Below are 102,711 nucleotides of genomic sequence, written 5' to 3' on the forward strand. Positions count from 1 at the left end.
TCATCAATATGACCTCTAGAATGTTAACAAGCTTTTCCTTAGATTTGATCTGGTGACCTAGTTTTTTACCTAAGATGACCCAATATCAAACTCGTCCAAGATTTTATTAAGGGTAACATTCTGACCAAGTTAAATAAAGACTAGACCAAAATTGTGACTTTTAGAGTGTTAACAAGCTTTTCCTTTGATTTGACCTGGTGACCTAGTTTTTGATCCCAGATGACTCAATATCGAACTCGTCAAAGATTTTATTAAGGGTAACATTCTGACCAAGTTTCCTTGAGATTGGGCCAAAATTGTGACCTCTAGAGTGCTAAAAGTCACATTGTTGACAACGGACGGACAAACGACGATGGACGACGGACACAAAAGCTCACCTTGAGCTCAGCTAAAAATGTAACAGAAAAAAATAATGTTGTTACCTTGACTTTTGAACCTAAATTTATTCTCAAATACAACTGCAAAAAATGTTACATAATTTCCATGCTAGGAAGAGGTCAAATTGCTGCTACTGATTGTGACTGGGGATTTACAGGTTCATATTTCACCCATTCTTAAAGAAAGACTTACTTTTGTGAAACCTAGTCCAAATAATTGTACTCAAGAGTTAGATTAATGTGAAACCCTGTTTGGGTTTATCATATTTTATGCTGACCAAGGTAATGTGGAATGACCATAAGGTCAAGGTCGGGTAAGGGACTTGGCCTCAATTACGCATCTTGTTAGCTCTAAATTTGGATTTTTTTTTCAAAAGTAGAGCTTTTGTAATCGTCCTTTAATTTGCATCAGCGTCCGCGTCAGAAAAGTTCAGGTTAAAGTTTTGCATGTAAGCAGGTTTTTCAGAAACTACTTGGCAAAATGCTTTCAAACTTCACACATGCCTTTGGTATCATGAGATAACCGTATGAGCAAGTTAAATAAATCTAGTTTTTATTTTGAAATAATTATGCCATTTTTAACTTAGAAATTTTGCTTAAAGTTTTGCATTTAAGCAGTTTCTCAAAAACTACCAGCCCAAAATGGTTTCTTACGTCACACATGTCTTTGGCATCATGAGATGACCTCATGTAACAAGTTACACAACTCCAGCTTACATTTTTACAAAGTTATGCCTATTTTTCAACTTAGAAATTTTGTGACAGTTGTGCATGTAATTCTCACGACTTACTTGAACAAATGTTTTCAGATTCTCCACACTTGATTTTTTTATACCGACAGTAAATAAAATTTGTATTGTATTGTATTGTATTGGCATTCATGTGGCAAGTTTCGTAACGGTACGGTACGGAACACAGGAAATGAAAGCAACAATCACGTTTTTCTGTTCTCACGACACCTACAATAATGGCGGATATCGGACACGGACTGGGGAGGTTGGCCGGAAAAGTAGCCCTTATCACTGGTAATGATACATTTTCTGTACATGATCACACATTTATATAAGCTTTAGTAAGCCGTAAGTGGTATCATATTTGCATGACACTTCGAAGATGTAATGAAAATCCACTTCAAATTTACGTAGGTGTAAAGACACTTTAAGGTAGCAGGTAGTCCAAATAATTGTACTCGAGAGTTGAATATCGTTATATTATTTTGACTTGTCGATATCCGCCTCCGAGTACAAACCAGAAAAGGTAAAGAATGTGGTAGCACTGTCCTCTTCTTTGCGTAAGTAACACCCAATGGAATCCGTTGGGCGGGAATTATGTTATAATAATGCAACGGATAAAAAAAAGAAATACATACATAGAAAGCCTGTAAGTTTTCCTTTTCAATGATGTATATATTACCAAGATTTCTTGAGAAAAATTCAAACTATGACAGTTAAAAAAATGCCGAGGTTTAACACGAGTGTACTACATATTGGAAAATGGCCGATCACCGGTAAACACATACTACACGAAGCGTTTTCATTGGTCACGCCTCCGACCGCCATTACATGAAGACGATTGAAACGTTAGAGGTTTAAATTTTTTACAACAGAAATGCTTGATAAATATGTGCTGTTCTTATGTTTTGTATTTACTATTTATGATTTAAAACAACAGGTAAGCAGTTAGGGCTAAAGAAAAATCGTGACTACTGATAAATCGTAATTTCAATTGACCACAGTTTCCACCACAGTTTTGATTGTTTCTGGTTGAGACCTCTAGGTAGACAACGTAAAATATCAAAATGTAAAATCGGTCTGCCCGAGGTCTCATTATTTAGACTAAGGTAGCAGGGTACACTTTCGAATTTTGGCCCCCGTCAATATTTGTTATAAAGAGAACATCATGATTTTGGATGTCTGTAAATTAAGGTGAGAGATAATGATTATTAATTCTTTAGAAAATTTATACAGCCGATACATGTAAAATTCTGATGTCAATCAGAAAACTAACTGCTGGTAGCTTTGTATGATCAATGAGACTCCATTTCGCGGAAAAATTCAATTCACGGAAGGGATCTGTGCTTGTTGATTGATACTCAGGAACATTTTCGTTTTTTTTCCGAAAAAACGAGCTGGATGGGCCCCCATTCCGTTTATGTCCTGACGTTCAGTAAGGACTACTAAATTAAGAAATGCAATAAAATTGGACAGTGTTCTTGCAGCGGGATCATTGTAGACTGTTCAAAAGGTGCAAAATTGATGATTTTGGCACGCTATTTTTCATGGATGATGTAAACCTTTCGCTTTGATAACTTTCTTTATTCTTGTATGAGAATCCTGATCTTGCCATTAATTAAAAGCACAAAACATGCACGCAATTTATAAAATAGCCACCCAAATTTTGCTCATAGGGGAAGTGCAATATTGCGACTCGCTACATGTAAGACCATCCGTGCCCAAAATTTTCGCATCTAAGTGTACCTTGCTACCTAAATAAATTTGCTATTTGTTCTGGAAAGAAGTCCTTAATAAATAGATCCTAATTTTTCGAGCATTTGCGCGTAAATCGGGGGCCAAATGGGCATTATTTCACTCGTGGAATGACTTTTACATAAAATAGGACACTTTTCGTGCTAATATTCACATGTTTTCGAGTTGTTTACTTGAAAACGAAAGTAGGGTGTTTATTCTGCGGACCGCTTTCTGAAATGCAGCAATATGAGGGTACCTGACTTCAGTTGACTTGCATTTCACTGCATACTATTCAACACCTCTTTTTCTTTTCGTTTTCTTGAAGCAAAAATATGGATATCTTGCGGAAAATAGGTCTGCGACGGAGTGAAAATCTAGAAACTGTAACAAAATTGTTCTGAAGTAGCTGAATTTTATATGAAATAAAGAACAATTTCTTTTATTGGTATATAGCCTTCTGTATCCGAATTTTTTTCTCCAGTGTAGAATTTGATTAAACTCTTGATTTTCATAATTTTGGAATATACTTATGCAAAAATAACACTCTCTTGATCATGTTGATTAGGCAAAAAGGATAGGAAAATCAAATTTTAAAAATACTTCCACTGAAAATCTTACGTGTATTAAGAACTCAGTGAACTCAAGTAAGTGTAAATGATCAATTGTTATAGTTTTGAACAAATCCAGTAGTTGACCAAAATCTGATTGACCACCTTTAAGGTCATTGTAACTAAATATAGAAAAATCATTTTCAATCAATAATTTAGAATGAGTAGCTTTCAAAAAGACTGTATCAGTTGCACTAAAGGACTTAATTTTGTAGGCAGAGAATGCTTCTTCAATGGTGAAAGCGTTATCCTGTTACGTGGGGGCTACCAGATCACTGAAAATCATGTTTTTTTTTCTATTTCCGGGCTCTAAAGTCACCATATATATTAGCTACAGCTTTCAGGCTTTACAGGATGACTAAGCACCACTTCAGGAGGATCACTGTTTGTTCTAGGATCAGTAGGTCAAAGGTCAAGGCCATGGCCTGGAGACTGAAAATGGTTCACAGGCTCCCAGGTCATAAAGTATAAATTAAGTATAAAGATAAGGCTTTCAAACTTCACACAATGATTGAGTAGCACAAGAGGAATATCCCTATTGATTTTGGAGTTAGTGGCTTAAAGGTCAAGGTCATTGGGACCTGATTAAATTTCTGGTAATATTTTTGTTTCTGATGTATATTAGATCTAGCATTCAAACTTTAATTCACGACTTAGCACCACTTGAAGAGGGTCACTTTTGTTTTTAGGTTCTAGAAGGGTGAAGGTCAGGATCACAGTGACCAGGAGACTGAAAATGGTTTCCAGACTGTTTATCATTATCATAAGTATATAGTAGCTCTTGCTTTCAAACTTGTCAATATGAATGAGTGCCTTTAGAGGAAGATTCCTATCGATTTTAGGGTCAGCGACCGAAAGGTCAAAGTGAGAGGGATCTGACTTAATTTCTGGTAATTTTTTGTTTCTGGGGCTCTGAAGTCAGAAAATATGTCTTATTATTCCTCATCCACATCCTTCACTCTCTCTGACACCCATTTCCCTTACACAACTTCAAATTAATTGTTATTATTAATGTCTATTTTATTCTGCCCTGTCCTGTATTGCTTGCAAATGGGATACAATTGGGCGTACGTTGTCCTGTTAGGCAGAGCTTTCATTCAGTATTGGTACCTCAGTAAAATTACTTTTACTAGGAAATAAAATGAACAAGACTAATGCAATTAAAATCTTCCAATAATTTTTATTTCAGGTGCCAGCTCAGGTATTGGTGCTGGAACAGCCAAGATGTTTTCAAAACTTGGTGCTAAGTTGGCTCTCTCTGGGAGGAATGAGGACAACTTAAAGAAAACTGGTGATGTATGTGAGAAACTTGGAGGAAATAAGGTATGGGCATTTGAGACCATTTTATTTTATATAAAAATCCATTTTCACTTAATTGGCAGTATCTCTTACTTAAATGGTTGTGATATGGCATGTGTGTTAGTCATTTACACAGGATTTAGTTCAGACTTGCAGTCTGCATTTTCTGAAAAATGTGTGCAGGCTATAAATGGCAAGGTTTTCAAGAAACAAGTTACCTAGAGAGGAATTGGGAACATGCTGTATACTACCAACTTCTTTTATTGAATATATGCTAAATTCTGTTTCCTGTTTTACTTCTGCACATGGTACTTTATATATTTGTCTTGTATGATTGTTTTATTTAACTTACTGTCAGGTTTTGTGTATCCAAGGTGACGTTACTATTGAAGAAGATGTAAAAAGAATTGTTGAAGAGACAGTCACACATTATGGACAACTTGATATCCTGGTATACTTTTATTTTGTTTCGTTAAGCTAATGAATATATGTTTTATTGTAAATTATACCTCTATCAAACTAATGTAGGGATGGGAGCTATAAATCACTTTGCCCCCCCCCCCCCCACACACACCCACACACCATCATCCTGTCATTCACAAGCTGTTTTCATTGACTATCTCTGGAACAAATATAGATATCATTTTGAAACTTGAACAGGTTTTAAGGATAGAGTTATTTTAAGTATAAATGAAATAAACATAGTTTGCCAAAGGAATGATATGCATGTTACAACTATTGTATTATATTTGTCAGATGTTTGCATTGACAACTATATTAAGTCAAAATTGCACAGAAAAACAAGTTTATTAAATCATTATTACCTCCCTTTGCCTGTCTTGCTAGATAGATTAGAAATAAGAGAATTCAGATCGTTTTAAAACTTTGTTTTAGTTCAGTTTGTTAAAATATATACAATTATCTATCAAAACCATATCTAAAACTAAAACTTATATTAAAATCAAAAGAAATAGTCAATGTTTTAACAACTTTTGTATTAAAAGAGAGGGGGGTGGTGAGGTAATTACAAAATTCCTTGAAAAATAGAAACCTGCGTAAGTAATAGGGATCTAACTGTATGTAATGGGTCTTTTTGTTCCTGAATTAGATCTCAGGAAATGTGAAAACAGAAAAATGTTGAAAAATGTTGATAAATAGGAGTGACCACCATTAAAACTGTGGATGCCAAAACTAGTCCTGATCTGGTAAAATTTTAAATGGCTTCAGTGTGATATTAAGATTAATTGGTGGTTTTCTTTTATCAGTAAAAGACATATTTTAGTCAAAACAGATACAGACAGAATGTCTTTTTACTAATATGTTAGATTTTGTTTCAATAGGTGAACAGTGCAGGAATTCTCACATTGGAAACCATAGAAACAACATCCTTAGAACAATATGATAAATTGATGAATACCAATGTCAGGTGATTTGAGAGGTGATCTTCTAGCATGTAACTGATTCTTATTTCTTATCCTCTTCCAAGAGTTTGATTTAAAAAAACATTCAAGACATACACACATTTTGGGTTAAAAACTTGTTATCAACCAGCTCTCAGTGAGCATGTACATGTGCATGTAAGTATGAGCCATTCTTGCTTCAGACTACCAGTCTGTACCTGGTTCAGTTTGTTCTTTTGTAGAGACAGATATTTTCACTATGCACATCTTTAGCTTGACTGAAATTTTTAAGATATTAAAACTTGTCCAAATGTTGCCCATTTTTAACTTTTAGTTGAAGTTCTTTATGTCAGCAGGTGTCTCAAAAACTACTGGGCCAACTGCTTTCAATGTTCACACATAACTTTAGCATCATGAGTTGACCACACAAGGCAAGTTACATATCTCCAGCCTTTATTATGTTTCCCACCACACAGTGGTGTGGGAGACATAATTGATTTACTCCAGTCTGTCTGTCTGTGTGTGTGTCTGTCACAAAGCTTGTCCGCACTCTAAGTCGAACATTTCTCATCCAATTTTCACCAAACTTGAACAAAATGTGTTTGACAATAAGACCTCAGGCAGGTTCGATAACTAGCCAAATCGGTCTAGGCGTCTTGGAGTTATGGCCCTTGAATTACCAAAAATCGGTCTTTTTACTCTTGTCCGCACTCTAATTCGAATATTTCTCATCCAATATTCACCGAACTTAAACAAAACGTGTTTGACCATGAGACCTCGGCCAAGTTCGATAACTAGCCAAATCGGTCCAGGCATTTTGGAGTTACGGCCCTTGAATTATCGAAAAATTGGCCTTTTTACTCATGTCCGCACTCTTAATCGAACATTTCTCATCCGATCTTCACCAAACTTGAACAAATGTGTTTGACCATGAGACCTCGGCCAAGTTCGATAACTAGCCAAATCGGTCCAGGCATTTTTGAGTTACGGCCCTTGAATTATTGAAAAATTGGCCTTTTTACTCTTTTCTGCACTCTTAGTCAAACATTTCTCATCCGATCTTCACCAAACTTGAACAAAATGTGTTTGACCATGAGACCTCGGCCAAGTTCGATAACTAGCCAAATCGGTCCAGGCATTTTTGAGTTACGGCCCTTGAATTATGAAAAATTGCCTTTTTACTCTTGTCCGCACTCTAATCGAATATTTCTCATCCGATCATTCACCAAACTTGAAACAAAAGTGTTTGACCATGAGACCTCGGCCAAGTTCGATAACTAGCCAAATCGGTCCAGGCATTTTGAGTTACGGCCCTTGAATTATCGAAAAATTGGCCTTTTTACTCATGTCGCACTCTTAATCGAAACATTTCTCATCCGATCTTCACCAAACTTGAACAAAATGTGTTTGACCATGAGACCTCGGCCAAGTTTGATAACTAGCCAAATCGGTCCAGGCATTTTAGAGTTATGGCCCTTGAATTACTGAAAAAATCCGTCTGTTTACTCTTGTCCGCTCTCTAAGTCGAACATTTCTTATCCGATCTTCACCAAACTTGAACAAAATGTGTTTGGCCATAAGACCTTACCCAAGTTCGATAACTAGCCAAATCCGCCCAGGCACTTTTCATTTATGGCCCTTGAATTACTGATTGGATCCAATCATCCAGACCATCTAATTGGATCCACTCCTCTAAAACATCTAGAGAAACTAACATTTTTCATCATCTAAGGGGCAGTTGTGGGAGACATTCGCTTTCCTCAAAAGCATCTCTAGTTTTATAAAAATTATGCCCCCTTTTAACATAAGTTTAAGCATGTTTCTCAGGAACTGTTTTACCAAATGTTTTAAAATTCTCTACCCATCTTTTGCATCATGATATTACCTCATGTGGCAAGTTTCCCAACTCTTGCTTACAATTTGACAAAATTATATCTCTTTTTTCAAACTTTATTCAAAACATTTGTATGCAAACTAGTATTTGATGGAAGGGCTTCAAATAGTTAAGCATACTGTCTTGGCACAGCTCTTATGCCCCCTCATCCTGTCAGGAAGGAGTATATTGAAGGAGTATATTCATTATTGATATACTCATGTTGATAAAGTGATTAGTAGACCATTGCTTTGTATCACTTGCTGAAGAAAATATAAACCTGCAACTGTCAAAACTTTGTGGGATAATAGAATGTGGACAATGGACCATTCCTTTCTTTCTGGTCATCATGTCAAAAGTTTAAAAAAAAGTAAGTCAGGAATAACTTTGAAATGGTTACTGATCAGTCAATAGAGAACATTTGCAGCTATAGCTGTAAAAAGTTTCATAAGGTGAATTTCTGTGTTCAGTAGCTGGATGGTGTTCAAAGGTTAAGGTCACAATGACTTTGAGACTGAAAATAGCTTCAACCACCGAACTTCAAAGGATGAATGACTCCCTGTAGTCAGTACAAGACCTAAAATATTTTCTTTAAGAGTTGGCAGCTTATTGTCACAGTGATCTTGAAAATGAAATATTTTTTTTTGTCAATTACTGGATAACATTTGATTTATAGCCAAAGATCAAGATCACATTTATCTTGAATCTGGTGCAAATTTTGTGCCACTGTTTATGTTATAGGAGAGTATGGTAATGCTGAAACATATTTTTGTACCTCTGCATAGTGAATTGTTTGCAACATATCATTTCCATTGCATTTCAGGGCTTTGTACCACATAACTATGTTAGCTGTTCCACATCTGATAAACACTAAGGGGAATATAGTAAATGTGTCCAGTGTCAATGGAATAAGATCAGTAAGTACATATATTATAGCATGAATATTTAAAGAATAAGGAGGGCTGTTTTACTTGGCCCAGTTTCTGCCTTATTTCGTGTTGCTTTAAGGTTAGTTGTATAGTACCATTCACAAATATGCTGTGTCTTCTTAACAACTACCTCTTTCATCATCAAACTTCACGTAAGTCTTGGTCCTGGTAAAGGGCAGACATTTGTTTGTTTCTGGTAGTAATCCTGAAGGTCAAGGTCACTCGATTAGGATATAAAAGCAGAGTTCACAAGGAATTTCAGAGAGCACAAACTTGCATGCATACATTCAGACAAATTTCAGGCATAAGTCATAAAAATTATAGTGAAATTATCCTGTTGTGGAAATCACCCAAGATGATCTGGACTGAACTAAATTTTTGGGGCAGGATAGTCAGGACTCTGCCTCCTCCAATTTTAAAACTTTATATTTTGCCACAATTTTTATGTGTTTTACATAAATTATTAATTCAGTTTCAACAGTAAAAAGTATGTTCTAAGTTGAAATGCATTTTCCAAAAATTTACTAGAAATAATTACAACATTTAAAACTATTTGAATATGTAACAAAGGAAATACAAACATCCCTGTTTGCATTTGATATTTAATCATTCATGAATATGAAATGCATGTGCTTTATTTTTTGTTTAAATAAAACTGAGTGAATCCCCAACTCATTACTTGACAAAAATGAGCGGTGTTGAGGTCAGTGAATGGCATTTAAGGTTACTGATGATATATCGAGTCGAGAAATGGTAAGATCTGGACTGTTCCATTTCTTGTATCCAATAAATGGCTGGATGCTTTAAAACAAAACATCATTCCAGTGTTGACTGATAAAGAATTGCTTGGGATAACTTTCCCATCCATCCCTAAAAACAGTTTTTGTCAGCTCTTTTTATCATTTCTCTTTTAAAGTTTATAAAGTAGTTTTGAATATTATGGAGAATGCTGTTCTTCAGACAACTCCTGTTCATTTATTTCTAAAGCATGTATTGGTCCTCTGAAGCCGAGTAGTTAAGGTAACTGTATAAATTGTCCCTCAGTGTTGTGAGTTTGAAACTTGTAAAATCTGTTCCTTTCATGTGAGGAAGTCATTAAGTCTAGATCACAGAATGTCAGCAACAGCTTTTGCATAATATATACAAAAATGCATAAAACTTTAGTAAAAATTTCCTGATGAAATTTATTGAGTTAGACTTTTTCCTGTAGTTCTCTTTGTTCCAGCAAATATGGTTATGAAAATAACTAAATGTAAATGTAATTTTGTTTGAAAAGTTTGAAGGATTCAGTATTTAAAATGAACAAGATTAAAATAGATATTGTTTTATCTCTTAAACATTTTCTTTGTTGTTTTTTTTCAACTTTGATTGAAAACAATGCTTTGTCAAATTAATTTCTGTTGATTTACTTCCTTTCTGAGAATATTGCAACAGCTATTTTCAAAAGACATTTTGTTTTTGTGTTACAGTTTCCAAACATGTTGACCTACTGTATGTCTAAAAGCGCAGTTGACCAGTTCACAAGATGTTGTGCTCTAGGTAACTTCCTTTCACCTCTGTTATAATGCAAGAAATACATAAAAATGATTTAATTTACCTTGTAAAATGTGATATTTATTCCCCCCTTCGAAGAAGGAGGGGTATATTGTTTTGCAGATGTCAGTCAATCAGTATGTAGACCAATCCGTTTCCGGATGATAACTCAAGAACGCTTGGGCTTAGGATCATGAAAGTTGATAGGGTGGTTGGTCATAACCAGCTGATGACCCCTATTGATTTTAAGGTCAGTACATCAAAGGTCAAGGTCACAGTGACCAGTAAGTCAAAGGTCAAGGTCAAAGTGACCCAGAACATTTAAACCTTTTCAGGACGATAACTTGAGAACACTTGGGCTTAGGATCACGAAACTTAATAGGGAGGTTGATCATGAGCAGCAGATGACAGGTCAGTAGGTCAAAGGTTAAGGTCACATTGACCCAGAATAGTAGAACTTGTGTACATTGACCAGATAATTTCTGTTTCTTGTGAAATTACTGAATGCATCAAGGGGCCGTTTCGTCTTCTACGAGCTCTTGTTTACTTTCATTTTCATGTCTCCCGTCTTAATATATGATATTGTTTACCTGGTACAAATATAGATTTCTTATATGGAAATGCTTCATGAATAACTGAAGCAACATCACTCCTCTGAAGTCCCAGTTTATCATGACCAGCAGATGACTCCTATTGATTTTGAGGTCAAAGGTCAAGGTCACTTTGACGAAGAACAGTAGAACTTTCGTGCACAGTGACCAAATAATTTCTGTTCCTTGTGCAATTACTGAATGCATCAAGGGGGGCATTTCGTGTTCTGCGAGCACTTGTTCTAAATGTAGGTCTGTCCATTACAAAGCTGACATGAACTACAGTGCTGTATTACATTTCATGATACTTCTTCTCTGTCTAATCTATCAAGATCACTTTCTTACAGAAAAATTATACATTTTTAGTTTCATCAGTTTACATTACCTTACAAGAAATGTTGGCATCAAAATCTTGCATGAGACTTAAGACATTGGTCATCTTTGTAATGGACATTATTTGACATTTTTTGTTTTGTGCAAATTTATTTTGTTGATTTCTATTTGTATAAATTCTTCAACTTTCTGTGTTGTAGGAGTTCCTTTTGAGAAGCTGAACCTGCATGAAAGTTGACATTGCTGGGGAACACACTGACATACTTTACCTGACATTTTGTCTTGGGGCACATCTTGATATATTGTACTTGACATTAAAAGTCTTGCGACACACTTTTATATACTGTACTTGTTTGGAAGTTGACATTGTTTGGGCACACCTTGACATACTTTACTTGACATTTTGTCTTTGGGCACACCTTGACATACTTTACTTGACATTTTGTCTTTGGGCACACCTTGAATACTTTACTTGACATTTTGTCTTTGGGCACACCTTGACATACTTTACTTGACATTTTGTCTTTGGGCACACCTTGAATACTTCACTTGACATTTTGTCTTTGGGCACACTTTAATGTACTTTACTTGACATTTTGTCTTTGAGCACACCTTGACACAACTTTACTTGACATAGAGTCTTGGGGCACATTTTGATATACTGTACTTGCATAAAAGTTGACATTGTTGGGGCACATCTTGCTATACTTTTACTTGACATTGTGTCTTGGGGCACACCTTGTTTGTACTTGCATGAAAGTTGACACTGTTGGGCCAAACCTTGACATACTTTACTCGATATTGTACTTGCATGAAAGTTTGACATCTTGCCTTTAGGCACACCTTGACATACTTTACATTGAATCTTGAGGCATATTTTGATATACTGTACTTGCATGAAAGTTGACATTGTTGGGGCACACCTTGACATACTTTACTTGACATTGAGTCTTAGGGCACATTTTGATAAACTGTACTTGTGTGAAAGTGGACATTGTTTAGGCACACATTGACATACTTTACTTGACATTGAGTCTTGGGGCACACCTTGATAAACTGTACTTGTGTGAAAGTGGACGTTGTTGGGGCACACATTGACATACTGAACTGACATTTAGTCTTCAATTACACCTTGATATATTGTACTTGCATGAAAGTTGACATTGTTGGGGCACACCTTGACATACTTTACTTGACATTGTGTCTTGGGGCACACCATGATATATTGTACTTGCATGAAAGTTGACATTGTTGGGGCACACCTTGACATTGTGTCTTGGGGCACTCCTTGATATATTGTACTTGCATGAAAGTTAGTCATCATATCTTTGGGCACACCTCTTGATTAGATGTGCTTACACAAGAGATGACATTGTGTCTTTGGGCGCACTACTTGCATGAAAGCTTTACATTGCATCTTGAGACACACCTTGATATACAGTATTTGCATGAAAGTTAGACATGTGTCTTTGGGTACACATTGATTTACTGTGTCTTCATGACTTACTGTGTCTTCAGGCACACATTGTTACTTGCATGAAAGTTTGACATTGTATCTTGGGACACACTTTCTTACGTTATATTAGCATGAATTTTTTTTACTGTTCTAGATCTAGCACCAAAACAAGTAAGAGTCAACAGTGTAAAGTAAGTATCAAGAAAAAATTTAATCTTTCTATATCAGGAATATCCGGTGTTGCTTTTACACAAAGTTTAGAACTGGCTGAAACTGGCTGTGTGTTTCTAAATTTGGAAACTTTTGCCTTCTAAACAGATTTTGAGTGATCTTCAACAGAATTTCTGCTGAGAAACACAGTGTGAGCAATTACCTCACAAGTTTGAAAATATACAAATTATTCATCTTAAATAAGTTGCAGTAAATTTATGGTAAACAAAATGTCTGAAATACAAATTTAATAATAAGGTGTAAATGGTCGTTTTGATACCATGGAAAGGAGGTTTGAACTCTTCAGAATACATGACATTGTTATTTGCTGTTTTCAGCCCTGGAGCAGTTGTCACAGAAATACACAGACGTGCAGGATTGGATGAGGAAACTTATCAAAAGGTATAAAGTTCAATGAACCTGATGTAAGACTTTTTTTGGGCACCATACGCCACTTTTCATGGAATTACACACTAGTGTATCATTAAAGGTTCCATGTGCACCATCTTATGAATACATCTGCCGATGTTTCTAAATTGATTTTGTAGCATATGTAAGAGTTCTGCTCAACCTGGGGCTAGCGGGCGTGGACGGTAGCATGCATTTCCACTACCGTCCATGAACAGGGTCAATCAAACCGAGCCTGCAACATTTTCGCTTTTGTCATATTGAGCAACCTGTGGAGTTTCCACTTTTTCTATTTTTGTAGAGTTAAGTCAACTGAAGACTTGTTGCATGCTTGAAGTAAAGTCTGCAACACAGTACTTCTTGGTGGATTAGTAGTGTTGAAAATACGTGCTGGGGAGATCAGAACTACCGTAAACATTCCTAATATATTACGCTTGCGTGAACATTATGCACCCCCAATCTTGTATCAAAATCTTGGGGGAAAAACGCCTACATTGGAATATAACATGCATCGAAAATCTGTCTAGGAATTTTTTTACGATTGGACATTTACATCTCGCTTAACAATGACTGCGTGAAAATGACGCTGCTTAACCAGTTATGGACATATCAAAAATGTCATCAGTATTATAAGAAACTCAAATTGCCAACACCATCACAGCAAGCTTTATACGTGCGAACAAATATTTTATAATTATGGGCACATCATTGGAGAAAATCAGTTAATTTGCATGTCAAAAATATGCATAAAAGTTTGTGTTGCATGTATCATGAAAAATATTTTAACTTGAAAGTCATTAAATATTAGGGGTATGTTATATAAGATGTGAATTTGCACACCAGGTGTTCTCTATGGGATTTCACACCACCAGTCCAGAGTTATGGTCCTTGACTGTGTGAAAATACACAAAGTGCTTAAAAGTTTGTGGTGCATACATGTATCTTAAAACGTATTTGGCCTAGAATCATGAAATCATCTACAGTGACCACATATCTTGTACAATGTACACTAGTCTTTATTTGAACTGCATTTTCGTTTTCAGTATTTGGAGCATACAAAAATTACCTACCCATTAGGACGTCCAGGCCAGGTAGAGGAAGTAGCTGCAATGATTGCATTCCTTGCTTCAGAAAATGCCTCATTTATAACTGGAGCACAGATTCCCATAGATGGAGGCAGACATGTAGCGTGTCCAAGATGAGACATAAGGGTTTAAGTATGGTGCTTGAAAAATCCGGGATAAACAGAGAAGATGAGCAGAACATGAAAAATACATAAATCAGAAGTAATGTGTAGCCTGCACAGCTCTCATGTTCATGTAACTGTATTCATAACATAGTGAACCATACCTGTTAATAATAAACAGTAAAATTTAGTGCCTTGTAATGGAATTTAACAGTATGAGAGAAAAGAATTGGATTTAATTTCCGACTAAAACTCTGCAGTGTATGAGATAACTCTGCAGTGTATGAGATATGAATATGATATCTTGGAAGAAATACTTCATATGTATAGGATAAGTTGTGGTGAAATAGTTACCATCTGGATAGAAAAAACATTGGTTTTTTGTCGAGCCTGCTTGCGGAAGCGAGGACATAGTTGTCCAAATGGCTGTTCGGTGTATGTCTGTGCGTCTGTCCAGATTTGTTTGTCCGGACCATAACTTTGACATGCATGGAGCAATCTTGTTTATATTTGGCATGAATGTTAATCTCAGTGAGACCGAGTGTCATGCGCAAACCCCAGGTTCCTATCTCAAAGGTCAAGGTCACACTTCAGGTCAAAGGTCAGATTCAAAAATGACTGTCCGGAGCATTTCTTCTTCATGCATGGAGGAATTTTGATGTAACTTGGCACAATTGTTCATCATCATGAGACGGAGTGTCATGTGCAAGAACCAGGTCCCTAGGTCTAAGGTCAAGGTCACACTTAGAGGTCAAAGGATACAAGAATGACAACTTTGTCCGGAGCATTTCTTCTTCATGCATGGAGGGATTTTGATGTAACTTGGCACAAATGTTCACCACCATGAGACGGAGTGTCTTGCGCAAGAACCAGGTCCCTAGGTCTAAGGTCAAGGTCACACTTAGAGGTCAAAAGTCAGATACAAGAATGACTTTGTCTGGAGCATTTCTTTTTGATGCATACAGGGATTTTGATGTAACTTGGCACAACTGTCATCATCATGAGACAGAGTGTCATGCGCAAGATCCTAGAATTACTTCCCTTTGTTGTAACTATAAATAGCTTATATTCGTAACTTTTTTATTACTGGTTGTAGGGAAAAATCAAGACCACTTTTCTGTAGTACAGCTTGCATGTTACATCCAATTTTGAGGTGTATTTTGACCTATCTCTACTGGTGAGGATTTTTGTGTGGACTTAATTTTTTTTTTTCTTTTTTAAGATTTACATCCCTTTGTTGTTACTTTAAATAACTTATATTGTAACTTTTTGCAATCTCTTTTTTATTTGGCATAAATGTTTGCCTCAATGAGACAAGTGTGATGTGCAACTCCCAGTCCTTTTGACAGCTGGCGGGCTCGACATGTTGCCTGTGGGTATCTAGTTTAAATATATAGTCAAATACTAATAAAATGCACAATTTTCATATGACAACATGATGTATGTAAACAGTCTTAACTGGTTGGTACTTCAAGTGAGGAAAATGCCAAATGTGTGAGGCATGGGCAGGCACCTGGTTAGAACCAATGTCCTTCTGTAAGTCAGCTGGATGGCTTCCTTACCTGAAAGAATGCTAAATCACAAGCACAGTTTTGCATCCACATTCTGTTAGGGGAAAGTGATTTGATGTCACTGACCGCAACGACTAAAGTGGGGGAGGGGGCTGTGTGAAATGCAATTTCCTGTCTGTAAAAATATAATATTAAGTTTTTTAATTTCAATTTTTTTTTAAAAAACTAACATGTAGGGAGAGCATTGGTCTACAGATCACGGGGTCTAGAGTTCGATCCCCGGGCGAGGCATATGTTCTTGATGATTTGATAAAAGACATTGTGTCTGAAATCATTCGTCGTCTACCTCTGATAATTCATGTGGGGAAGTTGGCAGTTACTTGCGACAAACTAAATGTGTTTGTATATTCATTCTTCTGAAAACAAATCATGAACCTGTCTTACATCTGATGATTTATGGTTTAATAATGCAGAAATAATGAATAGATTGCCGCAGAAACGCTTCAAAACAATGTTGCCTTAAAATGACGTCATTAACCATTAACGTCATGACGTTACGTGTCAGTTACCGCGCAAAATTAATAGCTTTTATCTTGAAAGTATGTTATTCTGTGCATTTTCTTTATTTTAACTATCTTCAAATAACCATTATTTGCTGAAATATTTTTTGAGTCTTTTGCTCTGAATAATAATCAATATTTTGCTTCTTTTATGTAGTTATATTGAAATGTTGTGCGGAATGTAAGAAAATGGATGATGGTAACCAATGTTATTTGGAATATAGTTGGGTGAAAGGTTACTTGTTACGGCCATTTTCAAATAAAAAATCTAGCAGTTTGATTTGTAATACCTATTTTTCAGGTTCCGTTGATAATTTGTTACTTATAATACTTATAATACTAAAACTAAGATCTAAAATTGTTCAAATTTAAGTAGAAAATTGTGGTTTCTTGAATTGAATTGATGTTACCATGGAAACGAAGCCCGTGACCTATGTTTCTAAATGTAAAATTCAAAAACGTTGACACTGGTCTATTTAAGAAACACAGCTTCGGCTTTTTATTTTCATTTCAACAATATCCATGAGAATAATAGCAGCATGCTGAACGATTTTTCCACGAAAAATGCCAGACGAGGGGTACTGCTGTAAGTATTCTAAGCTGTGAAATTTGTTTGAATAAATGCAAATAACACGAAAATATAACTTGCATTAGAAATGATATGTTTTAAAGCTACATTAACCAGAAAGATAATCTTATTCAATATTTTTTATAAGAAATTACGGCAAAAAAGCAAGATATAAGCTATTTTAAACATCTCTGTTGCCATGGTTACTTTAAACTTTAAGAAAAATAGGGTATCATGTAAAGTGCTTGGTATTTTGCTTATAATATTTCCCAAATATTCCATGTTGGTCATTAAGAGAATGGCACTGAAGCCGTCGAAACCCCCTATTTTTATACATAGTTGTTTAAAAATGAGAGAAAATGCGTTACCACGGAAACACGAGCCCTGCGACATATACATTTTAAGCTTATATTAGAAAGCTAACGTGCATACTAGTAAAATTATCAATTATGCAGACTTCTACGGATATCAATGAAACTAAAATACACTGAAAAGTGTTAAATATCCGTATTTTCCTTCTTCTTTCAATATGGAATACCATTGAAGGGTCATGTTCTTCAAACCTGGATAAAAACTGAACTTGAAGAGACAGAGACAAACGAAATTGAGATTGTAGCAGTTAAAACTTCATATTACACAAAATACAAGAATATGCTGCGGTTCAACTAATTTGAATTTACCCTTGTAACAAGGTAACCTACCTCCTTAATAACAAAAGTCGAAAAAAACAGCCTTTTTGTCATTCATCATTTGCATAAAGTAGACAAGTTCCCAAATGTGACAAATGAATTCTGAAACTGGTATCAGCATATTGCCTCAAAAAGACCCAACTACAAACATGGCTTTAAAGGCGTACGCTAGAATTCCCTGTATACGAGATGGGCGAAAATTTTCCCATTTTCAAGGACAGATAGCTCTTTTTCAATACCAGTGACCTATGATTTTTATTGCATATTTTTCTTTCTTAGATGATTGTCCTTCAATATCCAAAGTTTGAAGAAATTCTATTACTGGGAAAAATTTTGCCCCGAATTCTAGTGTATGCCTTTAAAGCTTCAGTTTTGGCAAAATAAGGCAAAATTGTTTCAAGCTCTAGGAAAGGCCTACAGCTGCGCATTCATGTCTCTGATGATTTTTAAGTTTTATGAACTGATTGGTCACAACACAGAATCATGAACTGTTATCTCATTTAACTTTATCCCAGCGCCATATGGTACCATCATCACATACAGCTAGCAGTGTGTCCCCGTCTGCGGAGAAGCATGTCTGCCTGACAGCAGAGTAACATTTGTTGTGTGTCAGCACTGAACATCTACAAAAACAGAGGAATAAATATATAGATTTATCACGGGTGGTAAATGCGCAATCCAATTCCCGCTGGGAATACGCTTAAAATGGGTTGCGCAACGTCCGGTGCTGGTGTTGCGCGTAATAAAAAGACGAAATTGGGGTATGTGAAGTTATGATTTTGCTTAGTATGAGACAAGAATAAAATTTCTCGAAGAAAGCAAAATGCGATTCGACACAAATATGATAATAAATCATATGTGTAAAATATCTGGTTTGTAATTTATAATTCGGCTCTAATATCACAAAAACTCGAAGCTTGTAAAAAGTATGAAATCAACAAAAATGGAAGTTTCTGACCTCATATGCCTAATCTGAGGACATCTGATGCTTTTTATGATAACTCAAATGTTATAACGTAACGAATATCAAAATTATTTGCTTCAAATCCTGCTTATGGGGACATAATTGACAAAAAATCATCGGGAATGGGGTTGCGCACCGGGAATGGAGTTGCTCGTATACATCATTAAGTATATAATGTATACGCGCAACTCCATTCCCGGGGCGCATCCCCATTCCCGATTACTTTTTTGCCAATCTTTTTCCCAAAAGCAACATTTCATTCAAGTGTATGTAATATTCATGACTGTTTTACACATGTTTGATCATTAGAAACGTCACATTTCCAGAAATATGGCACAAGAGTTAGAAAATTTGCATTTTTCATGATTCCATGCTTTTTTGACAGTTCTAGCCAGCAGAGTTTTCGTGATAACAGAGCTGATTCTTAAATTAATAAGTTGGTATTTCACATATATGATCTTTATTCACTTTTTTGTCGAATAGCATTTTGTTTTTTTTCGAAAACACGCGTAAATGTGTCATTATTTACAAAAACAAAAACCCACCTACCTCGATTTGTATATATTGATGCGCAACACCAGCACCGGAAGTCGCGCAACCCATTTTTAGCGTATTCCCAGTGGGAATTGGATTGCGCGTTTACCACCCGTGTTTATGACAAAATTGATTAGAATATAAATCAATGAAATAAGATGGTCAGCTTAATGCTTGTATGATCCGACCAACTAGTGCTATAGTGGTGTTTTCTACACTGACCATTAAAAACAATGTAACAATCTGTCCCTTGTCAACACTTATATTTATATTTTTTGTAGAAAATGTATTTACATATAAAAAATTATGAAAATATTCTCTAGTCTAAATGTCAGAATATAGCTTAACTGACCATCTCTGAAAAAATACTGTTGCTTATGTCTAAATGAAGAAGTCATCACAACTGTGTCTGTAATTTCGCTTAGGCATTGAAAGTTTTATCAGTGGTTGGTGGTGGGGGGGGGGAAGGAAGCTTCTATTCTGTCACTGAAACCTGACACAGTTTCAGTGACATTTTCTTCAATTTCTCATTTTTAAAGGTTGATATCTGTGCACCATCTACTCTTGATTCTCTGCTAGGAGTAGTGGATGTGTATTCTTATAGCAGTAACTATACAGGAAAAACTATCGCTTAGGAAGAAAATATGTTATGATTAACTTGGTGCATACAGCTTACTAAATGAAAACTTACTTGGCTAGTACAGGATCCTCAACATCTATGTCCCAGACAAATATTCTACCAACTTGGTTTCCCAGTGCCATTGTCTGTAAAACAAATAGACTTGAAAATCATTCATTCTTTATTGCTTGTGTAACTTTTTCCTACTGATTTTAAGATAGATAATGCAGCATCTACTGACCATGAGCAATCATCATATGAATGACAGCTGCTGTAGACTTCCAAAAGCTGATATCATTCTCAAGGTCACTGTGACCTTGACCTTTGATCCATTAAACAGTAAGATCAGTTTTGACGAGACAATCAAAGTCTGAAATTTATTAGAGCCTATTTATTTGTTTCAATATTGTATTTCAGTTATGTAACTGCCATCAGTTTTCCTAACCAGTGTTTCTGAAGTTTGTACCAGTACGGAATTCTCTGCAAGTAACTTGAAAACTTCCCTGGCATGTTGATTTTTGGTTGTACAGTACACCAACACAGTATATATTATGTGGTGTAAAATGAGGCTATGAATTTTAGTTTCACATTACATTTACATGTAAATAAAACATACGGGTATGGAATCAAAACATTTATACCAGCTGTAATCACAGAAATACAGCAAAACCAAGTGTTCAGATGTCATCAGTTGCCTCTTACAGTCATGAGATGGCAAGTCAGTTTATGCACAAGTTGTCCCAGAAGCATATAGGACTTCAAGAATCAAAGGTTGAGGGCAAACAACTCAAAATCTCAAGAGAACATTCTTCTCCTTACCAAACAAAGGAACAAGCTACCTCTTGGTATACAAAGTTTTGAGCTCTTCCTGGTGCACGGGCTGGGCATGCTGGTTACATCGTTAATTTTTAATAGGGTACCTTATAATCATAGAATCAATGGAAACATCAACAGACCATATGCTTATTTCTCTTAAAGACACTGTAACTTTGATTCAGTATTGTCGGATTAATTTCAAATTCAAAATCAATGTGACTGGTGAAATGATTTTCAGCTATGGCTTTCTAACCACGTCTCTTATTTTCCGATTATAAAACTGTTCTACCATTTATAATACTCGCGATTATATACAGTTAACACCAACCTGAGATTTACACGCCTATTGCACTGAAGTGCTGCATTAGCATACAAAATCATTTTAAAATTCTTTTATCGATTTTTCCTTCGGTTTATCACTGATGCCAGTGGAATGTTAAAATTGCAAAAGTTGTTAGCTCTTTACAGACATGCAAAAGTACATTATTTTGATACAGAATATTATAACTGAATTATATAGACTGACTCAATTTCGAAGCCGAAGTAGTTGACAGTGTTATGCACTCTTGCATGATGATAAATAAGTGTTCAAATTTTCAAAGCCACGTGTCAAACACTTTTGACAAAACATGGACTTCTACGAAAATTGTACCAATTTCCAAGTCCAAAAAGGGCCATATTATTCAACAAATATAGCTGACAGAGACTGTTAAAATAAACAAGTGATAAAAATTTCAAAGCCATAATATTATGTCAGTTTAAACAAAATATGAACTGGTACAAAAAACTTAACCAGGATTTGTAAGTTAAAAGGGGGCATAATTCAGCCAAAATCCTTGACTGAGTTATGTACTCTTACCTAAAATTGGTACACAAGTGTTGAAAGTTTCAAAGCTTTGCCTCAAAAGGTTTTGTCAAAATTTGGACTGGTACAAAAACCTTAACCAAGGTGTGATGCCGAAGCCATATTGAGTAGGATAGCTCTACTTATTGTTCGAATATTCGAACTAAACAAGAGGGTCATGATGACCCTGGACCGCTCACCTGAGTAATATGAGCTACATGTTTCAAAGATCAAACTGATGGTAAAATATTAAGAAAGTCAGTAGGTCACATTCATGGTCAATGATATTCAGTTTTATGATTGGTATGCAGGACTGTGTATGTCATCAAAATTTCAAGGCTGTATCTTAAAAAACAAGAAAGTAGGTCAGTAGGTCAAGTGACATCATATTACTTGGTTTCATCAGGTAATTGTTATTAAACAGTCTTGGAAATAGGACCAAATGATTTTTTAAAGTATTTTTTCCTATATAATTCACATAGTAACTAAGTTACCCCAAGGTGGAGCTTCTTTTAACCCCAGGGGCATAATTTGAACAATTTTGGTAGAGGACGACTAGACAATGCATCATACCAAATATCAAAAGCATAGGTTGTATGGTTTCAGACAAGAAGATTTTTAAAGTTTTTTTCCTATATGTCTATATAAAACTTTGGACCCCAAGGGCAGGACCTCTTTTCACCCCAGGGGTACAATTTTAACAATTTTTGTTGAGAACCATAAGACAATGCTACAAACCAAATATCAAAGGTCTAAGTGTTGTGGTTTCAGACAAGAAGATTTTTAAACTTTTTTTCATATATAAGTCTATGTAAAACTTGAGACCCCCAGGGTGGGGTCATTAGTGTTTTTCCCAGGACCAGAATGGGGCGTGGTGCTGCTAGGGCATAAGGGCACTTTTCCGCGGTTCACTATGCAAAAGGGGCATTTTATCAGTCATTTTAGATCATTGAACTTTGATGAACAAAAAGTAACAACAATGTCTTAAACACACAATTTAATTCACTCTTACAAAAAGAACATTATTTCATATAGTACACATAAGACCTATCAAATAAAGCATGTCTATTAATACTATTGGTTGACTTTCCTAACTTAGGCCTACTTTATATTCTTAAACACACAATTTCATTTTCCATTTTACAAACAGATCATTAATTATATCAAAGTTAATACAATTGATCATTAATTGTAAATACTTCATCATATCAAATGAAACATATGAGTTAATACAATTTGCTTACTTTCTGACCTTGGGCCAACTATAGTTTATTAAACAGCCATTTTTTAAACAATTATAATTAATTATATTGAAGTTAATACAATTTGCTGACTTTGTTTAGTTAACTTCCTAAACTTTCTTCAACACACAATTTAATGCAAATATTTCCAGTTTAAATATGTATCTAGCAGATTCTGGTCAAGAAACCTTATTAAAATAGATAAGTGTTTTAACTTAAAAACACAAGAGGGCCAAGATGGCCCTAGGTCGCTCACCTAAGAAACACACCATAACAGTGTAAAACATGTTTGACCTAGTGATTTCATGGAAACAAATATTCTGACCAATTTTCATTAAGATTGGACCAAAAAACTGGTCTCTTGCGATAAAAAACAAGCATTTTCTTAGATATGACCTAGTTTTTGACCTTAGATGACCCATGTTCAAACTCGACCTAGATTTATCAAGGCAATCATTCTGACCAAAATTCATAAAGATCAATTGAAAAATACAGCCTCTATCACATACACAAGTTTTTTCTTTGATTTGACCAAGTGACCTAGTTTTTGACCTCAGATGACCCATATTAAAGTTCGACCTAGATTTCATTAAGGCAATCATCCTGACCAAATTTCATAAAAATCAATTGAAAAAAACAGTCTCTATCGCATACACAAGATTTTTCTTTAATTTGACCTAGTGACCTAGTTTTTGACCTCAGATAACCCATATTCAAATTCGACCTAGATTTCATCAAGGAAATCACTCTGACCAAATTTCATGAAGATCAATTGAAAACTACATCCTCTATTGCATACACAATGTTTTTCTTCGATTTGACCTAGTGACCTAGTTTTTGACCCAAGATGACCCATTTTCGAACTCGGCCTAGATTTTATCAAGGTAATCATTCTGGCTAAATTTCATGAAGATCAGTTGAAAAATACAGCCTCTATCGCATACACAAGGTTTTTCCTTGATTTGACCTAGTGACCTAGTTTTTGACCCGAGATGACCCATTTTCGAACTCGGCCTAGATTTCATCAAGGTAATCATTCTGACCAAAATTCATGAAGATCAATTGAAAAATACCGCCTCTATCGCATACACAAGGTTTTTCTTTGATTTGACCTACTGACCTAGTTTTTGACCCGAGATGACCCATTTTCGAACTCGGCCTAGATTTCATCAAGGCAATCATTCTGACCAATATTCATGAAGATCAATTGAAAAGTACAGCCTCTATCGCATACACAAGGTTTTTCTTTGATTTGACCTACTGACCTAGTTTTTAACCCGAGATGACCCATTTTCGAACTCGGCCTAGATTTCATCAAGATTATCATTCTGACCAATATTCATGAAGAATAATTGAAAAATACAGCCTGTATCGCATACACAAGGTTTTTCTTTGATTTGACCTAGTGACCTAGTTTTTGACCCGAGATGACCCATTTTCAAACTAGGCCTAGATTTCATCAAGGCAATCATTCTGACCAATATTCATGAAGATCAGTTGAAAAATACAGCCTCTATCGCATACACAAGGTTTTTCTTTGATTTGACCTACTGACCTAGTTTTTAACCCGAGATGACCCATTTTCGAACTTGGCCTAGATTTCATCAAGATTATCATTCTGACCAATATTCATGAAGAATAATGGAAAAATACAGCCTGTATCGCATACACAAGGTTTTTCTTTGATTTGACCTAGTGACCTAGTTTTTGACCCGAGATGACCCATTTTTGAACTCGGCCTAGATTTCGAAAATTCATAAAGATCAATTGAAAAATACAGCCTCTATCACATACACAAGTTTTTTCTTTGATTTGACCAAGTGACCTAGTTTTTGAACTCAGATGACCCATATTCAAATTCGACCTAGATTTCATTAAGGCAATCATCCTGACCAAATTTCATAAAAATCAATTGAAAAAAAACAGTCTCTATCGCATACACAAGATTTTTCTTTAATTTGACCTAGTGACCTAGTTTTTGACCTCAGATAACCCATATTCAAATTCGACCTAGATTTCATCAAGGCAATCACTCTGACCAAATTTCATGAAGATCAATTGAAAAGTACAGCCTCTATCGCATACACAAGGTTTTTCTTTGATTTGACCTACTGACCTAGTTTTTAACCCGAGATGACCCATTTTCGAACTCGGCCTAGATTTCATCAAGATTATCATTCTGACCAATATTCATGAAGAATAATTGAAAAATACAGCCTGTATCGCATACACAAGGTTTTTCTTTGATTTGACCTAGTGACCTAGTTTTTGACCCGAGATGACCCATTTTCAAACTCGGCCTAGATTTCATCAAGGCAATCATTCTGACCAATATTCATGAAGATCAGTTGAAAAATACAGCCTCTATCGCATACACAAGGTTTTTCTTTGATTTGACCTACTGACCTAGTTTTTAACCCGAGATGACCCATTTTCGAACTTGGCCTAGATTTCATCAAGATTATCATTCTGACCAATATTCATGAAGAATAATTGAAAAATACAGAATGTATCGCATACACAAGGTTTTTCTTTGATTTGACCTAGTGACCTAGTTTTTGACCCGAGATGACCCATTTTTGAACTCGGCCTAGATTTCGAAAATTCATAAAGATCAATTGAAAAATACAGCCTCTATCACATACACAAGTTTTTTCTTTGATTTGACCAAGTGACCTAGTTTTTGAACTCAGATGACCCATATTCAAATTCGACCTAGATTTCATTAAGGCAATCATCCTGACCAAATTTCATAAAAATCAATTGAAAAAAAACAGTCTCTATCGCATACACAAGATTTTTCTTTAATTTGACCTAGTGACCTAGTTTTTGACCTCAGATAACCCATATTCAAATTCGACCTAGATTTCATCAAGGCAATCACTCTGACCAAATTTCATGAAGATCAATTGAAAACTACATCCTCTATTGCATACACAATGTTTTTCTTCGATTTGACCTAGTGACCTAGTTTTTGATCCAAGATGACCCATTTTCGAACTCGGCCTAGATTTTATCAAGGTAATCATTCTGGTTAAATTTCATGAAGATCAGTTGAAAAATACAGCCTCTATCGCATACACAAGGTTTTTCCTTGATTTGACCTAGTGACCTAGTTTTTGACCCGAGATGACCCATTTTCGAACTCGGCCTAGATTTCATCAAGGTAATCATTCTGACCAAAATTCATGAAGATCAATTGAAAAATACCGCCTCTATCGCATACACAAGGTTTTTCTTTGATTTGACCTACTGACCTAGTTTTTGACCCGAGATGACCCATTTTCGAACTTGGCCTAGATTTCATCAAGGCAATCATTCTGACCAATATTCATGAATATCAATTGAAAAATACAGCCTCTATCGCATACACAAGGTTTTTCTTTGATTTGACCTACTGACCTAGCTTTTAACCCGAGATGACCCATTTTCGAACTCGGCCTAGATTTCATCAAGATTATCATTCTGACCAATATTCATGAAGAATAATTGAACAAGAGGGCCAAGATGGCCCTAGGTCGCTCACCTAAGAAACACACCATAACAGTGTAAAACATGTTTGACCTAGTGATTTCATGGAAACAAATATTCTGACCAATTTTCATTAAGATTGGACCAAAAAATTGGTCTCTTGTGATAAAACAAGCATTTTCTTAGATTATGATATGACCTAGTTTTTGACCCTAGATGACCCATGTCCAAACTCGACCTAGATTTTATCAAGGCAATCATTCTGACCAAAATTCATGAAGATCAATTGAAAAATACAGCCTCTATCACATATACAAGTTTTTTCTTTGATTTGACCAAGTGACCTAGTTTTTGACCTCAGATGACCCATATTCAAACTCGACCTAGATTTCATTAAGACAATCATCCTGACCAAATTTCATAAAAATCAATTGAAAAAAACAGTCTCTATCGCATACACAAGATTTTTCTTTAATTTGACCTAGTGACCTAGTTTTTGACCTCAGATAACCCATATTCAAACTCGACCTAGATTTCATCAAGGAAATCACTCTGACCAAATTTCATGAAGATCAATTGAAAACTACATCCTCTATTGCATACACAATGTTTTTCTTCGATTTGACCTAGTGACCTAGTTTTTGACCCCAGATGACCCATTTTTGAACTCTGCCTAGATTTTATCAAGGTAATCATTCTGGCTAAATTTTATGAAGATCAGTTGAAAAATACAGCCTCTATCGCATACACAAGGTTTTTCCTTGATTTGACCTAATGACCTAGTTTTTAATCCCAGATGACCCATTTTTGAACTCGGCCTAGATTTCATCAAGGTAATCATTCTGACCAAAATTCATGAAGATCAATTGAAAAATACCGCCTCTATCGCATACACAAGGTTTTTCTTTGATTTGACCTAGTGACCTAGTTTTTGACCCGAGATGACCCATTTTCGAATTCGGCCTAGATTTCATCAAGGAAATCATTCTGACCAATATTCATGAAGATCAATTGAAAAATACAGCCTCTATCGCATACACAAGGTTTTTCTTTGATTTGACCTAGTGACCTAGTTTTTGACCCGAGATGACCCATTTTTGAACTCGGCCTAGATTTCATCAAGGCTATCATTCTGACCAATATTCATGAAGAATAATTGAAAAATACAGCCTCTATCGCATACACAAGGTTTTTCTTTGATTTGACCTAGTGACCTAGTTTTTGACCCGAGATGACCCATTTTTGAACTCGGCCTAGATTTCATCAAGGCAATTATTCTGACCAATATTCATGAAGATCAATTGAAAAATACAGCCTCTATCGCATACACAAGGTTTTCCTTTGATTTGATCTAGTGACCTAGTTTTTGACCCGAGATGACCCATTTTCGAACTCGGCCTAGATTTCATCAAGGTTATCATTCTGACCAATATTCATGAAGATTAGTTGAAAAATACAGCCTCTATCGCATACACAAGGTTTTTCTTTGATTTGACCTAGTGACCTAGTTTTTGACCCAAGATGACCCATTTTCAAACTCGGCCTAGATTTCATCAAGGTTATCATTCTGGCCAATATTCATGAAGATTAATTGAAAAATACAGCCTCTATCGCATACACAAGCTAAATGTTGACAGACGACGGACGACAGACGACGGACGACGGACGCCGGACATTGAGCGATCAGAAAAACTCACCTGAGCTAAAAATACAGCCTGTATCGCATACACAAGGTTTTTCTTTGATTTGACCTACTGACCTAGTTTTTGACCCGAGATGACCCATTTTCGAACTCGGCCTAGATTTCATCAAGGCAATCATTCTGACCAATATTCATGAAGATCAGTTGAAAAATACAGCCTCTATCGCATACACAAGGTTTTTCTTTGATTTGACCTAGTGACCTAGTTTTTGACCCGAGATGACCCATTTTCGAACTCGGCCTAGATTTCATCAAGGTTATCATTCTGACCAAAATTCATGAAGATCAATTGAAAAATACAGCCTCTATCGCATACACAAGGTTTTTCTTTGATTTGACCTAGTGACCTAGTTTTTGACCCGAGATGACCCATTTTCGAACTCGGCCTAGATTTCATCAAGGTTATCATTCTGACCAATATTCATGAAGATAATTGAAAAATACAGCCTCTATCGCATACACAAGCTAAATGTTGACAGACGACAGACGACAGACAGACAGACAGACGACGGACGCCGGACATCGAGTGATCAGAAAAACTCACCTGAGCATTGCTCAGGTGAGCTAAAAAGTGCCAAGACCCCCAGTGAACCTTTTAAAATAGCAGAATGATCTGATGGAATTTGGTAGAACATCTGTGCAATATTATTTCAAAATCGATCCAGCAGTTTCAATCCATATTAAGACATCAAAATGACTGAAGGAATTTAGTAGACGGTCTCCCATGGAACATTGTTGCGAGTTATTTGAAATCAGGTCAGACTGTTCCTTCTGGCTGCAAACCCACATTCTGCATGGGTGAAGATTTGAAGGAATCTGCCAAAGGCCACCCAAAGAACTTTCCTGTGAAGAGTAGTTGTTCTTTAAAACATGAACTGTCGGAGGACAACAACGCTCCACTATTCAACAGCCCTGTCAATTGAATTAATATAAAAGTCGAAAAAGGGGCATAATTTTGTAAAATTGCAAAACAGGGTTATGGAACCTTAACAACGCATATCAGCCCATGACAAGTGTGTGAAGTTTCAATCCTTTCCCATTAGTGGGTACCGAGATATCAGCTTACATACAAAAACTGTCAAGTCAAAAAAGGGGCATAATTTTGTAAAAAAGTAAAGTAGTGTTATGGAATCTGTGCACTGCATGTCAGATCATGACAGTGAACAAGTGTGTGAAGTTTCAATCCATTCCCATTAGTGAGTACTGAGATACCAGCTTACATATAAAACCTTAACCCAAAATTTCTAAGTCAAAAAAAGGGGCATAATTTTGTAAAAAAGCAAAACAGAGTATGGAACCTACGCAGTTTATCACAATTAATAAGTGTGTGAAGTTTCAATCCATTCCCACATGTGGTTACTGAGATACCAGCTTACATACGAAAACTTAACCAAATCGGGATGCTGACACCCGGATGCCGACGCATGGGTGAGTCCAAAAGCTCTACCAATTTTTCGAATAGTCAAGCTAAAAATGTGGATAGATGGAAAGACAGATAAACAATCCAACAATCCTTGAAGCTCACTGCCCACTTTGTGCTAAGGTGAGCTAAAAATTCTAAAATTTATTAAAAAGCAAAACTTAAACGTATTTAACTTTCAACTTTTTATTTCTTTTTATGATATTAAATGTAATATATATATATTCACAAAATACATTAGAATAAATGTAAATAAATACAATTTCTACAATTCCATGTTTTATTTACATATATTAAGTACAGTTAAAACTCTATCTCAGATTCCAAGGGATTGCAATGATAAAGTCTCTCAACAGCTGAGACACGTCTTATTTTCAACTTACATAAACAAAGATATTGAGAATATTTGTTAGTATTTAGTGAACATGAAGTATATCTCACCTGAAAAATGGGACAATTTATATATATTTACATGCTCGTAGCGCAACTGAAAATAAGAAAATTGTCTCACATGGAGGTGCGATATATTCAATATTCATTGCATTGGTTCAGTCCAATTCTGTGTATATAAGAAACTGCCTTAAGTAATGTTATTTCAATCAAGAGATATAGTACATAATGCATAAAGTTGGATCACAAATTTTCTTACAGTCACATGAAAAGAAAACAAGAGCTGTCCGTAAGACAGAACGCTCGACTTTTCTCAGTGCTTGACTCTGAATTAGAACTGTGCCAGTGAAAACTTTATAAAACTTTAACCTAAAAAAAATCTAAAAATTCAAACCAGTTATGGGGATTGTTTCTCCTGGTGTAGACTTTGATAGTAAATATCTGTTTTAAGTTTCAAGTCAAAAGCTTTGATAGTCACAGAGATATTTGACATTATCAAATATTTTAACATATTTTAACATAAAAATTCTAAGTTAAAAAGGGGCATAACTCTGTCAAAATTCAATCAGAGTTATGGGGATTGTTTCTCCTGATGTAGACTTTGATAGTTAATAAATACTTTAAGTTTCAAGTCAATAGCTTTGTTAGTAACAGAGATATTTAACTATCAAAAACTTTAACCGAGGCTGATGCCGACGCTGGGGCGAGTGCAATAGCTGTACTTTTTCTTCAAAAAGTCAAGCTAAAAACAACAATAGAAATTATTACACAATTTACAAGTAGATTTGCAAAGCTCTATGAATCGTAATGAGTGATATGCAGTGAGTGCTATGAATTATTTCATCAATTAGCAATGTGAATGAGTAGCTGAGAAGTACATACATGTACTGTAAAAGCACATATTTCGCTGGGTCAAAACTTTGCAAATTTTAAATTTTTGCGAGGTTTAAAATTCACAAAATTGTAAAAGTGGTATCCTACTTGAATTTGAATTATACTAAATTATAAAATGGTGAATATTTACACGAGGTTTAATTTTCGTGAGATGTAGAGCCTTGCGTATAATAGCGAAAAATTAAACCCTCGCGAAAATTTCTGCTATTACAGCATCCCTATCATAAGAATTTAGAGATATCTTTGAAATGGTTAGACAATCCATGCCTAATGCACAAACATATCATCATTACTAAAGCTTCCTGAATAGAAGTTTTGCAATTTGTTAAAGGGTAGTCCTGTTTTGCAAGCATACTATCTACCTAGAATAATGTAATTCTATAACCTAAATTTGTTTAATAGCCTTTTTAAAATAAACAAAATCATAATTCAACATGTTCTGCTATACCCATGGACTCAGCTGACCGTCACTTCTGGAGGATTTTGATTTTTTTAAAAGCCCCAAATTTGTTCTATATACATCATCTCCTGCCATAGCTGACCCGTGCACAGTGGCAATTGTATGGTATCCTTGAGGTTCTATACAAACTTCGTTAGCATCAAATGGCACCCTTCTTAGTCTGCGTTTAATCTGATCTGGACTTTTTGCTTTCTTAGGTATTCCAGAATCATCAATGACATCCGAAAACCCTTCGTGCCCTTCTACAGCTAGCAATTTCTCCCTGCTCAATCTAGGACCAACCTGATTTGAGCTTCTTGATCTTTCCGCCAGCCTGCTGTCCACCATAATTGCTTGCCGCCCAGATGAAATGGTATGGTAGCCAACTGGAATCCTGTCATCATCAATGAATCTTTCATATGATTGTCGTCTGCATTTAGCCATACCGTGCCCACCTAAAAGCCCGTTGGATAACCTATGACCTCTAGGGATGTCAACCATACTTCTCGCCCAGCCGGGATGTGACTTATCTGCATGGTCAATATGATATATGGGAATCCGAGTATATCGATAATCATTTCCATGTAGCCTTTGCCTTGGGAGACTGTTAACGTAACTCAAGACATCCGGCATACTTTTTGACTGTCGCAATGAAACCATTCTTACAAGCTCCTTATTTCCCCTTGACCTTTTGTGCCTTTCCTTTCCATGATGCCTTCCCCTTGAACGTCCGTTCTTTTCTTTGATTTTCCTGTATTCCTTATCCATGGCTATCAGCATTTTCTTCAGATCATCTTTTTCATTTCGTTTCTTATATTCCTTCTCGAGAGTCTCTAGAATTTTTTTCATGTTCTTTTTATCATGCTTTTTGTGATTATTTCCATTTTTGGCATTGGTTTCATGTAAGATATCATATAACTGTGCGTAATATTTCAATTTCTTCGCATCTGTCAATTTATGATGATCATTCTTAGCTTTAGAAACTCGTGATTTGTGTTTTTCTCGTTTTACCTTAAGAGGTTGTTTTTTGCTTATGATTTTTTCATCGTCTCTATTATCAATCAACAGATTCGGATTTTCAAACTCAACATCTATCAGAGTGTCCGATGGTGAACCTTTGATATAATTATCTCGAATACTTTTCACATATTCCTCCGGAGTAACAGCTTCTTGTTCCGATTTGTTCATTTTGTCATAACTTATAAGATCTATTTCTTCTGTTTTCTTTTCAATATCAATTTCTCCCCTCTTTCTTTTTTTGTAACAGTAACAAATGGTTGCTGTGGCAACTGCTATCAACATACATGCCATTCCTGATGTACAGAATACAACAATGTAAAATAAGTAGCGTCTGCATTCGAAGGTTCGAGTTTCAAAGTTCAGTAATGTATTGGTACCTCTCATATTTGGTGAGCGACAAATATAACCCAAATTTTCCTGATGTCTGATAAATACACTTGTTTTCAGTGACCATTCTTTTAACGGCACATTTTCACAACTACAGTGAAATGGATTTCTTGAAAAGTCAACAGATTGAAGGCTTTGAATAGATGAAAATATATATGGTGAAAATTCTCTTATTTTATTGTCAGATATTGAAATTTCTCTCAAATCAAAATTTTTGGAAAACGGCAATGGGCTGTAGCCAAAAGAAGTGAAATTATTGAAACTTAGATCAATTACATGGAGGCTCTGAAGTGGTGCCAGTATATCTGGAATTGGTACACTCTCACTGAGATTGTTTCCTTGCAAATACAAGTTTGTTAGATTGGTTAAGTGCGAAAATACCGCTACATCCAAGCCAGATATATCATTTCCACTTAGGTCTAATTTAAACAAAGACTCAAGGAAAAAAAAGGCTTGTGGCTCTATTTCTGAAATTTTGTTTCCACTGAGTATGATCTCAGAAATATGGTTCCATCCAAAATGGTAGATTTTACCCAGTAAGTTTCTGGATAAATCAACCAATTTAGGACAGTTTGGTATAAATGCTTGATGGCTTACTGTCGATATTTCATTTCCTGCAAAGCTTACAAACTTTATATTTCTTGAGTCTCTAAACATAAAATTATGCAATTCTATCATTTTGTTTTCACTTAAGTCCAAAGTCATCAATTTATTAAGACCTACAAGTGGTTCACCACTATTTACACTGTGTATTTTATTGCGCGATAGATTCAGTACTTCAACATTAGCAAGTTGCGGAGGAACAGAAAATGTCTCCAAGAAATTTTCACTCAAATCTACTTCAGTAAGTTTGATCCCCTTTTCAATATCAAGACCACTTTCATTGGTAAGGTTGTTACATGACAATTTAAGAATTTGCATGTTACCGAGGTTATCCTTGAACAATTCATGAACAGATGAAATTTTGTTATGTGACAAATCAAGGTACTTAAGATGGGTAAGTTTAGCAATGCCTTCCCCAATTTCATTTAAGTTGTTATGACTCAAATCTAATTTTCTTAATGTCAAATAAGACAGAAAGTTTTTGTCAATGTGACCAAGTCCATTGCCTGAAAGGAAAAGCTCTTGCAAAGACAAAGGTCCCAGATTTTCTGTTGTCAATTCAGTAATGTTGATCTTATCTGAAATGTCTGTGTTAGACAAGTCCAGCTTTTTCAGTGTCACATCACTAACTGCATCTAAATAGAGAGAAATATTGTCAAATATAATATCTCTGTTATGTGCAAGTCCAAGAAATTCCAAATTCCTCCAAACTTTAATGGCGTCTGTTTCAATGAATTTCAAATTACACTTAGAAAAGTTCAAATACTTCGGTATAGCTTCCCATCTTCGAGTTGTAGCAAAGTCGTCTGCTGTAACGTTTTCGATATTATTTCCGGAAAAATCGATCTGCGTAAGACGAGTTGGCACCTGAAACCGCATTCCAAGTCTAGCAGACGACAATTTGTTAAAACTAATGTTCAGCATCATCAAATTTGGCAGAAATCTAAATGGTTCATCTTGTAGGTAATACAGCAAGTTATGACTTAAATCAAGAACTTCCAAGAGTAAATTATCCTTAAATAGGTATTCATCCAGCATTTGAATCAAGTTCCCCTGCAGGTATACTCTCTTCAACTTTGAGAGTCCAGCAAAAGCACCGCTCTGAATATAATTCACTTTGCTGTATGAAATGTCAATCGTTTCCAAGGAGACTAACTGTTTGAAAGTTTGGTTTAAAACTGGACCAATGAAATCTCTTTTCAGAACGAATTGTTTAGTCACACCTGAAAGTTCATGGCCTTCAATTTTGAAACTATTTTCGCACTGGATTACCACAAAATCCTGGGAACAGGAACATTTTTGTGGACACACTGCAACTTCAGTAGTCTCCTCTGTACAGAAGCAGTTTTGTATATTTGACAGAACACAGATACCAAGTACTATCAGTATCTTTAACACTTTGATATCCATGTCTGATAATTTCCTTCCTTACTTAGTTCACTTCAGAGTCAACCTTAGATGATAAACTGTTGTTTAATGTTGTTGTTTTTTTCCTTTTTGTTTTTGCTCACAGAAAGTCAAGATTTTTATTCCACAAACTTCTATAGTCACATCTCTGAACACATTTATATTACAGAAGTAGAACTTTCACTGCACACATTTACCACATTTTTTACTGTCCTTGCTTATATTTAAGTGTTACAAAAAAATCTTTTATTACTATTTATTTCTCTACAATCCCACTGCCACACTTTTGTTTTATCAAAATGTCCTCTGTAAATGAACTTCACCAAGTGGGTTTCATGAATGAAAGTATCCAGTGAGACAGACCAGGTCTGGTATAGGCTAGAATGTTTATCATTACATTATCATACAATTGAATTACTGTACGACAGGCCTTTAATTACAGATGCTATTAATATAAATGTCCTTACTTTTCCTGTACTCACTATCATAATCCTGGTGCCTAAAATAATCACAATAATGAATATTAAAGGCACACAAAATCTCTGTTTAGTTGGTAAATGTGCTACACAAATGAAAATAACTTTCAAAATATTTATGTACATACACATTGTAATATACATAGTGCATATTATATGTTGTAGTCAACACTGATTTTTTTGGACTGCCAACAAACACATCACACTCTTAGTGTTTGAAATTATTTTTTGTCCAATGGCATTGCAGTACTTTTCAAATTTTCGGGAAATATTTTAGTAAATCAGCAATAACTTGCAATCGTTTATTAATCAGGTTAGTCATGTGTATAGAAGGGACAAGAGGTGAGTTACTGATTTTATTCGCTCTGACGTCATCCAGAACAAAAAATAATTTCAAACACCAAATAGGTTAGTGTTTATTAATGTGCATTTACAAAACTTAATCAGCCTCGCAGCTGTGCTGCTCGTAGCTGATTAAACTTTGTAAATACACATTAATAAACACTAACCTATACTTAATACATTTTTTTTTTGTTTTACTTATGTAATAGTTTGTTATAACAAATTATTTTTCTGCATCAAATTTTCTGCATAATAAAGTGTGGTAAAATTGGTAATTAAAACCTTATTCTTTATATCTGTGGTTTCAATTCATCTATGTTTGCTGCATATTTGTGTTTTATTATAAACTCATTGTATAATTCTGATATTTAAAGTTCCTGAATTAAATAAAATAGTACTGATAAAACTAGAGCTATCACTAAAGGTGATGAATGTACCCCTCGCATGCACTGACACAGTACATTGCAATTTGACGCACACAAGATTGCATAATTATGTGCAATGTATGTATATAGACTGTATGTATACAGTATAGTAACAAAAAACAAAGTCCCATAACTATGCAGAATATTTATCTAAAAGAATGTAACATGCAGCATGCACAACTAGGGTTGATACTGATCACTTGTGTGAAGTTTCATAAAATTGAGTGTAAGGGTTTGGTAGATTAGGCACACACAAGATTGCATATGCAAACTGTATGTACATAGTATGTTAACAAGAAACAAAGTCCCATAACTCTGCAATTTTTGTCGCTGAAAGAACCTAACATGCCCCATGCACAACTACTGTTGTTACTGATCACTTGTGTGAAGTTTCATTTAATTGTGTCAAGGGGATGAGGAGAGATGGTGCGCACAAGATTGTGTCTATGTATATAGTATAGTAACAAAAAAACAAAGACCCATAACTCTGCAAATTTTTTTTCTGAAAGAACCTAACATGCCACATGCACAACTACTGTTGTTACTGATCACTTGTGTGAAGTTTCATTAAATTGTGTCAAGGGGATGAGGAGGATGGTGCGCACAAGATTGTGTCTATGTATATAGTATAGTAACAAAAAAACAAAGTCCCATAACTCTGCAAATTTTTTTTCTAAAAGAACCTAACATGCCCCATGCACAACTGCTGTTGGTACTGATCACTTGTGTGAAGTTTCATTAAATTGTGTCAAGGGGATGAGGAGAGATGGTGCGCACAAGATTGTGTCTATGTATATAGTATAGTAACAAAAAAACAAAGTCCCATAACTCTGCAATTTTTTTTCTAAAAGAACCTAACATGCCCCATGCACAACTGCTGTTGTTACTGATCACTTGTGTGAAGTTTCATTAAATTGTGTCAAGGGGATGAGGAGAGATGGTGCGCACAAGATTGTGTCTATGTATATAGTATAGTAACAAAAAAACAAAGTCCCATAACTCTGCAATTTTTTTTTCTAAAAGAACCTAACATGCCCCATGCACAACTACTCTTGGTACTGATCAGTTGTGTGAAGTTTCATTAAATTCTATCAAGGGGATAAGGAGAGATGGTGCGCACAAGATTGCGTCTACGGACAGACGGCCAGACAGACAACCTGAAACCAGTATACCCCCACTTACAACCTTGTTGTCGGGGGGTACAATAAAATTTCTTCACATGGATAACAGTTCTTTCTCTGTGAAACATGAAATGGTACACTAATGTATAATCCTGTATTCCAGCAGTTTTATAAATATATCTTGTAAATTTTAGTTAATTCTTCATATTTCCTCTGAAAAATATCTTGTACACTAACCATCAAAAGTACTAACTTTCTGAAAACATTTGAGTACGAGTTGAAAATTATTCTTGGAAAATGTATTGTTCATTCTTTTTCATCAATCTATTATCATTTGAAAAAAATACCTGAATTTTGAATCTTTTTTTTTTTTTACAAAACCCAAGCAAACAAAGTGACCTGATTTTACAGCCAAGAATTTTACAGACTTGCCCCTGGTAAACATTTCACACTGGTATCTGCTATTCAATGGTCATGCTGATTAATTAATTAACCCTCCTTAATTTACATGAAACAACACCCAGGTTAATCTAGTTTTGCTTTGATAATGTCTAATTAATACCTGAACTAATTTATAGATAGATTATATATATTCAATTCTGAGGTTAATATACATGTATTCAAATTTCAAGTGGACACTATCAGAATAACAGAAATTAAGGCCAAACTGAATTATCATAGGTTAACAGTGGCATTGAGATACATATATTGAGGAGCCATAAAACTGTGACTGCACAATCAAATGTGTGTAACTTGAGTATAGGTCTGATGACTGGGAAACGTTGTGTGAAGTTTCAGTCCAATACATTTGGTTGCTTCTGAGATACAGCTTTATAGTTAGTTGCATGCAAAACTTTAACCAAATTTTCTAAGTCAAAAAAGGGCCACAATTTGAAAAACATACAATAAAGTGTTATCTAACTTGGTTATTTCAGTGTTAAGTTTCAATCCAATACATGAAATGGTTTTACTGAGACATGAACTTCCACTCAAAACTTGAACTAAGGTGTGATGCTACCACTGCCACCTAGATGAGTAGAATTGCCCTCACTATAATAATAATAAATTAATCGTCACCTCAACGCAACAAAGTCGTATCTTATTATAAATTTATAATAAGGTATGACTTTGTTGCGTTGAGGTGACGTATTCTTCAAACAGTATAGTTAAAAGGTTTAAGGGACAGTCGACATAATTCCAATGTTAATTCTGTCAACTAAGACCTTTAAATCATTTAAGGAAATGGAAGAAACTTCAAAATCGGCTCATAAATGAGAAAGTTATGAACATTTCAATATTTGATTTAAAAAAAGGCAGCCATTTCGTTTCCATGGCAATATAAACAAAATAAAGAATTTCTTGATATTTATTTAAACTGTACATGTATTTCCTTATTTCTTTAAAATAAATTCTATTTTTCCAACGGTAATGAAAGATATTACAATGTTTTACCTCTTAAGCTCAAGAAATATTAGAAAATAATATTTGTAAAAGGTTATTTGCTCAATAAAGAATTCAGGAGTGTGTAAATGAGATCATAAACACACTAAAATTGCTGTCTCCATAATAAGCTATTTTAAATTTCAATTCAAATGTGGTCTGATTAAAAAATTATTTCACCATTGTACAAGGATTGAGAATAGCTTTCATAAGAAATCAACTTTAATATTGTTAGGCATTCTTTGGCTTTTATAACCAAAAACTTACATTGTCATAAAATTGGTATAACTTTGTGGGGAAAAAAAGCAAAATAGTTTTGTTGAACCTGCACACTGTGTGTTAGATCATCACACAAGTATATGAAGTTAAATCTATTCAAGACGCAAAATGTAGACAAACAAGTGATTGCAACAGCTGAAAATTGCAATTCTGACTTCATTATACTTCAAAAAACTGTATCAAATTTACAAAAGGATTTTAATATGAAAATGACATTTTTCCAAAAAACTAAAATGCCTGAAGACATCTTTAAAGTTCAGGAAGTCCCTGTTCTGTAGTCACCTTTAGAAACCATAATTCAATTAATTTTACAAAAATTAATAGCTTTACCATGAGACATCTGCTATATTATTAAGTACATAAATCAAGAAACTTGTTTGTTATAAAAGAGTAATAATTATGTTGTTTTAAAATTTTTCTATTTGACAATATAACGCTTCTATTACAGTTGGAAAATATTTTAGTAGTGAAATTTCACTTAACTTTCAGCTGTGAACCCTGTTGTTTACCAAAAACTTCAGTAAAGGAGTAAGGTACTAACTGACACAAATTTGACCCTGTCCTATCACAAATCTGATCAAATGGTATGAACTGTTCCACCCTAAAGTATTCTCTCCATAATTTGTTTATCAGGGATGTTTATTAAGCCAATAAGTTGGCTAGACAAAGGACAAGACTCAGTGTTCCTTCTTTCAAATAATCTATCATTTTCACATCTGAAATAATCTATGTATATACTAAAATCCATGTTCCTTCAAAGAGTATTCTTACTAATCTATTCCTCTGATTTAGGCAATTTAGCTAATTATCCTGAAACTTTTAAGTCCCATAGTGTTTTAAATTTATGTTACTGTATTAGTGGTCAATTCTGCTGTATGGAAAGTTTTGCAGTTTTTGTGATTTGGAATTTTCACAAAATTAAAACACTCAAAAGTTACAGTTAAGTGTGTATTTGTAAGTTTATGAACCTGCACAGAAATGTTGTCATTTCCACAATACTTGTCAGTTAAATTATCAAACAATATAACATGTGTCTCACATTTTGATAAGCAAAACATTTTTATCAGTCTTTGCTGACAGCTGAATTTAATAGAGCTTTTAACTAATTATGTGATAAAAACAAGTTATCAAAATTAATCTTTAATTGTTAAATAAAAGACTTAAAACCCTGTTATATATAGAAGTTATATTTTTCGCAAACATTTCTGCATACAGACTATCTTCTATCAGACATTCGCAAAAATTTTGTGACACAAAAAATTAACTTATAGGGAATACAGCGACAATGCTTCTATCCAAGTAGTTAAATAATCAAGCTGTCATAATTTTTACAGCACTTTGATAATATAGGCATTGTGAGCATCGTGTACATATTTTGTCACGGCAACAAACCAAACTTCTCAAACTGATTACCTCCGTTGTCACCACAAAAGTCAATGTTGTCACAAATAACACATGACCATTGCAACAAAATTCAAATTATACTTTCTTATTTCTGATTTTATCTTTTTTCATATCACTCACATTAGCCATACATATCTGAAAAAGTACTAAAGCACAATTTCTGTATCTTTTATCTAGTATAACAATTTATCAATATTATGCTAAAATGTTTGTAGTGGTAGGTCTCTTTTATTTCCCTTGAGTTCTATGTTGATTTTTTTAAAGCAACTAAGGAATCCACATTTTCCAAATACAACTAGTACAAATAGACGTTTTTCTATAGGACACTGGTGCCTCCCCCTCTTCTCCCCACTTTCTTGTCACTGTACATGTTTTCATGACTGTTGGTGGAATATTTTTAAAGATATTTAAATTACAACTTTTAAGCATTTTATGTCTATTTTTCACTAAGTCAAGTATCATTTCTCTGATCTGGCTGGGTGAAATGCCAAACCAAACACCAGGTGCACAACTCCAAATGCAATATAAAAATCCTCTAATGTTTTATGATTTTAGGTCAAGTACATTTTGAGATACATGGGATACGAACTTATTTGCCCTTAATGTATCCTTTTGACTAAGTCAATCTATATTTTAAGGGCCATTACTCTGGTCTTGCAAAGTGAAATTAAAAAAAAACTCATGTGCACAAATTCACATGCTGAGTAATATTCCTAAATGGTTTCATGACTCAAGGTGATATTTTTTTATTATTATACCTCGCATAAATGTCCAATGCAAATTTCCCATTAGTTTAACTTGAATAATATATCATATTCCCCAGTGATTTTATATCACATGCGCAAAATCGTTATTTTCAATTTCTGCGCAGGTGATATGATCCATAATTTCATTTCACATGCGCAACAGCGTTATTTTGTTTTTCTGCACATGTGATATTATTGTTTCATATCACCCGTTGAGAGATTGATACTTTCGCATTGATTATTTTCTTTTTTATGCTACGTGCAAAATATTTCGAAAACAATTTTTCATCAAATATTGAATCGAAACTACAACAAAAGGTTTGGAAATGATCTAACTAAGAAAATGAGTACTCACACTTATATGTTTCATTTAGAAAAAAGAATGTTATCGCCGTTTTTCGAATGCTACTGTTTGACGCAATGTTGAAATATTAGAATAAATATAGGAGTCAGCAATATGTAAACGTCACGACTAAATCTATCAAAAAAGTCTTATTACAGCAAAGTCGCCACAAATTATGAGTCCTAACAAGTAAAGACTCTTTAATTCTGTCTTCATTATTTGGTTAGTAATTACTTTTTAATGTTAAATAAATTATTATGTTGATTTTCCAGTAAATGCTTTGACCCTTATAAGCTTTCGGTATAATAAAATAAATATTGCATTCCTAAGAGGGTGATATGAAAAATGTTCACCCCTCGAAATATGAATATAGACCTCGGCTGGCGCCTCGGTCAATATTCATATATCTCGCGGTGAACATTTTTCATATCACCCTCTCAGAAATGCAATATTTATATAAGATATATGCAACACAAAATTTTAATTGACTTTGTGTACTTTTCACTAAGCCAAGGACTGTAACTCCTGTAATGTTTTACGACTCTTAGTCAAATACTATTTGAGATACTTGCAACACAACCTTGTGTGCCGTTTATGCATATTTTAGAAAATAAAGGGCCATAACTATTGTCTCACAGACAGAAATCCAAAACAAAATCCCTGGTGCACAACTTCACATGCTGAATAATATTCCTATAACATTTCATGACCCTAGATCAAATGCATTTTAAGATATGTGGAACACAACTTTTTATGCTCTTTCTTGCATATTTGTGACTAAGTCAAGGGCTATAACTCTAATCTGGCTGAGTGAAATCTCTAATAAAACCACAGGTGAACAACTTCACATGCTGAATAATATTTTTGTAATGCCTTATAATTCTAAGTCAAATATTTTTTGAGTATACTAGCCACTAAACTGATAATAAGGATAATTCTACATTTTTTTCCTTTCTTGCCTAATTCAATTTCATGGAGTCAAAAGCAAGTCTATTCTAGAGATTTTCTTTGAGGAATGATGTTAAAATTACCTGATATAATTATATGATATTGGACATAGGATAATTATAGACATTAGACTGGCTAAGTTTCATAATGAATCATAACAAGAGGCCATGAAGGCCCTGTATCGCTCACCTGACCTACTGACCTAAAGATCATCAAGATAGTTTCATTAAGATATGGTCATAAATGCGGCCTCTAAAGTGTTAACTAGCTTTTCCTTTGATTTGACCCAGTGACCTAGTTTTTGATCCAACATGACCCAGATTCAAACCTGACCTAAAGATCATCAAGATTCTCATTCTGACTAAGTTTCATGAAGATACAGTCATAAATGTGGCCTTTAGAGTGTTAACAAACTTTTCCTTTGATTTGACCCGGTGACCTAGTTTTTGACCCCACCTGACCCAGATTTGATCTTGACCTATAGATCATCACGATTAACATTCTGACCAAGTTTCATCAAGATATGGTCATAAATGTGGCCTCTAGCGTGTTAACTAGCTTTTCCTTTGATTTAACCTAGTGACCTAGTTTTTGACCCTACCTGACCCAGATTTGAACTTGACCTATAGATCATCAAGATCAACATTCTGACCAAGTTTCATTAAGATACGATCATAAATGTGGCCTCTACAGTGTTAACTAGCTTTTCCTCTGATTTGACCTGGTGACCTAGTTTTTGATCCTACATGACCCAGATTCAAACTGGACCTTGAGACCAAGATTAACAAGATTCATGAAGATACAGTCATAAATGTGGCCTCTACAGTGTTAACAAGCTTTACCTTTGATTTGACCTGATGACCTAGTTTTTGACCCCCAGATGATCCAATATCGAACTCGTTCAAGATTTTATTGAGGGTAACATTCTGACCAAGTTTCATTAAGATTGGGCCAAAATTGTGACCTCTAGAGTGTTAACAAGCTTTTCCTTTGATTTGACCTGGTGACCTAGTTTTTGACCCCAGATGACCCAATATCAAACTCGTCCAAGACTTTATTGAGGGTAACATTCTGACCAAGTTTCATTAAGACTGGGCCAAAACTGTGACCTCTAGAGTGCTAACAGTCAAATTGTTGACGACGGACGACTGACACAGGGTGATCACAAAAGCTCACCTTTGAGCACTTCGTGCTCAGGTGAGCTAATAAAAAGGCCATCATGGCCATGTAGACCATCACCAGATTAAAACCTTTCAACTTTAAATACCAGTTTATATATCAAGTCACTGTATCATTAAATATGACAAATTTGTTTGTGAGAAAAATTTATCCTGAAATATGATAGAAAGGACCCTTTCAAGAAAAAACTAAGTCAAGTGAAGCCATATCAGAGGATGCTTTTGAGCAAGTTTTGCAAAGATCAATCAAGAAGTCTATGAGAAGTGGACATGGGATACTAAGAAACAATATCAAGAAACTAAACTGTGAACATGTCAAAAAAGAATTTCCAATATGTAGATCATAAGAAGGGGGCACATATTTCACTAATTATTTTTTTCATTTTGGTCACATTTAGGATGAAAACAGGGTTTTTTATAAGTTTGGTCATATTTTTTTTGTCCCAGGTCTGATACTCGTGCCTGTGATCCTATCTAGTACACATTATACTTGAGGCAATATTTCTTGTGTTCCTGAAGCAATTACAATGACACTTACTGGGCTACATTTTCCAGTAACAGTTAACATTATTACCATGTTTCATTGAAATCTTAAGAATACTACAAAATAACTAGAGCTGCTTTTGAGAAAAGTGCATGTCTCACACAACTGCCTAATCATCTAGATTGGCATTTCTTCTCCATTATGTATCTGAGTCAACCATGCTTCAAGATCTGTATCACTGGCATCAGTATTTTCGGTAATTCAAGGGTCATAATTCTGAAGTGCCTGGGCCGATTTGGCTAGTTATCGAACTTGGCTGAGGACTTATTTGCAAACACATTTTGTTCAAGTTTGGTGAAGATCGGATGAGAAATGTTCGACTAAAAGTGTGGACAAGATTTGTGACAGACGGACGGACACACACACACACACACACACACACACACAGAGGCAGGAGTTACCACCACAGTGGTGTGGGAGACATAATTAATCATAAATACAGGTAGAAATAAACTTGAAGAGTGTTCCAAGTCAACTATATATCTATTTATTCTATATGAATAGAAATTCAAACTATCAATAGAACACATTCTAACACATCTTCAAGACTGACATTGCTAAGCTGCTAAGTGATGAATGATGTAATTGACATTAATGTTGCTTTATGTTTTTAACAAAAACAAATGACTTTCTAATCACAGACTTTATTTTATTTCTCCCTAATTATGGTCCTAGACAGTGAAAAGACTAAAATGTCACTGTTGATTTGTAAGACATGATAACTGAGATTTAAGTACATATATAAATGTAATCAAGTACACTTTCTGACTTTGGAGTGCAAAAATGAAGTTCTTGTTTTCTTAACATTATAATGAATCACTGACCCCAGAAACAATAGGGATTTTCCTCTAGTAGGACTTCAGATGAAAGCCAGAAAACATTTTCAGTTTCTATGTCAATGTGACCTAAAATTTTGACCCCAAAAACTAATGGGATCTTCTTCAAATGGTGCTAAGTCATCCTGTAAAGTTCAAAAGCTGTACCTTTTGACATACCAGTAGTCAGGAAATTAACATAAATTTAGTTGGGTCCCCATGATCTTGTGTAAATTTTGAAAACTCTAGCTGTTATACATGTAATTCATGACAAGAACGTGGAAACCGTTTGCAGTCTCCAAGTCATTTTGATCCTGATCTTTGACTTACTGACCCCCAAAACAATAAGGATCTTCCTAAAGTAGGTTTTAGTCATCATACGAAGTTTGAAAGCTGTAGCTATTGTACAGGAAATGGAAAGTGCTTTTTTTCAAAATGGGCATATAATAATGCCGCATTAAAGGTTTTCAACCAGCAATCATTTTCTTATGGATAAGGTCCCATTCTCCTTCAATTGTTGCATGTAAACAATTTGATGATGTATATTTGCTCTGACTACATCACTCAGTCTCATGGAGTATCATTCATCTCTGAGGAAAAAAGACTTATGAATTCTTACAAATTAATCATTGTAAAATAACCTGAACATGTATGCACAAAATACAAGTCACTCAGCAGTAACATGTATCTCAAGGTGCTTTATCACAATATTCTAATTTACAAGCATGCTAATTATTCTTTATATCACTAAATTGTTTTTATTATACTTCAATTAAATCAGGGTTACCATTTTCTATATGACACTAAACTGTCTTCTATTGTGTTTTTACTTTCCTTTATGTACCGGTAGCAAAATTCTTAATGTTGTAAATTTAAATGTGTGTACCTGAGCAATGGATTTTCTTCACTCTTCACTCTTTAATTCTCATACGGGGAAGGTACAATTAACTTGTGTGGAAAAATTTTGTAGTAGTACTAAATCTAAGTCTGTAAGAAAGAGTTGGACTAAGTAAAATCTATGAAAGTCTATAACTATTAAAAACCCAATAATAAGCAAACAACAGCTGTTTGCATATCAAAGAGGGAATAACTCTATGGCTAAATCAGGAGCAAGAAATACAAACTCACTTTTTGTTGTGCGTCAAGGGAGAACCTCATGTACCAGATGTCACATTCCTTGTAATCAAACCGATGGAGAATGCTCACTTTACCCTCCTTTACCCGCCATTCCTTATCTTCTAACGTACCAGCTTTCCACAGAATTATACAGTTTTCACAAGACTGAAAAAAACATATACCATACATTAGCTGAAAAACAGGACATGACATTGTACCATTTCAAACACTGTTTGAGTTAGAAACCATCTTCCATATTGACACTTATGCAAACTTATAAATTATTACGTTTATATTTCATATTCTGCCGATTGCTACCAGAACAAAACATTAATTTGTTCAAAAAAAACAATTATTGCAAATCCTCATGTTGTAATTATATATACGTTGGGTGAATAAAGTGTCTGTCTGTCTGTATGTATGCCATGTAAGGACATCCTGACAGGTATATGATGTTAATAATGTGAAACAGATTCAGTACGAGGCCATTGGCCTTTGACAAAATAATTATATTTATATTAATCATGTAAATGTGATGATGTATTTACTGTACAAATCGAAAATAAACTTTCTTGTTCCTTTGACAAAGTAACTTAAGCATAAATACATTCCAATAGTAGATAAGACTTATTTCACATTCAGTAAATATAGAAATTTTCTGAATTGATATTAACAAAACAAGTTTTTTGTTGCTGCAAATCTATACTGTATATATCTCTATGAGTTGAAACACTTGATTTGCACCTAATTTCTGTCAAGTATACGACTGTCATTACCTTAGATAACACAAAGTTGCCCAGCCACCTCACGCAGTCTACATAGTTTCTGTGAATATCCCTGGTGGAAAAGTCAGGAAAATTCTGGTTGTGCGTTGGATATGGTCTGCAATATATTCACAATAGTATTAAAATACATATAACAAACTAAAAATGTTTTTAAATACAAGCATATTAAATTCCGGTACAATACCTAATGGCCTAATACATAATTGATTGATTGATTGATTGATTGACTGATGGATGGATGGATCGTTTGATCAATCGCTGGTTTGCTTGCTAATTTTTCAAACCATCTTATTTCAAATAAAGGAAACATAGTGCATTGTTAATATTGTCAAAACATCAGTACAGACAATTTGACAAATCTCTGAGACACAATTCAAACGTGGATACATGCTTCATAATAGCATTTCAACATAATTTATAAGCATTCAAATCTGCTAATGTCAACTCTCATATACATAATTATAATTCATTGATTTTAAACGTGTAAATGTTTACATATGAAACACTTGGTCCTGTGATTTTATTAGGCTTTTATAAACAATGGTTTTATGACTTACTAAGTATAAAATGTAGTGTGCAAATATGAGTGAAATCTGAGTTTTGATCACGCAGTTGATTGTATCTTAATATAAGACTTATTTACTACTTGTGAATAGATTATAGTCTCCCATATTTTTGAAAAGAAACTTCTGCACAGTTGTATATGTGATATTAATTTACCAAACACAACTGAAAAACCACATCATCATTTAATAAAGTTATCCAAGTGGCCATCATTCGCTAAAATACTTTATCTTCATGTATTTATTTCAAATGTGAAAAATCCTCATCAAATGTTCTTAACTTTACTAAATATATAAATTGATTGTGTGCGTAGAGCTACATTCATAATTAAATGTCATGCAGTTACATTAAATTGTTAAAAAACTTTCAAGTTTTTTTATTCAAGTTTTTTAGCAGCCGTACACATTTAAAGGTCCATTACTAAGGGAAAGTGAGTTGGCAATTTTTTTCATAGCCAGTGCATAGACTTCTGCAAGACATAATAATGAAGATTGGCAGGTCAAAATTTACCGAAGGTCTTTGGAACTCAAAGAAATGTATGTGTATTATGTTGAAATTTCAATGAATCGACAGATTGACCCCCCAGGTCTTTTTAACTTTCTTCATACTTCATAGAAAAATAATTGTACATATACTACGATTTATTTCGAATTTCTACATACCAACTTTCATTTTCCAATAAAATGAAATAGTTTCTGTGCTTTTTAAAAGAAATTAAGATGTTCACTTTCCTTAGTATTGGACCTTTAAACTAACTGTATTTAGCAATACATGTATACAGTGTGTACTATTTTAAAACCTATTACATAGAATACATAGTACTGTTAATACTCATAAAACTTTTAATTTTATATATTAGTAACTGTTCACATTTTCAGAATTTGGATCTAACATATATCTTTAGTAGACAAGAACATCAAATGATTTAAAGCTGGTCATTTATTAAAGGGAAGTAACACAAGTCACATTTTACTTGCAACCATGGTGATGATACAGAATCTTTGAAAAGCTTTCATAACAAAAAACATTGTCTAAAATTATGATTATTTAATGAAGTATACAACTTACGCGTTCATTTGTGCTGCATTATATGTGTAAGATTCTTTCATTGCATTAAGTATAACCTGTGTATCAGTTTTCCACATTTTGAGAGAATGGTCCATACCACATGATATAAGCTTGGTACCATGTATGTTGAAATCCTGCAATATACCAACACATCAATATAATATTTTATATTGGGAGACTTTTGAAAAAATTTAGATATGAAAAAGTTAAATACAGTTCTTTTCCAGTTTCCGTAGGACTTCACTTCACAACAAAATAAACTCTGGCACTTTACCGGTACAGCAGTTGTCTGGGTATTGTGTTCACACAAGAAGTCAGCCATTACACTGGTAGTAACACATTTAAACCATGTTCTCGCAATAAACTTATCTACAAAACAGAACTGGTTTTACTGATAAGGCTGTTTTTTTATGAAGCAGACGACTAAAGAGAGGTTAAAATAACCAGCAAACATTCTGCACAGACAAGCTGAGATAAATTAGTATAAACTTAACTCAGGGTAAATGAAACTGTTGTAACGTATATTCTACTCATACTGTGTGTTTAAAGTCTGATAAAAATGTTCATTCATTTTTACCAAACACAAGCATGTTCAATAAAACTGCTCATGTTTGAAGCATTATACAGTAATAAAGTGCTGACTTTACAATATAAAACTTACAGCACTAAGGACCTCATCTCTATGTCCGTCAACACCACCAAATATCACAACACATGTTGACATCTTCACGTTCCATAGTCGCATTGTGTTGTCTAAATATACAACAAGAGGACCATGATGGTCCTGAATCGCTCACCTGCTCCCACATGACCCAGTTTTGAGTATGACGTCGTTTTTCTATTATTTGACATACTGACCTAGTTTTTAAGCTCATGTTACCCAGTTTTGAACTTGACCTAGATATCATCAATATAAAAATTCTGACCAATTTTCATGAAGATCCATTGAAAAATATGACCTCTAGAGAGGTCACAAGGTTTTTCTATTATTTGACCTATTTACCTATTTTTCAAAAATACGTGACCCTGTTTTGAACTTGACCTAGATATCATCAAGGTGAACATTCTCACTAATTTTCATAAAGATCTCATGAAAAATATGGCCTCTAGAGAGGTCACAAGGTTTTTCTGTTTTTATTCCTTCTGGCCTAGTTTTGACCGCACGTGACCCAGTTTCGAAACTGACCTAGTTATCATCAAGGTGAACATTCAGACCAATTTTCATGAAGATCCATTTAAAAATATGGCCTCTAGAGAGGTCAAAAGATTTTTCTAATTTTAGACCTACTGACCTAGCTTTTGACCGCAGTTGACCCAGTTTCAAACCTGACCTAGAAATCATCAAGATGAACATTCAGACAAACTTTCATACAGATCCCATGAAAAGTATGGCCTCTAGAGAGGTCACAAGGTTTTTTTATTATTTGACCTACTGACCTAGTTTTAGATGGCACGTGACCCAGTTTCAAAATTTAACTAGATATCATCAAGGTGAACATTCTGACCAATTTTCATGAAGATCCATTCAAGGGTATGGCCTCTAGAGAGGTCACAATGTTTTTCTATTTTAAGACCTACTGACCTAGTTTTTGATCACAGTTGACCCAGTTTCAAACTTGACCTATATATCATCAAGATAAACATTCAGACCAACTTTCATACAGATCCCATGAAAAATATGGCCTCCAGAGAGGTCACAAGGTTTTTTCATTATTTGACCTACTGACCTACTTTTAGATGACACATGACCCAGTTTCGAACTTGACCTAGATATCATCAAGATGAACATTCTGACCAACTTTTATGAAGATCCATTCATAAGTATGGCCTCTAGAGAGGTCACAAGGTTTTTCTATTTTTAGACCTACTGACCTAGTTTTTGACCGCACGTGACCCATTTTCGAACTTGACCTAGATATCATCAAGATGAACATTCAGACCAACTTTCATACAGATCCCATGAAAAATATGGCCTTTAGAGAGGTCACAAGGTTTTTCTATTATTTGACCTACTGACCTAGTTTTTGAAAGCATGTGACCCAGTTTCGAACTTGACTTAGATATCATCAAGGTAAACATTCTGACCAATTTTCATGAAGATCCCATGAAATATATGGCCTCTAGAGAGGTCACAAAGTTTTTCTATTTTTAGACCTACTGACCTAGTTTTTGACCACACGTGACCCAGTTTCGAACTTGACCTAGATATCATCAAGGTGAACATTCTGACCAATTTTCATAAAGATCCCATGAAAAATGTGACCTCTAAAGTGGTCACAAGCGAAAGTTTACGGACGGACTGACGGACGGACGCACGGATGCTGCGCGATCACAAAAGCTCACCTTGTCACTTTGTGACAGGTGAGCTAAAAATGTATAACACACAAACATGAAAAAGCACCAAGTTCCTTCTAGGTTTAACAAAATATATTAGACCATTTGCTCTTGTCATTGATAACAAAACACTATGTGTTAAACAATTCATTTAGACACATCAGCTTGTGATATGATTTAACTAAATTAATTTCTTGAATTACAGATGACAAGAAATTGCCTTAAATGTAAAATGACTATATGTAAAGAGTTCTAATCTTATATATGGCAATACCTCTGGATACAGACAACAGCATGTTATGATCACTTGGATGAATTTTCAGTTCATTCACTGCAGCTCCATGGCCAATAAAATGCTGAAAATACAATACCCAACCCTGATTAAATTGCATTCATACTGAAAGTTTACCAGAAACAGCTTTGATCTTAAATAGTATGCAATATTATTTGTGCTAGTTCACCATTTCTAAGTATTCATTTTTTTAATGAGTGTGACCATGTGTTTTTAAAATCCCATTTCTATTTTCAAATCAAAGATACTGTGCCATGTCTACACAAAATATGCAGATTTACATAAATAATTTAGGCTAAATATAATAAAAGACAAGAGCAAGCAATGAAGATGGCACCATCCCCAAGGGTGAAATGGCTAGTAGAAAACAGAGGTATTTTCTCTTGATAAAATACAGTCTAATAAACACGGTACAATTTTTTTAATATTTTTACATTCATATTTCTTCAGCAGACTACACCCTGAACAGTCTGCATTGATAGTTTGGTATCTTGGTAAATTCCAGCTATAAATGAAGTTATTTCAGTATAACATTGGTCTGTACATACCAATTAGACAGAAACTAACACATTATCTTATCCATAGGACAATATTTGCATGTGAGAATGGGCAACTTCTCCTAATGAAACCAAGTTGCAGTGTGAATGATTTGAATCATTTTGTTCAAATATTCACAAACACTGCTAGAAGAAAGACCAAAATGTTAGAGATATTACCTTGATACACTGCTGAGAGATAGGACTGATCACTCTAACAATACCCCTCAAGCCCGCTACACACATAAGAGGCTGATTTGTCTCATCATCATATGTCCAGGCTCCACAGTAATAGTTCTCTTCTTGCTGAAAACTGTGTCAAGGACTTTTATTTGCTTCATTTCAATGCCATTTTTTAAGAGCTTTCTATCTAAAAAACCAGCATTCCTGGATTTAACATCAGTATTGACTAGTTCTCCACAAGTACAGACAACTTCCACACATAAAACGTTTGTGGAGGACAAATGACTTTAGGTGAACTGTTTTCCCACAAACTGTCCCAAAGAACATTCCCATATCAGGAATCAAACTTGATTCAGTCTTGTGCTCTACCCACTAAGCTAACTGCAAAATATGTAAAGGTCAGTTGAATACAGTAAATTACAAAACTGCTAAATGCAATATTGATTAAGACCTCACTAGCCAAATTTAACACTTAGCCAAACTAATTATACTTTCAACTTCATAAACATTAATCTTTAACTACAGTGTCAGTGACATTCAAAGGATACAGAAGGGTCTGCATATGCCTGAAGTAATTTGATCTTTCCTTCTGCCAGACATTCATATAGTGTTACCTGAAACATACAAAAATTATAAGTTGACATAAATGCACAAATACTGGAAAATACCATATCAGTAGTAAGTTAATACACTTTTTTTCTTCACTTTGATTGTGGCCAGGGTCCACAGGCAGGATGGAACAAAGGGAAATTTTAAAAGTGATATTTTTTGTACTTCAGAAAAAGAAGTCAAAAACCACCTTGCCTTGTGTTTTGAATGTAAAGCTCTATACACAAACAAGAAAATATATTAAAAAAATGGATTTTTTTCTTAATGTGGGGAAAACGTACTTTTTGAGGGGAAACGCAGTTTAATTTTCAACAAAAAACTGTCAAACAATTGCCCTTTCACTTAAATAGTAATTAACATTTAGTTTAACAGGACATTTATCACTGTCAGGACCTCATGTAACAGACCTCACTCTTTCTGAGAAACCACAACAGTACTAAGGTTCTGATTTCTTCCAATAAAATGAATTGCTTCTTTTTAAACCAAAGGTTGTGGAATATCAAAAATTATTCCTTGGCCTAATCAGTTCTTGAACAGCACTAAAAGCTAAAGGGGCAATTTCAATCATATGAAGCTATATATTAAGGTCTTAATTCAGTTACCATTATACATGTACTTACCCTATTGTGTCCTACTGTAATAAACAGAAGAGGATCATTCTCCCCATGAAAAGTGTTGAATAATATTCCAAATATTGGCTTCTTGTGGTCCTCCTAAACAAATATCAAATTAATAAATCAATATCAAATAGACAGTTTTATGTTTGAGAATCTTGCTAAATGACTAACAAAAACTGACAGTAAAATTTGTTGTTAAAAGAATTTATAATGAACTACAATCATGTACTCATCAAAATTTATTCTGCACTCAATTTATCATTGTGATTAAATTGAAAATGACCTCATTTGTTGATAAATTGAAATTTATTGTGCAAATTTATACCTTAAGCCAGTTCGTACATTTGAATTTGAGTTTTTGCTTTGTCTTCTTATTCTTCCCTCCACGTTTAAGACCTGGTATAGTGGGTGTGTCCGACTGAGTGTCATCTTGAAGTGTGCTTACTGTACTTGACACATCATCCTACAACAACAGTCATTCATATATTCGTTATATATACATCTTTAAAAGTATTGAAGAAATACTGTTTTAAACAGTCTACTCTACTAACTTTTCATTCACTCATTTGTGAGTTTAACTATAAAACAAGAGGACCATGATGGTCCTGAATCGCTCACCTGTCTCCACATGACCCAATTTTCATGAAGATCCATTGAAAAATATGGCTTCTAGAGAGGTCACAAGGTTTTTCTATTATTTGACCTAATGACCTAGTTTTTGAAGGCACATGACCCAGTTTTGAACTTGACCTAGATATTATCAAGGTGAACATTCTGACCAATTTTCATGAAGATCTCATGAAGAGTATTGCCTCTAGAGAGGTCACAAGGTTTTTCTATTTTTATATCTGCTGACCTAGTTTTGACCACATGTGACCCAGTTTCAAACTTTATCTAGATATCATCAAGGTGAACATTCAGACAAATTTTCATAAAGATCCATTGAAAAATATAGCCTCTAGAGTGTCAAAAGGTTTTTCTATTTTAAGACCTACTGACCTAGTTTTTGACCGCAGTTGACCCAGTTTCGAACTTGACCTAGATATTATCAAGATGAATATTCAAACCAACTTTCATACAGATCCCATGAAAATATGGCCTCTAGAGAGGTCACAAGGTTTTTTTATTATTTGACCTACTGACCTAGTTTTTGATGGCACGTGACCCAGTTTCGAACTTGACCTAGATATCATCAAGATGAACATTCTGACTAATTTTCATGAAGATCCATTGAAAAGTATGGTCTCTAGAGAGGTCACAAGGTTTTTCTATTTTTAGACCTACTGACCTAGTTTTTGATCGCAGTTGACCCAGTTTTGAACTTGACCTAGATATCATCAAGATAAACGTTCAGACCAACTTTCATACAGATCCCATGAAAAATATGGCCTCTACAGAGGTCACAAGGTTTTTCTTTTATTTGACATATTGACCTAGTTTTTGGTGGCACGTGACCCAGTTTCGAACTTGATCTAGATATCATCAAGGTGAACATTCTGACCAATTTTCATGAAGATCCATTGAAAAGTACGGCCTCTAGAGAGGTCAAAAGGTTTTTCTATTTTTAGACCTACTGACCTAGTTTTTGAACGCAGTTGACCCAGTTTCGAACCTGACCTAGATATCATCAAGATGAACATTCAAACCAACTTCCATACAGATCCCATGAAAAATATGGCCTCTAGAGAGGTCACAAGGTTTTTCTATTATTTGACCTACTGACCTAGTTTTTGATAGCACGTGACCTAGTTTCAAACTTGACCTAGATATAATCAAGGTAAACATTCTGACCAATTTTCATAAAGATCCATTGAAAAGTATGGCCTCTAGAGAGGACACAAGTTTTTTTTTTTTAAGACCTTCTGACCTAGTTTTCGATCGCACGTGACCCAGTTTCGAACTTGACCTAGATATCATCAAGATGAACATTCTGACCAACTTTCATAAAGATCCCATGAAAAATGTGACCTCTAGAGTGGTCACAAGCAAAAGTTTACGGACGGACGCACAGACGGACGATGGACGCCAAGCGATCACAAAAGCTCACCTTGTCACTTTGTGACAGGTGAGCTAAAAATGGAAAACATTTTTGAAGTCTTGGATGCTTGAAATACTTCACAGATTACTTCCAGATCATACCAAAAGATATACATAAATTGATTATATTGCAAGTGGAAAACACAAAAAAATCACAACAGAAAAAATCCCCCTTCTCTATCTGATCACAGCAAACAAAATCCCACCTTTGATTTTTTAAGTTATATCGTATCTATCTGTCTATCTTCGTATACTGCTTAACTCCTCTTTCAGATATTATTAGCAGATGCGCAGTCAGTGCAAGAGAAATATTTTCACAAAAGTATTGACAAGAAGATGTCAAAGTGATAAAGTGAGACTGAAAACAGTTAAAAATGTTAGATACAAAGACAAGAGTTGTAAAATCTGGTGCAGCTAATTGCATGTATGTTAGCATACTGCCTGCTTGAAAGATTCAAGCATAGGCAGTAGAACAATTTCAGATTTAAAAATCATCTATGTGAGGTTGTTCCATAATTTGTAGTAATTGGAAACTGTATGGATTTGTCTATAGGCCTGGGTATGTGTGTGACGAGTCAGTCTCCTTGTCTCTCAAAATATGCTGAGACTCGTATCCATTTAAAATGGAAGTGGCTAGGGGTCAGTAACCGGACCTCTGGACCCGGAGTCTAGAGGTCCAGTAATCAATTACATGTAGTATTATGTACTGTGTTACCAGTGTATAAGGCATTATTATCCGTAAAGTTTTGTTAAGTTGTCATAAAGTTGCTGTTATTACGTTCTTTTTGTAAACATTTTAAATATAATTAGCTCTAACTCGGGTTCGGGCATATTGAATATGACATTTTAACGGCCAATTTTAACAGCAATTTCCGGAAGTCATTGTTATTTATTTACTCAAGCAATTAACCAAATTCAAGAAATCATAATCCATGTCTTAAATACTAAAAAAAACATTATGTATTAAAGTTTATTATTTTAATTCATCAGTCCCGAGAGAAAAAACAAGAATCTGATTACGGCGTACAAATTGCTATTTATTTTGTATCACATTTGCTATCATATTTTTCCTGGAATAAAAGAATTATAAATACTTCTGTTTCCTGTCACTTACAAGGTATTTAAAACAACAAGAACAAAATCGAGAGCAAACTTTTGAAATATATTCATATCCCTTTTTAAAGTAATTAAAATATTGATTCCTCTTTGTAAATACCGTGCAGTATTCATATTCATTATCGGACCTCTAGCCAGCCCCAGGGATCACTTTTGGCCGGATTCCGCGATATTCTCGCATTATTTTGGCGAAAATCGCATAAATTTTGCTCAAATGCGCTTAAAAATCGCATCCGCGTGGCCGTAGATCTTTTGCCGAAATTGCAACTTTTCGCTGAAATGTGGTCTTGCCGTTACTTAGTTTTCGTGTGACGTTCATTTAGGCGCTTGAATTTCGCTTTTATCTCCATAGAACGTCCAATGATTATGACTACCAGACAAAAATAATCTGTTTTCGCGATGTTTCAAAATACCATTGAAACAGAAATTTAAGCATTTGGAAGGACAAACTTTCTGCCTCCATTCGCACGGACGAATAGCGATGAGAATAACAAGATGGTGGAGAAACCTCCGCTGAAGTCCCTTCATAAAAAACGCTGAACGCCCGAATTTCCATACGAAATGGTTGAGTGTAAGGTCATAAATGAGTTTGACTTTAACATTGTTTTGACCTAATGGAAGTGTATCAAGTCCAGAAAGATTAAAACATAACTGAACTTCAACTTTGACAAAGCAGCTTTGAAGAAAAATCATTAGGGGAATAAGGCATGTGGACCCAAGACTTGGTTACAACTTTCATCAACCTATTCAGCAATTCTTTGCACTGAATTTTAAGAGTTATAAAAGGTGTCTCTGAAAGGATATAATTTGTTTATTTACAAGATAATTGTTCTTACAAATAAACAGATGTTTGTTTTTCAGTGTAATAAAAGCTGTCTGCCGATGTAAAATCCCATTATAAAAAGAAAAAATCCCATTCATTTTGTCAAAAATCTCACTGATTCAAGGCAAATGGGAATTAATCTCATAATAGTATCTGCCAAAAGTGATCCCTGCAGCCCTATACGGATTGTCTATAAGTCTGGTAACCAGACCTCTAGACTCCGGGTCTAGAGGTCCAGTTACCGGACCCCTAGCCACTGCCATTTAAAATTGGTCATAAATCAACATAAAAATGATTTTTTTTTTAATCTAAATGTAAATATATACATATATATATTTAACTTTCTATTTTAAAAACATCAAAGGGGAATTTTTTTCACCGTTGTCAAACTGAGCAGTGAGAATTTTTGGTGTGAATTTTGTCCTACATTAATTAAAATTTAATTATATATGAATCGATTTGAGTACGAATTTAGATCAGAAACAACAAAGAAAGAAAAAGACTTCTATAAAATTTCAATATTATGACACATTGTTAAACGTTTATCACGTTTTGTTAGATACCGTATCATCCCCTGAACCATCATTTTGTTGTATAATTGATAAACGCGGACGTTTATTCAAAACCGGCATTGTTTGTGTGCCTTCTTCACTGTCCGACATTTTGATCAGATCATGTAGTCACGTGATTGACATGTGCTTCCAATCTTTCCCGCCAAACGTTGCCAGCGGAGATTTGACACGCTACGCTTGCGCAGAAAGAAAACAATCCAATATGTCCGACACCTGTCAAAAGAACAATTGACAATAATCCGGTAACTGGAACAGGTGATTGATCTTTAATTTTTTAATCGTGTAATGATTAATCTATTGGCATCCTTTAGAAATAAGCGAAACTGTGAGATTCACTCATAATTTGCAATGTCGGAATGTGCAAAAAGGCGGTGCCCATAATTTGTTTAGTCTTAGACTTGTGTGTACGTTTGCTGTGCACTTGCAGTGCTTCTTCCAACGATTCCAATAGTGTCCTCTTTAAATTTTAAATGATCTGGTTGCTGTCCCAATCGTAGGTTACCTGACCCCAATGACCCGTTGTGTCCGCTATGGCCATTCCCTAAGTTATAAATTATAGGTAAATTACTGCAACCACTGACTATTACAAGTTTTCTTATTTTCCGAGAACAGTGTACCATTGGAACCAATTGACTTCCCCCAAGTGTTGCTCACCACCCTACCCCAGAGCAGTTCAGTGCTGCAGTTTGCAGCCTAGAACATGTCTCGCCCTAGTTATCCTGCAATCTCAAGTTTTACCACCAAAGGTATTTTTAGTTTCTTCCACTGTAAATTTTTATGCCTCCGAAGGGAGGCATATAGTTTTTGAACCGTCTGTCAGTCTGTTAGTCTGTCAGTCTGTCCGCAATTTTCGTGTCCGGTCCATATCTTTGTCATCGATGGATGGATTTTCAAATAACTTGGCATGAATGTGTACCACAGTAAGACGACGTGTCGCGCGAAAGACCCAGGTCCGTAGCTCAAAGGTCAAGGTCACACTTAGACGTTAAAGGTCATTTTTCATGATAGTTGGGTGTGTCCGGTCCATATCTTTGTCATCCATGGATGGATTTTCAAATAACTTGGCATGAATGTGTACCACAGTAAGACGACGTGTAGCGTGCAAGACCCAGGTCCGTAGCTCAAAGGTCAAGGTCACACTTAGACGTTAAAGGTCATTTTTCATGATAGTGCATTCGTGTCCGGTCCATATCTTTGTCATCCATGGATGGATTTTCAAATAACTTGGCATAAATGTGTACCACAGTAAGACGACGTGTCGTGCGCAAAACCCAGGTCCGTAGCTCAAAGGTCAAGGTCACACTTAGACGTTAAAGGTCATATTTCAACATAGTGCATTGATGGGCGTGTCCGGTCCATATCTTTGTCATTCATGCTTGGATTTTAAAAATATTGGGCATGGATGTGTACCACAGTAAGACGACGTGTCGCGCGCAAGACCCAGGTCCGTAGGTCAAAGGTCCTAAACTCTAACATTGGCCATAACTATTCATTCAAAGTGCCATCGGGGGCATGTGTCATCCTATGGAGACAGCTCTTGTTATCACTAAATTCTTTCTCTTTTTGATTTTGATGCGCAAAATGTCTACATTCCCACAAGGGGTTTGACGTCAACAGCAGATAGATAGATAGTACAGTAGTCCGATTGTAAAAGACCAAGTCACCAACTTTTATCAGGTCTCAGAAAAGTCTTAAGTTAGCTCTATATCTAAACCCAGTCATATATAGCTAGAATTAGGTATAAAACCAATAACAATAATGCAAAATATGTCAAAATCAAATGCAATGTGTTCATGCATAATCGTCACAGTCCCAATGGTTTATAACATGAAAAACAATAACACAAAACTAAGATATTTGCAGTCACATTTTCAATGGATGCAGCAATGTCTTATGCTTAATCATTGAAGAATGCATTAAGAAATTACTTTTCACTGTCTCTTCACAAATTAGACTGTTTGCTGACGATACTGCTGTGCACCTGACCAACTCCCTCTTCAGATCCCATATTTCACGAGAACACCTTACCAGGATGGAGGTCTCGGAGATAGAATTTGATTTGGAGTTTAACCCATCAAAATGTCAGGTTCAGCATGTAACCAAGAATAAATATACCATACATAAGTATCCTGCCCATTGACATATCCTTAATTATAGCTCCAACAAATTCAAAATATCTCCTTAAAAACAAAGAGCTATAAAAATAAATAGATCGGCAACTTGAAAAGCATATCTCGCCAACCACGTGGGAACTGAATGAGAACTTGTTTTACTGGTGTATGAAACAGACAGCAGAAGGATAAAATTTGTGTCTCGAAAAACTTTCTATCAGATCGTTTGTTTATAATGATAATGGTGTTTTTTAAAGATACAAGATACACAAGATACAAATTTTATTTAAAGTCGGTGTTAATATACAGACAACATTAGCTATGTATAGCTATTGACCGACATTTAAATGTTACTAGTACATTTAAATGCTACTAGTATTTTCTGCACGGGGAAGGAATGAATTTATGATTGCATGGAAGTCTGAGAAATCAACAGTTGTCGTTTGAAAATGGACCCGATTCGGTTTATTACACGCCAGCGGTATCGCCAGTGTAATACTTAAACAAGTGTCTGTTGATTTGATCACAAGTGGGAGGTTGATCATGACCAGCCTATGACCCCTATTGATTTTGAGGTCTGTCGGTCAAGGTCACAGTGACCTGGAACAGTTAAACTGTTTCTGGATGATAAATCAAGAACGCTTGGGCCTAGGATCATGAAAGTTGATAGGGAGAATGATCATGACCAGCAGATGAACCCTATTGATTTTCATGCCAGTAGGTCAAAGGTCATTCAAGGTCACAGTGATTCAGAACAGTTAAACGGTTTCCGGATGATAACTCAAGAATGCATGCGCCTCGGATCATGAAACTTTATAGGGAGGTTGGTCATGACCAGTAGATGACCTCTATTGATTTTGAGGTCAGTATGTCAAAGGTCAAGGTCACAGCGACCAGTAAGTCAAAGGTCAAGGTCAAAGTGACCCAGAACAGTTAAACCGTTTCAGGACGATAACTTGAGAAGGCTTGTGCTTAGGATCACGAAACTTAATAGGGAGGTTGAATATGACCAGCAGATGACCCCTATTGATTTTGAGGTCAGTAGGTCAAAGGTTTAGATCACATTGACCCAGAATAGTAGAACTTTTGTGTACATTGACCAAATAATTTCTGTTCCTTGTGCAATTACTGAATGCATCAAGGGGCCATTTCTTGTTCTACAAGCTCTTGTTTACTTTCATTTTTATGTCTCCCTTCTTAATATATAATATTGTTTACCTGGTACAGATATAGATTTCTTATATGGAAATGCTTCATGAATAATTGAAGCAACATTACTCCTCTGTGAAGTAGTCTTGACTACATTTTAATTAAATCTTTTTAGAATGGAACAACATTAGATTATTGACTTCAGGCAGTATAGAAAAGAGAGATTGGGGCTATTATTGATTGGAAATATGGTGTAATCGGTAAATGTTTTAAAGCATTCCTTCAAGGGTTGCTTGTTATATAGTAATTTTTTGTGTTGGCTAATCCAGGTTAGTAAAGTTGTGAACATTTTTCCTGAATGATATGTAAAAGAATATTTTTTTCAGTTGTGTTTGAGCAGAAGGATCATGTTTAGACCCATAGTGTGACAAAAACAGCAGTTTTTTTGTTAGAATGAATGTGCAAAGATTTTTTCTTACACTTTTTTCGTTAAATTATTTATTGTATTAGTTTGTTTACTTATTAATGTTATTTTTTAATTTTTTATTGTCGAGCCCACTTGCAGTGAGCTCAATATAGTCGTCACTTTTGGCAGTTCGGTGTATGTGCGTGCATCCGTCCAATTTCGCCTGGACCATAACTTTGACATGTATGGACCAATCTTGTTTATATTTGGCATGAATGTTTACCTCAATGAGAAGGAGTGTCATGCGCAAACCCCATGTTCCTATCTCAAAGGTCAAGGTCACAGTTTGAGGTCAAAGGTCAAATTGAAGTGTGTCCGGACGATAACTTTGACATGCATGGACCAATCTTGTTTATATTTGGCATGAATGTTTACCTCAGTGAGAAGGAGTGTCATGCGCAAACCCCATGTTCCTATTTCAAAGATCAAGGGCACAGTTTGAGGTCAAAGGTCAAATTGAAGTTTGTCCGGAGCATTTCTTCTTCATGCATGGTGGGATTTTGATGTAACTTGGCATGAGTGTTCACCATTATGAGACGGAGTGTCATGCACAAGAACCAGGTCCCTAGGTCTAAGGTCAAGGTCACACTTAGAGGCCAAAAGTGCTGGTGGTCTCGACATTCTGCCCGTGGGCTTGCAGAATGTATTTCTAGTTGTTCATTGCATCAGTATTTGAAAATTCAGTATTGCCATGTACATATGGACAAAAGTTTTGCCCAGTAAACAAGAAATGAAAAAGTCAAATCCATTTATTTACAGACAATATTCTAAAGTTTTAATGAATTTGATACAATACACATTTATGTGGCACCAAAGTCAGCTTAAAAAATTGACCAACAATTGCAGTGTATATTGTGTGTGTCCAATGTTCGTTTTTACAAGAGCTACAGTCATCTTCATCTCAAAGATGATACTAGTTTCTGCAGGAACCACTTACTCTGGTAAAACACCACATTCTCCATGCTGATACAGTTCCTTAACTGTTCTACATTATGCAGGTTGTTGTCACACAGTTTCCACTTCAGATACTGCCCCATGTGGTTCTGGGACGATCTGTGTATGAAAAGAATTGGAACCACTGCCTTACCCTTGCATGATCGTAAGAGGCAACTAATTGGGTCTTAACACTTGGTTTTGCAGTGATTCCAGCAGGTGTGCAAATTTTGATTCCATACCTCATGTTTTTATTTTGATGTAAATGAGATGTGGAACCAAAATTTGTAGTCCTGTTTGGCTTCATATAACCTATACTGTGTTGGTGCGCCGTAAAACCCAAATAAATAAATAAAACTTCAGATACAAGCTCTTTTATTAACTGTGGACACACAAGGTAGTGGTGGTACAAAAATGAATGAAATACATGTACTTGTTTTTGAATATGGTGAGGTAATGAATTGATTTGATTATTGCATTTCATAATAGGTAATATTCATGATGATCTTTGATTCTTTATATTTTGTGTTAACTGTGCAAAAGTCTCGTCCTTACCTGTATTATCAGTTCCAGAGCACTAGACGACTTTTGGGGACAGGTACCCATACCCTCAGGAAGGGGAATTTTTCGTCGTTTTAAGACAAAAAAGGGGAAGTTTTTAGCCATATAAATGATAATGCTACTACTTTTCACATTTATTAATACTGTTTTCAATCATTTCTAACTAATATAACTGTATTACAGCAGTAACCTTCCTTAGAGGCACTATATTATAACTTGAAAGATAGTTCATATCTAGTTGTGTCAAACAACCTATTATCAGGGGAATTTTCTTCTGAGAAAGGGGGGAAAAAACATATTATTTTAGGAGGGGAATGGGGTCCATATTGGGCCCCAAAAACTGCCAAACGAGTGCCCTGAGTTTATTCATAACAGTACATTGGTATCATGACTAATGATGACAATCCCAGAAAATTATCAGTCTATCTCCAGAATTGGACTGTTGCATGATACAATGTGTTATTAGATATTGCATGTGTTGAATCACATTAAATATTAAAGACTTAGGTATGCTCCACCACACTGAGATTTGTCCCAGACTATTTTAGCAACATGCAAACAGACTGGTGGCTTTCTTTTAAAACCAGTAATTGAGTCATACATTTTAATGATGACCAGACAGCTTTTTTCCTGCTTTGGTTCATGACTGACTAAATTAATGTAATAATTTGTGAAAGCAAACATCATTTTATCAAAACAAGAAGTAAGAAAAGTTTTGCATTTTCTAAAGCATTAGTTGGATAATAATTGAAATATCAACAAGTGGCAAAGTCCAAGTGATTTTTCTACTAGTTTAGTAAATAATTGAACATACTGGAATGTTATTTCTATTATTATGTCTCCCCCAGGAGACATATTGTTTTTGCCCTGTCCGTCCGTCCTTCCGTCCGTCCGTCCATCCGTACGTCACACTTAATTTCCGAGCAATAACTGGAGAACCGTTTGACCTAGAACCTTCAAACTTCATAGGGTTGTAGGGCTGCTGGAGTAGACGACCCCTATTGTTTTTGGGGTCACTCCCTCAAAGGTCAAGGTCACAGGGGCCCGAACATTGAAAACCATTTCCAATCAATAACTGAAGAACCACTTGACCCAGAATGTTGAAACTTCATAGGATGATTGTACATGCAAAGTAGATGACCCCTATCGATTTTGGGGTCACTCCATTAAAGGTCAAGGTCACAGGGGCCCGAACATTGAAAACCATTTCCGGTCAGTAACTTGAGAACCACTTGACCCAGAATGTTGAAACTTCATAGGATGATTGGTCATGAAGAGTAGATGACCCCTATTGATTTTGGGGTCACTCTGTCAAAGGTCAAGGTCACAGGGGCCTGAACATGGAAAACCATTTCCGATCAATAACTAGAGAACCACTTGACCCAGAATGTTGAAATTTCATAGGATAATTGGTCATGAAGAGTAGATGACCCCTATTGATTTTGGGGTCACTCTGTCAAAGGTCAAGGTCACAGAGGCCTGAACATGGAAAACCATTTCCGATCAATAACTAGAGAACCACTTGACCCAGAATGTTGAAACTTCATAGGATGATTGGTCATGCAGAGTAGATGACCCCTATCGATTTTGGGGTCACTCTGTCAAAGGTCAAGGTCACAGGGGCCTGAACATGGAAAACTATTTCCGGTCAGTAACTTGAGAACCACTTGACCGAGAATGTTGAAACTTAATAGGATGATTGGTCATGCAGAGTAGATGACCCCTATCGATTTTGGGGTAACTCCATTAAAGGTCAAGGTCACAGGGGCCTGAACATTGAAAACCATTTCCGGTCAGTAACTTGAGAACCACTTGACCCAGAATGTTGAAACTTAATAGGATGATTGGTCATGCAGAGTAGATGACTCCTAACGATTTTGGGGTCACTCTGTGAAAGGTCAAGGTCACAGGGGCCTGAACATTGAAAACCATTTCCAGTCAGTAACTTGAGAACCACTTGACCCAGAATGATGAAATTTCATAGGATGATTGGTCATACAGAGTAGATGACCCCTAATGATTTTAGGGTCACTCTGTTAAAGGTCAAGGCCACAGGGGCCTGAACATTGAAAACCATTTCCGATCAATAACTTGAGAACCTCTTGACCCAGAATGTTGAAACTTCATATGATGATTGTTCATGCAGAGTAAATGACCCCTAATGATTTTGGGGTCACTCTGTTAAAGGTCAAGGTCACAGGGGCCTGAACATTGACAACCAGTTCCGATCAATAGCTTGAGAACCTCTCGACCCAGAATGTTGAAACTTCATAGGATGATTGAACATGCAGAGTAGATGACCCCTATTGTTTTTGGGGTCACTCCATTAAAGGTCAAGGTCACAGGGGCCTGAACATTGATAACCAGTTCCGATCAATAACTTGAGAACCACTTGACCCAGAATGTTGAAACTTCATAGGATGATTGAACATGCAGAGTAGATGACCCCTATTGATTTTGGGGTCAGTCTATTAAATGTCAAGGCCACAGTGGCCTGTTCATGTAAAATCAGTTTTTGGAAATAACTTGAGAACCACTTGACCTACAATGTTGAAACTTAATAGGATGATTGGACTTGCAGAGTAGATGACCCCTATTTATTTTGAGGTCACTTGATCAAAGGTCAAGGTCACAGAAGCCTGAACAGTGACTTGAGAACCACTAGGCCAGGAGTGTTGAAATTTAGCGGGATGATTGGACATGCCAAGTAGATGATCCCTATTGCAGCCAACCATCAGTGTCTCTTTGACTTTTGCTCCTAACCCCTATTGACTTCTTGCTTATAGGACTTTGCATTGGGGGAGACATGCGCTTTTTTACAAAAGCATTTTCTAGTTTTATTTGACTTAATGTATGTTGTTGATAAGTTTGTGTTATTTCTTACACAATGGACAAATAAGGTGTGTTGGTATGTAGGATCTAGAAGTGCCTTTCACCCTTAGCCTGCTGGCAGCAAGTGTTTCTACCTTTGTGACCTGAGTGCAGACAAAGATCAGCCTGCACATCCATGCAGGCTGATCACGTTCTGCACTGTTCCCTATTCAGTCAGTAATTTTTCAGTGAACACCCCTTAAAATAATATATGGTATTGCCCAAATTGAATGATGGACCATTCCATTTTAGAAATTTAGCTGGGTAAAGGTTAATAAATTAACACACAGCTTTCCTTTTTCAGGTGTACATCTTTTATTTCAAAAAGAGAGAATTTTGCAGAAAAAAAATCTTAGACCTTCAAAAACAAGAAACGAGACAAAATGGCTGACATGTCACGGTTAGATACTTTAATGAAGACTCGGAGCAAAATGAAGCACCACTCTAAGCTTGCAATCACCGGAGACAACAGTAAGGTGTTGGGACGGATTACTGACATGAGGACGGAGAAAGTGAGAGAGTCCGGGAAGTTCCATACAAATAAGATGAAAACACACAACAGTGCTTGGACACCAGTTGTGAACAGAGCTGCAAATGAACAGGTATTTTAGCTTCTTTGTTTACTTCCAAGAATTTGTTTTTAAATAATGATGATACTGATGTACAAAGAAGTCACACATATATATGTAGAAATACTTGTTAAATTGTAAAAAGAAATATGTTGTTCTAAGACAGCAACCTTCAACAGTGTAATGATATTATGTCTGTTAGCATATACATCATGAAACTGTTAGCATTGAGCTGAAAATACCTTAATATATCTATTATTTGTATTACAGATATTTTTGGAAAGGAGAGATCTTGTTTCAAACTGGGTAAGTAAGCATCTTCAGGGTTCGCACAGGCTTGAAAAGTACTTGAAAATGAAGGGCAGTCTTGAAAAGTCCTTGAAAACACAATTTGTCTTGAAAAGTGCTTGAAAATTGCCCAAAGACCTTGAAAAGTACTCGAATTTCTTATTTTCTCGTATGCTAGACAATTAAAATCTCCCCAAAAACCAAAAGTAAATCTTTTAGAATAAAATGGCAAGTTTCGAACAATGGGCAGAGCTACGAAAACGCCGTAATAAAAAAGGTCGAATGTGTTCGGGACGAAAGCAAAGTTTGGGTACCAAGGTTTCGTACTTTCTGTTTAGCGTTGTCTCCCCTGACTAAAATGGCGTCAATTCGTCACGGAGCATGAATCGCAATTCTTATCGTAATGGGAAAGTGTGTGACAGTCTTACGGTACCCTCACCCCAAACAGTTACCATTCTGTTTGCATCATCGAGTGCTAGTATTTCAAACTAAGTATAAAAAATAATGTACTTAAAGCAGAAATTATATGGACAATGCAAACCAGAAACATGCCTTAAACAAGTCCAATGAAAACATTAATAAAATATTTCAAACCATGTTTCCAGACAGTAAAATAGCGAAAAAGCTTGCTCTTGGTGAAAGAAAAACTGCCTATATCTGTGTATTTGGCCACTTTAAAAGCTTACTGATTGAAAAGATCAGGGGACCATTTGTCGCTCTGATTGATGAAACTTGAAATAAAAAGATGCAATAAAAACAGATGGATCTTCATATTAGGTTTTGGGATGCAGAATCACAGCAGGTAGTAACACGGTATTATGGTTGAATAAGTCCTTGAAAACTATAAGACTAGTGCTTGAAAAGTCCTTGAAAAGTCCTTGAATTTGACTTGGCCTTGTCTGTATGAACCCTGATCTTATTTCATCCAAGCTGTATGTTCTATAAATGAAATGTATGTTGGAAATACGTTTAAAATCCCCACTACATTATTTTGATATAGTTAATCTTTCCTTGTTATTCAATTGAGGATAAATTCCTGTGTAACTTTTGTAAACTTTTTCCAGTTTGATTTATGGACAGACTCTCAGAGGAAGCGATTCTTTGACCTTGTGTTCCGCCAGTGTTCACGTAGACAGTACAAGTTTATACAGGACTGGTTTGAGGAATGTGTTCCATTACAGCATCTAGACTTCACCACTGTACTGCCAAGGTTTCTTGCCCTCTATGTGATGTCTTTCCTGGAACCAAAGAGTCTCAGTCGATGTGCTCAGGTGTCATGGCACTGGAAGTTTCTTTCTGATCAGGTACAAAATTTTATTTTTATGCCCCCGGCATCTACTGATGCGGGAGGCATATAGTGATTGTCCTGTCTGTCCGTTTATTCTTCCGTTCGTCCGTCCGTCCGTACAAGGTACACCAAATGGGACCGTTTCGTCTAGCATCAATATCCCTTACTAGAATGACTTGATACTAATGCAGATGTAACCTGTGACCATTCCTCATCTTCAGACATCACCTGACCTCAGTTTGACCTTGACTTTGACCTCATTTTGGACTTAGGTTGCTTTATATGGGCCATCTCTTGGTTAACCAAATGGGACCGTTTTGTCTTGTTTTGTTTCGCTTACAAGAATGAATTGATACTATAAGATTCTTTCACTGGTTGTAGGAGCCAATGGGAATATCCTGCCTCGAGGGAAACTGTTTAGGCGGTAACGAGGCTCCATGCCGAGTAACCACCTAAATAGTTACCCGAGAGCCGGATATTTCCATCTGCACCTATAACCAGTGACAGAATCTTTTTCTTGCATACCGATTTCAAGAAATAATAATAAAAATAAAATCAATGGAACAACTTTCTTTTTAGAACTATTTCTTATGGCAGTGTATTTAAACAAAGCGCGGTAAACCAACGTCCATAAACAGGAAAGATGTCATGACGTTTCAAAACAAACAGCAAGGTTTAGTTCCGGTTTTGTTTTATCAGTTGCAGCGTAACATTAGGAATTTTTGATAAAATAACGTGATTTGAATCGAGAAATATACTATCAGGAACTAATATGTACTGTTAAGGTACTGAATTTTTATTCCGTTTTTTAAATAAAATATAAATTACTACATAAATTTTCTACATATGTAGTTCGTTATAGGTCATTTACAGCACGAGAGTCATCTTACACCCCGGGGTGTAAGATGGATTTTTCCAGCACCGGTAAAGATACCTGAAATCCCCGTCTGGTATGCAAGAATAATACAGATGTAACCTGTGACCATTCCTCATCATCAAACATCACCTGACCTCAGTTTGACCTTGAACTCGTTTTGGACTTGGGTTGCTTTGTATCGACAAGGATGCCACCGGGGGCATCAAGCGTTTATTGAAGGCAGCTCCTTGTTTCTTAAAGTATCTTCTAGATGCATTTGCAAAACTTTGCAATATGTGTCTTTTATAAGGTTGAAAGAGTGATTTTTCCTCGGATATAAAATGAAAGTTTGTATGTATGGTAGAGCTCTCTCTGTCCAGGATAAAACTTTTCCTGATACCATATACAGTTGGTTTTAGAAGTAATTGAAAGAATTTTATGTGAAATTTTATAAATTTTGAAAAATATGTGAGGGGAATTGTCCTACCTATCAAAGTTAGGTAGGGTTTTTGTACAGAAAAGGAAAGAATAAGGACAGTTACAGTCTCTAAGAGATGTTTTCCAATTTTCAAGAGCTTTTATTTTACAGTAGAAAACTTCACTGGTAAATAGACTTCTTAGTCAATTGGTACTTAATTAGTAATGTTCTCAGAATAACATAAATGTGTATGTGTATCAACAGGATGTGTTATGGATGCCAAAGTGTATGAAGTATGGTTGGTTTTTACCTTACTCACCATCGGAATACGAGTATGGTTGTTGGAAGAGACATTACATTGCCTGTGTGAAAACACTAGACTATGTCAATGCCAATGTAAGTAAATAATACATCATGCTGTGCATTTTTGTACCCGTAATTAACCAGTTTTGCTGAAATTCATTTTAGTTGTTCTATGCACTTATCACTAAAATTTCTGTTAGTGTTATTTTTTAGATACAGATTGATAAGGTATTGGTATTGTCAAAATGCACTGTACCTTCAGTCGTATGAATATGTATTAAAAATATATTCTCTGAGTTTGAGTTTTAAGTACCATTTTTATGAAGGACAGACTTGAAGGTTAAATATGTCATATTGAATTTTCTTAATCTATTGTAATTTTATTGCTGATATGTATATCTAACCAATATAGAACTCTATGTATGGTATGAGAGGGGATGGGAGAGATTTGATGGCCAAGAAGCCAACAAAGAAAGAACTGTCTCTTGTAGAAAGTAGTGAGTACTGTTTTACAGACCCTATTATCACTTTATCTTGTTTTAGATAGGGATGTTAACTGTTAATTAAGTAGTCAGAATAAGCCTATATAGAATGGTATCATGTTTATATCTGAATTTTTCAAGCTGAATATAAGTTTTAAGCTACCCTCAAATCTTTCATATATGGTGAAATCCTTAATATTCATATGGGCAGTTTGTATGGTTGTGTTAATCCACAAAATTAAATCAAATCAAAAACTAAATGCCCTTCTATTTATCTTTAAAACTTGGAGTCCGCAGATTCATATCACCACAATTAAACTGTTACAGTAAAATTTTAACCATGAAATTTCAAAGTAGGCTGTAAACTTCCAAGAAAATCATTTTTGTCACCATATATGCCTTATCCAATTCTTTCTCAATGAATCCTTCATGCATCACTTGAAAACTACTTCCTGTTCCTTTTTAGATAAGATGTTGACCTCTCGGCCCCCATGGAATGGACCTGACTATCATCCAAAAGATTTAGACAAAAACATGTTTGCTTTCTTACATGATTTTAATCCCAATGAGCCAAATATGCCAAAGTCGGCTTTGTTGTTCCACAATCGCTGGGGTATACTAAAGAAGAAATCCAATGTTACCACCAGTCCAAGTATGGAGTTAGGTCTTACCTCACAACGGAGGAGGGAAAGACACCGAGCCCTTACTGTAAGTACTTTATTATCTCAAGAACTTTATAACAATTATATTTTGAAACATTCTTTGCACATGATTTTACATGCATATTTAATGACATATACCAGTAAGGAAGCTGTGAAGATGGAAGCTTATTACTTGAAATTGTTAAAAAACTACACATATGTCCCGTCAGCTGGTATTCCATTTAATCTTTTATTTTGAAGCAGTTTGAAATATAGTTGAGAGACCATAGAAAGCAATTTGAATGAAATAAGCAAGTAGTAAAAAAAAAAATCCTGTGAGGAGAGCATTTAGATTTTTCCCAAATGCCATGATTTTGAAAAATGGTTTTGTAATTACTCTCTTTGAAGTGTAACTGAAAGTATTGACTTTAACGGAAGGTGTCTTTAACTCTCATAAATGCTTGTTGATGATGGAAATTAGAAAGTATGGTCAAGTAAACATGGCTTGAATAGCTGACAGTAATGTTGAGAATGAGTGGTGAAGTGAACATAGCATAGATTATTTATGCCCCGGAAGGGAGGCATATTAGTTTTCAACTGTCCGTCCGTTAGTTTGTTAGTTCGTCACAACGTTAACTTTTTGCATGAAGGCACTTTACTCGCGAACCACTGCACCCAGGACCTTTAAACTTCACATGCTGATAGTACTTATTGAGTACACGACCCCTACTGACTCTGGGGTCACCAGATCAAAGGTCATTGCACTGCAGGGGCATTTGTCACTATTAGTGACAGCTCTTGTTTCAAATGTTGTAAAGTAGAAAAGAATAGAAAGTCTTTATCTGACAGACAAATACCCTTTTTTTACAGTCAGGAGAGGACTATGACTTGCTGCAGACAGGCAGATCTATGACCTTGACAGAGAGTCTCCGTGACGACCTTGTTAACCTGAAAGAACAGAGAATGAATGAGTTAGTTAATACACAGTGGTATCCACCGAACAGGACAACTCAAAGGAGGTAAGCTCATGAAAATAAAAGTGTTCTGCAAGTTTTTGTACTGGAAGTCAAGGATTAACATCATTTATTCAGATAACCTGAAATGAAAACTAGGTCAGACATACTTAAAGGTAAAACAGTCTACAGATAAATGGCAAGTCTTGTGTTAATCTATAAAGCTTAATTGTTACAAAAGTATCTTTCTAAATTTCTAAAAGTATGATAAAGAAATGATTACCAGTGAAATAATTTAGAATAACAGCATAAAATTGGTTTCAAGATTAGGGTTCTCTTTTTTAATCATGAGCAAATATCTTAAACTTTAGCACACATACCTGTTTATTATATGTTCTAAAAATAACCTAAGTTTCATTGGCCGAAACCGCTCATCATCTTTCAAAATATATATCATGTCTAATACTAAGTGGGTTTTCCCCCCATTAAACATAACTTTCTAAAAATAGAATAGAAGTTTCATGTTTTCTGTGAAATTTGGAATATTTTACAAGTGTTCATAAACCTGAACCCATATAATAAAACAGTTATTGACTCTTGAGCCATTGGATATGATGTGATATTCACTGGAAAAGGACAATATTGACCTCTTCCAGTGAATATCACATCATATCCAATGGCTCAAGAGTTTATAATTGCATAATATTTCATTTAATTGTGTGATAGAAAGTTAGTAAGTTTACAGTTCAATTTTTCAAATTAGTCCAGCAAAAATCAGTGTGCACTTCTGTGTGAGTTCAACAAACTTCATAACAAATTTAGTTTCTGAAGTAAAGGGAGAGTTATAAAGGGGGAAATGCTTTTTAGCTGAACTATTCGAAGAAAAGGGGAGCTATCCTACTCGCCCCGGCGTCGGCGTGAGCGTTAGCGTGAGAATGAGCGTCACACAAATGTTAAAGTTTGCGTACCATCCCAAATATTTTCAAAGTTCATTGAGATATTGCTTTCATATTTTGCATACTTGTTTACCATCATGACCCCAGTCTGTGAAAAGGAGGAGGCAACTCTATCAAGCATTTTGACTGAATTATGGTCCCTTTCCGACTTAGAATAAATGTTAAAGTTTGTGTACCACCCCAAATATTTTCAAAGTCCATTGAGATATTCCTTTCATATTTTGCATACTTATTTACCATCATGACCCTAGTCTGTAAAAAGGAGGAGGCAACTCTATCAAGCATTTTAACTGAATTATGGTCCCTTTTCGACTTAGAATATGCTTATTGTTATGTTAAAGTTTTACTCCTTGCTTATATTATACTATCAAGCACTGAGAATAGTCTAGTGCGCTGTCCACTGACAGCTCTTGTTTCTACTGCACTCATTAGCTCGACTATTCGAAGAATAGTCTAGCTATTCTACTCACCCTGGCGTCGGCGTGGGCGTCACACCTTGGTTAAGTTTTTGCATGCAAGTACATACAGCCATCAATTAAAGGCATATAGCTTTGAAACTTATTTTTTCTTTTTCTAGGTCAATTACCAACCTCTCTGGGTCAAGTCCCATAACTCTGACATGTATTTTGAGCGAATTATGCCCCCTTTTGGACTTAGAAAATTTTGGTTAAGTTTTACATGCAAGTTACTATCTCCAAAACTAATGCAGATATTGATTTGAAACTTCACATGTGTCTTCGGGGTTATAAAACTAGTTGATAGCAGCAAGTCCCATAACTCTGACCTTCATTTTGGCCAATTTATGCCCCCTTTTGGACTTAGAAAATTCTGGTTAAAGTTTTGCGTGCAAGTACGTACAGCTATTTCTAAAAGGCATATAGATTTGAAACTTATTTTAAGCTCATCTGATTTTTTGAAAAAAAATGATGAGTTATTGTCATCACTTGAGCGGTTGTCGGCGTCGGCGTCGGCGTTGCCTGGTTAAGTTTTATGTTTAGGTCAGCTTTTCTCCTGAACTATCAAAGCTATTGCTTTGAAACTTGGAATAGTTGTTCACCATCATAAGCTGACCCTGTATAGCAAGAAACATAACTCCATCTTGCTTTTTGCAAGATTTATGGCCCCTTTTGTACTTAGAAAATATTAGATTTCTTGGTTAAGTTTTATGTTTAGGTCAACTTTTCTCCTAAACTATCAAAGCTATTGCTTTGAAACTTGGAATACTTGTTCACCTTCATAAGCTGACCATGTACATCAAGAAACATAACTCCATCTTGCTTTTTGCAAGAATTATTGCCCCTTTTGGACTTAGAAAATCAGTTTTCTTGGTTAAGTTTTATGTTTAGGTCAGCTTTTATCCTAAACTATCAAAGCTATTGCTTTAAAACTTGCAACACTTGTTCACCATCATAAGCTGACCCTGTACAGCAAGAAACATAACTCCAAACTGCTTTTTGCAAGATTTATGGCCCCTTTTGGACTTAGAAAATATCAGATTTCTTGGTTAAGTTTTATGTTTAGGTCAACTTTTTTCTTAAACTATCAAAGCTATTGCTTTAAAACTTGCACCTCTTGTTCACCATCATAAGCTGACCCTGTACAGCAAGCAACATAACTCCATCCTGCTTTTTGCAATAATTATTGCCCCTTTTGGACTTAGAAAAATTATTTTCTTGGTTGAATATTATGTTTAAGTAAACTTTTCTCATAAACTATCAAAGCTATTGCTTTAAAACTTGCAACAGTTTTTTCAGCATCAGAAGTGGACACTGTACATCAAGAAACATAACTCTATCCTGCTTTTTGCAAGAATGATGGCCCTTTTTAGACTTAGAAAATCATGGGTAGGACAATATTTCTATTATACAAAAAAAATCAGATGAGCGTCAACACCCGCAAGGCGGTGCTCTTGTTTCTTTTTCTAGTTCAATTACTAACCTCACTGGATCCAGTTTCATAACTCTGGCATGTATTTTGGGCAAATTATGCCCCCTTTTGGACTTTGAAAATTCTGGTTAAAGTTTTACATGTAAGTTTCTATCTCCAAAACTAATTCAGATATTGAATTGAAACTTCACATGTGCCTTGGAGGTTATAAAACTAGTTAAGAGCAGCAAGTCCCATAACTGATATGCATTTTGGTCAAATTATTCCCCCTTTTGAACTTAAAACTCTTTTGATATTTAAACTTTTTGGGTAATATTTTCCTGCTTCTGGGACAATATTTCGAATAGTCGAGCTTGGCTGTCTTACGGACAGCTCTTGTTTATTTGGTAAAATAAATTTTAAAAATCTGATTTTCACAGTGCTGAAGATGGAAGGTTTGTAACAGTACACATACCTGCATGTTTGTTTGGTAAAGTGTTCTTTTGTTCTGTAGACTAATCAAGGTGGCTGCCTGGCCACAGATTCATTACAATGAGATAAAGCAACTTTATATTTGTCATTTCAAATACTATTCTGGGTAACAAATCTTGCATTTCTGGTCCTGTATCAACATGTTCTTTTATACAGTAGTGAGGTGAATATTTCAGTTTTCATATGTTAAATCAATGTACATAGTTTTGAAATACAAATAAGGGTTTACAAGAACTGTTCAAACATGTATTTCTGAAGTGGATTGAAATTTCAGTATATTCTATTCTGAATTTTAACATCAGATGCTTATTAATCACCCGCCGTGGCGGAGGGATTATAGGAATGGTCTGCGTCCGTCCTTCCGTCCGTAACAAATTCGTGTCCGGTCCATATCTCCTAAACCCCTTGAAGGATTTACATGAAACTTGGGTCAAATGATCACCTCATCAAGACGATGTGCAGAACCCATGAGTCAGCCATGCCAGCTCAGGGTCAAGGTCACAACTCAAGGTCAAAGGTTTGAGCCTGCCATTTTGTGTCCGCTCTATATCTCCTAAACCCCTTGAAGGAATTTTATAAAACTTGGGTCAAATGATCACCTCATCAAGATGATGTGCAGAACCCATGAGTCAGCCATGCCAGCTCAAGGTCAAGGTCAAAGGTTTGAGCCTTCCATTTTGTGTCCGCTCTATATCTCTTAAATCCCTTGAAGGAATTTTATAAAACTTGGGTCAAATGATCACCTCATCAAGATGATGTGCAGAACCCATGAGTCAGTCATGCCGGCTCAAGGTCAAGGTCACAACTTAGGGTCAAAGGTTTGAACCTTCCATTTTGTGTCCGCTCTATATCTCCTAAACCCCTTGAAGGATTTTCATCAAACTTGGGTCAAACGATCACCTCATCAAGGCGATGTGCAGAACTTATGAGTCAGCCATGTCAGCTCAAGGTCAAGGTCACAACTGAAGGTCAAAGGTTTGAGCCTTCCATTTTGTGTCCACTCTATATCTCCTAAATCCCTTGAAGGAATTTTATAAAACCTGGGTCAAATGATTACCTCATCAAGACGATGTGCAGAAATTATGAGTCAACCATGCCAGCTCAAGGTCAAGGTCACAACTAAGGGTCGAAGGTTTGAGCCTTCCATTTGGTGTCCACTCTGTATCTCCTTAACCCCTTGAAGGATTTTCATCAAACTTTGGTCAAATGATTACCTCATCAAGAACTCATGAGTCAGCCATGTCAACTCAAGGTCAAGGTCACAACTGAAGGTCAAAGGTTTCAGCTCTGTATCTCCTAAACCCCTTGAAGGATTTTCATGAAACTTTGGTCAAATGATCACCTCATCAAGACATTGTGCAGAATTCATGAGTCAGCCGTGTCAGTTCAAGGTCAAGGTCACAGCTAAAATCAAAGGTTTTACCCTTTCACTATCCATAGCAGTGGCGGGGGATTTAGCTGTCTTTCAGACTGCCTTGTTAATTCTGTAACATCCTTGTATCAAGCTCTTTTAGATATCTGTCTTTTCTTCATAATCTTTTTATTGTAACAATGGAATTGCATAAAACATACATTTTGAAGGGTTGCAGTTTTATTTTAGGGAGCCATTTTGCAAATGAAATTGTTTAAGATGATTTTCTTCCTCTTCCAAACACAAAATCATTTAATAATTATTTATTTACTTGTATGAGTTTTTGTAATTTGGATTTTGGTTAGCATTAGTTGTAGACTCATTTCATGTAGTTTATTTACAAAAAATAAGAAATATGTATTCCTTAGTTCTGTAATATCTTTCATGTTATTAGATACACCAAAGTAGACTGTTACAGTGAAACACTGCTCGCTGGAGCATAGGTAACTGGAGCACCAGTGCTGACTTGAGCAGTTTGTTGACCATGGCCATTTTCCTTTAATTTTCTATATTTGTCACTCAAAACTTTGATTATCTCAATATTTTGCTCAGAATTCACTTGACACCTTGAGTATTTGGTGTTTTACTGTAGAAGGATATGTGCAAATGTGGATAAATATTAAAAATGATCCCAATATAGCATCAGTATTTACCTTACCGGTAGTTGTTTTTTCTCATGTAGTACATCTTGCCTTGCTATTTTATTATCACTCAAATCTTGATTTTGTCAAAGTGACACTCATCAGTTAGAATTGTATAATTCTTAATGCTGAATCTTGCATTGCTTTATACAGTTGTAGATATATGAATAAATAAAGCTAAGGATCATTCTCATTTTTCAGAGGTAGAAGTTTTCACTTTACACAATACCTGCTTGTACATTTTACACAACTTATCACAAGATTATCTGTACTGATTGGCTGTTATGATTTTGAAATAAATAATTTCTGCTATCTGTTTGTAGACCAAATCTTGCTGGCAGTCAGGCCATTTATCCTAGTACAATGAAGGGTACAAGAAGGACTTCACTAGTGGGAACAGAACGTCCCCAGAACCCCAGGGTCATCTTCATATCCTCAAGGGTTCCTGCTAGCGAGGTAATTCCTCTGTTTAAACTTTGAAGTGAACTATGATTTGTAGGTAGTGCTTAGAAGAATACCTGCAACTAGTGAGTAAAATCTTTTCAGTTCAGCACATTGATATACTATTATCATGGCAGTCTCACAATATCAAATTATGTGTGATTCTACCTACGGTAGTTTAATGTTTGAACATTTGTAGTGAGTAGGGAGTAGGATATCAACTAAATAGTTAATAGTGTAGGCTTATGATAAAAGGAACTCAAATGGTTGTTAACAACATCTGTTTTGGTACTATTTGTGAAAATAATAGTATTCAAGATAATAGAATAAAGCCTATATATTAAATTTTGATTAACTGATTTCTAAATAATCCAGGACAGCAGAAATGAATAATAAATCTCAGCTCTTCATCCATTAAAAATGTACATATATATAGTAGATGAGTTTGCTGGTATTTATTCAGTAATGTTCTGTATTTCAGCTGTTGTTGGATGCAGTATTGTTTGGTGTAATTCCTATTGTGTATGAATATGAAGGAACCAGTCAGGAAGCACTTTTCCTCAGACTGGAACAAGTTCTTCAGGGTAGAAATGCACAGTGAGTATTTCTTTTTATGATATAAATAAACCAGTCGATTTGTGTGTGTGTAATAGCTATGCCATTGATTTTTAGCTCGACTATTCAAAGAATAGTCTAGCTATTCTACTCACCCTGGCGTCGGTGTCGGCGTCACACCTTGGTTAAAGTTTTGCATGCAAGTACATATGGCTATCATTTAAAGGCATATAGCTTTGAAACTTATTTTCTCTTTTTCTAGGTCAATTACCAACCTCACTGGGTCATGTCCCATAACTCTGACATGTATTTTGGCCAAATTATGCCCCCTTTTGGACTTAGAAAATCCTGGTTAAAGTTTTACATGCAAGTTAATATCTCCAAAACCAATGCAGATATTGAATTGAAACTTCACATGTGTCTTCAGGATTATGAAACTAGGTGATAACATCAAGTCCCATAACTCTGACATGCATTTTGGCCAAATTATGCCCCCTTTTGGACTTAGAAAATCCTGGTTAAAGTTTTGCGTGCAAGTACATATGGCTATCATTTAAAGGCATATAGCTTTGCAACTTATTTTTTCTTTTTCTAGGTCAATTACCAACCTCACTGGGTCAAGTCCCATAACTCTGACATGTATTTTGGCAGATTATGCCCCTTTTGGACTTAGAAAATTCTGGTTAAAGTTTTATGTGGAAGTTACTATCTGCAAAACAAATGCAGATAATAATTTGAAACTTCACATGCATCTTTGGGGTTATAAAACTAGTTGATTGCATCAAGTCCCATAACTCTGACATGCATTTTGGCTAAATCATGTCCCCTTTTGAAATTAAAACTTATGGTTAAAGTTTTGCATGCAAGTTACAATCTCCATAACTAAATTAATGCAGATATTGGATCGAAACTCTATAGATATTTTAACATTTAAGGTAATAATCCTGCTTCTTGGACAACAGTTTGAATAGTCGAGCACTGGCTGTCTTACGGACAGCTCTTGTTAACATACCTTTATTAAAAGCAAACTTTACAACATATGAAAAGAGATCAGTTTTCTCAACTGCATGTATATGTTTAAAAATTACCTTTAAATGAAGTTATTTACTATGCATTTGATTTATTTATAAGTTTTTACAATACCCAATTTTCTTATTTAGCGTAGAAGACTGAAACTGTAATATTGTGCAATGAAATCACTGTCTGTACATCACCATTATTATGTTATAGCAGCAGAATGGAAAAGAAAACCATACAAACAGGCAAATGTTTGGTGTATGTCTGTATGATTGTAAAGATTCCTGAAAACCAGAATCCGAAAACAAGATTTTTGACATGTTCTGGACAGGGTTTTAACTGTTAGTACAGCAATGTGATTTGAATAGACATGCACTTGTACTTTTGAGAAGGAAGAACCTGATGTACCCATTACACTTACTTTCCAAGTGTCTGTACTAATTTATGACTACATTCATAAGATATCTTCTACTTTATGTACAGTTGTTATGAGATAGAATCTTACCAAAAAAAATCTATCAGAACTTACAAACAGAATGACACATGCAGCAAAAATGATATTTTGTGACCTTTTCTGTCAGTTAGTTTAAGGATGTATTTCTATTGCTTGTTTTAGGAGCATTGGAATATTTACGCATGCTGAATTGCCAGGGGAGATAAGACTGGTTCATGGATGTAACATAAGTCTAGAGAATATGGATTACCCAGAAGCTCGGGAATTCTTTGAGACTGTGTCTAGTCACGTACTGCCATCAGAGATGGGTGGACAGTTCGATATATTTGCTCCAATAGCCGCTTCAGGTAGGTCAGATATGAACATTTTATGTAAATACTGTGATAGATTATAATTTTATTTCCATGTGTTTGTAGATGTGAATAGTACATGGTATCGTTCAGTTCAAAAGTAAATGTGGGAAATGAAGCAATATATTTGTTGTTTCAACCTCAGTCTTACACACCTTTCTGAATGAACCAGTATTGACAATATAATATGGTTTTGCAGTGTAAATACTGAGCTTTCATATGCTACTTTATGGTGCTTGAAAATGCTTGGTGGTACGTTTTAGGTAAAACGGTGTTGTTGTACAAATGTTTACTCGGTTTCTGTTATTTGAGTATAAAAATTATTTTACCTTAACGCCCATTTTTGACCCTTTGTAATTTTTTTATTTAGGTATTGAAACATAAATGTATGTTTTCATTTCAGAGTTAGGTATGGAGCTGATGGTCCAATTAACTGTGCTGACTGGTATTCAGTTCTCAAGTCCTACAGGGATCATAGGTCAATACAATCATGGTAAGTATTGGCAGACATTTCAGAGTTAGGTATGGAGCTGAGAGTCCAGTTAAATGTGTTGACAGTAATTATTTCTTTAGTTGTACAAACGGTCATAGATCAATACAACCATGGTGTCTTAAACTATGTCTTGATTGAATTTACTGTTTCTACATCGTATATAAATTCTGTAAACCCAACACATTGCTAAACTGTTCTGACTCTTGGAGTGCCTTGAGCAAATTCACTGCAAAATGAAATAATGAATTTCAGCGGGACTGTTGGTAACTGTCCCAAGTGGCTGTCTAGTGAATTTAAAAGTGTGGGCTACTCCTGGAATTCCTATAGTGACACCTGTGCCATTAATGATCTTTCATTATCAGGATGGGAATTTAACAGGAACTAAATAAGGCCAAATCTTTTCTTACAAAATGAACAAAAAATCCATCATTTCTTTGAAATACAGAAGATAAGTGTTATTTCAGTGAATACAGAGTGGTGTTTACCATACAAAGAAGGGCCTCCACCTGAGCAGTATTTCTGTACCAGTAAATTGAACGTTTGGGCTAACACAGCAGACCAGGCAGTGGAAGCTCTCGGAAAGTGCAAACAAGTACTTACACCTTACTTTGAGGCAGCACATAGAGATATAGCTGCCCAGTTAGCAGGTAGGTAGATATGGGAAACAGAAGTAGTATGGAATTAATATGTTAAAAATTAAGTAAGTGATGTAGCTAAGTCACACATCAAGTACCATTTTAGCTCATCTGTGCATGAAGTGGTTTTGGTGATCTTTTTGGATCATTGGATATCTTTTGTCCAGGCTTCATCCACAATTTCTTTAGTGAACATATGTTAAACCAAAAAAGCAATTTCAACCAAACTAGTTTCTTTGAAGGTCACATATCAGTCGTCCATGGCAACCCAAATGAAAAACTTGGAAAATATTTACCAAATTTCACAATAATGTCATCCCAATATTCCTTGGGTGACTGTCTTTCAAAATTTAGCTTTGTTAAATATGGTTGTCAGGAGGCACGAAGTGCTCAGGGTGAGCTATAGTGATCACTCACAGTCCAGTGTCCATCCGTCGACACTTTCCTTTAAACAAAATCTCCTCTAAAACCATTTGAAAGAAGTTGATGAAACTTGGCCTTGATGTTCTTTAGGTGGTCCTCTTCCATAGCTGTTCATATTGTTATGCTTGGTTGCACAAAGGGTGTGCCAGAGGTTAAAATAGAAAAATCTTTAAACATGAAAGTGCTGGCCCTATTTTAAAATAATTTCAGACAAATGATACTGGTGTGACCCTCTACCAAGATTGTTCAAATTATCCTGATTCTACAAACAACATGGGTGCTATAGGGTTTGGTTACTTTTCCCTATATGTATATAGTGGACACTTTAAAAACCTTTAGTGAAACTGCTGGCCCGATTTTAAAATAATTTCCCACAAAATGATCCTTGTTGTACCATCTACCAAGCTTTCTCAAGTTATTTTGATTCATCAAAAACATGGCTGCCAGTGGGTGTGGTCACTTCTTCCCTATTTGTATATTTTGGAAATTTAAAAAAAGTCAGAAACAGCAGGCCTAATTTTAAGATCATTGTCAGAAACTGGTGGCCCTTTACAAATTGTACAAAATACTATTTCATAATAATTTCATAGACTTTTTCCTTGAATAATTATCTTCCAAAACTGTTCAAGCAAGCAGTGTAACTCGGGTGAGTGATCTAGGGCCATCATAGCCCTCTTGTTTATTTATGTATAGGGTAAATTTTGAGTCTTCTTTTCTTGAACTGCTGGCCTGATTTCAAAATAATTTTGTAGAAACATTCATAAGTGTTTTCAAATTATTTTTATTCTTTAGAAACATGGCCAACAGAGGACAAGCTTACTTTTCCTTATATGTCTATAATAGAAGAAGCTTTAAAAGAACTGCTGGCATGAATTTGAAATAATTCGGCACAAATATTCCTTGGTTGACATTCTTCAGAAAACAAAGCTGCCAGAACTAGAAATAGTTAAATCTTCCAACCTCCCTTACCATTATAGTTCAAGCCACCTGTGAAACTAGAGCCATCATGACCTTGTTGAAATTAATCTGCATTGTGACAAATAACATACCCTTCATATAACTAATGTACAAGTTCTACCCATCTCCAGGATTAACATGTTACCTCTGCCTTTCTCTGTTCAAGCTAATTGCGCTAGCCAGTGAAAATAACAGCTCAAATTTATACTTATTATCAAATTATATTACTCTTCTGTTATTTCACAGGAGAAGTGATATTTGGAGTCCTTGGACAGACTGACATAAGAGGTGTGAAAAATATCACCACTGCACTGACTGAGGGGCTGTGTGAACTTGGGAACCAAAATGGAGTATGTAAATCTCTTTTAATAGGACATTGCTAAATGTTAGTTCAGGTTTTTCAGTTTAATTGAGATCTTAGATAAGAGCCCATGAAAATAGGAAATAGTATCCTTATGAGTTTGACCTTTCTGTTTTGTTAGAAAGTCCTTTTCAACAGAAAACCTCTTTAACCCTAATTTTACATTAGTTTAGAAAGAAGTACACTGGGACTCCTTTATAATGCTGTCATTGGGGTCCAAGGTTCGAGACCCATGGATCTAGCGGGGTTAAATTTACAACGCCAGTTGGCTGTATATGCAATAACCCACCAACCCATAATGCATTAGATGTATTTTGAACGCTGCTTCACATGTTGTATGGGAAATTCTATTTGTATAAATGGGACATTTATTTACCATTATATGCTACTGGAGAAAATGAAAAAAAGATGTGTCAGCTTCCCATTTCGTTGTGATTCTAAAAGAAAGTTGAAATTCTGAATCCCGGAAATAAACATGTAAACTGTGTGAGAAGCGTGCGGTCGTGAAAATTACAATCAGTGCAATAGCACGGTGTTTTAAACACGTGGAAAATAAATAAAAAGTATTAGAAAGAGGAAAAACGCGTTTTAAAAATTGTTGAAATAGAAAATGGATAAAATAAACAATCTCAATATGGCTATTCAGTGCATCGAATCTTCATTAGTTCCAATGTATGAATGGGATGGCTACGAAAAATGGCAGCATTTTATTACAAAAATGGGCATGCTGTTTTATCTTTTATTCACTCAAATTTTCATGTTGTCCACTTAATTGGTGCAAACTTAAACGGTTTGATAGTTGACTGACCAATGTTAAACACGTGTTATGCCAACAATATAATTTTGACACGGTCCTGATTGCCTAATTGACACATGCCTACATGTATTCTAAGTTTAACAAAGGTGTTACTCAAACAATTAAGCTGGCAGACAATTATTGATTTTTGTCACAGTTTTCATGGAAAAGGTGTTAAGATACACAGGAAGTTTTATAACTGGTTATGATCAAAATAAAGTATGGTTTTTTTAGCTCACCTGTCACATAGTGACAAGGTGAGCTTTTGTGAGCGCCTTTCGTCCGTCGTCCGCTCACAATTTCTTGTGAACACAATAGAGACCACAGTTTGCAATCAATTTTAATCAAACTTGCACACAACTTGTATTGGCTTAATATCTCGGTTCCTTTCGAAAACTGGCCAGATCCCATCATGGGTTCCAGAGTAATGGCCCCTTAAAAGGCCAAAATTTACTATTTTTGGCTTGTGAACATGATAGAGACCACATTTTACGATCAACCTTAATCAAACTTGCACACAAGTTGTATTGGCATAATATCTCGGTTCCTTTCGAAAACTGGCCAGATCCAGTCATGGTTTCCAGACTTATGGCCCCTTAAAGGGCCAAAATTTGCCATTTTTGGCTTGTGAACATGATAGATACAACATTTTGCAATCAACTTGAATAGAAGTTGTACACAACTTGTGTTGGCAATATATTTTGGTTCCTTTCGAAAACTGGTCAGATTCCATCATGGGTCCAAATGTTATGGCCCCTAAAGGGCCAAAATTTGCTCTTTTTGGCTTGTGAACACAATAAATACAACATTTTGAAATCAACTTTAATCAGACTTGCACACAACTTGTATTGGCATAATATCTCGGTTCCTGTCGAAAACTGGCCAGATCCCATCATGTGTTTCAGAGTTATGGCCCCTTAAAGGGCCAAAATTTGCTATTTTGGCTTTTGCAGCCATATAGAGACTTCATTTATGGTTTGATTTGATACAGATTTGCAAAAATAACTTCAATTACAATAAATCTTAGATTCCATGATGAATCTGTCAGATTCAGTCATAGATTCTAGAGTTATTTTATATCTGATTACCTCCCTTGATTTTAATCAAAATGGATTTATATCAGTAAGTACTTATAGGACTCCTTTAAAATTTCATTATTGTCATTAGTTGGACTGAGACAATCAGGGTAGATAACTATGGACTGATTTTATGTCAAATTACCTCCCTTTATTTCAAATTAAAATGGATATTCTCCATAACTAATGAAGATTTCACTTTTGCCATCAGATGGACTTGTACAATCAGGGAAGATACATATTGACTGAATTTATAACAATTTACCTCCCTTTATTTTTTATGTAATATAACTAGGAGCTTCTAATGAGATCGGTTTGAAACGTTATTTATGTCTTTCATAGTTAGAAATTTCTACTTTTACTTACTTTTAATATATTGTTGTAAAGGCTTGTACATGCATATACCAATGCATGATTACCTCCCCTGATTTTAATAAAAATGGATTTATCTCAGTAGGTATTTATAGGACTCATTTGAACTTCCATTATTGTCATTAGTTGGACTAAGACAATCAGGGTAGATAGCTATGGACTGATTTTATGTCAAATTACCTCCCTTTGTTTGAAATTAAAACGAGTATATCTCCGTAACTAATGAAGATACTGATCTGAAATTTCATTAATGCAATCACATGGTCTTGGACAATCAGTTTAGATACATATTGACTGAATTTATGACAAATTACCTCCCTTTATTTTTTATGTAAATGAATATACACTAGCAGCTTCCAATGAGACTGGTTTTAAATGTTAAGTCTTCCAGGGTAAGGAATAGTCATGCTAGTACAAAAATGCAAAATCTGAGCCTAGGACCCTCAAACTTAGTATTGAGATTGGCCCTCACTAGTACTTGACCTATAGGTCAAAAGGGACTGTTACAAGAAAATATATATCCTGATGATATTTAATGTGTATGCCTATGTGATCTATGTCAAAACTTGAACTATCATTAAGAGCAGTGGTACTCAGGTGAGCGCTATAGGGCCATCATGGCCCTCTTGTTTGGTTTTTTGGTCTCTTGGAAAATTCGGGAGCCAAGAGCGTACAGCGTTATACCGAATACCATGGTATATCGAATAGCGTTATAAAGGGTTTCAAGTGTAGTTCAAAATTGGAAACCTAATCTAAAGAAGAAATGAAATAAAATAATTGATTTATAAACTTTTTCAGGTGAATCCGCTGGAGTTTCTAGGTGAATATCTTCTACAAAAAGCTGGAGTAAATGACATTAATTTTACAAGCACAAAACAGGTAAGTTAATAGCAATAAGTAAAAGTACCAAAACAAAAACTCTAGTTTGCCTATTTTTAGCTCACATGTCACGAAGTTACAAGGTGAGCTTTTGTGATCGCGCAGCGTCCGTCGTCCGTACGTGCGTCCGTGCGTAAACTTTTCCTTGTGACATCTCTAGAAGTCACAGTTATCATGGGATCTTTATGAAAATGGGTCAGAATGTTCATCTTGATGATATCTAGGTCAAGTTCGAAACTTGGTCACGTGCCATCAAAAACTAGGTCAGTAGGTCTAAAAATAGAAAAACCTTGTGACCTCTCTAGAGGCCATATATTTCACAAGATCTTCATGAAAATTGGTCAGAATGTTCACCTTGATGATATCTAGGTCAAGTTCGAAACTGGGTTACGTGCCCTCAAAAATTAGGTCAGTAGGTCTAAAAATAGAAAAACCTTGTGACCTCTCTAGAGGCCATATATTTCATAAGATCTTCATGAAAATTTGTCAGAACGTTCACCTTGATGATATCTAGGTCAAGTTTGAAACTGGGTCACATGGCATCAAAAACTAGGTCAGTAGGTTAAATAATAGAAAAACCTTGTGACCTCTCTAGAGGCCATACTTGTGAATGGATCTCCATAAAAATTGGTCAGAATGTTCATCTTGATGATATCTAGGTCAAGTTCGAAAGTGGGTCACGTGCCTTCAAAAAGTAGGTCAGTAGGTCAAATAATGAAAAAACGTTGTGACCTCTCTAGAGGCCATACCCTTGAATGGATCTTCATGAAAATTGGTCAGAATGTTCACCTTGATGATATCTAGGTCAGGTTTGAAACTGGGTCACGTGCCTTAAAAACTAGGTCAGTAGGTCAAATAATAAAAAAACCTTGTGACCTCTCTAGAGGCCATACTTTTCATGAGATCTGTATGAAAGTTGGTCTGAATGTTCATCTTGATGATATCTAGGTCAAGTTTGAAACTGGGTCAACTGCGGTCAAAAACTAGGTCAGTAGGTCTAAACTTATTAAAATCTTTTGACCTCTCTAGAGGCCATATTTTTCAATGGATCTTCATGAAAATTGATCTGAATGTTCACCTCGATGATATCTAGGTAGGTTTCGAAACTTGGTCATGTGCGGTCAAAAACTAGGCCAGTAGGTATAAAAATAGAAAAACCTTGTGACCTCTCTAGAGGCCATATTTTTCATGAGATCTTCATGAAAATTAGTGAGAATGTTCACCTTGATGATATCTAGGTAAAGTTCAAAACAGGGTCACGTACCTTCCAAAAACTAGGTCAATAGGTCAAATAATAGAAAAACCTTGTGACCTCTATAGAGACCATATTTTTCAATGGATCTTCATGAAAATTGGTCAGAATTTTTATCTTGATAATATCTAGGTCAAGTTCAAAACTGGGTCACATGAGCTCAAAAACTAGGTCACTATGTCAAATAATAGAAAAAATGACGCCATACTCAAAACTGGGTCATGTGGGAAGAGGTGAGCGATTCAGGACCATCATGGTCCTCTTGTTCATTGATTTGGACCTTTGCATCAATAAGTGACATAATCAGATGCAGCAATAAACCTCTGGAAAGTAGCATGTGTTTTTGTTCTGATAAATCAAATACGGTAGAAATTTTAGAATGAAAACAAACCCATTAATGAACAGTAAGAAAGAAAAAAAAGACACCACACTCCAATTACAGTATTAAAGGAATATTTAAGTGGATTGAAATGATTTTATTCTCTTGTTGCCCCCTTAATTGATGACGAAGGGCCTCTTTAGAAAAACTTTGTATCTGGGCATTTGAGAGCCAACAACAGCATAAATCGTATGGTATATGATTCAGTTTGTTGTTTCTTTATTATATTGGTTAATTTTTATTTCATAGAAACTTGAGCCAATCAAGGATGGCTATGATGAGGAGGTGGAGGAGGAGGAGGAAGAAGAGGAGGGAGAGGAAAGAGACAAATTTGACGAAACAAGACGGACGTACGAACAGACACGTGACTGGGATGAGGATGAGGAAGCTGATGGAGAGGCAAGGAAAGACGAGGGGTCAGAGAAAGAAACAAAAAGACGAAGGCAAAAGAATGAGCATCAAAAGGTGGTGTTGAAGACACAAGAACTAAGTCAGAAGTTTGGCACTTTGAGAGCTACTGGGAAATTAGAAAGATTGGTAAATATTTGTTACAAGACAGTGATTCGTAAGTGATATTGACTGGAGCCTGGCTATAACATGCAGTTTGGTTTCAGTGTGGCAGATTTGTTTTCTTTAGTTGATAACAATCAACAATAAGAAAAACGCATAATGCCCATCTCAAGACTACATAGAAAAGTATACACCCTTATAAGCTTCATTTAGTGTGCTGTATTTAGTGTACCAACCGTATATGCTGCATTTACCCAGTGTAGATTCCTAATGATCGACAAAATAAGCTGTATTACTTTCTCAAGTGTCAGCACACCCTAGGGTGTGTTTATCAAAGATATTGTAGGAGGTACACAATGTTTATGATAATCTGTGCAACAGCAAAGCAATGATTTGTTTAACAAGAACATTACTGGTAATGTCATTTACACTAGATGAATTCACAAGCATCAGTTGGTTAATGCCCTAATTTTGTATTGCCCATTTTGAAAAAATGGGATAATTACGCTGATGTGCACCAGGAAAAATAATATTGACTGAGGCTGAACATCCCATAATAACTGCTTTGTCTGTCCATCAGCACTTTTGTTTCTGGATTTGGTTCACATGTACAGGTTTTTCAGACTTTAAATAGTGATAAATTACAGCCTGAAAAAGATCCCTGTCATTGCTTGAAAGTCAAGGTTATTAGGTGCCGTCTGAGCTGTACTTGTTTTTTTTGTGTGTTTCCAGGAGATCTTTTAAATTGATTTTGATGTTAGAATCTTAAAGGTCAAGATAACTTGTACCCCAGTTCACTTTCATATTTTTTTTTAAAACGGCTTTTCAGAAAGTAAACGATTATAATATAGCTGTGTTATTCAAGATATATACAATACCTAATCATCACTGTAGGATTTGTTTGGTAGGGTTACAAGTATTCTTGGGTTTCAGTTTCACAGTATATAGATTTGAAGAGTTATTTATAGTAACTGTGCAACATCAGAATTTTATATGTAGTTTTTCAATACTGAAGTAACAACTGTTCAGCATCATGTATTTTGTATAATGATAGGACATGTGGGTCAGCTGGAATTCATTTATTTGTAGTTCATATAATAATGTGTTTGAATCAATATCCTTGTAAGTATCCACCCTTCAGTATGGTGGCATGGGGATACAACTGTCTTTTAGAATGTGCTCCTATTAAACTTTTCTGTCAGTGGCGAGCTTCATTGTCCACTGACAACTCTTGTTTTTAATGCCCATTTACCTACCATGGTCCATTCTGCTTGCAAGCAGGCATATTATGCTGAATAAGACAGAGCTGTTGTCCCTGTATTTTAAATCACATGTACATACAGTATCTAAATTCTCCGTAAGATTTTTCATTTTTCCAGACAACACAGAAATATAGTGATCATCCAGAGAAGAGAACACCTATTGCCATGGAGATGGTATCAAGTGAGGTTGAGTACAACAGGGTCCTTACTGCTATAAAGAATGTCTACTTTAAACCTCTCAATGCTGCCTTAAGGTCCAACAGGTTGGTAAACGTGATCTCATACAGAAATAAACAAAAAAAGTTTTACCTACTTTTCAAATCAGGTGCAATAGATACTTCTGAAATAATTTAATTTTGTATGCATAAAATAGACACACAAAAAAAACAATTTCCAAGGGACATGAATTGGTGTATTTCAAATTTTCAAGATAAAATGACTGCAAAATTTGCCTAGTCATCAAGATTTAATTTTGTGGATCAGTGCAACAACGAAATCCATAAAAAATTAATCCTCCATGAAAACTAACCATTTCACAACACAAAGGTATTTAAACTGACTGATGATAACTACTGATTGTTCAGGTGTTCTGTTTATATGCTGCATCGATAACTTATTATTACAATTTTCTGTTTTCAGAGCAATTATCAGCAACCAGAATCTCCAGATTATTTTCACAGATGTATTGGCAATACTTGACATCAGCAAGTAAGTAAAGGCTGTCTGTATCTTTCCATTGTAAATGTGTTGAAAACATCATTATGATAGGGCAATGTAAAAGTTTAGAACTTTTATCAGGTACCACGGTAATATTAGCCATATGATATGACAGCAAAATTTGCAGTTTCATGCAGAGTATATGGGGGCTTGCTGCTAAGAGCATATTACTAACTGCAAGTAGAATTTTCTTTTTCAATTTTCTTATGTTAGTTTATATGATCAAAGCTATAATATTTTCAGTGATTTGAAAGACAACCTTCAGAATCGTTTGTTAGAATGGGATGCCCAGGAGACCTGTCTTGGAGATATATTTGTCAAGTTCTGTACATGGTTGAAAGTCTATACAAATTTTGTGAACAATAATGAGGTTATCCTACGCTGTATTGAGAGGTCCAAGGAACAGACACCGGCATTTAGAGCATTCCTAGTTAGAAATGATAGAACACCAGAAACCAAGATGCTCACGTGAGTTTGTATGGTATAATTGATTGTGAATAAATAAAATATAAAAAAAAAGTTCTTTTGAAAGCGATTATTTGATACAGATGCAGCTTTAATGCAAGTCTTCTGTTTTTAACACATTTACTGAAAAATTGATTTTGTATGCAAGAAGCAATGTTCATGTCCTAAGGCTTTCAAATTAAGTTTGGAAAACAGTCTTGGAATGGAGTCTTGCCTAGAATGCAAGCCTTGCCTTTAGTCAATTTCGAGACTGCTTAGAAACAGCCAACACGGGTGTTAGAGTTTTTTGAGACTGATCTCCTGTGTTAAAAGCTTGAACCAAATCTCATTTAAATAATTACTTTGATATAAGTGAGTAGAAATTTATTATCACCTTTCCAGTCTCAGTTATCTGTGTTTAAAATTGAAATGATGTAAAGGACACTGGTAACAAAATATTTCATGCTGTCATATGTTTTTTATGTACTGAAAGAATGAATAACATTGATTTCAGTACTGTTTTGTCTATGAAAGCAGACCTAACACTGGTTCATATAAGTTACATCTTTTCTACAAAATCAAGGTAAAATTGAAAAAAGCAATACTCCATTCTTTTGTAAAGTGAAAATTTGCACTGGCATGTTAACATGTAGAAATGTCATGTTATGGAGAAAGAGTATTTGTATTTTCAGGCTTCAGGAGATGTTGTTACTGCCATCACGAAGGATCAATGAGTATGTGACTTTACTGAGCTGGTTTGAACTACACACACCAAAGTCACATCAGGACAGGGCTGACCTGGCTGATGCTATATGTACACTGACAGAACTAGAGAAATGTATCAGAGAGGTTAGTTAAGTCAATTTACCACTCTGTAATTTTGTAGAATGATAATTTTGAAGTTAAAAAAAAATCGAAAACTTTTTTCATAACCTACTTTGTGTAGTTGACTCTTTTACTTCATCGTTTTGTGGAAGGTAACTATTTTTAGTTGCTGTGCACATTTCAAGTTAAAAAGGAGAGCACTTGTTAGATTTTGTTGTAGGGTATTGCAATTATATGTCATTGTCTTAGAATACATATATGTATTATTATATTGTAGTGTAAGATGAGAATGGAGCGAGACAGAGAGCTGATTGAATTACAGAGAAAGATACAGAACTGTCCAGTATGTATACCTTCTTGTTTGTTTATCTTAAATATATTTACACTTTTATAATATTCTATGGTACACTTTACTTTGTATTTAGGGTTTTGATTTGGAAGTTTACAATGATTTTTACAATGTATATAAGACATTACCTAGCCACCTCCAGCCTTGCATCCTCAAATTCTGTATTATACATGTGACTAATATCTCTGCTATTTATTACAAGTTGGATAAAAGATTGTTTAAAATTTGTGTGCTCATGACAGTTAACTGATAGTTATTTATGTAAGTCTGGATATTTCACTATTAAATTTTTAATTTTTATTTTGTATTTGTTTCAAAATTTGAAGGTTCAGTAACTTTTTTAAAGGTAGCCTGGTAACATCAGTTGTGTGTGCTCAAACTCCTTTTCTTGTCTGTATAATTTTGTTCCCTCAGGTGTTAAACTGTCAGATATGAACTGTTTCAGGCTTTGCTGGAAGCTAACAGGTACCTCATAAAACATCTAGATGCCAACCAGCTGAACTCACCAAAGAAAAGCTCTGAAATACCTGAATTGCAGTAAGATTTAAACTGTTTCTTTTGTGAAATTGTAGATCAAGTGTTTGGTTTCTCCATGGCAAAGCTTTAACTCACATTAACCTGAAGTGCAATTGTATTGTTTAAAAATAACTGTTTTAGCAAAAAAGGACTAGGAATGTCTTTCAGAAGTTCCCAAGTTCCTGATCCTTTTCCCGTTGAGTGTATGATTGTTTTCCAGAGCTGTACATTATTGAATAAGTACTAGTGTGCTTTTATAATAAACTAGAAGTCCCAAAGGCTCCACAAAGGTCCTAAATCATATATTTTGGTTTAAACAAAGAAATCCACATCTCAGACTCCCTCTTTATACACTTAATATAGTAAGCAGTCAGAGAATTGTGAGTTGGAGAGCAGTGCAGACCAGAACTTTTTTTTTATATAAAATAGTTACATAATTTAATTATCATACTTAATCAAGTATTTGTTACTGGGCTTAACATTTCCATTCATAATGTAGCAAGATTTTCTATATTGAGGTAAGGTGAACATTCTGTGAGGCTTACATATTTTACATCTTTATACAGGGTATACCAGCATGCTGCGATATTTGGACTGTTCTTGTTCAATGATGCCCTGGTACTGACTCGCAGAACCTCGAAAAACTTCCCTTTCAGTCGAGCCATCGAGTACAACTTCAAATTTGAGGCCAGCATCTCTCTAAGTAGATTACGTATACATGACTTACCGGACTCCAAAGGTTTGTATTTCATGTATTGTAGATAGCTATGGTGACTGCAGTACTGGAAGATACAAATCATGAAATGGTGTGCATGTACATCATATGACATAATCCACTGACTTTAAATAGACATATGAACCAGGTGATCTTTTCTGTTGCAGTATTTGTAGAAGATAAAACCAAAGAAAGCTAACAGGAGTTATAATTTCAGGGCCTGTATTTTTGAATGTTTAAAGTTTGGGACTTACTCAGGAATGGCAAATATTCAGTTTGCCATAACTTTGTCTAGAGCATATTCATACTTTGGAAATTTTGCTGAGCAGTCATTCGCAACAAGATTCCTGCCAATTGTCCTGGCAGTCTATGCATATTTGACAATGCTACAGCAAAAAGAAAATTTAGCTTTATAACCCTTCTCCTGTTGGACACGATTGATTCTGCCTTTGCGACCAGTGTAGATCATGATCAGCCTGCACATCTGTGCAGTCTGATCATGATCTGCAGTGTTCACTTTTCAGCCAGTATCTTTTTGGTAAGCACCCCTTTTACAGTTAATGGTACTGTCCAAATTGGAAGATGGACAAATTCATTATAGAAATTTAGCATGGTAAGTGTTAATGATTTGATTTTAGTACATGTACACTGAATAGAATGTCATTGTCTTGCAGATTTAAGGAATGCATTTAAGATTGAAAATCCTAAACAGCAGTGGGTCTTCTCGGCAGAAACACCGGAGGAGAAATTCAACTGGATAAGCTTGGTCGAACAGTCTGTTAGAGCAGCTTTACAAGGCTAATAGGAAATAATTTCAAATTGAATCCAGTGTCAGAAACAATTTAGTAAACATGTTTATGCTTTTTAATTTGATTTACGCATCCAGTGTATTCAGGGATTTTTATAGTTTTACTGCCATATTGTTACAACTGTTAAGGTCTATTTGATTAGAAACTTATATCATGCTACAGTTAGTACAGGTTGCTGACACTGAGACATTTGTTGTAGGGGTGGGTGGGGGTGGTAATTTCCTTTTTTCAAATGGACTGTGATAGAGTTTTAAGAAATATTAGCATTGCAGAAATTCACTTGGGGGCTTTGTACAAGGTTGTGTATTTTGCCAGAAATTGTTCCAGGTGATTATTCTTGGCTAAAACATTGGTATCAGAAGAACTACATGTAAAAGTTATTTGAGATTTTATGAAGTACAAGAAATTAGTGTGTATAATCACCTTCATGGACTGATTATCAAATATTAAAATTGCTTGAAGTATTAACTATAATATACTCATTTTCAACTTTTTAGGATGGTGTTTTTGAAATGTTTTGTAACTGTTGACTGTGATAGCATAGTTTGGAATAAGTTACTTGCTATGCAATGCTTTATGTATTAACTGCCAATTAGTGATACAGTATTTTTGTACATAGATATTTGCTTTATATTTAGATTAATGCTCTCACATATCAATATTACATGTAGTTTCTAGTCTTAAATATATTTAATTGAAGCATACAAATATACTGGCATGCAAATTTAAACAACAAACTTAAATTTGTTGTTTATTCAAGCACTTATTAATTAGTTATTCATCTTTAGTCCTGAAAGGTCATTGTCATAAAATCTGTCAAACAGTGATACAGCTTTGTATTTGATATCAACATCATTTCATTGACAAAAGAAAACTTCCATAAAAACATGTTGACTTCTCATTTTCTTTCTTTACTTTAAGCAAGATAGAAAGAATTCACGAGGCATTCACAAAGCACACAAGTTTGTGTAAGCATAGCTGTGTCATGATACAAGAAAAGTTTTATGCTTGACATTTGTTCTTGTTCTACAAAATCTGTAATTTGAATCTGAATATGAAAAATATTTGAGCCGTGCCATGAGAAAACCAACATAGTGGGTGTGCGACCAGCATGGATCCAGACCAGCCTGCGCATCCGCGCAGTCTGGTCAGGATCCATGCTGTTCGCTAACAGTTTCTTCCATTCCAATAGGCTTTAAAAGCGAACAGCATGGAGCCTGACCAGACTGCGCGGATGCGCAGGCTGGTCTGGATCCATGCTGGTCGCAAACCCACTATGTTGATTTTCTCATGGCACGGCTCATTTATACTGATTGTTCAACGTTGTGTACAATATATACTGTCACATATTTGGATGAGTGCCAGCTGGAAAAGTCACACTGGACAATGACAGGCGAGTCAGATATGGTATGTCTTTCAGATGAAAACATGTCTGAATATATCCCATATTGACAGGGTGACATTGAATAATCCTTTTTTCTCCAAATTAAAGAGGAAAACAATCGGATGGACAAGATTCCATCTTTTACTTGCAAAAACATCATGTATGACCATTTTTCTTGTTCTGTTTTGTATTTAATTGTATTTCTATTGTTTATATGTTAAAAGCACAATCTAAGATAATATTTTGCACTTTTCCTTTTATATGCATATAATTTCTTTGTAGTGCAATTAACAGGATTTTTGGATTGTGTATTTTTCTGTGTCTCATACTTTATATATGCATGCTGTAAATATGATTATGCTGAAAATGTGTTTTAGGTTCCAAATAGACCTATGGATATACTGTTGACATTAGGATCTATGTAACAAACATGCAGTGAAATTTAATTATGTCTCCCACCACACAGTGGTGTGGGAGACATATTGATTTACTCCAGTCTGTCTGTCACAAAGCTTGTCCGCACCCTAAGTCGAACATTTTTCATCCGATCTTCACCAAAAAGTGCTCGGCCAAGTTCGATAACTAGCCAAATCGGCCCAGGCACTTCAGAATTATGGCCCTTGAATTACCAAAAGACACTAAGATTTTCTTGCGCATTTTTGCCCTCAAACCGGCACCTTTACTACTTTTAAAAGTAGTATAGGGGTCCGTTTGTTGTCAAAAAAGCATGCACATGTGCTCTAAGTAAACAGTATATAAAGACTGACGTTATACTACATGTATTTAGATGATTAGGCAGTTGTGGGAGACATGCGCTTTTCTCAAAAGCATCTCTAGTTTAAGGTAGTGAAACTGTATTGTCAACCTTAAATTTCTGTTTACTTCAGCATTTTCTGTATCCAATTTTGGAATTTCCTGGCTGGCTTGTTTGACCTACATTTATTGCGTAATAAACCCTTAGCACATGTCCAAATTCCTTAGCACATGGAACAGTAGGATAAGTATGAATATCCTGATTATTCAATGGGCAGTATTTGCTGGATAAACTATCTCACAGTCTAACAACAAGTGCTGTATTATCCCCGCTATTTTGTTATGTTTATTTTGTTAAGGATGATGTTATAACAGGGTGCTGTTTGCTTGTTATGTTTGAGTTCTAGGTTTTTGAGTTGGTTTACAATTGTTACACCTGTAATTTTTTTGTTTAGTTACTTTACAGAATAAAAATTTTTACATTTAAATATTTAAAAAATTTACTCCTCGGGTCACTAAATGTGAAAAAAAGTGCATAAATTTGATGCCCTGCATGACAGTTTTTACATGTGTAAAGAATGTTTGTTATAATTCAGTGCTAATGCATTTTTTTTTTTGCATGAAAACAGTGATGATCACAATAATAAAGTGGAATGACTAGATACTTAATTTCTTTAATTTAAACTGCAGTCACTTTGCTTGTATATTTGCCTTAAATTGAGGGTCAGTGATAACTTACATTCAGCAAGAACTAGGTTACCTTGAAAAAACGTATTTTGTCACCCGTGTCATTGACAGTTAGAAACCACTGTGTCTTACTATACCCAAGGTGAATTGCCATACCTTTCTAGTTGCTAACTTGTTTACTGAAGCATAATTGATAAACGTCTTGAATTATGCTCTATGTGGAAATTGTCATTCAGCCTGTATAAAGAGGAGATAAATATGTTCTCATACTTTAATGAATGTATCTCAGTTCATCGGAATTTATTTATGGGTTGTACAGTTTCAGAAATTGATCCGATAGGAAGCTGCATGATCTGTGTTATTTTCTTGTTTGTGCAGTGTATACATCACTGGACATGGTTTATCTGTAACATTTATACATACACATTAATATTTATCTTACCTACTTCATGAAGTATTACTGTTTGTTAAGTTGTATGTAGATTGTGACAATATCATTTATTATACATGTATTTCATAGTACCATGATAACAAAAAATGCACCTTTAGCAGAATATAGATCATGTTTTGATTAATTAAAAACTATATATCAGTTTCTTATTGTTTCTCTTGTGATTTTATGATCTTAGAACTCCTACAACCTAAGTACTGTCTGTCATTAGGGTGAATATTCAGATGATTTAATGCTGCCTTAAAAACTTATCTTAAAGTTTGCAAAAGCATGAACAGAAACTTCACCAGAAACAGTACTTTGCCAAAGCCATCCTAAAAGTTGGTTTCTGATCTGTAACTTGAAAATGTTTGGCTCTATGCTTATAAATCAATAGGTGATCCAATTGTTTGGTAGTTATTACATGAAAGGGCAGGGCTAAAGTGACCTTTAAATTGAAAATGGTTTACAAAAAATTAATGGAATACTTGGACCTATGATCTTCAAGAATAATTGGCTGTGGTCAGTTTTATAAGGTCAATTCATTAAAGGTTAAGGTCACCTTGAAACAGAGCATGGATTTAGATCAGTGACCGTTGCTTGGGCTTACGCTGCTCAGTCTTCGTATGCCAGTGTTCAATAGATTACCCATAAGTTTTAGGGACCTTGAGTCAGAGGTAAAGTTCACGGCAGCCTAGAGGCTGAAATCAGTTTTCTGTCGATAACGAGCCATTTAGACCTCGGTGGATGATGTCTGAAGTTTGTAGCTGACCTTTATCATTGTTAGGGTAGTGTGGCAGGTCAGGGTCAAGTAAGACAGTAATATGTTTTACTTAAGGTCTAGTTATATTAAAGTTTCCACGGATCAGCTGTAGTCACTGAAGGGAAAAAAGGATCAGATCATTTGAATTTTAGCTCCGAGACGTACAACAAGGCTGACTAAAATACTTTTCTGGATAATTCTAAAATAATTGTGTGCTTTAATGCTGTTTTTCAACAGTACTTAGTTAAACATGGCTATCATTTGACCTAACCAGTTAAATGTATTTTCCAATGAGAGGCGGAGGCTAATGAATACGACCCTGGATGCAATGTCTTCAGAAGATTATTATTGAACACACAAGCTTCACCCAGAACCCACGGCATGATTGGAAATCTAGAACTCAACTTGTTGATTTTACTGTGCAGGTTGGAAGTTAAGATCTCGATGTACTGACTTTACTGCCCAGGCTGGAAGTCTAATGCTGTATTTATTGATTACCCACTGATTTTACTGCACAGCTGTACTCACTGATTTTGTTGCCCAGGCTGGAAGTCTAGTGTTGTACTCACTGATTTTACTGCACAGCTGGACTCGCTGATATTACTGCCCAGGCTCGAAGTCTAGTGCTGTACTCACTGATTTTACTGCCCACCAGGCTGGAAGTCTAGTGCTGTACTCACTGATTTTAATGCACAGTTGGAAGTCTAGTGCTGGACTCACTGATTTTACTGCACAGACTGGAAGTCTAGTGCTGCACTCACTGATTTTAATGCACAGCTGGAAGTCTAGTGCTGTACTCACTGATATTACTGCACAGCTAGACTCACTGATATTACTGCCCAGGCTCGAAGTCTAGTGCTGTACTCGCTGACTTTACTGCATAGCTGGAAGGCTAGTGCTGTACTTATTGATTACACACTGATTTTACTGCACAGCTGGAAGTCTTAGTGCTGTAATCACTGATTTTACTGTACAGCTGAAAGTCTAGTGTTGGACTCACTGATTTTACTGCCCAGGCTGGAAGGCAAATGCTGTACCCACTGATTTTACTGCACAGGGTCGAAGTCTAGTGCAGTACTCGCTGACTTTACTGCACAGCTGGAAGGCTAGTGCTGTATTTACTGACTTTACTGCACAGCTGGAAGGCTAGTGCTGTACTTGCTGACTTAAATTTACTGCATATTCGGAAGGCTAGTGATGTACTTATTGATTACTCACTGACTACTGCACAGCTGGAAGGCTAGTGCTGTACTTGCTGACTTTACTGCATATTCGGAAGGCTAGTGATGTACTTATTGATTACTCACTGACTACTGCACAGCTGGAAGGTTAGTGCTGTACTTACTAATTACTCGCTGATTTTATTGCCCAGGCTGGAAGTCTAGAGCTGTACTCGCTGACTTTACTGCACAGCTGGATGGCAAGTGCTGTACTTACTGATTCAAGGTCTTCATATTGCTCTTGATGCATTTAGAACATCGCCTGTTGAAAACTTGTATGTTGAGGCAAGCAAACCCTCTCTTTACACACGCCGAGAAAAGCTTTCATTACAATATGCTTTGAGGGTGGCTGCAAACAAATCCAATCCTACTCATAAAATCATTTTTATACCCAAATACTTTGATTCATATGAGAATAACCAAAACAAATGAAACCGTTTGGATTTCGCATAAAGTCTTCTTTCATCATGAACGAAACTGACTTTGAATTTGAAGATATTAAAGAAAATTCAGTTCCGGATATGCCAGCATGGACCCTTGCTTCTACAGTACTTTTTGATTTGAAAACCACCTTTAAAACGTCAGAAACAAATCCTGAAATATTCAAATCCAAATATAATGAGATGAAGTCACTTAATTTACAAGGATTATTTTCCAGTTTACACTTATGGTTCGAAAGATGATTCGGGGGTTGGCTGTGCAGCCGTCAGCCACCTTCATCAGTCAAAATTACGTTTACCAAATAACGCAACAATATTTTCAGCCGAGGCAAAAGCTATTGATTTGGCCCTAAATTTTATATCAAAATATAGTGAAGAAAAGTTTATTATTTTTTCCCAACTCGCTTTCTGTTTTACAGTCGATTCACAACCGAAATATGGAAAATCCTTTCATTCAGAATATTCTTCTCAGGGTTCATGCATTATCTTTCAAAAAGTCTATCATATTCTGTTGGATTCCTAGTCGTGTTGGTATTGATGGAAACAAGGATGCTGATACTGCGCAAAGAAATCCCTTTTATTACCACAATCTAATATGAAATTACCATATACTGATTTTAGGCCAAATCTGATGTCAACAAATACATTTTAACAAAATGGCAATCATCATGGAACAATGCTTCGTTCAATAAACTTCATGATATTAAACCTACTTTAGGTGAATGGCACCGAGGGAACAAATCTGTTCGCAGGGAGGAAGTTGTTCTTTCTCGTTGTCAAATAGGTCATACCCGTTCGACTCATTCTTATCTTCTGAACAAAGAAGAACAACCTGAATGTGTACCATGTCAAACACTGCTTACTATTAAACATATTTTAATCAACTGTGAGGACTTCATTCCACAGCGCAGTACATACTATGATGTTCAATCTTTGAAACAGTTGTTTGAAAAAATTTCAGTCGGCAACATTTTGTCCTTTTTAAAGCAAATAGGCATTTATCACAAAATCTGAAAATCATATATTTTTATTCACATATTTTGCAATATTATTGTTTGTCATTAATATTTTAACCTTTTATGTGTATATAAGTTTTTGCATAAATGCTTTACAATTTACTTTATCCTTCATATGTTCATACATTTTTACATAATTGTTTTTAGAGATGCTTTACAATTTACGTTTTCAAAACACTTGTTTCGGCGATATATGGCCTTTTTGTGTCGATTTGCCATGAAATCTAACTCCCTCACTCACTTATTGATTACTCACTGACAACTGCACAGCTGGAAGTCTAGTGCTGTACTTACGGATTACTCACTGATTTTACTGCACAGCTGGGGCTAGTGCTGTGCTAATGGACTTTCCTGTTCAGGCTGGAAGTCTAGAACTCTTCTTACATACGTAAGTGCATAATAATAATAAGGCTGGAAGTCTAGTTCTCCAGTTACTTATTTTACTCTGCAGGCTGGAAGTCTAGTGCTCTACTTCTAATTGACTGCACAGATTGGAAGTCTGGTGCTTTGTTTAATGATTTTACTACACAGACTGAAAGTCTGTTGCTCTACTTGTAGACTTGACTGCACAGTCTTGGAGTCTATTGCTCTACTTAAAATTTATACTTGACTGCACAGGTTGGAAGTGTAGTGCTCTACTTTTAGTTTTGACTGTACAGGTTGCTGGTCTAGTGCTCTACTTTTAGACTTGACTGCACAGGCTTGAAGTTGTTGCTCTACATTTAGACTTGACTACACAGGTTGGAAGTCTAGTGCTCTACTTTTAGTCTTGACTGTACAGGTTGCTGGTCTAGTGCTAGACTTGACTGCACGGACTGAAAGTCTGGTGCTCTACTTTTAAGACTTGACTACACAGGCTGGAGGTCTAGTGCTCTATTTTTAGACTCAACTGCACACCCATGTCTGCAGACTTGACTGCACAGGTTGGAAGTCAAGTGCTCTACCTTTAGACTTGACTGCACAGACTGGAAGTCTAGTGATCTATTTTTAAGACTCGACTGCACAGGTTGGAGGTTTATTGCTCTACTCTTAGACTTGTCTGCACAGGTTGGAAGTCTAGTGCTCTACTTTTAGACTTGACTGCACAGACTGGAAGTCTAGTGCTCTACTTTTAAGACTTGACCACACAGGTTTGAGGTCTAGTGCTCTACTTTTAGACTTGACTGCACATACTGGAAGTCTAGTGCTCTTACTTTTAAGACTTGACTGCACAGGTTGGAAGCCTAGTGCTCTACTTTAAGACTTGACTGCACAGGTTGGAAGTCTAGTGCTCTACTTTACGACTTGACTGCATGGGTTGGAAGTCTAGTGCTCTTACTTTTAAGACTTGACTGCACAGGTTGGAAGTCTAGTGATCTACTTTTAGACTTGACTGCATAGGTTGGAAGTCTAGTGCTCTACTTTAAGACTTGACTGCACAGGTTGGAAGTCTAGTGCTCTTACTTTTAAGACTTGACTGCACAGGTTGGAAGTCTAGTACTCTACTTTAAGACTTGACTGCACAGGTTGGAAGTCTAGTGCTCTACTTTACGACTTGACTGCATGGGTTGGAAGTCTAGTGCACTACTTTTAGACTTGACTGCACAGGTTGGAAGTCTAGTGCTCTACTTTAAGACTTGACTGCACAGGTTGGAAGTCTAGTGCTCTACTTTAAGACTTGACTGCATAGGTTGGAAGTCTAGTGCTCTACTTTAAGACTTGACTGCACAGGTTTGAGGTCTAGTGCTCTACTTTAAGACTCGACTGCACAGGTTGGAGGTTTATTGCTCTACTCTTAGACTTGACTGCACAGACTGGAAGTCTAGTGCTCTACTCTTAGACTTGTCTGCATAGGTTGGAAGTCTAGTGCTCTACTTTAAGACTTGACTGCATAGGTTGGAATCTTAGTGCTCTACTTTAAGACTTGACTGCATAGGTTGGAGGTTATGACTCTACTTAAGACTTGACTGCATAGGTTGGAGTCTAGTGCTCTACCCTTTTAAGACTTGACTGCTAGGTTGGAAGTCTGTGCTTACCTTTAAAATTCACTGCCACAGGTTGGAGGTCTCGTGCTCTACTTTACGACTTGACTGCACAGGTTGGAAGTCTAGTGCTCTACTTTAAGACTTGACTGCATAGGTTGGAAGTCTAGTGCTCTGCCTTTAAACTTCACTGCACAGGTTGGAGGTCTTGTGCTCTACTTTACGACTTGACTGCATGGGTTGGAGGTCTCGTGCTCTACTTTACGAGTTGACTGCATGGGTTGGAAGTCTAGTGCTCTACTTTTAGACTTGACTGCACAGGTTGGAGGTCTCGTGCTCTACTTTACGACTTGACTGCATGGGTTGGAAGTCTAGTGCTCTACTTTTAGACTTGACTGCACGGGTTGGAAGTCTAGTGCTCTACTTTTAGACTTGACTGCATAGGTTGGAAGTCTAGTGCTCTACTTTTAGACTTGACTGCATAGGTTGGAAGTCTAGTGATCTACTTTTAAGACTTGACTGCACAGGATGGAAGTCTAGTGCTCTACTTTTAGACTTGACTGCACAGGTTGGAAGTCTAGTGCTCTACTTTTAGACTTGACTGCATAGGTTGGAAGTCTAGTGACCTACTTTTAGACTTGACCGCATAGGTTGGAAGTCTAGTGATCTACTTTTAAGACTGGACTGCACAGGATGGAGGTCAAGTGCTCTACTTTTAGACTTGACTGCATAGATTTGAAGTCTAGTGCTCTA

At 35.5% G+C, this 102,711-nt stretch overlaps 4 protein-coding genes across 6 annotated transcripts; 2 read left to right on the forward strand and 2 right to left on the reverse strand.

Moving 5' to 3' along the window:
- Nucleotides 1–1,246: 1,246 nt before the first annotated feature.
- Nucleotides 1,247–17,018, forward strand: LOC123550925 (3-oxoacyl-[acyl-carrier-protein] reductase FabG-like). Its single transcript, XM_045339427.2, has 9 exons — nucleotides 1,247–1,402; nucleotides 4,643–4,776; nucleotides 5,111–5,203; nucleotides 6,093–6,178; nucleotides 8,849–8,942; nucleotides 10,424–10,493; nucleotides 13,021–13,057; nucleotides 13,415–13,478; nucleotides 14,528–17,018. Exons 1-9 carry the CDS (start codon nucleotides 1,345–1,347, stop codon nucleotides 14,684–14,686), a joined length of 795 nt encoding a protein of 264 aa, XP_045195362.2. The 5' UTR covers nucleotides 1,247–1,344; the 3' UTR covers nucleotides 14,687–17,018.
- Nucleotides 17,019–17,212: 194 nt separating this feature from the next.
- Nucleotides 17,213–57,611, reverse strand: LOC123550927 (polycomb protein EED-like). Its single transcript, XM_045339431.2, has 12 exons — nucleotides 57,454–57,611; nucleotides 53,240–53,377; nucleotides 52,918–53,010; nucleotides 52,237–52,302; nucleotides 51,686–51,811; nucleotides 50,952–51,033; nucleotides 49,005–49,096; nucleotides 48,344–48,477; nucleotides 46,703–46,808; nucleotides 45,939–46,091; nucleotides 20,188–20,261; nucleotides 17,213–18,621 (listed from the first exon to the last, which is right to left on the reverse strand). The coding sequence occupies exons 1-12, from the start codon at nucleotides 57,550–57,552 to the stop codon at nucleotides 18,495–18,497; spliced, it is 1,290 nt and encodes a 429-aa protein (XP_045195366.2). The 5' UTR covers nucleotides 57,553–57,611; the 3' UTR covers nucleotides 17,213–18,494.
- LOC128556172 (slit homolog 2 protein-like) lies at nucleotides 30,401–35,259 on the reverse strand. The gene has a single exon (XM_053540294.1). The coding sequence runs from the start codon at nucleotides 34,750–34,752 to the stop codon at nucleotides 31,336–31,338; it is 3,417 nt and encodes a 1,138-aa protein (XP_053396269.1). The 5' UTR covers nucleotides 34,753–35,259; the 3' UTR covers nucleotides 30,401–31,335.
- An 8-nt stretch (nucleotides 57,612–57,619) lies between the features above and the next one.
- LOC123550926 (epithelial cell-transforming sequence 2 oncogene-like) lies at nucleotides 57,620–96,723 on the forward strand. Of its 3 annotated transcripts, none has more exons than XM_045339428.2 (25): nucleotides 57,620–57,717; nucleotides 65,858–66,155; nucleotides 66,393–66,428; nucleotides 67,475–67,714; nucleotides 69,237–69,368; nucleotides 69,688–69,772; nucleotides 70,224–70,465; nucleotides 71,269–71,417; nucleotides 74,614–74,628; nucleotides 77,041–77,173; nucleotides 77,640–77,755; nucleotides 79,347–79,531; nucleotides 79,938–80,027; nucleotides 80,492–80,674; nucleotides 82,289–82,392; nucleotides 85,446–85,526; nucleotides 87,407–87,694; nucleotides 89,047–89,192; nucleotides 89,569–89,637; nucleotides 89,890–90,114; nucleotides 90,783–90,939; nucleotides 91,193–91,258; nucleotides 91,710–91,801; nucleotides 92,347–92,519; nucleotides 93,170–96,723. In XM_045339428.2, the coding sequence occupies exons 2-25, from the start codon at nucleotides 65,937–65,939 to the stop codon at nucleotides 93,295–93,297; spliced, it is 3,354 nt and encodes a 1,117-aa protein (XP_045195363.2). In that variant the 5' UTR covers nucleotides 57,620–57,717; nucleotides 65,858–65,936; the 3' UTR covers nucleotides 93,298–96,723. The 3 variants fall into 3 exon arrangements, with proteins under 3 accessions (XP_045195363.2, XP_045195364.2, XP_053396270.1); XM_045339429.2 differs by lacking the exon at nucleotides 57,620–57,717 and adding an exon at nucleotides 60,910–60,982; XM_053540295.1 differs by lacking the exons at nucleotides 57,620–57,717; nucleotides 74,614–74,628 and adding an exon at nucleotides 60,911–60,982.
- The last annotated feature ends 5,988 nt before the right edge of the window (nucleotides 96,724–102,711 follow it).

The sequence above is a fragment of the Mercenaria mercenaria genome, chromosome 4, assembly GCF_021730395.1.
Source record: "Mercenaria mercenaria strain notata chromosome 4, MADL_Memer_1, whole genome shotgun sequence".
NCBI lineage: Eukaryota > Metazoa > Mollusca > Bivalvia > Venerida > Veneridae > Mercenaria > Mercenaria mercenaria.

Excerpts from the sequence above, each read along its gene's own strand:
- LOC123550925 (XM_045339427.2), top strand. The coding sequence starts at position 1,345 with ATGGCGGATATCGGACACGGACTGGGGAGGTTGGCCGGAAAAGTAGCC. Across the intron at positions 4,777-5,110 it reads AGAAACTTGGAGGAAATAAG|GTTTTGTGTATCCAAGGTGA; the intron begins GTATGGGCATTT and ends ACTTACTGTCAG. Across the intron at positions 10,494-13,020 it reads CACAAGATGTTGTGCTCTAG|ATCTAGCACCAAAACAAGTA; the intron begins GTAACTTCCTTT and ends TTACTGTTCTAG.
- LOC128556172 (XM_053540294.1), bottom strand. The coding sequence starts at position 34,752 with ATGGATATCAAAGTGTTAAAGATACTGATAGTACTTGGTATCTGTGTT.
- LOC123550927 (XM_045339431.2), bottom strand. The coding sequence starts at position 57,552 with ATGTCGGACAGTGAAGAAGGCACACAAACAATGCCGGTTTTGAATAAA. Across the intron at positions 53,011-53,239 it reads AATGTACGAACTGGCTTAAG|GAGGACCACAAGAAGCCAAT; the intron begins GTATAAATTTGC and ends ATATTTGTTTAG. Across the intron at positions 48,478-49,004 it reads GAGATGAGGTCCTTAGTGCT|GATTTCAACATACATGGTAC; the intron begins GTAAGTTTTATA and ends GGTATATTGCAG.
- LOC123550926 (XM_045339428.2), top strand. The coding sequence starts at position 65,937 with ATGGCTGACATGTCACGGTTAGATACTTTAATGAAGACTCGGAGCAAA. Across the intron at positions 67,715-69,236 it reads GGAAGTTTCTTTCTGATCAG|GATGTGTTATGGATGCCAAA; the intron begins GTACAAAATTTT and ends GTGTATCAACAG. Across the intron at positions 80,028-80,491 it reads CATAGGTCAATACAATCATG|TGAATACAGAGTGGTGTTTA; the intron begins GTAAGTATTGGC and ends GTGTTATTTCAG.